Source organism: Bactrocera tryoni, unplaced genomic scaffold, assembly GCF_016617805.1.
Source record: "Bactrocera tryoni isolate S06 unplaced genomic scaffold, CSIRO_BtryS06_freeze2 scaffold_7, whole genome shotgun sequence".
Classification (NCBI taxonomy): Eukaryota; Metazoa; Arthropoda; class Insecta; order Diptera; family Tephritidae; genus Bactrocera; species Bactrocera tryoni.
Window position 1 is genome coordinate 2,049,416 of NW_024396366.1, and position 123,221 is coordinate 2,172,636.

The 123,221-nt window shown below is 36.0% G+C and overlaps 4 protein-coding genes, 1 long non-coding RNA gene and 1 pseudogene across 7 annotated transcripts; 2 read left to right on the top strand and 4 right to left on the bottom strand.

The window, feature by feature from the left end:
* The first annotated feature begins 10,065 nt into the window (after nt 1–10,065).
* LOC120781856 (phospholipid-transporting ATPase VA) lies at nt 10,066–69,383 on the top strand. Of its 3 annotated transcripts, none has more exons than XM_040114074.1 (16): nt 10,066–11,244; nt 57,682–57,862; nt 57,918–58,097; nt 58,161–58,285; nt 61,042–61,715; nt 61,771–62,158; nt 62,212–62,540; nt 62,604–62,976; nt 63,813–63,968; nt 65,070–65,238; nt 65,294–65,464; nt 65,519–65,704; nt 65,768–65,968; nt 66,037–66,224; nt 66,317–66,457; nt 68,410–69,383. In XM_040114074.1, exons 1-16 carry the CDS (start codon nt 10,220–10,222, stop codon nt 68,456–68,458), a joined length of 4,536 nt encoding a protein of 1,511 aa, XP_039970008.1. In that variant the 5' UTR covers nt 10,066–10,219; the 3' UTR covers nt 68,459–69,383. The 3 variants fall into 3 exon arrangements, with proteins under 3 accessions (XP_039970008.1, XP_039970009.1, XP_039970010.1); XM_040114075.1 differs by having other exon boundaries at nt 66,317–66,402; XM_040114076.1 differs by lacking the exons at nt 66,037–66,224; nt 66,317–66,457; nt 68,410–69,383 and having other exon boundaries at nt 65,750–65,824.
* LOC120781858 lies at nt 29,910–30,263 on the bottom strand. Its single transcript, XR_005706163.1, has 2 exons — nt 30,206–30,263; nt 29,910–30,108 (listed from the first exon to the last, which is right to left on the bottom strand). It is a non-coding gene; the product is annotated as an uncharacterized LOC120781858 (long non-coding RNA).
* Nucleotides 43,075–43,902, bottom strand: LOC120781857 (annotated as a pseudogene).
* Nucleotides 69,384–70,038: 655 nt separating the features above from the next.
* LOC120781505 lies at nt 70,039–74,041 on the top strand. Its single transcript, XM_040113728.1, has 3 exons — nt 70,039–70,092; nt 73,633–73,750; nt 73,950–74,041. The coding sequence occupies exons 1-3, from the start codon at nt 70,039–70,041 to the stop codon at nt 74,039–74,041; spliced, it is 264 nt and encodes an 87-aa protein (XP_039969662.1).
* A 19,231-nt stretch (nt 74,042–93,272) lies between these two features.
* Nucleotides 93,273–94,159, bottom strand: LOC120781866. The gene is made up of 4 exons (XM_040114089.1): nt 93,986–94,159; nt 93,659–93,903; nt 93,431–93,593; nt 93,273–93,364 (listed from the first exon to the last, which is right to left on the bottom strand). Exons 1-3 carry the CDS (start codon nt 94,113–94,115, stop codon nt 93,531–93,533), a joined length of 438 nt encoding a protein of 145 aa, XP_039970023.1. The 5' UTR covers nt 94,116–94,159; the 3' UTR covers nt 93,273–93,364; nt 93,431–93,530.
* A 16,264-nt stretch (nt 94,160–110,423) lies between these two features.
* On the bottom strand, nt 110,424–114,604 carry LOC120781474. Its single transcript, XM_040113695.1, has 2 exons — nt 112,380–114,604; nt 110,424–112,196 (listed from the first exon to the last, which is right to left on the bottom strand). The coding sequence occupies exons 1-2, from the start codon at nt 114,478–114,480 to the stop codon at nt 110,617–110,619; spliced, it is 3,681 nt and encodes a 1,226-aa protein (XP_039969629.1). The 5' UTR covers nt 114,481–114,604; the 3' UTR covers nt 110,424–110,616.
* Between the last annotated feature and the right edge of the window lie 8,617 nt (nt 114,605–123,221).

The window sequence follows — 123,221 nt, forward strand, 5'->3', positions numbered from 1 at the left end:
TGATTCATTTCGCGGAAATTTGTTATTTTTTTTTGCATATACATACATAAATGAAGCAGCACTGTTGTCAAACCAATACTTTCAAAACACACATTGAAAAAACATCAAGAAATGCAATGATCCGAAACTTGGTGCAGATTCTTTGGATAAATTTTAGAATAGCATCCCCGGATTTCGGGGTTAAAATGGGTATGTACGGATAGAGGAGGTCCTCTTCTTCTTAATTGGCGTAGACACCGCTTACGCGATTATAGCCGAGTTAACAACAGCGCGCCAGTCGTTTCTTCTTTTCGCTACGTGGCGCCAATTGGATATTCCCCCGGCGGGTACTGCGTCAAATACTGTCAGAGCTGGAGTGTTTTCAGCCATCCGGACAACATGACCTAGCCAGCGTAGCCGCTGTCTTTTAATTCGCTGAACTATGTCAATGTCGTCGTATATCTCGTACAGCTCATCGTTCCATCGAATGCGATATTCGCCGTTGCCAATGCTCAAAGGACCATAAATCTTTCGCAGAATTTTTCTCTCGAAAACTCATAACGTCGACTCATCGGTTGTTGTCATCGCCCAAGCCTCTGCACCATATAGCAGGACGGGAATTATGAGCGACTTATAGAGTTTAGCTTTTGTTCGTCGAGAGAGGACTTTACTTTTCAATTGCCTACTCAGTCCGAAGTAGCACCTGTTGGAAAGGGCAATCCTGCGTTGGATTTCCAGTCTGAAATTGTTGGTGGTGTTAATACTAGTTCCAAGATATACGAAATTATCTACAACTTCGAAGTTATGACTGACAATAGTGACGTGGGAGCCAAGTCGCGAGTCCGACGACTATTTGTTTGATGACAGGAGATATTTCTTCTTGCCCTCGTTCATAACCAGACCCATTTGCTTTGCTTCCTTATCCAGTCTGAAGAAAGCAGAACTCACGGCGCGGAAGTTGTGGCCAATGATATCAATATCATCAGCATACTCTAGCAGCTGTACATTCTTATAGAATATTGTACCTGCTCGATTAAGTTCTGCAACTCGAATTATTTTCTCCAGCAGTAGATTGATTTAAGTCGCACTATAGGTAGTCACCTTGTCTGAAACCTCGTTTGGTATCGAACGGAAAGGTCCTTCCTGATCCTGACGGACTTTTGGTGTTGCTCAACGTCAGTTTACACAGCCGTATTAGTTTTCCTTTTCATGCTGTCAAAAGCAGCTTTGAAATCTACGAAGACGTGGTGTGTGCCGATTCTCTTGTCACCGATTTTTCCCAAGATTTGGCGCATGGCGAATATCTGGTCAGTTATTGATTCTCTATGTCTAAAGCCACACTGATAAGGTCCAATCAATTTGTTGACGGTGGGCTTTAATCTTTCACACAATACGCTCGATAGAACCTTATATGCGATGTTGAGGAGGCTAATCCCACGGTAGTTGGCGCAGATTGTGGGGTCTCCTTTTTTATGGATTGGGCATAGCACACTTAAATTCCAATTGTTGGGCATGCTTTCGTCCACCATATTTTACAAAGCAGCTGATGCATGCTCCTTATTAGTTCTTCGCCGCCGTGTTTGAATAGCTCGGCCGGCAATCCGTCGGCCCCCGCCGCTTTGTTGTTCTTCAGGCGGGCAACTGCTATTCGAACTTCTTCATGGTCGGGCAATGGAACGTCTTCTCTATCGTCATCGATTGGGGAATCGGGTTCGCCTTCTCCTGGCGTTGTGCGTTCACTGCCATTCAGCAGGCTGGAGAAGTGTTCCCTCCATAATTTAAGTATGCTCTGGGCATCGGTCACTAGATCACCTTTGGGGGTTCTACAAGAGTATGCTCTTGGAACCTTCTGGAAGCCGCCGCATTTTTTCGTAGAATTTTCGAGCATTACCCCTGTCGGCCAGCTTATCAAGCTCTTCGTACTCACGCTTTTAAGCCTCTTTCTTTTTCTGTCTACAAATGCGTCTCGCTTCCCTTTTCAACTCTCGGTATCTATCCCATCCCGCACGTGTTGTGGTCGATCGTAACGTTGCGAGGTAGGCAGCCTGTTTTTCTCCGCTGCGACACGGCACTCCTCGTCGTACCAGCTGTTTTTCGGCTGTCTGTTGTGATTGCAGCTTCTCGACGTCGAACCTTCCTCGTGTTTGTTGGCGTGCGTTTTTTGCTGCACAGAGGCGGGTGCGAATCTTGGCTGCAACAAGATAGTGGTCCAAGTCGATGTTAGGACATCGGAGCGCACGCACATCTAAAACACTGGAGACGTGTCTTCCGTCTATCACAACATGATCGATCTGGTTGGTAGTTTTTCGATCCGGAGACAGCCAGGTAGCTTGATGAATCTTCTTATGCTGGAATCTAGTACTACAGATAACCATATTTCGGAACCCGGCGAAGTCAATCAGCCTCAACCCATTTGGGGAAGTTTCGTCGTGGAGGCTGAATTTACCGACCGTAGTGCCAAAGATACCTTCTTTGCCCACCCTGGCGTTAAAGTCGCCAAGCACGATTTTGACATCGTGGCATAAGCGAGCTCCAAGCGCTCATAGAAGTCATCTTTGGTCACCTCGTCCTTCTCTTCCGTCGGGGCGTGGACGCAAATCAGCGATATGTTGAAGAACCTCGCTTTGATGCAGATTGTGGCTAGACGTTCATTCACCGGAGTGAATGGTAGTACTCGGCGGCGGAGTTGCGTGAACTTCTACACATAACTCCTCCAGATTAAGAAAATATATACATATGTATAGTTGCCGCTGACTTATGGTTTTTGAGATATTTGCATTCAAAGTTCAAAATTTCAACTATTTAAAATGCGTGTTTCTCTCATTTATAATGAATTTTATAGTTATATTTTTAACTTTTATATCCACTAACACTTCACTAATTCGTTTTTAACCATTTATTTTATATTAAATAATGCAAAAATAACTTTTATTCAACATTTAACTTTTGTTCAAATATTTTTCTTCACACAGTAGCAAAAGGGTTGCATTCTAACTAATAATCAGTGCTACCTTACGTTCATATTTTATAGAAGAACCAGAAGAAATAAAGAAAACAATAATACCCCACTGACAGGAAATAGTATATGACACATTAGTTTTCGGCATATAATTCCTTTCTGCATTGGCGGCCTTCGACCTCGCTACAAAAAAATACCCTCGGCCGGACCAACACTGGGCGTGCTCAGTTCTTTTGCGTTGAGCTCCTTTTTGCGTTAGCGGCCTTCGGCCGCGCTTCAAAAAAAATAACCCTCGGTCGGACCAACACCTGGGCTTGCTCAGTTCTTTTGCGTTGAACTCCTTTTTGCGTTGGCGGCTTTCAACCGCGCTTCAAAAAAAATAACCCTGGCCGATCCAACACCGGGATTTATCAAGATAATGAGAATTCTGAAAGGTTTTACATTACTCATCGCACGATAAAGAATTTAGTTATGACGTCATAATCTTTCTTTTTTCTTATTTTTATTCCATTACAACATATGGTAACACTAATTTTTTGCTTGTTTACAACCATTTCCTCATTTTATGAATAAATGGATTTTAACTAAAGTTTGATATGGAATTAAAGTTATTTTTGCACGATTTATTATAAAACAAATTATTAGAAACGAATTAGTGAAGTGTTAGTGGATATAAAAGTTAAAAATATACATAAGTGTAAAATGCATTATAAATCGGAGAAACACGCATTTTAAATACAGTCAAACCTGTATAAGCGAGAGTTCAAGGGAGCACAATCTTATTATCGCTTAAAGAGGTTTCTCACTAACCCGAGTTTCTCGCTAATGCGCGTACATGTGTAGTGTTTCTCTTTTAAGCTTAGTACGCAGCTCTCAAGAAACGTAAAAACTTCATATAAAAAAACGCTTAAGAAACGGTCAAGAAATTTTCCTGCGATAGATTTACTTGTGCTAGTACGCAGCTCTCAAGAAATCTAGTACTAATTTTTGATACTTTTTTTCAGTAAAATGTGAATATGGCAAACCTGGTTTTGCGAAGAAACTTCAAATCAACAATTGTTTCTTGAAGAAAATTCGAAGTAATCGTCAAATTCATCCTAAATTAATTGAAATCATTATTATGAAGTATATTCCATTTTGAAATGTTGTATAAAACCTACCAATCATCAACAACATTTCTTAAATTTCAATGAAAATATTTATGTTACCATACACATACACACATACATATTACGCACAAAGTTTGTTTTATTTGTTTATTCTCTCTTGCTCTTCTAATGTAGATCATTCACAATGCGTAACCAGCTGTCAAAATTACTTGAGAAATAATGTATTTTTTTCTTGAGCAATTACTTGAGAGCTGCGTATCAACCGTTATAGAGGTACGCAGCAATAACAAGTCACAGCAAGTACGAATGTAGTAAATATGTACATATGTAATATTATAAAATTATGTGCATGATATGCACAACATATGTACATATTATTTATGTACATACATATTTTTAAATGCCAAAACGGAACAAAAATTTATGCACTATGTAATTTTATTTTATTTAGAACTTACATAATATATTTACACTTAAAAAAGTCCGCCAATTTCGTTTGGGTTTGTGTTTTAGTATTTTGAATGCTTATCTCTAACTCATAAATATTGTCGAACATTCCTTGATCAACAACCACCGTGTATTGAAAGTGCTCATGGATCGTCTCCAACGCACTTAAAGTTAGCTTCATTGGAATGATCTTTATTTCTGTTTCTGAAATCTGTGCCTCGTCTTCACTGTCATTTCCAGCAAAACAGGTGTCCACACAATTCTTAACGATATCGTCGTCGGTTTGTTCTCCAACGGTAGTTACGTCGTCGTCAATTTGAACGAAATCCTCGAAGCTCGGTATTAACATATTGGATTCGTGAGACACAAGCTTAGACCATTCCTCTTTGTTAGGTCCAAATTCAACATCATTTTCCTCTGGCAGGTCTTGTTTATCTGTACTTTTCCAAAACCCAGCTTTCTTGAAACTGTTTTTAACAGTTACGTCACTTACTAAGTACCATGCTTTTCTAGCAAATTTGATAGCTAGAAGTACGTTAATGTCAGGGCTACTGTTTTCTTCCAGACTCTTAAGAACATGTTTAACGACTTTTCTTCGATAATAGCGTTTAAAAGTGTGAATGATGCCTTCATCTAATGGTTGAAGTTTACTAGTGGTGTTAGCAGGTAAAAACATTACTTTTACGTTTCCAAGTGTTGGTACGTCCGTATGGGCAGCACAGTTGTCAATGAATAACAGAATTTTTTTTCGTTTTATCTTCATTTGTCTGTCAACTTTTTTCAGCTAATCTTTAAATAATGTCTTAGTCATCCAAGCCTTTGTGTTATTGGCATAATCAACGGGAAGAGTCTTGACACCTTTAAAACATCTAGGTCGCTTTGATTTCCCGATGATGAGAAGTGGAAGTTTGTCCGTACTAATGTTTACACACTGGAGAAGTGTAAGGCGTTCCTTACTTTGTTTTCCTCCATGGCATTTTTCGCCTTTAAACGTAAATGTTTTGTCCGGAAGGCACTTAAAAAACCAAGCAGTAAATATCGTCTAGTTCATGCTCTTCTAAAAGATTTGGCAGATCTTCAGTCCAGTGGTTCACAGATTTACATTCCCCAGTTGCTTTTTTGAAAGCGATATCATGACGCCTTTTAAAACCCTCTAACCAGCCGTAGCTAGCGGAAAAGTTCTGGATTCCCAGTTTTGTAGCAAACTCTTTTGATTTTTTTTTTAACAAAGGTCCATCTATGGGAATGTTTTTATCGACAGTTTGTTTTATCCATTCCAAAAGGCACTTCTCGATATTGGGAAATTCGGAAACTCTACTCCACTTAATATTTCCATGTCCATCAGAGCACTCAGACTATATAGAGTCTTTTGATTTTATAATTTTATAATAGGTGGATCCTGGTAAATTAAACTCACTCTGAATTTCATTCCGCTATTTTCCGGATTCAAACGCATTCACTATTTTAAGTTTATCACTTAATGGCAGTAATCTGATTTTTCGTTTTGACATGATGCAGAGCAGAACTTTCCTTCGCAATTGATAACTATAAACTGAGTAAGTCCGACATACAGGACGGTAAACAGGCATACGTGTCTATTTGAAAAGAATGCCATAGAGTAACAGCATTTTTAGTTCCACGAATAAGAATTCCACAAAAAACAACAAAAAACAATGGTCGGAAGAATCACAAAAGTTAAGAATGAGTCATAAAATTGCAGATGTTAAACTTGTAAATAAAGTTCGTCTCTCGCTTATAGAGACCAGATAAGTAGCAGTCTCACTTACGGAGGTCTATGAGGCAAAAACGACTCTCGCTTACAAAGGTTTTTGTTTCTCACTAATAGAGGTTTTGGAAGCTTAAAATGACGGGTCCTAGCTATTACTCTTACTTATAGAGTTTTCTCACTAAGTTCTTACTTATCCAGGTTTGACTGTAGTTGATTTTTTGAACTTTAAATGCAAATATCTCAAAAACCATAAGTCAGCGGCAACTATATGTATATTAGGGCGGGTCGATTTAAAAATCGCCCATTGCTCTATGAAAATCATATTCTAGGGATCAAAATAAGAAACTTTGCCGAAGAAACCATACCTCTAAAACGAATTTTGATGTCCCCCAATTTGGGTCGAACTTTTGGGTAGGGGCAAATTTTGAAAAATCCCACTTTGACCCATTTAGAGTGATCCATTCGAGTCCAAATGTATGGCCGGCCCCTAATAACTTTGGACGGCCGATCCACCCATGCCAGTGGCACACCCCCTGGAACTCCCCTGGGGGGTTCCCCATACAATCATTTCAAAAAATCACCATTTTTGGCCTTTACATGAAAAAATCAGCTAAATGGCTATGTTTTTTCTTTATTTTTATTTATTTAGTTATAATAATATCTAATTTTTCTCCTAAGATATTTATTTAGTCAGAACATATGTAAATGAAAAAATTAATTTAAGTGAGTTATAGAAAAGAAACTAAAAAAAAATATTGTTTGAAGTCTTTTTTACTTTTAAGTCTGGGCAATTTCGCACGGCTCTCTAATGTCGTCGCCATAACAGCCTCTACATTTTCCGGTATAACCCGTTTGGAAACGCTAGCTAGCAATTGAACATGTCGTTCCGTTCCTTGTATGTGTGATGGAATTTTTGGATCATTAAACGGTGGATCATCTTGATTTAAATATTCTTTCAATGTATCGTACGGAATGCTTCGTGTGAATGGTGGTTCAAATACGATATTTATTTCATTCAAATTGATCATTTCCGTATAACTTGTAAGTTTATATCTGGTTTTTTATAAACTCTAAGTTCCATTGGCTCGTCAACATCGGTTCGATAGCGTAGAATTTTCTTGATGGCACAGTCGCGCTTTTCTTTTCTATCATCAAACAACATTGATAACAAGATATTTTCCGAATGCGCATAATATGAATTACCTTTAATTACTTGATTGACAATTTTGCGTAAACGAGGTTCTAGAAATCGTGACCAACCAATGAACTTGAAAAATAATGCACTGCCGTACACGACAGAGCTGTAATACTTGATATTGAAGTACATTGGCACATAACATTTAATTATAAATTCAACCAGAATTCTTAAATTTGCATCGGGATTTTCCGTTATCACATATAATCGCAATAATCTAGCGGCCTTGGGGAGCCACCGAGAATGTACAATTTTCCCTGGTTTGATGTTAGCCAGATCCACAGGAACCACGCCGCTAGAAATTGCATAGGCCATGTCGTATAAGTACTTCGAATCGGTGGAAAATTCTTTTTTTCTGGAGCAGGGGGCATATTTTGCAACCCAATTTTCTGGAAGCCGTCCACCACCTAAAAATATATAATAATAAAATAATTAAAAATGGTTGACAATTATAATAAATGAGTGATAGCAATAACTTACCGGAAGAATTTCACAAGTTTCGATTTGACGGCTCAGTTTTCCGGTTGCCGATCTTGGTCCAGTGCTGGTTGATTTATCCTAAGCTTCAAACAAATGCCGAAACGGAAGTTCGTTGAAGTGTAGAAGGCAAAAAAACCAATGCAATAGTCTTTTAACAGCAATTCGAATCGTCGTATAATTCCACCGTGTGGGCCAGTGTTTGTTGGCTCACCGTCAGTGCATATTCCAATTAATTTATCCAGTGATATATTTTTATCGTTGAAAAAACCATTTAATTTGGTTGTTTTGTATTCAGCGGTTTCATGTTCCAGTCTTACGTAACCAATCAATTCAGAATTGGGTTCTCTCAAAATAACAAGATGAGGTTCTTTTACCATCCTAGTATGATACTTCTCATCAATTTTATCTATCGTTAAAGTATCATCTTTTCTGCCATCGAATGAACTTTCGATTTATCCATGATGAGAGGTTTCCCATGCTTATCTTTAATTTTAAAATCTTGCAAAAGAGCGGTTCCCAATGCTGATGCTACTCTGCCAGGCACACCAAATCTGTCACATACCAAGGCAAAGTTAAAACAATCGTATCTCTCTGTGTATTGTGAACTTGTGCTTCTATCCATATCTTCTTGAACCGGTGGCGATGCGTATGTTGAATTATCGGGATCTTGGTATGTTGGCATTGATGACATAGACGTTGCTCCTTGCTCTTCAGTTTCCATCATAAATGCATTCATTGTTAGTCTTCTCTGATTATATTGATCGGGCATGAACTCTTTGAGGCGTTCCGGAACCCAGCCGCATGCACATGGAGCTGGCTTCAAATCGCATTTCCATGTTCCAATGTAAAAAATTGTTTCCAGAGATTTTACATACTCTGTAAATTGTTGGGTGTTGTTTTTTCTCTTGATTTGCTCTTGATACTTGTCAAGCAATTTATTCAATTTAGTACATACACTTTTTTTCAGCATTATTTCAATACCAAGCTTTTCCCAAATTCCAATCAACTTATCTTGTACTTGAATAGTGAATTATTTATGGGAAAACTTTTTTGTTCTGTTTTAGCACGTTCGCTTAAGTAAAAATAATATCTCAAGATATCCAGATGGGTTGGTAAATTAAGATCAGTCAAATCAGTAGACACACCAAAAACAGTAACATCATGCTTGGGTATATGACTCATTGGGTTTTCGATAGTTGTTGATGTAGTTGCTTCATCTTGCGGTGTAGAGGATTGTGGATTCATTGTAAAATTTTTGATGTGGAATGGTCACTTCACTTATTATTTTTTTTGAAATACCATAGTGGTTATTCTCCTCACTTTCAGAGGTAATAGGAATGAAATGGTAATTTCAATTCTATTTCAAAATTTGCCCCTACCCAAAAGTTCGACTCAAATTGGGGGACATCAGAATTCGTTTCAGAGGTATGGTTCCTTCGGCAAAGTTTCTTATTTTGATCCCTAGAATATGATTTTCATAGAGCAATGGGCGATTTTTTTGCCTCCCCACAAATCGACCAGGCCTAATGTATATATATTCTTGATCTGGAGGACCTCCCCTATCCGTACATACCCATTTTAACCCAGAAATCGGGGGATGCTATTCTAAATCGCAGCCGATTCTTTACTCAATGGAATCAAGAAAGTCATATTGTTACGGGCCATCACAACCAGTTTTGGTTTTAATAAAAGGCAAATGTCAAGAAAATATTTAACGTTTACAAAAGATTTATGTAATTCGTAAAATTTGGTTGTAAGTTACCATGAAAGATGTCAGGCTATAACAGACAATTTGTGAGATTGGAGCAAGTATTGAATAAATATTAGCTACAATAAAACATTAGATTTTCTCACACATTTTAATTGGTAAAGCCTTTCCTACTTTGGTTCATTAAATCACTAAGCAATGTATATTTCTTTTCAATACACTCCGAAAAAAACTAAAGTGACGAAATTATAATAATCGCTATTAATTTGGCAGTTATACCATTTTTAGAAGATTCATGGATATCTTCAAAAGTATATCCGTGACAGTTGGGTCTTCGTAATCGGAACGGACCCGGATATAAAATATAGTATTTATGTTATATTATTTTATTAAAAAATATGTGCTTAGATTCAAAGCTAAGTTACTTAAAAAATTAAATAATTTTATTTTTCTATTACAGGATTCTATCATAGAAGATTTTTAAATTTTCTGTATATGCAATGAGTTTAAGAGGACAATATAAAATAGTAAATTTTTAGTTGGATTGCTGTTACGAAGTAGTAGCTGTAGCTTACGATTACAGTTTCACACATTCACATGGTGACTTATAATAATGCTTTCAGGGAATACCGAAGAGTTCCGGAGAAAGTTTACTGTTGTACAACAACAGCACTCAGCCCCGCCAACATTGCCGGTGCCAAATTTTGCAATAACGCCCCAAAGAATTACGGCATATGGTCTTCTAGATGGAGCGCAAGCAATTCCTTTGCAAGAACCCGAACGTACCTATGTCTTTCCCGGAGCTGTAAATATTGGCGGGGGGCTTGGCAGAGGCGTTATCGGTAGTATGGCGACAGGTATACCTGGCGTGGCTGTGGTATCTGCGCCTTCCCATAATCTCAGCGTTGGTACAACTAGTCGCGGCCATATACGATCTGTAAGCCATGGCGGTGGTACCATTTTGGGTCCGAGTGGTCGCCCAATAAAATCAGCTATGAAAGGACATCAACGCGCTTTTTCGCAAGGTCAAATTACAGATTCACCAGGTACGACTGGCCCCTCACGCGGTCATAGTCGTGTTGGTTCGAAAACAGATTTTATCCTTCCACCTGGTCACAAGGAAGAAACTGAAACTCGTGAATTTGGAGCATCTGTTACATCGTCATCAGGTGGTCGTGGTCATTCTCGGCAAGCATCCCGCTCGGAATCAATATACACACTGCGGCGCTCCGAAACACCACCTTGGTGGAAGCGTACATTAGTTTGTCAAAGTGAGAAGTTCGATGAACGAAGTTATCGAATAGTTATACCTAATCATACAGTTCCACCAAAAACTCCAAAACGCGATCACCCGAATGGCGATTTTGTGGGTAATAAGATCCGTACTACAAAATACACTTTGCTTTCGTTCATACCAAAAAATCTACTCGAGCAATTCCATCGAGTCGCGAATTTATATTTTATTTTTATCGTATTGCTGAATTGGTTTCCGGCTATAAACGCTTTCGGTAAAGAAGTTGCCATGATTCCAGTTCTGTTTGTGCTTGGTGTTACAGCAGTTAAGGATTTATTCGAAGATAGACGTCGTCGTTCTTCGGACAAACGAATTAACAATACGACATGTCGTGTTTATGACAGGTAAGTAAAAATTGTGACATTATTTCAGGGAAAGATTTTTTTATCCAAATTAATAATACTAAAAATAAGTTTTTTCAAAGTTTAACTGTAATATTTTACAAATACGAGTATGAAAACTTTTATTTCAATATTACTTGATTTTATTTTTGATTACACTAGCTTTAATAATAATGTCTACTATTTTATGGAATTGATGATAATTGACTCTTCACTTCCATAATTTAAATATGTTCTGAATGTTAGTTCATATATTTCCTCTTTAATTTTTTTCAAACCTGTTTTGAAATCTTCGTAAATCATATTATGTTAGCATTCATCATCTTTTCACTGCGCATGAAATAATTATCTCTCTCTACAAAACAAAATGTCCTAAAATAATTGTATCTTTAAATATTTTAGGCTTCACTTAGTTTATAGTAAACCTAGTTGTTTTCTAAAAGTTGTTTCTTAAAGTAAAAAATGCCTTTTAAGGGTTAGGTGTAGTTAGAGACATAGCAGTATACAAATTATTATTTTTTCGTTAAATTATTTTATTTTATAAAAGTAAAACATAGCATCATTAAATAAAATTTCGACTTGACAGAAATTTGATAAAAAATTAATAATTTTAAAAGTAATCTTTAGAGATTCACCTAAAATCCATCGGGCAATTATTTTTACACCCTTGCAACATGTTGCTACAGAGTATAAAAATTTTGTTCACCTAACTGTTGTTCATATTTATTTATTGAGTATAAACAAATATGTACCATTTTGGTCGACCACTTTTTGTGAAGCGAGCGAACCATTGTTGTGCTACACGAACTGATGCAGCATCGTCTCCGTAAACTTCACAAATTTCATTGGTGACTTGCGTGGCACTCTTCTCTTTTTTGTAAAAATTTTTCAAAATATAGCGAATTTTTTCATTAATTTCTCTAATTTTTGTAACAGCTGTAACTTTTTTTCAACTTCCCCGAATTTAGTTGTTTTTGGTTAAATGAAGTTTAAAATCTCACCTTTCCAACACTATATGGTATGACACAATGTGATTGGTAGCACTGAAGATATACGACTGCAACGACATCTATTGACAAAATACGAAAATACTTTTTCGACTACCCAATATATAAATGATCAGGATGAAGAGACGAGTTGACTTTCTGTCCGTCCGTCCGTGCAAGCTGTAACTTGAGTAAAAGTTGAGATATCTCGATGAAACTTGCTATGTGGATTCCTTAGTACAAAAAAAATACCAGTTCGTAGATGGACTTAATCGGATTACTACCACGCCCACAAAACGGCATTATCCGGAAACCTATTACGTGCTTTAAGATCACTTACATATATCAGATATAAAACACTAATTTGGCACAGTGTATCGCAGTAGCAAGAAGCACCTGTGGGGGAAAAAATTAAAAAGTGGGCGTGTCCCCACCTTCTAATAAATTTAATGTACATACATATCTCTTAAACCACTAAAGCTACAACAACTAAACTTGTCTAGCACAAATCTTATAACAACCCCTACCGACCGAAAACGGATGAAATCGTTACTCCCCATATAAGGGTACCATTAAAAGCGCAATAATTCATTAACTGAATACACCCGAGACATTAAATTTTACACTCGTGATAGTATGTGAGAGCTGTATGGGAACCGCTGTGAAACTTGTACGATGGGCGTGCCACCGCTCACTTTTTGGTGAAATCACATATCTTGGGACCCGCTCGACCGGTTTTAACCAAATTTAGTACGTGGCATTTTTCTCATATTCCTATGTCACACTGCGAAAATTAGCGAAATCGGGCTACAACCACACCTACTTCCCATTTAGCACAATTTGAATTTCCACTTGATGCTTTCACTTTCCAGTACACAAATCAGGAAGTAATTGCTATAACAGTATACAACTTTGCATTAGTAATTCCTCTATAGTATGCCATTTTGTGACTCAAATTCAATCAAAACTATTCAAGCCCTAGGTACTGAATATATGGACCTGACTACTGATTGAAAATATCTGTATGGGATAAACAATTGACAATAGTGACTCTGTGTATCAAAAATGGGTTGAATTCTCTGAGCTCCCATATATGTACCTAATATAATGATATTCAACTTCCGGCTGACTTTATACGAGTACTGCATATTATTTCAATGAAACTTACAGAACGTGTTCTACTAACAGTATACATCTATGTTATTAAAATAGTTCAAATTGGGCGAAAACTTGATTGTATGAGAGGTACCTTAATGAAACCCAGGGAACATTCTTTTAGTATGTGGCATGATAATTGTTAACACATAAAATCTGGTCCAAACTAACTCAAGTCCGACATACTACATACGAGGGCTGCTATATATATTCTGGCCTAGGGCAACACTAAGTGTTGCCAGGTGCAATCTGACATTTCCATTGGAAAGTTTGACATTTTTTAGCATAACATCACTCAGAACGTTTTGCCATTTAATCGTGAATTGTTTTATTTACAGGGAATTAAAAAATTCATCTCGGCCAAAAAATGGAATTAACTCGTGAAAATTTTCGTGCGATCATTTTTCACAACTTTCGACGTGGATTATCACAACAAGATTGCATCGATGCACTAAAATCTTTGTATGGCTATGAAGCACCATCCTATAGCACTGTGAAAATCTGGTACAACGAATTCAATCGTGGCCGACGCTCGCTCAAAGACGAATTCCGTGAAGGTCGTCCAAAAACAGCCGTTGTGCCAGAAAACATCGATGCCGTACGTGAACTGATAATGCAAGACCGTCATGTAACATACCTTCAGATAGAGGCATGCCTATGCATTTCTCCCACCAGCATACATTCGATATTGCATGAACACCTGGCCGTAAAAAAGGTTTGTTCTCGTTGGATCCCGCACAATTTGACAATCGCTCAAAAAAAGGCTCGTGTGGATTGGTGTAAAGAAATTGTAAATGTTATTTAAATATATTTAGAGTGTAGCAAACTCCCGCAACTGCAACTGTAGTGAAACAAAAGAGGGGACATGGTGAAAACCCATTTTCGCCTAATGCCACGCCCCTAGTGGGGCGTACATTTCCTGAAAGCTCTTTAAATTACCTAACCCGTGCAATTTATTTGACCCACGTAGGTCAAATATTTTAGCCGCTAGAGCGTTTTAAAAGGTTAAGAAAAAATGTAATATTTCTCAAAATGTTACATTTTTTGTGAACGCTTTTGCCACGCCAAGCGTGAACAAGGCAGTCAATTTGATTTCAACCAAATCGAGAAGTAAGAAATTTCAAAAATGTATCTATATTGTATGTACATATATAAGGGTAAATACAACACGTATTTTCATACAAATGTATGTAAACTAGCCTAGGCCTAGCCAAGCACCATTGGTCTCGACTAAGTGTATCAGACCGTTGGTCTCGACCAGGGTTAAGGTATTTCCCTGATTTTGATTCCTGCCAGTTGCAAGAATATAAAGTGTTCGGTTACTTCATTACTTTTTATTAATAATCTAGTGTCTTATGCTTTCGAAGATTTTGATTTAATACGGTTTGAAAATAGAATGTATTTTAGTTATTTACACGATTTTATTCCATTTAGCACGGCTCAAAATTTTTTGGGCTTAAATTAAATTAACGCGTTGACTGCCAACTACGAGATAACTCGTAGTATGATTTCCCTCCCAGGAAGCCAACTACGAGTTACATATCTCGTTCTACCTAAAACTACCACTTTTTGTGTAGCTACGAGTAAAACCGCATTATAATAGTGTTATTATCAATAAATGGATTCTGGGAAAATAAAAAAAATTTGGGTTTGGCTTCCGTGAGCTTTTTTTTTATTAAAAAAAAAAAATTATGGAAAAATTCATTCAATATAATGCAAAAATTCATTCAATATAATGGAAAAATTAACTCAAATACAATAAATAAAGCAATATATTATTGTTTTTGGTAGTTTTTAAAACAATTTTCCACACAAAGGGCTGGCTTCTCTGGACAGGCTGGACAGAAGTAACGCGTTTCTCGGCGTTTTTTTTCTTGGGTACACACACGACATGGCTTTGTCGGACGCTGTTTTTTTCCGTTGGTGGTAAACACTCTAAATAATGGAGCTCTTTAGATCTATTTATTTTTAAAGTGGTTGAAAATCTCCAATCAACGCCAAGACGAATTCTTCTCTGAACTTTATCAGTTTTATTTTAGATGAAATTACTTTTTGGTAAATTCTGTGAGCATTTTGTATATATATCCCTATAATATGAAGTGAAACATTTTTGTGCCAACTAATAGTCTTTCTTAGAGATGAGTAGTACGAAATCATTTCATCTGTTCGGTCAAAGCAAGGCATTATATTATTGTAATCTCGAATTATATTCGGTTTCATAGAAATTGTTCCATTGCGATTGGGCACCTCTACCATTTCAAAAGCGTGCATGTTTGAAATGGAAAGTGCTTCTCGTTTGTCTTTCTATTTGCATACAGTAACAGGACCATTTGTCTGCCAAAAACACTCCCCTCTTTTTAGTTTACGATTTACCACATCTTTGGGGTTTCCTTTTCTGTTACTTCGTAGGGTTCCACACACATATGTAAGTTTTTCGTGTATGTAACAGTTTTGTAAGACTAACTGGATAATAAAAATTATCCATGTAAAGCGCGTAGCCTTTATCGAGATAGTCCTCAAATAAATGTAAAACAACGTCAGCAGTGTGACCTACATTATGGGTAGTTCCCTCAGATTTTCCACTGTAAATTTTTATTTTTATTACAAGACCGTCGGACTCACATAGTTCATATAGTTTGACACCATATTTGTGTTTTTATTTTTTATGTATTGGCGGAAAAGCAATCTTCCCTGCCATAGCATCATGGATTCGTCAATACAAATATTTTTACTTGGTACATAGTTTTCACGCATAACATCGTTGAAATGATTTAGGATTGGTCTCACCTTGTATAATCTGTCGGTAGATGGTTGTGAGTTATCAACCAAATGAAAATAATGAAGTATCAACTGGAATCAATTGCGGCTCATATGTGTGCGCCAAAAGTTTACATTATATAGCTTGTTTGTGGTCCAGTAATGTTCTATTGTTGGAAAAGTACAAGGTCCTATTTGCAATAAAAGTGCAATAAAAACTTTCATCTCTGTAGCACTTACGTATTGCCAATTTGATATCCTTTTAGATTTTTTTATAGCATTTTGATTCCCATTCTCCAATGTTGCAATTTCTTGCGCAGCTTATAAATTAGTTTGTTCTACCAGTAATGCAAGAAACTCATCCGAAAAAAATAAATCCACAAGCGTTTGTACTGTAAAATTTGATGTATCTAATTTCACACCAACATTTTCTTCGAAAAGAAATAATTCAGGATTGTGTTGAACTTCTGTCCACTAATCATCATTCTCATTTGACGTTGTTGCTTGAAAATCATCGTCATTATTATCAGATTCGGGGACGTCTTCAGGTTCGGAGATGACTTCATCTTCACTATCACTTGTATTCTCAGAAGGCTCATAAATGTCGTTACTACCATCGCTGCAATCATCGTCTGAATCATTTGCGTTGTACTCAATTTCACTTTGATTCAGTGACCTTTTCCTATCCATATTGGGTTCTTGATAATTATAACAGTAACTTTAGAGAATGTTTATAAATCTAAAAATAAAGAAAATAATAATAAAATTATGATAATTTTAATAAATAATAATAACTATTAAACAAAATACTATAGAAAGCAAAAATTATGTTTTTTTTAGGAAAAAAAGGACCTATCTACTACGAGATAATTCGTAGCGTTCTTTCCCAGACGCCAATTACGAGATAACTCGTAGGTCCTTTTTCTCCTTAAAAAACATCATTTTTGATGATACCAATGATCTAGAAATAGAGTTTTTAGTAATATAATGTGAAAAAATCAAAATGTAATTTTTGGACAGTTTTCAGAAAATGGCCTTGGTAGTCAACGTGTTAAATTTGCGAAATATATCAATATCACAAATTTAGAAGAATTAGAGCAATTGTAAATAGCACAAAATATGGGAACGATCAATGTCTTTTTTATACGGTTTTTTTTACACGATTTTAGCTGGAACCAACCTATCGATTAAAAACGTTTTTTGTTTTTATATACTTTACTTAATGTTGTCGGCCAGAAGCTCGTTATAAAACATACAAAGATGAATAGGGTCATACTTAAGGGGATATATCCAATTGTAAGTTCGAAAAAATGTGTTTTTTGTTAATTTTTTTTGGAGAGGTTTTTTATTGAATATATGTGACCTGGTCTACGAAAATGGGGCTTAGGTGCGAAAACTAGTTTTCTGGGAAAAGCTGTTAAAAATAATCGTCAGTTTCTCGTTATCTCATTAATTGTTCTCCTCTTTTTTTACATCTAAGCCCCCTTTTCGTAGACCATGTCACATATACATAAAATATATGAACATTTAACGAATTTAACGTATTCTTATTAATAAAAATATTGGGTTCCTGAACCCTGAAAATCCTCCATAAAAAGGTGTTTGGCGGTGAGGAAGATATCTCGTATCCAAATTATCTGAAAAAAAAAGATTTCGTTAAAGTCATATTAAATCTAGTAAAGCAAATCGAAGGAATAAGCAAAATAAAATTTTACATAAAATGGCGGCTTCCCAATAAAAAAAAATATTTTTTGCACGAAAATTTACACTTTAAAGTGACTTAAAAAATCGAAATTTGTATCCGAAACTTTATTCCTTCGATCATTACCTGACAAAAGTATCTAAGAAGATCCTGTGAAAATTTCAAGTTAACTGGTCAAGCCGTTTCGGAGAAATATTCCTCACCGACTTTGAAAACATCGTTTCGAGAAAAATGCATTTAAAGTTTTGCTGCTATTCCGGGTTACGGTTCCGCCTATTTTCAAACGCTCGGCGATGCCTTTACAAATACACTCATTACTCGAAAACTATTTACCGGAGTACTTTCAAATTTACAGACAATATTCTCGAATATAATATATACATACATTCAAAATATGCATGCAAAATTTTGATTTTTTTTTCAAAATTAGAATTCGATATAACCCCTTAAGGAATAGTATACAGTGTATACTATACACTATAATAAAAATTCTTTCAAAAATTTGAAATCGAAATTCAACTTATTACGATCGCTATAGCGTTTTTTGTAGAAAGGGAACTGTTTTTTAAATCTTCCTATTTTTTCCACGAACAACCGTCGCAAAAAAGGCCAAATTCGATACTTTTTGTTCAAACCGCCGCCATTTTGTCAAATTAAAAAACAAAACTCCATATCGCGATAGCGAATTTCAAAATTGCGGCAATCATGGACATCGAACAAACCTTTTTTTTAAGTGTCATTTCAACAATTTATTTAACTATTATACTCCCAATAAATAAACATAAAAGAAATCATTTTTTATTCGTCCTGAATGTATTTATTTAAAAAAAAAACGGATTTGAATGTATTCATTTATAAAAAAAATCGCGAAAATCAGTTCAAGATCAATTTTAATTTAGAGAATAACTACAAGCCACAAATCCTGACGGAGCTTTTCGTGTTACTCAACGTCAGTTTACACAGCCGTATTAGTTTTGCGGGGATACCAAATTCAGACATCGCGGCATAAAGGCAGCTCCTTTTCGTGCTGTCGAAAGCAGCTTTGAAATCGACGAAGAGGTGGTGTGTGTCGATTCTCCTTTCACGGGTCTTTTCCAAGATTTGGCGCATGGTGAATATCTGGTCGGTTGTTGATTTGCCAGGTCTAAAGCCACACTGATAACGTCCAATCAGTTTGTTGACGGTGGGCTTTAATCTTTCACACAATACGCTATATAGAACCTTATATGCGATGTTGAGGAGGCTTATCCCACGGTAGTTGGCGCAGACTGTGGGGTCTCCGTTTTTATGGATTGAGCATAGCACACTTAAATTCCAATCGTTGGGCATGCTTTCGTCCGACCATATTTTACGAAGAAGCTGATGCATGCTCCTTATCAGTTTTTCGCCGCCGTGTTTGAATAGCTCGGCCGGTAATCCATCGGCCCCCGCCGCTTTGTTGTTCTTCAGGCGGGTAATTGCTATTCGAACTTCTTCTTCGATTGGGGAATCGGGTTCGCCTTCTCCTGGCGTTGTGCGTTCACTGCCATTCAGCAGGCTGGAGAGGTGTTCCCTCCATAATTTAAGTATGCTCTGGGCATCGGTGACTAGATCACCTCTGGGGGTTCTACAAGAGTATGCTCCGGTTTTGAAACCTTCTGTAAGCCGCCGCATTTGTTCGTAGAATTTTCGAGCATTACCCCTGTCGGCCAGCTTATCAAGCTTTTCGTACTTACGCATTTCGCCTCTCGGTATCTATCCCATCCCGCACGTGTTGTCGTCGATCGTAACGTTGCGAGGTAGGCAGTCTGTTTTCTCTCCGCTGCGACACGGCACTCCTCGTCGTACCAGCTGTTATTTTGCACTTTCCGAAAACCAATGGTTTCGGTTGCAGCTGTACGTAAGGTGTTTGAAATGCTGTCCCACAGTTCCATTATACCGCATTGTTGACGAGTGCTCTCAGAGAGCAGGAGTGCAAGCCGAGTAGTAAATCGTTCGGCTGTCTGTTGTGATTGCAGCTTCTTGACGTGGAACCTTCCTTGTGTTTGTTGACGTACGTTTTTTGCTGCACAGAGGCGGGTGCGAATCTTGGCTGCAACAAGATAGTGGTCCGAGTCGATGTTAGGACTTCGGAGCGTACGCACGTCTAGAACACTGAAGACGTGTCTTCCGTCTATCGCAGCACACACATCGTCCTTCTCTTCCGTCGGGGCGTGGGCGCAAATCAGCGATATGTTGAAGAACATCGCTTTGATGCGGATTGTGGCTAGACGTTCATTCACCGGAGTGAATGATAGTACTCGGCGACACAGAATCTCTCCCACCACGAATCCAACACCAAACTTGCGCTCCTTTATATGGCCACTGTAGTAAATGTCACAAGGACCTACTCGTCTCTGTCCTTGTCCCGTCCATCGCATTTTTTGGACGGCGGTGATGTCAGCCTTTATTTTCGCGAGGACATCAACCAGCTGGGCAGCGGCACCTTCCCAATTAAGGGTCCGGACATTCCAGGTGCATGCCATAATATCGTAGTCCTTATTTCGTTTGCCATGGTCGTCATCAAAAGGGGGGTCTCTCGTCCGAGGCTTGTTGTTCCTTTTCTTTGGGGGTGTTTTTTTACGTGGCGGGTCTCAAACCCAGCGCACAACCCTATGAAGGGATGTTTCGCCTTCTCACTTTAACTCGCCTTCGAACGGATGTTCTTAGGCTACCCAGAGGATACTTGGTCAAAGACCGGAAGTTGTGAGCTGCTTGAGCCATGTGTAAAAGAATCGTTTCTGGCCACTCCCAAGTGAATGGCGATCTTCTACACACATGACTCCATCCTCCACTTAGTGACATGTAATATATTAAATAAAATGCTGAGCATAAGTGGAATAAAAATGTTTTTTGAGTTATGACACTATTCATGTCAAAGAGTGATATGTTAGAGCTCAAACATTTTCTTTGCAATGAACGCACCTTTGTGTTTATTGTTTTGTATTCTTCGAATAACTTTAGGTCGTTTTTTAGATAATAGACCCCACATGTGCATAGACCGCTATTTTTTAACAAGAGATATTTCTAATATTGCTACTTTCCAGATAATCTTGGACAAATAAGTTATATTTTTGTCTCGAAAAAGTTTCTTATATAACTCATCTGCTTTCGGTTGCAGTTTAATGTTACGTATGTACATATGGGCATTTCCTTCACGTCGCAAACATTTTGAATAAGAAAAAATATAAAATATTTTTTTTTTTAGTTTTGGCAGTAGGCATTATTAATATTTCTTTATTCGTCCTGTATTTTGGGCTATTGTTGATTTTGGAATAAGTTTTAATTTGAGAATAATTGCTAAAAACCAAGGCATTCGCAGAGATAAAAATTGCAAGTGGTTTTTGCAAGCAATGGCTCAAACGCCGATTTCTTGTTTTTTTTTTACAACATTGTGCATTGATGTTTATAAAATTGGTAATGATTATTCCTAAAAATAATTTCTAATATTTTTTACCATAATTAAATATTTACTACTGTCACATGGGATATCTTTTCCATCATAATATTTATGTTGATGCTGCGGCTTTAATATTTGAATTATATAACAAGTCCAGTAAAATCGTAAAAAATATTGTAAATATATTTATTTTTATTCATTCAGATCTTTAATTTTTATACTCTTGCAACCTGTTGCTACAGAGTATAATAGTTCTGTTCACTTAACTATTGTACGTATCATCTAAAATGACCTTATGACCAAAAATTGCCCAACTCCAAGAAAAACTATTCAAGCCCCTACGTACCGAATATGTAGACTTCTGAACAAAAATATCGGTTAATGCGGGAGATATGCAATTGAAATTCAGAGAGAATACTTTCCTGACAATAGTAATGCTGTGTATCAAAAATCAGGCGAATCGGGTTAATACTTCCCTGAGCCCCACATACCTAATACAAAGATTTTCAAACTTCCGGGTTACTTTACACTGCACATATCGGCCAATATTTGAGTTATTTCAATGAATATTACAGAACGTGCCCCCATATAACTATTACCAGTATTTTCGAACATCCGGCTGACTTTACTCCATATAATTGGAGATTATATGTGAGATACTTTAATGAAACCCTGAGAACATTTTTTTGGATGTGACATGATAATAGTTAATAGAAAAGATCGGTTCGATACTACCCCAACTCCCATATACTACATATAATGATGTATATATAAATCTTAGGATATTTCCCTGGTTTTGATTCTTGTAAGTTGCAAGAGTATAAAATGTTCGGTTGCAACCTTTCTTACTTATTTTGGTATAAAAGCTAAAAGCAGTTAACAAAAGAAATTTGATCATTGTTCATTTTTCTTATAATCCCAGTATGTTTTTTTTTTTTTTTGAAACATATGACAAGTATATAAACTTATCGCCTTATCATTTTGTAGCAATGTCTAATTATTAAGAATGAGATCAATCCATATAGGCTAAGAGATTATTTTCACCGTATGTTAAGGAATAATAAATCAGTATTGGAGATAAAAATATATGAGGTTTACTATACTAAAAATTAAAAATTGAACTGCTCGCAATCATACTTACTATGTTTTGTTGGTAACTTCTTTTTTGTAATAGTTGCCTTATCTGACCTACGTATAATTTTCTGTTAGTGTCCGTGAAATTCTACAATACCTTAATTTTCTTGTGCAGATGTTATGACTTCACATGTTGGATGTTATCTTTAAATTTGTCATTTTATTCTTTAAAATTTTCAAAGCGAGATTTGTTTATTATATTACAATTATTCCAATCTTCTGAAGATATCTTAGATTTGTCGGGAGAAATTAGATTGAGAGAACAAAATTCTTCTTCTTCAAAATTCCTTTTATAAAATCGTTGTCCGTACAAATATCAAAATGCTTTGAGGAACAGAGTTGAGACCAAATTATGACCTAGAACAGTAAATTCTGAATGGTATACAACCATTTGTTTGCCAGTTGTCTTTAAAGATATCAGGAAAACCAACCCTCGAAAACAGATCAATCTTCACCACTCTCACATATTAACTGAAACAATTTTATTTTTGAGCACTCAAATCACCGAGATGAGTCATCCTCCGGTATGGTCCTGACTTGGAACCGAACGACTTCTTTTTATTCCCGTACGAATAAATGAACTAACAGATCAACGTTTTGCGACACCTAAAGAGGTGTTTAGAACGCATGTTTTGGAGATACTTCAATGGCAAAAGTTCTTTGACGATTGGTTCAAACACAAGTTATCTATACACATTTGTTTGAGAATATACTTGTAAACTATAAAGCGATTATATAAGATTAATATTTGTTTTTGTTCTTTAATCCCGAAATATAAAAGACAACTTGGTCGGCATTTGTAACCTTAACATGACGAGTCTATAAAGTGTTAAGATCCGACAAATGCTGAACCCACTAATAAACTCCAATTTTCTCTCTGAAGTTGTCCAGTTGGAATTAGTGGAAATGGCCAAGCGTCATGTGTCATTTCCGCATTCGACATGTGCATTAACTATAATTATTGGGTTTGTCTCTTTTATTCTTTTATCGACAAATTTTGTTTAAATTTTGCTTCCTGAAACTCTTTTAATGATTGCCAAGAAAGTTTATTTACTTCCAAAAAATCGGTTTTCTTTTCGACAACAGTTTATTTCCTCATAAAGTTAAAAACTAAATATTATATTTTATATAAATATTTATTTCAGAAGTTTAGAAAGTTAATGTAAGTATATTACAGTCTGCATGCACCTTAATGTATAAATGCGTGAATACATACATATATATTAGAGCGGATCGATTTTTTTCCATATAATCGCGGTGGGGGAAATGTTCTACGGATCATTCTGAACAACTTTGTCTAAGAGTATATAGCTCTAAAACCGGTTTCAAGCCAACAATTTTTTAAGTGAAGTTTAATTTTTCAGGATTATAAGGAATGAAATTCAATCCATAGGTGCATTTTAACATTTTAATGATCAACATTTGTCAGAATCAGCCAAATCCGACAACAATATCACAACCGAATTTACAGTTATTTTATTTTCCGGCTGTCTGCCTTTAAATAAAAAGTTAAAAGTACGTACGCTGAATTGTCCCCTAGGATATACTTATCAATGACAGTTAAAATAAATAAAATCGAACAACTATATCATATATCTCCCATAAAACCGATTATTAAAATCTTTTTCCAGTTAATGCATTCTTGTATTTTTGCAGAATTGTATTTTTGCAGAATTGTCTTTTAATATATACTAAACAATGACAGTGAAAATAAAGCAAATGGAACAGCTATAACTATATCTCCCATACAAACGATTTTTTCTTGCGTCTTCGAGTTTTTAATTAAAATTTATAATTCATTAAATGGAAAATATTATTCGAAGTCGAATCAACTTTAAAAATATTTATGAACATAGATTTAAAACTTATTTTATGGTTTCTTGTATGGAAGATATATAGGATTATACATATGTAGTTGTGCGATTTTCTTTATTTTCAGTCATTGTTAAGTATATATTCTGCAAAATTAAAAGATCATAGCTGTTTAATTGAATTATTCAAAATTCATTATTCAAAAAAAAAAACCAGACTAATCGGTTCTACATATGGGAGATATGTGATGAAATATCCCGATCTGTCCGATTCCAAGATGAGAATGTCTAAAGCATCTATGTATTGAATTTCATTTAGATATTTCAAAGCTAACGAAGAAATTTATATAAACCCGAAAGATTAAACTTCATATAAAAAATCGCTGGCTCGAAACTGGTTTTAGACCCATATTCTCTTAGGCAAAGTTGTTCAGAATGATCCGTAGAATATCTCCCGTTTCATTTTTTATGGCTCCCTGTAAATCAACCCGCTCTTATATACATAGTAAGGTTTTTGTATTCTCTATATGCTCAAATATGTACTATACGTAAGTATGTAAATATGCACATATAACATATCGTTATACTTAACTAAATATGTATGTATATATGTGCATGTATGTATATATAGTATGAGCGAGACTGTTGGCTTCAAGTTCCATTATTTTGTAAATTCAAACAGAGATTTCAATTCACAGGAGTGCTAGGGAATTAAATCAAATATCAATAAATGTGTAATCTAGCCAAAATTGATTTTACGTAATAATGTTTATATGTAATATATGAAAGTATACATGCATATTCGTAAGTTTTTAAGCAGGAGTAATTTAATAATCACCCGCAAATTGACAAGGAGTCGCTTGTTGGCTTTCGTCAAAGTCAACAATGTTCATTTTGAATTAATCGTGCCAATGGACACTAAAAAGCTTTGCTGACGTAAGTGTGTACTTTACTTGACAATTGTTACGACCCTGTGATTTAGTTAATAGAGTATACCGTGATTGATTAGGGAATAAATGATTAGAATTCGGTCTCAAGGCCTTTATTAGGGTTTTTCTACAGTTTTCAGATTAAGGTTACTATTACACAAAAATTTGAAAAATCCTTAAAGCGATTAAAGTTTGCCACAGTCTTGTCATAAATTCTGTTACAAAGTTTTCAATGCATACGGCGTGGACAAATTCGCAGGAAAAAGCGCGAATATTTTTACTCGACAACTCGAAAATAATCAGTTTAGTATATGCATCCGCTTTTTAACAATGAAGTGGGAAGCCAATGAAAATCATATTATGGTGAATGCTTTACTTGAATATGGAGAAAGTGAGAAGTAAGAGCTTCTCAGAAGACTTTTTCGAGCTTATTTGTTTACTGCATTACTGATTTAGAAAGAAGCCTAAACGTCTATAGTTGATGACTAAAATAGTCGGAAGTAACTAAAGGATTGGCGGAAATAAAATTAACGGGGTCTTCTAGTAAATATGGGTTGATTAATGTTAAAAGAATTGAGTTTCAGATATAATAACGAATCCTAAATATCTTTGTATGAATGCTTGTTTATATTAAATAACGTGGCTAGAAAAAACTAGCAAACCTTATACCGTTGGATGCAAGTCGTTGCCTGCATATATCTTCTTCTTCTTTAATGGCGTAGACAACGCTTACGCGGTTATAGCCGAGTTAGCAACAGTGCGCCAATCGTCTCTTTTAGCAATTTGTCCCAAATTCGAGACACCAAGTACAGCCAGGTCCTTCTCCAGCTGATTTCTCCAACTGAGTGGAGGTCTTCCCCTTTCTCTGACCTAGCCAACGCAGCCGCTGTCTCTTAATTCGCTGCACTATGTCAATGCCGTCATATACATATCTCGTACAGCTCATCGTTCCAGCGAATGCGATATTCGCCGTTGCCAATGCGCAAAAGATTATAAATCTTCCAAAGAACCTCTCTTTCGAAAACTCGTAGCGCCGACTTATCACATGTTGTCATCGTCCATGCCTCTGCTCCATATAGTAAGACGGGAATAATTAGTGACTTATATAGTTTGGTCTTTGTTCGCCGAAATAGGACTTACTTCTAAATTGCCTACTCAGTCCAAAGTGGCACCTGTTGGCAAGAGTTATTTTGCGTTGGATTTCGAAGCTGACGTTGTTGTTGGTGCTAATACTGGTTCCAAGATATACGAAATTATCTACAACTTCGAAGTTATGACTGACATAGTGACGTGGGAGCCAAGTCGCGAGTCCGACGACTATTTGTTTGATGACAGGAGATATTTCTTCTTGCCCTCGTTCACAACCAGACCCATTTGCTTTGCTTCCTTATCCAGTCTGAAGAAAGCAGAACTCACGGCGCGGATGTTGTGGCCAATGATATCAATATCATCAGCATACTCTAGCAGCTGTACATTCTTATAGAATATTGTACCTGCTCGATTAAGTTCTGCAACTCGAATTATTTTCTCCAGCAGTAGATTGAAGAAGTCGCACTATAGGTAGTCACCTTGTCTAAAACCTCGTTTGGTATCGAACGGAAAGGTCCTTTCCGATCCTGACGGGCTTTTGGTGTTGCTCAACGTCAGTTTACACAGCCGTATTAGTTTTCCTTTCCATGCTGTTGCTTTGAAATCTACGAAGACGTGGTGTGTGCCGATTCTCTTGTCACCGATTTTTCCCAAGATTTGGCGCATGGCGAATATCTGGTCAGTTATTGATTCTCTATGTCTAAAGCCACACTGATAAGGTCTAATCAGTTTGTTGACGGTGGACTTTAATTTTTCACACAATATGCTCGATAGAACCTTATATGCGATGTCCAGGAAGTTTATCCCACGGTAGTTGGCGCAGATTGTGGGGTCTCCCTTTTTGTGGATTGGTCCCCCTTATTAGTTCTTCGCCGCCATGTTTGAATAGCTCGGCCGGCAATCCATCGGCCGCCGCCGTTTTGTTCTCCAGACGGGTAATTACTATTTGACCTTCTTCATGGTCGGGCAATGGAACGTCTGCTCCATCGTCATTGATTGGCGAATGGGGGTCGGCATCTCCAGGTGTTATGCTTTATTGCCGTTCAGCAAGCTGTAGAGATGTTCCCTCCATAATTTTAGTATACTCTGGGCATCGGTTACTAGATCACCTGTGGGGGTTCTACAAGAGTATTCTACGGTCTTGAAATCTTCTGTTAGTCGCCACATATTTTCGTAGAATTTTCGTCATCAAAAGGGGGGTCTCTCATCCGAGGTTGTTTATACTTTTTCATTGGCGGCGTTTTTTACGTGGCGGGTCCCAAACCCAACGCACAACTCTGTGGAGGGGATTCTTAGGCTAGTTGCTGTAAAAAATGTGAAATAATCAAAGCTATAATGAATTTGTTTTATAAATTGTTAGTGAAAAATAGAAATAATTAAATACAGATATACTGTGATCAGTATATTTCAATTTTGTCCATTTCATCTTCTTCAAAGTAATCCCCTCCCGCGGCAATACACTTATGCCAACGAACGAATCCAATCATCATAGCACTTGGAAAAATCCTCCGTCGTGATGGCCATCAGAGCCTTCTAGATCTCCCGTAATGGAGTAAAGATGGCTTCAAGAGAAGCCTGTAAAAATTACATATCGCAGTTTTTCGCAAGAAACCAGAAAAGTTTTACTTTTTTTTAAATAATGTCTCTAGCGGAAAAATGGCAAAAAGTGGTCAACCAAAATGGAACATATTTCGTTCATTAAAGTTCATCATAAATGTAAAAAAAAATAAGTTGAAGTTTGATTAGAAATACAAAAAGACTTTTTTTACTACCCTATATAATACACCAAATATGATTGTAAACTATGACCAAGGATTATTGAATTCTTACGCAACATTTTTATACTGTCACTACCTGTTGCATAAAGAATTGGGGCTTATTCAAGGCACTCCATAACTGCGACAATATTGCAGCCCTGATACTCAATTTGCAACACTGTTGCAGATGCTCAGCTGATACTTAAGCAAAATAATTGCAACATTTTGTGCGAATTGTGACCGAATGTAAAAGTTTAACCATAACCAGTGATAATAACTTGCTGTTCAAGTATGGAAAAAATAGAAAACAAAGTTTTTTAAGAAAGAGAAAGTGGTACCTCGCTGAAATTTCAAAAAAGAGGAGAGTGACGAAGATGTCAAAGGTTTGGAAAACAATTCCATTATACCATGATGATACATATTTCACGCATTTTCTCATGACTCGTGAAACATTTGCAGTAAGTATTGTTGTTTACTTTTTGGAAGTACCTGATAAATAAATTAATTTGTCTTAGGACTTGAAAAATGCGTTAGAACCTTTTTGGTCAACATCACGCGAGGAATATTCCTTGGAATATATGACTCTTTGGAAGCTAAGCAATAGTAGAGTCACATATCGCGAGTTTGCAGATAGATTTAATGTTGGGCAAGGAACTGCTCACAAACTTTTCCTCAAAACAATCAAGACAATCTGCAAACTTAAAAACGAAATATGTTGGCCGTCAATTTCACAGCAGAAAAAAATAATGGAAAACTTTCAAACAAGCCGGGTAAATTCATTTCCTTTTGTTGTCGGATGCTTAGATGGAACGCATTTCAAAATTATGTAACACTCCTCAAACAGTTAGTTAATATGACCGTAAAGGAAATTTTTCAGTTATTATGCAGGTATGTACTTGGCTAATAGATCTGTTTTAAGGTTGGTGTTATATATTCAATTATTTAGGCCATATGCGACAGTAAGTTCTGTTTTTTAGATGTGTTCATCGGATACCCAGGTAGCTGTCATGATGCCAATGTGTGGAAAAATAGTCCAATTTACAAAGGGATCACATCTGGACAAATAAAACTTGCGAAAGATGCAATTATTCTAGCCGATTCAGCATATCCTGTTTCAAGATACTTAATTACTACTTAATAGAGATAACGAACACCTTTCCAGAGAGGAAAAACAATTCAACTATTATATGAGTTCAACCCGAGTATTTATCGAGCAAACATTTGCAATTTTCAGGGCTAAGTTCAAAATATTGAATCATATTGATATGCGAAATATAGAAGACATATCAACTGTGATATTAGCCTGCGCAATTTTACATAATTTTATACTGCGAAGCAGTCCGGTTTATTCTGAAGTCAATCATACGAGTATGCCTGAAAATTTAGAAAATTCAAATGATCACGATATGATTGAACCAAGTACCTCAAAATATAAATGACACTAATGAAGGAATTATCAGACGAAATAACTTGAAAATGCTTTTTATTTCATAAAAGTATTATTTCAATAATGTATATACATATGTACATATCAAATAAATGATTAATTGATTGAAATCTTGTTATATCAGTTAATTTAATTAAAATCACCTACCCTAGAATACTAAACAATTTTCTATTTCTTTTTTAATAAAACATTAATTAATTAATAAATATTTATTTTATTGAAAATAGGAACTCATTCTTGTTGTCAACCAGCAATTTTTCCTTTTCGATCTTCATAGTTTCTTCGTGCCGAATCTGCTCTTTCCGCGCTTCTTCTTTAAAAAAATCCAATGTTTCATATGCAATAGTTTTTTGGTCGTTTTTTTCGGCTGACACCTTCTTCCACGCATCTTTCCTCCTCACTCCAAAAACGTTGTTAAAATCTTTGAAATATTCCCACGTCGTGGCACCTCGACAAGTCGCGTCGTAACGTTTTTTAATCCTCTTATACGTCGCAAACAAATTTAAAAATTTCCTTTGCATAAACTCTTTTGTTTGCGACACTTCCGGATTTATAAAACGCATATTGTCGAGGACCTTACCCCATACGACGGAATTTTTCCTTTTCCCCGCCAGCAAACTCGGGCTCTTAGTCAAGTCGGGACCTTACAAGCAATTGTGTAACCGGTGAATTTAATTTTTCACTGAAAATATAAATCACGATAATGTATTTTCCCATATTCAAGAGAATATAATAATTAATATATATTATTAAATTTAATAAATACCACTTTTACTTACCTCTCTTCATCCATTATTGGCGCGCAGTACAAAAATTCTTGATGCATAATGATGACATCTGGCGCGCATCAAGTGTCAAATATTTACTCGCTCGAACGTTTGACTTTTGCACGAGTTGCCACATTTTTACATCGAATATGATGTTTGCGCAATATTGCGTAGTATTGCCAAGCTCGAATAAGCCCTTATATTTTTTTTAAACAAATGATTGTTTGTAGCATCTAAAACTATTGACTTATATCATATGTTTATACACAAATTTATGTAATTAGATATATGTTAATTAATCTCTAAATGGGAGATCTACAATATGTGGTCTTTGTTACTGTCATCTAATAATGTAACTACCAAATGGTTGTCATGATAACTGATCGTGCTTAAATATGCTATACTGAATATTTTTACCTCAGTTTTAACAAAATGCATTTTAAGATCTGAATGAATGGCTTTGTTTGTTGTAGTCTTAGAGTTTTTAATTGATACTAAATTTACAAAATTTTAATCTGCACACTACAGGTCCATATATGATAAATAAATATAACAAGTAAGGAAGGGCTATCTTCCGGTGTAACCGAAATTTCCTCCTCTTACAAACTTGCCAGGACCAAAGCCAGGAAAATACCTTAGGTATACAGGAGATAGTATTGATCCGATTGTATCTATTTTTTGCTAATACTACATATATTTAAAAGGCTACAAGCTATTTAAATCCTCTCAATGTTTCATCAAGGTTTTTCACTTTGTAGGGAGCCACAGCAGAGCCATAGTATAACATGTAAAAATATGTGCTCTGCTCTGCTCCGAGTTTTGTTGGGTAAAAAACTATAGCTGAAGCGAGAGCAAAAAATGAAGTGCTGTGCTTGCTCTGGCGTAGCAGTAGCAAAAAATTGGGAGCGGTAGGAGAGCAGAGCTAATGAAAATTTTCATTTGCTAATGCTCCGCATGTGTTTTTTTTTTTTTTTTTTTTTTTTTTTTTTTTGCTATTTTCTGTCAATATTTGAAGTAATTGAATAATTCAACCAAAAAAATGTTATGCATTGTGTCAAGTGACTCTATAATCTAAAATCTAATATTTTAAGAAATAAATGAATAAAATGAATGAGATAATAACTGAATAAATTATAAAATGTGCAACCCAATTAATTTGTTCGTCCTAAAAAAACTGCCTAGTTCAGAAGCAAACTCAGTATAACCCATGCTTAGTATCATGTATGAATTTACGCAAAGTAATTTTATAATTGACACAAAAATAAACAACAAACACAATTTATCAAATCAACTTTTCTTTCATTTATTTTAGGCGCGTGCGGCCAACTCGCCATTCACATACATATCTATATATTATTCTAAGACAAGGCGCTTATTTCCAGAGATCTACAAAACGTACAGAGACAAATAATACATCAAATTAAAGTGTGCGATATGAAACTTTGCACAAATTTTACAGATTTTAAATTCATTGAACCACTTTTAATATATTTGCGTTTAAATTTCTTCAATTTTTACATTAAGCTAATATAAGCAGCGCTTCTACAGAAAAGAGCATATATGTATGTAAGAGAATGAATAATTAAAAATGTTTCTGTCATTTGCTTTCGTTACACACATACCCACATACGCGAAGGCGCAAGTGCGAAACCTAACAACAACAATGTTGTCTGCTCGGTAACAAAATGACAATAAGCATAGATAACTTGATACGAGACTCTTTGGTTCGAGAGAGAGCTGTCAAAACTCGCATTTTTTATAACATTTGCCAATGATGCCACTGCTGAAAAATATTAACTTGGGTATTTAATAAATTATACAAAACACTAAATTAAACACTTTGAAAATGCATACATACATATATATGTAAATGCTAAAATGCAAAATCATTCATTAATTTACATAAACATTTATTTTGCAAAAATATGTTCGCACAGTTTCATTTCACACTAATTTCGTCAAGTAATTATAGCGCTGCTTTTCTGGCATCCCGCCTTTTTCACTAACTGCTGGTTGACGGCACCCTGATTGTGTTTTGTTGCCAGCTCAGAAAACAGATCAGCTGCAAGCGAGAGAGCAAGAAAAGAGAATCTAATCAAGTTATCTATGACAATAAGAGAATGACGAATATTACAAATTACAAATGTTTGCTTTGGCATGTGCACTGGTACATACATACATATGCATGCGCTAAGGCGCTATCTACGATTTGACATGCGCTCTCTTCTATGTTGCACGAATATGTATTTACGAGCTAAGGAACACTGCGCTTTGACATGCGCACTCTACTTTGTTTTATATTCACTCATACATACTTACAAACATATGTATGTATATACATACATATGTATGGGCGAAGACGCAAGTGCAAAATCTAACAGAACAGAAATATTGTTGTCGGCGTTATTTTGATTAGAAGTGTTATTGCGTTAGGTAAGCTTTGAGTCAGTTCAGTTTTCTTCCAAAAGTCAAGGCGGCTATTACCAGCGAATACATACATACTACATCGAATTTCAGTTCAGATTCAGATTAATTATTAAAAATAAAATGCCAAACCAAAGGCGAATTAGACGAAAAAGGAGTTTAACAGGTCGAAGAGAAGAGGTGAATGTTATAGATAAAAGGAATTTTTAATTGTTAATGTATGTATGTATGTATATGAATTGACCTGTTTTATTAGAGCCGTAGTCATGCAGGATCTATGGCAAGTTATTTCAAAGCTGCCCTAAACTCCGTAGTTCTTCCGGAGTATAGTTCGCTTGGGGGTTTGACTAATATATGTTTACACTGTAAAGCAAAACATTTCGGAAGTGAAAAGGTACCTGTACTTTTAATTGTTTTATATTCGTAATATATGTATATACATACTTATTGTCTAAATATTTAGTTGAAATTGTTACTAGGTAAGAAATGGCTTTACGACATGTTGTCATGGCGGAAAAGTTAAACTTCAAGAATTACGTGTACCTGAGTTTTTGAAAGCTGTGTTAGAAAATGATTTGAGCTCTTGGCGGGGACACTATTTGGAGAATATTCGGCAGCTAAATAGTTCGTTTGCTTTTGCATCATTCGAAGCGAAAATTGCGGAGCCTACAGGGCGCGGACCATATTGCTTCCGAATACATGGATCAATATATCATAGGGTAGGTTCATTGCATGCAGATCATCCTTCAGAATCCTCCTACGCCCAGCTGTTTATTCTTGACACGGATCAAGCGACTGACATAAGGGCACAACATAATTCAAACTGCGATAGGTATTTGCTGAGAGAAATCCACGAAATGCTTTCAAATATTAACCCCTTGGCAAATGAGTATAAGCATATGGCGCAGGTTGAACGCGAAGAGGAACAGAGGGCCAGAGAAGAAAATCGCAATACTCGCCGAATTAGCATGCTACTTTTGCTTAGATCGATTATTACGTGATATTCACCAAAATGAAATACCTTTTGGTGGAAAGGTTATTTTATTAGGTGGTGATTTCAGGCAAGTTCTTCCTGCCGTGCCCAATAGCTCACGCGCCGCTATAGTTTGTGAAACGGTGCTCACTTTGGAAATTTTTTAGGTGTCTCAAACTCTCAACGAATATGCGTTCTAAAGAATCCTTATACAACAGTTTTCTTTTGCGTGTTGGAGAAGGTCGAGAGCTCTCTCCAGAGTCGAAAATCAATATACCAGAAGAGATAATTTTGCTAAATGAAAACTTAGTGGATTTGAAGGATCAGGCAATTTTGTGTCCAAAAAAGGATCACTGTACGATAATAAATAGCGAAATAGTAAATATGTTGCCCGGTGAAGAAAGGGTATATTATAGCGTGGATACTGTCGTTTCTGAAGATCCTCAAGAGAATGTCGGATTCCCTACAGAATTTCTAAACTCCCTTAATTTCAGTGGAGTAGCGCCTCATGAGTTAAGGCTTAAGGTTGGAACAGTTGTGATGTTAATCCGCAATCTTAATACATATTGGTCAATGGGACTCGCTTGATAGTAAAAACACTACATTGTAATTGTTTGGAGGTCGAAATTTTAACCGGTGAATCACAAGGGAAACAAATTTTATTGCCCCGTATACATTTACAGCCCAGCGAATCAACACTTCCTTTTATTTTAAAGCGTCGCCAATTTCCAATAATTGTAGCATTCGCAATAACAATAAACAAATCTCAAGGGCAGACTCTAGCAAGAGTTGGTGTTTTCCTCAAGGAGGATTGTTTTACGCATGGCCAGCTGTATGTCGCATTGAGTCGAGTACGATCTTCTCAAGATATCAAAGTTAAGACTTACGACCAAAATAAAACCACTACGAATGTAGTTTTCCATGAAGTACTTGAATAAATTGAGTTTTTATAAAAAAATTTTTTTTTACTTTTTTCATTTTAAATAACGGAGTCCCCCGATTATCGGGGGTTATTACTAGTATAATAAAATTCAAAAAGGAAAACGTACATATTTCATTGTAATAGAAGAGGAAGTAATAGAAGTGTAATTTTTGATCTGTTCACTTGGAATATTCACAATGATAAATAGCAGTGATGTAATTAAAAAGGAACTACAAATCTAATACGCCTCCTCAAAAACTACACTGAAAAGAAAATTAAAAATAAAAATTATTTCATACTTTTATATGACGAGTTGTGCACTCTGGGAAATTACAATTACATAGTCCAACATTTGTTGCAAGGATTGGGAAAAACCCAGAAAAACCGAATCAGACTATAATTACTTAAAATTAAGATATATATTTAAATAATTAGTTTTATGTTGTATTCAATTTTTCTCTTCTACCAGTCTCATTTGACATCTCAATTTTAGGAATCGGTCTGCAGGTTTATCTGTCAATTTGTTCTCTAGAAAAATTATACTTTATATCAATATGTTTTTTTCTTTTGTGACATGAAGGGTTATTAGCAATTCATATACAACATTGATTATCTTCACAAATCTTTATTGGATCCAACAACTCAACCTTTACACCCTTTAACAACGATTTGACCATAAAGCTTCTCTTACAGCTTCAAGTAATGCCATATATTCTGCTTCAGTCGATGAAGCAGCTACAGAATTTTGTTTCTTTATATTCCAACAAATTAAGCATGATTCAAACATTTGAAATAAATATCCTGTAGTACTTTTTCTATCAGTTTCACACCCACCCCAATCAGCCTATTAAAATATTTTTATAATCAGGTTTCTTAATATAAACTAACTTTAAATCAGGTACTAAGGTATCTGAGAACCCTTTTTAAACATCTCCATAATTCTGCATTATTTTTGTTGGTGTATCTACTTAAAATATTAATTGATGTACTTAAGTCTGGTCGCAAACATATCATAACATACATCAAACAGCCAATCAAATTACGACATGGCACATCGGTCATCTGAATTTAATGCCTCATAATCGATTTTACTTGGAAGTGGAGTACTAATAGGTTTACAGTCGTTCATTTTAAATTTATTCAGTATATTTTTAATGTAAACGGTTTGACTTAAGCATAACTGATTCTCTTTCTATTCAATTTTTATTCCAATGAAATGTCGGATCTCAAATAAGTCCGTCATTCTAAATTTATTCATCAAATAATTTTAACATTCGTGTATTGTTTTAATATTTGCAGTTGCAATCACCAAATCGTCTACATAGAGCACATACACATTTTTCAATATGTCCCCTTTGTCAAGAATGTAAATGCAATAATTTGTGGAATTCACAAAACCCATATCCTTTAATACTCTATCAAAAACAACAAACCCACATCTAGCAGCTTGCTTAAGACCATATATGGGTTTATTTAATTTACAGACTTTGTCTGTATCACAGGATAATCCTGGAGGAACTTTCATGTATTATAAATTTCCTCTTTTAACGTACCGTTTAAAAATGCGGTTTTAACGTCCATGTGATGAACTTTTTTAAACCAAATTGGTTGGAGAAAGCCAATATAAAACTAAAACTTGAAATTCAAGCTACTGGAGCAAACGTTTCAACATAATCATTTAAATATTCTTGTGTAAAACCTCGTGCAACAAGTCTTGCCTTGTGTTTGACCGGGTTGCCTAATTCGTCGTGCTTAATTGTAAAAATCCATTTAAAGTCAACTATATTTTTATGTTTAGGTCTTTGTACAAGATCAAGTTTTGTCATAAGAATGCGAATCTAGTTTTTCCTCTATTGCTTCTTCCCAATAAGACCTATCACTTCTACTTTCTATTTCTTCAAATGTATTTGACGATTTAGAACTGTGTTCATCTACTGATACATTTTCAACCGTATTTACCAGATCATAATTTTTATCATATTTATATTATATATTTCTTCCGTACTGTCATTCGGGAATTTTTGTTTAATTCCCTCCGTACTATCATGCGGGAAATTAAACCCTTTTGATTCGACACTATCTTTCATTACATTCCTGGAATGTACCATATTTGTTTCATCTACAATAACATCTCTTGCTGTTATAAAGCCTCTGTTATCTTCATCCCACAATTTAAACCTATTCGGTTCGTATCCAACAAGTATACATTTCTTTGATTTCGCATCAAATTTCCTTTTTCTTGTTTTGTTATGCACATATACTGTCCAACCGAATACCTTCAAATACTTTAAATTCGGTTTTCTATCATGCCACAGTTCGTAAAGAGTTTTTGTACTATTCCTCAAAGCTTTACTTGGACTTTTATTAATTAAATAGGTACCTGTCAATACTGCTTCACCCCAAAAACACTTGTCTAATTTTCCCCCTTTTACCATAGTCCGCGCTTTTTCTATTATTATTCTTATCATTCGTTCGGACACACCATTCAACTGTGGAGTGTGTGGAACTGTTAAATGGTAAGTGATCCCTTTTTGAACACAATAATCCTTCATCTCATTCGATAAGTATTATCGACTATTGTCTATGTACAAATTCACAACTTTTGAATTGGAATGTGCTTTACTTTTAGTGACAAAGTCTTTAAACATTATAAAAACGTCAGATTTATAAGTGATTAGATACGTTACACAATAAATTGATCAACAAATATGACATAATAATTTTTACGGTCCACCGTGGATGGTGTAATCACACCACAAACATCAGAATGAATTATAAATAAGGGTCTTTTTACGTAGTTTTTATCTTTATATTTTCCAAAAGGTAATCTAGCCTGTTTTCCATTAATACAAGCCTCACATAAATCATTATTAGGTTGTACAGTGTTAAAAAGATGAGTATCATTGAACATATCTTTACTTTGAATTTCTAAAAATTGGCCTCTACTAATATGTCCCAACCGCTCATGCCACAATTGGTAGTTATTATTAAATGATGTATATACTTTACTACATAATGTCAATTCAATATATGGTGCTTCACCATTTTTATATACTTTGACACCTTCCTTATGAAATTCGATGGTCATCCCAGAGTTTTGCATCTTTCTAACAGAAAGTAAGTTTTCCGGTATATCCCGGCAAAATAAAACATTCTCTAGAGTAATCGGATTTTGTAAATTTTTGTGTAGTCCCACTATGCCTTTCTTTGTTGCGTACACGTATTCACCGCACTTTACAATTGCGATTTCCACTGGAGGATCTAATTCAATATACTCAATAAACATGCTGACATCTTTTATCAAGTGGTCAGAAGCACCAGAATCTAAAATAAATGATACAGTGTTATCTTTACGTCTCGCTACACCGCGTCCCGCAAATCCCCTGCCTTGCTGTGCAGTTGCAATTTGAACAGTTACTTCAGAACCTTGTTTGTTTAAACTCTTTTTTATAGGTGTAGCAGTCGCTTTTAATGTGGCCTATTTTTCCACAATGATGGCACTTTAACTTCTTTTTAAAATTACTTTTGAAATATTTTTGCTTGTATTTATTTTTAAAATTATATGGTGTTATTTTGTGAACGTTTTGTGCAATGTTCCCTACGGCTTGTAGAATTTTTACACTTGTATCTCTATCAGCACTTCTAAGTTTTGTTTCATGATCAAGTAATCGATTTTTCACAAATGCCAATGTTAGTTTATCCTCAGATAACGTTTCAATCGCGGTTATAACACCATCATACGACGATGGTGAAGTAAGTAACAAATGTGATATTTTATTCATCTCGTCGATCTTAGCTCCCGAAGCTAACAATTCACTTATCAAATCATCAAAACATTGAAATGAATCAATAGCTCTGATTCACTTTTGAATTTTAATCAGAGCAACCTCTTTTTATTTCATATATCGTATCCAAATTTGTGAAAATTTGTTTAGCTCAGTGGTCGGCATGAGAGGATCTATCACTGTGTTGGTGAGCACGAAAAAAAAGTAGCCCAGTGAGAAATTAGAATTAAAATTAACCCTCATCGAGACCCTCGGGTCTGGCCAGGCATATTTTGTTTTTAAATGTTATTTAAATATATTTAGAGTGTAGCAAACGACTTGCGCTTCCAGGTAGCTTCCTTGAATTTTATTGTCTATAGAATTCAGAAAAAAAATTCAGGGATTTCGTATCGAAAGGACGATATTATAATATTACACCTTAGTGCACCAATGGTGCTTGGCTAGACCCCAAATATTTTGTATGAAAATATATGAACTTTGGTATGTTTCTATCACTTCGCACGGTTGATTTATCTGTTTTCATGTTCGTTACATGTCCAAATTGGTTTGTATGTTTATCTAGGTAAAATACTTTAGCCGCTAGAGCGTTTTAAAGGTTAAGAAAAATGTAATTTTTCTCAAAATGTTACATTTTTGTGAACGCTATTGCCACGCCCCTGGTAGGGATAGACGGGAGGTTGAGGGCTTTCCTGAAAGCCCCAGGGGGAACTAACTCGCAAAATGTTTTGATTCCCCCGGCCTCATACCCCCGCAACTGTAGTGAAACAAAAGAGGGGACATGGTGAAAACCCATTTTCGCCTAATGCCACGCCCCTAGTGGGGCGTACATTTCCTGAAAGCTCTTTAAATTACCTAACCCGTGCAATTTATTTGACCCACGTAGGTCAAATATTTTAGCCGCTAGAGCGTTTTAAAAGGTTAAGAAAAAATGTAATATTTCTCAAAATGTTACATTTTTTGTGAACGCTTTTGCCACGCCAAGCGTGAACAAGGCAGTCAATTTGATTTCAACCAAATCGAGAAGTAAGAAATTTCAAAAATGTATCTATATTGTATGTATGTACATATATGAGCGTAAATACAACACGTATTTTCATACAAATGTATGTAAACTAGCCTAGGCCTAGCCAAGCACCATTGGTCTCGACCAAGGTTAAAGCTATGACAGAGTTGTATAGAGTTTACCATATTGATAATAGAATTACATTATGACATTTAGATTTATATTAAGGGCAAAATTCCGATTTCTTTGGCCCCGCGATCTGAAGGTTCCGTATTGAAGGGAGTCCTCCTGATTAAAAAATAGGAGGTACCTAGAGGGTTATATGTACCGCAAAGTACAAGTTCAAAAATTCCTAAAAATCCAAACATTTCAACAAGCTATTTCACTACATTTTATAACCGAGAAATCACGCTTCAAAGTTTTCGCTTTTTGTCCAAGCGCTCATATATCTGTTAGACGCTCGGTCACTATTTCCCTTCTAGCTTCGACAATATTTCGAATTTCAATCTATAACTTTGGGGAAATATTCTTAGATAATTTTTAAAGAGATTTAAGCAAAAAAAAAAATCGATTTTTTGAAGCTTCTAAAGCAGGATCCCCCCTTAATAAAGATTTCGTATCAGAATTTATTGATCTTATAAAAAATGAATTGGCAATTTGGCAAACGAAAAGTGATAAATATAAAAATAAAATTGAGAAAAATCAAAGTTGGAATAACTTATTAACGAAATACAAAGAAATCGATAAAAGTGCTACATTAGAAATAAATTCGAAGAAATGTTCCGCTTGCCTGTCGCATATGTTCACTGTGTGAAGAACGAGCGCAAAATGGATTTGTGTGTCGTGTATGGCCCTATTAGGAATTCAATAATCAAACTTTTCGCGTTTCTTTCAGTTTTCTGCCATGTTTCATCGGGATTCTCTGGGGTATCCTCGTCTATAACCTCCAAAGCGTCGATCTCAGCCAAAATTGCTCCAACTCGAAACTTCCATATTCCATATTTTTCGCCGCAAAATGGAACAATTCAAATTCAATTCAAAAAGGAAAACGTACATTTCATTTTCATTGTAATAGAAGAAGAAGTAATAGAAGTGTGTCCTTACCCTGCTTCTAAGCTACCTCCCCAGCCAAATCGGTGCAGCCGTTGTTGAGTTATAAATTTTGTAGCTAATACGACTTTCTTTTATATATACTACACCCGCGGCGAAGCGTAACTTACCACTTGATATTTTTTCACTATTTTCAATTTTTTTCGTTCTTTGGGTAACTTTTTTATGGATTTAATAGAATACGGGGAATATATCGATGGCTCGAATATATTTGGTTAAGTGTTGACTTTAATCTGGCCCATTTGTAAAATTAAATTGAGACAACTTTTTTTTATTTGCACACAAGTCTTTGATTTCATTATTACTAATTCTTGTAATAACTTAACAACATTTTTTGTTTCAATTGAAAATGGAATTACAACATATGCAAAAAGAATAACGGGAAATCTAATATGACGTCGGTCCACCTCTAGCGGATATTACAGCTTCGATACGAGCAGGCATTGACCCAACAAGTTTCTCCAAAACACTGCTTGATATTTCCTCCTCCCAAACACTTTCTAACATTTTTTTTAGTTCTGGTTTACTTTTACTTTTTTGACAGAACTTATTTTTTTTTAATATTTTATATTTGTGTAAGTCAGAGATCACTTCGTTAAAACTTAACGGAAAAATTCCATTACAAGTACCGTTACAATGAGTGATAGAACACGTTTTCGCTAGAAATTTCTTAATGGTAAGTTACGCTTGGCCGCGGGTGTATATATGTATGTATATAGAAAATAGCAAAAAAGAAAAAAAAAACAAACACATGCGGAGCAGAGTGGAGCATGCTCTACTACCGCTCCCAATTTGTTGCTACCGCTACACCAGAGCACAGTACAGCATTTAATTTTTGCTCTCGCTTCAGCTATAGTTTTTTACCTAACAAAACTCGCAGCAGAGCGGAGCACATACTTTTACATGTTATACTATGGCTCTGCTGTGGCTCCCGACAAAGTGAGAGCGTAAAAATGAAATGCTTCGGGAGTAGCGTAGTTTTTCAAACGCTGCATGTGCGAGTAAAGTCTGTTCGATAATCCTAAAATTTGTTATACATATGTGGGCTATGTAAATTTTATTTATTTTAGGCACAAATATACACTGTTATGAGTAAAACACGCTTTCTATATTTGATTACGATAACTCATATATTGGCCAATATATGCGGTATAAAGTCACCCGGAAGTTCGAAAATCTTTATATTATATATGGGAGCATACATGCATAATATTATCAGGAAAACATTTTCTCTGAATTCAATAATATATAACACAGATTGACCGATCTTTTCTGTCAAAAGTCAAGTATAGGCACTGGAGTCAACATATTCAGTACTTAGGGCTTGATCAGTTTTGCTTCCATTCGGACAATTTTTGGTAATAAGTTGGCATATTTCAAAGGCACTATTTGTGCAAAGTTTTATCTCACTATATTAATTTATTTTTGATTTGTAAACCGGAAAGTGGGAAAAATAAAAAGGAATTTAAAATTTTTTATATGCGAAGAAGGCGTGGTTGTAGTCCGATTTCGCCCATCTTCACACTGTGACATAGGGATATTAAAATATATCACGTACTGAATTTGGTTGAAATCGGACGATTAGGTCTTTAGATATGGGATTTCACCTAAAAGGGGGCGGTACCACGCCAATTGTCCAATCTTGACACCAAATCTTATAAAGATGTCCAATACCATCTCGATGATAAAATTTAATGTCTCTGGAGTTTTTGGTTATTGATTTATCGAGCTTTTAGTAGTATTTAACAGTACCGTTATGTGAGGAGTGAGAGAGATTATAATCCGATTTCATTCATTTTCAAACTGTCGGTAGAAGTACTTATAGGATTTATTATGACATATATACATTAAACTTATTAGTGAGCGGTGTCACATTCACTTTTTTAAAAATTTTAGCCCACAGATACCAATTACTACTGCGATCTTCTGTCCCAAATTACAGTTCTATATCTTGTAGTTATATAGTTTTTCCTTTAAAGCCTTTAGAAGAATAGCAGTAGCACAGCATATTTCAAACAGTGCCTAACAAAACCTTTCAAGCTACATATATACATAAGTATCTATTGAACTGAAACGAATACTAAACCAATTCAAATACATATATATTTTTGGTGTGACATTTTAAACTTAAAAATTTTTTTTATATATATATTTTAAATTTTCATAAATATATTTTTAAACTATCAAATTATAATAAATAATATTCGTATTTTGTATGACCTCCCTTATTAACATTTTGATCCCAAATTGTCCATGACATTGATGTCTGGTGCCTGAGTCTGCATCCTTGGATTAATTGCAAATCAGCCAAGTCTGCACAATAACCAACTTATGCTCAATTTGGACTCATCTGCTAATATTACAGTACACTCAGTCCTTTTTTTACGCGATTATTGGTTCTGTCACTAATCGCGTAAAAAAAAATCGCGTAAAAATGGTTAGTTTTCCAATATTAACTGACGAATTGGTTCCGAGTATAAAAAATATCGCGTATAACAAAATATACGCGCAAAAAAATATTCAAAAACAATACAATAAGTTTCAAATTTCAGACTTATGATTTATTCATTCATATCAAAATAAGAAATATAAAACAAAAACCATATATAAAAGAGAAGAAAATAGAAAATAGGTAGATTTATTGAAAAAACCGTTGAATGCCGTTTAATCACTGTCATTATCCGTAGTGGAAATTATTATTAGACGCTTATTTTGATGGCCGGCACTGATACCACTAGAATTTGTATCAGAATCAATAGTAAGAACTATGGATTGATGTTCTGATTGACTTAGCACCTCCGACTGAGTTTGCACCATAAATTCAGTTAATTTTGTTTGAATGCTTCTTTTTGGACCCAATAAATTCCGATGTAGTTCTTTATATGTATCTTAACATGCAGAGACTCAATTCTTTTTGAAAAATTCGTGCACGTTCGGCATCAGTATCATTTGCTACAAAATAATTTTCCAATTCTGCTGCAAGTTTAAGACCTTGCTTAATCGTCTCTGCTTTAATTGGATGCTCGTCTATCTCGGTGTCGCTGCCATTTTCCGATTCGATTACTTCCGTAGCTACTTCAATCAAATCGCCATCACCGAGCTCTCGGTCTAGAAGAATCTCGTCAATATCTTCTCTCGTCATATCTGCAAGAATTTCTCCTCCCGCGGAACGTGCTAAATCAATGATATCTGAATAATCAGTTGAATTGCTTATTACGGACATACCACTTTTAACACATTCTGGCCAAAGAGATTTCCAGCATGCGTACATATTTTGATTTATTTCAGAAATTGCTTTTGACGCGTACAAGATGCAATCCTTGATAGAAAAATTTTTCCAAGCATCGGAGAAGTCCAATTCAGGATTTTCTTCCAGTTTTTCCATAATGCACTGAAAAGTTTTTTGATGTAGTACATTTTAAAAGTCGCAATAATGACTTGATCCATCGGTTGTATAATTGATGTAGTATTCGGTGGGAGGAAAATGATATTTACATTAGGATGTTCAATCAACGGATGGCCCGGTGCATTGTCAATTATTAAAAGAGCTTTAAAGGGCTGTTTCTTCTTCTCCAAATAACTTTTAACTTCTGGTACAAAGCATTTAGCAAACCATTTTTGGAATATATTTCCAGTTATCCAGGCTTTTTTATTGGCCATCCAGGGAACACGTAAATGTTTTAAATATTTGGCCTTTAGTGCTCGCGGCCTGAGACTTTTGTTTACTAACAGCGGTTTAATCATGCAGCCACCAGAAGCATTGCTACATAATAAAAAAGTTACACGGTTCTTTGATTTTTGAATGATTTGAATGATTTTTGGGTCTTAGGCACATATGTTCGTTTTGATAACTTCTTCTAAAATAGGCCGGTTTCGTCTGCAATGAAAACTTGGTCTAGCGTGTAACCACCTTCTTCAATAATTTTTAATAACTTTGGTGGATAGTCCTGCGCAGCTTTACTATCAGCTGAAGCAATTTCAGCCATAGTTTTTAAATTATGAAAATTATGTCTTACAATAAACTTCGAAAACCATCCACCACTAGCTGAAAATTCGTTTTTGTTTTCTTGGTTCGATGTTAATCGTTTAAAAATACATAGAGCTTTTTGTTTTATTGTTGTAGTATCAACTGTGATTCGTTTCTGGTTGAGATCCTCAATCCAAATTGTTAATAGGTTTTCCATTTCTTCAATAAAAACATTTCTTGAGTATGAAGTTTTCTTCGCATTTACATTTTTTCCGGAAACTACAGATTTTCTAATTGCATTTTTATTTTTTTTATTGTCCGCACTGTAGATTCACTGAGTTTTGTTTCTAAAGAAATGCCTTTGCGTTTTTTATTTTTTCCTGAATTAACTTCCATTGTAAAGCTAGCAAAAATTGAAATTCTTTAAAAAAACGAAAAAAAGCAATCGCGTTAAAGTGAGAAATTCGCGTAAAAAAAGGAATTTGCGCTGCCAAAATAACCGCGTTAAAGTGAAATAGCGTAAAAAGAGATCGCGTAAAAAAAGGACTGAGTGTATACCAAAAAAGTTGTATCGTTATTTAAATACTCCTTGGAAAACTTTAAAATCTTGAGCCCGTCGAACTCCGCGCTACTCCGTCTATACTTGATTAGCCATATTTGTTGCCGAAAGTTTTGGATTTTCAATGTTACGATCGTCAGTTTCGTTAAAAACTTTGTTGGGTGTATTTCATGCATAAGCATGCGTTCTGTTCGCAGACAAAACGGTAAATAATAATCTACACTGCTGAATCATTTAGAGCAGGGCAAAGTTAGCAAAGTGCGCACGAGGACTATATGAGGGAAATATCAGTTTACGGAGGGAAGGGCATAAAATGTTGCGAAAAAAATCAATTACATTCCTCCGTAACTTAATGTTCATCGCAGAATGGTTGCGGCAATACTGACATTGTACACAAATTAAAGAGCGGAAGTTTACTTCATATCGGAATTGTACAGTTGTGTGAATAAAAAGAGGTAAACATAATTTGCAGGTTTTAGAGTTTCGCACTAATATTTGTTTTTATTTACCTTTGCATGGTGGAAAATTCTAATCACTGGTAGGAAAAAATTATATGAGTTATACTTGTATCTAAAAACAATTTTATTTAATAAGAAAACAGCACATTTTATGACTTGACAACACCTTCCTACATATTTTGTTTACATCACTGTACATGCGATAGTTACTGTTCTATCGCATGTACAGTGATGTAAATGCCAGATGGTGATGCCAGTTGTAAAAATTCATTTTAGCTACAATTGGGAAAATTTGTCTCAAGTTGTGGGTTTTATACGTACATATGCAAGGCAGTTTTATATATCTGCATATATAAAAAAGAAAAGATACTTGTGACAATAATATATATGTATTTTGTTTACACATATTGCAGTTCCATCTAATGAAAATGCTCATATAAATATATTATTTGTGATATTTTCAGTTTGGTTGTTTTACCAAAATATTCAAAAAGTTGAGGTTTTTTCCTATAATTGTTTTTTTTTTTTTTTAATTTTAAAGATTTAAATTGCCTCTGGAAATGTATTAAAATAATAATACGCGCTATAGAAAGGGAATATATATTTTCAAAAAAAATAAGAAATCATCAAGTAAAAATATATTTGCGCGGTATGGCATTATTAATTGAGAGTGGCTAATCACACAAATAGAATACAAACGATAATGGCAGAAATAGCGAATTCCGCTTCTCCCTTCGCTACGAGCGGCAAGCGTTTGGTTCTCGTTTTCATTCGAACAATGTTGCCATCACTCAATACGCATATGTAGTTTTGTACACATCTAACTTTTCAATAATAATTTTTTATAATATAATACATCAAAACTGAAATCAAACTATTAAAAATAGTTAATATATTTATAAATAATAGCATTCGACTCTGATTTTGAGTTAGTTTAAGAAAATTTCGAACATATTGAAGACATTGTTTATAATTACTACAGTATATTTAGATTGGCAACCCTGCTTTGTGAGAGAGCAAAATACTCGTTTTTAAGGGGAAAACCCCAAATAGTTGGAAATTCTATGGTAAGCGGGCGGTAGAAGCGGTGTTGTTGGTTAATCATTTACATTGCGCTCTCATATGATTCATTTGGGCATATGTGTTTGAAGAAACAGTGGTTCATAAACTGAAGTTATTATTGAAATTACTTTTAAAAAGTGTTACAATAATGCGTGTAGCTACAGCAAATGAGATTAAACCATACATACAATTTATTACTTCAAATAAACTAAATTAAATGCTAATGATTACTAAAATAAAATATTTATTATACTTTTTGTTGTTTGTCTTACATTATATAAATTTATAGTGGTTACAAAGAAACTTACAATTGTTAGGCAATTTTACAGTTATTACCCACAGTGCAAATTCCCATATATGCGCGCGCTCTCATTTGTAAACATTGTGTGCTAAAATACGTTGCTCTCACTTCCCTCTTCATGTTTGCCCGCGATGATCCCCTCATGAGGCCCTCAAAATGTGCACTTGTGCCCGAACGGGCAAAATGCCACTAAGGGCTAATATGCCCACGCCTGCCATATGTATTTTCCCCAGAACAACTCATGTTCAAATAATACGCCAAAAGCAATAAAAATCAATTATATTGAAATACAACGGTTTATCGGAGTATTGCAAAGTGTTAGTTATAAATTTAAAAAGAAATGAAATCTGCATTTTAATTACTTTTGCCAAAACTCCCGCTTTAATAAGACACGTATTAACAGCTGAGAATATCATAGATTTTCGCATAAAATATTCAAAAATTGAAAAATCGGAACAAATTATTTATTTATTGTGTATTCATTCACAACAGGTGCGAAGTCAAAATGAAACAAGGATAGTACTGGATTATTGACATTACTTATTATTATTTATTGAAGTGGTTTAGTCAATTTGTCGTTTACAGACATGTACACACACAGTAATTAAATACATATATGCTTATATGTATTTTTCAAAAAATGGTAACAGATAATTCTTCTACCTTGAGTTCAATCATTCTAGAGATCGATCACTGGATTTCTTTATTTCTTGCTAGCTTTTTCCGCGGCTTCGCTCGCATAGAGTCCCTTAAGTAATTGGACTGCGTCGAATGAAATTGACCGTTAAAAAATTATGAAATATTTTTTATGAAAAATTTATTTTAGATTTGAAAAAAGGAACAAAAAACCAAAAATTATGTTTTATTAATAAAATGTTTTAATTTTTCCGGAACTTCGTCCATTAGTGTTGTTACGGTAGTGTTCGATACTCTCATAGCTGCTGAAGACCACTTTATTTTAAGGGGTCGTCTCACTGCGAAATTTTCGAAAAATTGATTTTTTTTTTGTTACGTTATCGGATAGTCTACACTGTAATCAACATTCTTTCAAATTTTGAAATCCAAATTCAAATTATTACAGTCGCTACAGCGTTTCTTGTAGAAAGGAAACAGAGGGGAACGGGCGAGACAATCTTTAAATTCGTTGTTCTCAGAATGGTGTTTTCAAAACGGTTTCTACTCTCAAAAAAAAAGGTCTGAAAATAATATCCAATTTGGAGAGAAAATTTTTAACGTCATTCTCTATCGGGCTGTGGAACCTTTTTTTTTTGAAATCTTCCTATTTTTTTCTCCCAAAAATCGTCGAAAAAGGACCAGCCGCCATTTTGTCAATTTTCAAAAAACAAAAAAACAACTCTCCATATCGCGATATCAACTTTCCTACAGATTAATAATCCTTTTAGATCAAAATTGCAGCCGAAATCGTGGACATTGTACAGGACCGTTTTTCACGTGTCATTTCAACAATTAGTTAACTTTATTTTATACTATTATTCACTACAGTAAAAATGTATGTTTTATCAATTAGGTTTACAGGATCGGACAGTACTATTTAAAGAAAAACGTTCTTTACCGAAAAAGGAATCTTGGTTAAGTTTGCCAAAACTTAAATGACAATTGGATGCTAAACAGACATTGAAAAAATGGCCATTAAGCATTTACTGAAAATTATAATTATAGTTAAACTTTCCTAACTCAAATCACCATAATCCAAAAAAAACTTCAAATTATGGCAGGAAATTTGTATGCCATTTGACTTCTATTGCTATTTCAAGAGTTCGAGTTATGGAGAACTTCGAGTTATAGAAGTTTTAGTTATGGAAGTTCAACTGTATTATATATTTTTGGGGATTATGAATACATGCGTATGTTTAGAAATATATACAGTGAAAGCTCCCATAAACGGACACTGACGAACCAGCCTTTCTGTCCAGTTAATATGTTAATGGAGATGTCTGCTTAATAGAGCGTCCTTTTAATGAAAATTTCACTGTATTTATATAGTCCATCGCGCACAAATAACTTGACACGTAATTTTTATATACAACGTTATGAATGTATTTATTTAAAAAAAATCGGACCGATTAATTTATTTCAGCATTAGAAAAAAATCGCGAAAATCGGTGAAATTTCGGAGGGTCACACTAAGACGATCCTTTAAAGTCTTTAAGGACTTTGGTAATTTTGTTTGCCTGCATTCCTCTTTTTACTAAAGCAAAGTATCTCAATCAGCCTTACTTCGAGACAATTAGGTGGATACATTTCGTTGGAACCACTCTAAGGCTGTTTTGACCTAGTGACATGAAGCGATGTCAGGTCAAAAAAAAGTGGACACCTCATGTTGGCTTAAAAAAGTGGGAAATCTTTTTCGTAAACATTCCTTCACATATATTTCGCAGTTGATGGTACCCAATGTAATGAATAACCCGCTCCTTTTGGTACAACTGCAAATTGCCTGCCATACAAGAAATTTAGTTAGATTTTTGGCACTCTTTTTGGTTTTGAAATTTTCTGAAATATTTCCTTGAAAATTTGTTCAGGTAGTTGAGAAAGGTTCGCTAAAATGTAAGTCTCGTCATCAATTACAGAGCTTTCGAACTTTTTAATAAAATCGAATCGAGTTTCTTAGCTCGTTGTTTTGCGGTTTCGTTCTTGACGGCGTCTCTATCCGGAACTTTTTGTACCTTGTACGTTTTCAGATCAGCTTTCCTCTTCGTCCTGCGTAGAAAAGCAGCTAGCCTTCCTCGCCAATTTTATTCCTGAAATGTTTTGCGTTGTTTTAAGGGAATGGTCACAACGTTCTTCGGCCTCTCACGATCATGTGACGTGTCAGTGTGAAAATTTCGAAAAATCCATTTTTTTTGTTGCATTGTCGGATAATATACACAGGATTTTCATTTACTACTCCATAGCAGCAAAAGGTCTAGAATTATTGTTATGCTATAGCTCCCTCTCTCACTTTGACGGGAGCCATAGCAGAGCTATAGTAGAACAATGAATTAGGCGTACTTGTATTTTAAGCTTTGGCATTAATTTTTTTATTTGTGTAAAAAAAAATATTTTGATATGCTATATTTAATGTGAAATATACATATTTTGAAATGGATAGAAAAAACCCACATCATTTATTAATTTTAAAACGTAATAAACGTGTCGAAATTTAATAGAACTAGGTGTATGTAAACTATATTGATTCGCTGTATATATTAATTACTACTTACTTAATACATTAATTTAAACACTGACTGAACTAAACACTATTATGACAGAAAATAGCAAAAAAAAAACAACTAACACATGAGAGAGCTGTAGCACATATGTACAAATTTTAATTATCTCTGCTCTCATACCGCTCCCAATTTTTTACTACCGCTACCCCAGAGCAGAGCACAGCACTTCATTTTTGACTATTGCTACAACTATAGTTTTTTACCTAACAAAACTTGGAACATACTTTTATATAGTTCTGCTACGGCTCCCGTCAAAGTGATAGCGGTAGCAAGGAGTAGCAAACGCTGAGTATACACTGTAATAAGCATTCTCTCAAATTTTGAAATCAAGATTCAAATTACTCGCTACAACGTATTAATGAAATTTTTGTTTTAGTTTAAATTCATTTCAACAATTTATTTAACTATTCTACACCCAATAAATAAACATAAAAAAAAATATTTTGTATTTGTCATGAATGTATTTATTTATAAAAACCGGACCGATTAGTTAATTTCAACATTTAAAAAACAAATCGCGAAAATTAATGATTTTTCAGAGGGTCACACTGAGACGATTCCTTAAAGCGTTCAATAACGGGACAAATAGTTCTGAGGTTAGCCCATACTTTTTTGTCTACTTTCTTAAAAGAGAACTGCGATTGCTTTTTACAATTGTAAATAATGCTTTCGCGCATTTTCATGCTTGCCATTTTCGCGTTAAATAAATTTTACTTCAGAGCTACTGAGATAAAAGAAATATATATTCGAAATTTTTAATTGCCCAGCATGCAAACCAGAAAACCTTAGGCCTTTGGTTTATTTTTATTTTATTACATTTTGAAAATTTTCGACAAACAGTTTTATATTTTATTATTTTTTTTTTTTATATAAACGACACTTGGTTCATAAGAAATAAAGCAGTCCATTCGGATCTTAATATATCTTTTGTTAAAACTGAGGTAAAACAGTACAGTATATTTACGCAGGATCAGTTATCAAGACAACCCTTTGGCAGTCATGTTGTTAGCGGAAACTATTAGACTTGAAAGATAACATATGCTAGATCTCCCAATTCGAAATTAATTTAGTTTAGTTGTTAAACACATGTAATTAGAAGATATGAATTATTGTATATAAGTCAGATTATGATTTTGTTATCTACTTTACTTAAAAAAATATTATTTTACTAAAAAAATTTGTTCACAATACGTTAAAAGGTTTTTTTTTTCAATAATAAATAACCTATGTATTTTCCAATACCGTAAGACATACATACTGTAAAGTATTTCTCGATAAATCGACTACCTCTTTCTTGAGTTCGATCACTGGATTGCTAAATATTTAATGGTTACACATTTCTTTATTGCTAATTTAAACAACTTAACGCGTATTACTCGTTATTCGAGTTCACAACTTTTAACTTGTAGCTCTTTACTAAGCAACACACTATTTAGAACTGCGTCTGCTGCACAATGCGGGCACTTACATATATCATAGATTGTTACGAAAATATTGCCACTCGAAAATTCTGGCAGCTATGAATTTCGCTGTGTATTGTCGAATCGATTTTGTGCAATCATCCGTGTTCATCACACTGCCCTTCGCTTAAGACTGATCGCACCGTTTAGACATATTTGCAGTACCGAACGTATAGCATTTATGTCTTTCATATCGTCTTCAATGTTCCTTGTACTACCAAAATATATCTGTTCCCTAATTTATTAACAATATTATTTGGAAAATTAATCATCCGAATTGTACTGCTTCATCTGATCTTGGCTCCTCGATCTTGACGCGTTAACTACAATGCACTCAGCATATTTGGCAATCCTTCCGTAGCCAATTGCCAATAACCAGTTCAATAAAATCATGGCTTTAATTTCTCCAAGGTTTTAGTAATTCTCAAATTCCCCCCACTTGGAATGTGCGGCAACTCGTTGAGAACTTCCGGACTTCTAATCTTCTGAACAATCATAAGAGCTAAGAAGCTTTGCTCATCTTAGCTATTCCACACTCGAAATCTGGATCTTCTTGTAAAGACTCATCCACTTCAGCCTTAATTTTGTTTTTATCTTTCGACTGTGACGATTTCTTTTCGCAAGCTTGGTGTTCTTCCGACTGCTGTTCCGCTTCGAACGCTGCTGACAACCACTTGCTATACGCTTTCAACTGAGTTAATAATTGTGTCGGCATCTTCGACATTGCAGCCAAAGACGTGTCTATGTCCATAACTTTTGATGAGCATTGACACCTTCCTTTTCTTCTATCTTCGTTGTTTCTTCATCTAATTCCAATTAAAAATATTTTCATCAACACTAATGTTGTCCGCTTCCGTGGACCACAGGGGATTGCAGTAACCAGTCACCCCGCCGTCTAATTGTTTTATTGTACATATCTTTTAAACAACTTAAGGGGCTATACCAGTGTGACACTTAAACATTTTTTTTTTGCTTTTTCGATAGTTTATACTATATTCAAAAATATCCTGTGAAATCGGCAAGGTCGTATCTTGAATAGTTTTTGAATGGCAGCGCTTTAAACAGCGACCGCTCGCAGGCATAAATCGGTCCACCTGCCTGTGGACGGAGTTTTGGAGTTAGTGTGTAGTTGCTCGAATCTTTTGCATTGTAAACAGTATATAGATAATATAGGGGGCCTCTATTGGTGTATACGGTCCTTGTTATGTAGTTTTTGACCATTTTAAATGTATTTGGAACCGTTAGGCACTGTTGTCGAAGCGTCTGTTCAGTTTACTCTCTGCTGTCGTACACTATCCAACGCAACGAAAATGAATTCAAAAATGCTCTCGCGGTAATTCTTCATCTAGATCGAGGTTTAAGAAGAGAAAATTTTATGGAAATCGCTTTACATGCAAAGAGTCCACCGCAAATATCAGTACAGCCGCGGAAAAACTGTTACACACCGGAGATAACGAAATTGTCATTGAAAAAACGCATGGATACTGTTTTATCGATTTCTTCTCAGTTTTCAGTGTAATTAGTGCTTTGGTTGTTTGCAAAATTTGCGAAAAAGACATCAAGTTTAATAAAACAAGTTCACGGGGCTTAGGATTTAAAATATATGTTTGACGATCGTAACGTTGCGAGGTAGGCAGTCTGATTTCTCTCCGCTGTGACACGGTACTCCTCATCGTACCAGCTCTTCTATTGCATTCTCCGTAAACCAATGGTTTCGTTTGCAACTGTACGTAAGGAGCTTCCACTTATACCGAGTTGCTGATGAGTGCTCTCAGAGAGCAGTAGTGGAAGCCGAGTAGAAAATCGTTCAGCTGTCAGTTGTGAATGCAGCTTTTCGACGTCGAACCTTCCTCTTGGAGATGTGTCTTCCGTCTATCACAACATTATCGATTTGATTGGTGGCTTTTCGATCCGGAGACAGACAGGTTGCTTGATGTATTTTCTTATGCTGGAATCTAGTACTACGGATGTATGTATTTCGGTCCCCGGTATAGTCGATCAACCCATTTGGGAATGTTTCCTTGTGGAGGCTATTTACTGACTGTTGCGCCAAAGATACCTTCCTTGCCCAACCTTGCGTTAAAGTCGACAAGCACGATTTTGACATCATGGCTTGGGCAGCTCTCATAGGAGCGCTCCAAACGCTCATAGAAGTCATCTTTGGTCACCTCGTCCTTCTCTTCCGTAAGGGCATGGACGCAAATCAGCGATATGCTGAAGACCTTCGCTTTGATGCCGATTGAGGCTAGACGTTCATCACCAGGGGTGAAAACAACGACTTGGCGACCGAGTCTGTCTCCCACCACGAATTCCACACCGAATTTTCCCTCCTCTATATGGTTACTATAGTAAATTCCACAAAGATCTACTCGTCTCAGTCCTTGCCCTTCCATCGCATTTCTTTGACGGCGGTGATGTCAACCTTCACTCTAACAAGGACATTAACCATGTGGGTAGCGGCACCTTCCCAATTAAGAGACCGGACATTCTAGGTGCATGCCCTCAAATCGTAAACCTTAGTTCGTTTGCCATAGTCGTCATCAAAAGGGGGGTCTCTCATCTCTTTATACTTTTTCATTGGGGGCGTTTTTTACGTGGCGCACAACCCTGTGGAGGAGATGTTTCGCCTTCTCACTTTAGCTCGCCTTTAAACGGAAGTCGTGAGCTGCTTGACTGCCGGCATACACATATAGTTGCTGTAAAAAATGTGAAATAACCAAAGCTATAATGAATTTATTTTATGCTGTCATCTAATAACATGACAAAAGGATGTCATGATAACTGATCGTGCTTAATTATGCTATACTGAATATTTTTATCTCAGTTTTAACAAAATGCATTTTAAGATCTGAATGGATGGCTTTGTTTGCTTAGAAACAAGGGACGTTTGTAGTCTTAAAGTTTTTGATTGATACAAAAAGTACAAATTTTAAATCTGCACACTGTAGGTCCATATATGGTAAATAAATATAACAAGTAAGGAAGGGCTATCTTCCGGTGTAACCGAAATTTCCTCCTCTTACAAACTTGCCAGGACCAAAGCCAGGAAAATACCTTAGGTATACAGGAGATAGTATTGATCCGATTGTATCTATTTTTTGCTAATACTACATGTAATTAAAAGGCTACAAGCTAATTAAATCTTCCCAATGTTTCGTTAATGTTCTTCTCATACAATCGCAATAATATGTAGTAAAGTCTGTTCGGTAATCCTAATATTTGTTACATGCAGCTCAAATTATTTTCTCCAAAGGTAGATTGAAGCAGTCACACGAAAGGGAGTTGCGTTGTCTGAAACCTCGTTAGGTATCGAACGGCTGGGAGAGGTCCTTCTCGATCCTGACGGGCTTTTGGTGTTGCTCAACATCAGTTTACACAGCCGTATTAGTTTTGCGGGAATACCAACTTCATATATCTGTGCTGTCAAAAGCAGCTTTGAAATCGACGAAGAGGTGGTAAGTGTCGATTCTCTCTTCTTACGGTTTTTCCAAGATTTGGCGCATGGCGAATATCTGGTCAGTTTGATTTTCCAGGTCTAAAGCCTCATTGATAAGGTCCTATCAGTTTGCAATACGCTCGATAGAACCTTATATGCGATATTGAGGAAGCTCATCCCACGGTATTTGACACAGATTGTGGGGTCTCCTTTTTGTGGATTGGGAGAGCACACTTAAATTACAATCGTCGGGCATGCTTTGGTCCCACTATATTCTACAAAGAAGCTGATGCATTCTCCTTTTCAGTTCTTCGCCGCCGTGTTTGAATACCTCGGCCGGCAACCCATCGGCCCCGCCACTTTGTTGTTCTTCAGATGGGTAATTATTATTCGAACTTCTTCATGGTCGGGCAATGGATCGTCTGCTCCATCGTCATCGATTGGGGAATCAGGTTCACCAACTCCTTCAGTGCATTAAGCAGGCTGGATAAGTGTCCTCTCTATAGATTTAGTATGCTGTGGGCAAAGGTCACTAGTTCACCTTTGGGGGTTCTACAAGAGTATGCTCCCGTTTTGAAAACTTCTGTTCGCCGCCGCATTTTTTCGTAGAATTTTCGAGCATTACCCCTGTCGGCCAGCTTATCAAGCTTTTCGTACTCATGCATTTCGGCCTCTTTTTTTTCTGCCTGCAAATGCGCCTCGCTTCTAAAAATAGTGTTCCGAGTCGATGTTAGGACCTCGGGGCGTACGAATGTCTAAAACACTGGAGACGTGTCTACCGTCTATCACAACATGATCGGTCTAGTTGCTGGAATCTTGTATTACAGATAACCATATTTCGGGCCCCGCCGAGGTCGATTAGCCTCAATACACGACCGTTGTGCGTTAAAGTCGCCATGCACGATTTTGACATCGTGGCGGGGACAGCACTCATAGGTTCGCACCAAGCGCTTATAGAAGGCATCTTTGGTCACATCGTCCTGCTCTTCCGTCAGGGCGTGGGCGCAAATCAGCGATATGTTGAAGAACTTCGCTTTGATGCGGATTGTGGCTAGACTTTCATCCACCGGGGTGAATGCCAGGACTCGGCAACGGAGTCTGTCTCCCGCCACGAATCCCACACCGAACTTGCGCTCCTTTATATGGCCACTGTAGAAAATTCCACAAGGACCTACTCGTCTCAGTCCTTATTCCGTCCATCGTACTTCTTGGACGGCGGTGGTGTTAGTCTTTATTTTCACGAGGACAGCAACCAGCTGAGCAGCGGCACCTTCCTAATTAAGGGACCGGACATTCCAGGTGGATGCCCTCAAATCGTAATCCTTAATGCGTTTGTTATGGTCCTCATCATAAGGGGGGTATCTCATCCGAGACTGTTGATTAGTTTTCAGTGGGGCGTTTTTTACTTGGCGGTTCGCATTCTCACTTTAGCTCTTCTTCAAACGGATGTTCTGAGCTGCTTGAGCCATATGTAAAAGAATCGTTTCTGGCGATCAGAGAAATTTCCTCACTTACGTGAACTTCTACACATGACCAGTTGACTTTTTACCGTAAATATGGATAAGATATCTGTGTAAGATATATATTTGAAATTCAGAAAAAATTCTTTCCTGAGAATGGTATGTCTGTGGGTGGAATCGTGGCAATACTTCCTTTAGCCTCCATATCTAATATAAAGATATTATAAAGGGCGAAAACTTGATCTAGCTGCCATATAACAAACATATAACGTCCGGCTGACTTTACCTCTGTTTTACCCGTTTGGTGATGATATGTGAAATTTCTTATATGTGGCGTGTTAATAGTGTGTAGTATTGGCAACTCTCATATACTACATACATCTGTATAATGATTTTGCTTTTTCTAACAAAACTTATGTCGGCCAGTGTATGAGTTATATATGTATATATGTATGTAAATTTATATCAACTGATTTTGATCCTCTGGTTGACGTTTTGCACCTAAAGACCCTTTTGATTCTTGCAAAAGTATAATGTCTTCGGTTCGACCCGAATTTAGCCCTTTATTTCTTGTTTTTATTTATATTGTTTTATTATTTATTTTACCATAATATGAGCTAAGACTTTCTGACACCTATTTTTTGGAATCTATTAGAAAAACTGTCCTATTTAATTTTTTATGAAATAAATTATTTGTTCAATTCACAACCTGTCGTAAAGCATCGTAAAATCGTAAAATTATAAATTTTTACACTTGTTTTTTTTTTATAATTTTACGATTTTACGATGCTTTACGACAGGTTGTGAATTGCTCAATTGATAAAAAAAATTTTGTGTTATCTTTTAATGCCAATATTCGAATACATAAAAATTAATGTGAAAGAACTGTGTGGATTTTATTTCATTTCAAATGCATTTGCTGATCATGAGCAAAGATTTTGTCTGGCTAGTGTATATGTATGTACATATCATTAAAAAAAATATCTAGAAAAATAAGAATGTCATCGTCTTATGGGAGAGGACGTTTTTTTTTAAGATTTATTAAGTGTTTTAGAACGATTCCGATGTTGTTAGTGCCGTTAGGATTCTGTTAGATGATATGTTGGAAGTTTCTTTATGTTTCTTATTCGTCATTGATTAATATAATGTATTACAAAAGAGAAATTTCTAATTTTAATTATATTTTTTATTTTATTTTAGAAACAATAAGTTGTATTATCCACATTATATGTAAATATATATAAACCCATTTATTATTATTTTATTTTTATATTTACAATATTTAAATGTATTAAATTATATAACGTGTGTGCTTATATGTACAATATTTTGTTATAGTGAAACGGAGCGGTATAAGAAAATAAAATGGCAAGATGTTCGCGTTGGTGACTTAGTTCATTTATCGAATAATGAAACGGTACCAGCAGACATATTACTTTTAAGAACTAGCGACTTGCATGGCGCCTGTTACATCGACACTTGCGATTTAGATGGTGAAACCAATCTTAAACGACGAGAAGTAAATATTTCTTATTCAGTTATTTTTTTGCATAACTAGATAATGTCGTTATTAGGTTGTTCGGGGTTTCACCGATAAACAGAATATGTTTACCCCGAGCAAATTCGTGAGCCGTATTGAAGCTGACGCGCCCACCACCAAACTTTACAGATTCCATGGAGCCTTAATACATCCGACAGGGGAGCGTGTTCCCATTGCAACCGAAAACTTGCTTCTAAGGGAGAGCCGCTTGAAGGTGATTTTTTTATATTTTATTCTTGAAATCATCATTGAATACCTTTAAATTGTTACATTTCAGAACACTGATTTCATTGAAGGAATCGTTGTATATACAGGTCACGAAACCAAATCAATGCTTAACAACAGTGGGCCTCGATATAAACGTTCGCAAGTCGAACAGCAGATGAATATTGATGTGATATGGTAAATTTAACTCTTAATTATAATCGATAACTCTAGGGATATAGTTTTTGGTTTTTCGGAAACGAGATTGCAAGTGACTATAGGACTATAATATAGTTTTGAGAGGAAAGTAAATGATTAATAGTGTTGAAAAAATACCTATTTGTTTCTTATGCATCAAAATTGCCAATAATAGATGTATATTTAAAAGACCAACTAAAACTAAAAATTTTTAGATATCACTTTACTATTTAATTTAAGAAGTCTTCAAAGTTTCTTCTTCTTTTCATTCCTTGCCAAACATAAGTTGAAAGTTGTATTATTCTATCTTCTTGCTCATAAATATGGAAGGACTAAGTTCGGCTGTTATCCAAACTTTTATAATCTTGCATTTGGCGCGTTTTATATAGACAAAACTTAATATTAAAGAAGTAAGGAAGAGCTAAGTTCGAGTGTAGCAAAACATTTTATACTATCGCAATTTTGAAAAATCATAATGTTAGGGTTGTCAACACTAAACAACGTTATTTATAAAAAAATATTCACTTACTTTCATTTCAATATCACACATATTGATCGACGTTAACGGTTTAAAGTCAGGTGGAAAGTCCGAAATCACTGTATGAGAAATATTGGGACTTGGAGAAGGTCAGGTATAATTGTATTAACGTGTGCCATTAATCAAGTAAACTCGAGGAAATGCTTCCGTGTGATTTTAGGAAAAATCTGCTAGAATGACAAAAATCGTTTATTATATACATACATATGTATGGTAGGTATTTATGATAATTTGTGAAGTTTTTTATTGAATCATAAAATACATAAGAGAGGGTTATTTATGAAATAACAGATGGGGCAAACGGCTTAAAGGGCTTTCTATACATATGCGTACAAGTTTGTAAAAAATTTCCTTGATTATTCTGCATAAATGTGAGTGAATTTCATTGAAGCAATGCTGAATCTCATCCTTTAAAGCACGCGTGGATGTAGGCTTGTTGCAATAGACTTGTGATTTTAAATAACAATAATACATAATACAAATAAATCTAATGGTGTTAAATCCCCTCATTTTCAAAAAAATATGGTTAAAATTTGCCTCCAGCTCAAAATCCATACCAAACACTGGCACATTTTGAATGCATTTCGAACAGCGGCCACCAAATTTTGATAATTTTTAAAATATTGTACGGCAATGAAGACATAGCAACCTGTTTTTTTACTTTTAAGAATAAACTGACAGCTGTCGTTTTTTTATTTTTGTTTTTTTAACATAAATTGCGACAAATTTTAATATTTCGTTAATTTGCGGACACCCTTTATATATTACACGTTCTCTTAATTTCGGTGATTCCGTGAAGTGATATAGTAAATTGAACTATTCGTTCACTTCATTTTGCTAACATATCTTCTAAAACAACCCATACATACGGTATAAATTCCATCAGTACTTTGAAATTCATGGCATGACGTCATATTACCAATATCCACTGGGTGAGTTTCATAACGATGCCTAACATTCTGACTTTACTATATATCGATTTTCAAATTAGTGAAAGAGATATATTTGAGCTAAGGGTAGTATTGTCCGGATTTCACCCAGCACACATTGTTTTTGGAGATAAACGCTCTGTTAATTTCGTTAAGATATCTCATATATTAACCGGTATATACAGTAGAAAGTCAAACGCAAGTTCGAAAATCTTTACATTATGTCGATGCACATTAGGTATATGAGAGTTTTTATTAAAAAAAAAAAAAAACAAATGCCCCCCTCTTTTGATTCTCTGTATTAAATTGTAGTTTTGTATCTTAATTAGAGCTTAGAGTTTTCACTTTGTATCCTTTCGATTAACAGTTTTTTGTGAGCATGGAAAAAATCTGAATGCGTTCATCTGCAATACTAAACTAGTCTAAATTTCATCAAGATATCTCAACTTTTACTGAAGTTAACGCTGCACAGACGGACATCTTTCGTTTCATCATCTCGATGTTGATTATATATTTATAACTCGATATCTATCTTAGTTAGTTTTAGGTGATACAAATAACCGTTATGTGAACAAAACTTGTATATTCTATAGCAATATGTTGAGAGATTAAAAAAGTATTTAATTGTGTAAACCTTTTAATCAACGATTTTATCACAAGAAGTGAGTACATAAAAGTATTTTCTCTAACTTAAGCATAAGTGTACTACATTTCTCTCCTAACACATATCTAATTATCAGATTTCAACGCATTTCAATAAATTCATATTTGAAACTTAAATCGTGAGGTACCAATGACTAGAGATCTTTCTCACTAATTGAATTAGAAAATATTTTAGCTAGAAAACAAACACAGTATTCGACTGCTAAACTTTACTAAATGTTACAGATTTAGAAAAATTATGTTAAGATTAACATTCTTAAATCTACAAATTCTTTTCTTCACATATTTTTATACAAAATTAATATTAAAAAATGTCGTTCAGTAAAACAGATCGGGCATGTTTGCATGCATCGAACAGTACACATCCATAACACCTTTTTCTTGTCTCTATATTTTTCATAAATGGTATTGACGATCTTCCATTTGTACTATTCTATTTGGTTTTTAGTTGGTTTCTGCAAGACTCAAACTACTATTATAAAAAATCTACAGAGAAATTAAAAATCAAATATTTCGTTCTTATAGAAGCTTCCACGTTTATGGATTAGTGCTAAACATGAACTTATAATATTTTATAATATTATTAAATTTTATATTTTAAATAGAAATTTGTCTATTTCTATTAGGTGTGTGATAATTTTACTGATATTATGTATTGTGGGCGCAGTTGGCTGCAAAATGTGGTTAAGCTCTTTTGAGCAATTTCCTGTACCATATCTACCTTTTGATGTTCACCCAAGCTACGAAGGTCTCTTGACTTTTTGGACATACATTATAATATTGCAGGTGATGATTCCATTGTCTTTGTATGTTACTATTGAATTATGCAAAATTCTGCAAGTATACCACATTCACAACAACATTGACTTGTATGACGAGGATACAAATAAAAAAACAGAATGCCGTGCGATGAACATAACTGAAGAGTTGGGGCAAATACAGCATATATTTTCAGATAAGACAGGAACGCTGACTGAAAATAAAATGCTATTTCGACGATGTGTTGTCAATGGCATAGACTATGGTCATCCCCCTTCAGAGCTGGAACGATTGCACTCAAAGCCTGGAATACCAGCACCACCGGTGATAACTAATTCCACATTATTAAATGATATGCTAGAGTTGATAAATTCTGGTCAGTATTTGTCATCAAATGCCCAAAGGCTACAAGAATTTCTTTTGGTAATGGCGATTTGCAATACGGTGATTGTAAGTGCCACACCACATCATGATTTGATGAATGCCAGTGGCATAATTGAAGTTCAAGGAGCAGCCAACAATGATTCAGTAATGCTAAAAAGTAAGTGTTGTTAATAATGTTTCTCAATTCTACATATAAAATTGAATAATTTCAGATGTAAAAGACAACCATATTCCTTTACAACATATAACACAAACAGATTCATCCCCTACATCATTAACTAAAGCTAATAATAATTTAGCATCTGCTATACCAATTGATCGTTATACTCGCTTAGCTGAATCACGTTCAGTAACACCATCACCACCACCAAACCTTGCCTATGTTTTGCCAACGCATACACATATTCCATCGTTATCCCCAATAAGCAGCTCAGCAGAGACTACACCTACTTCTGATTCACCTCCTATGAAAATGAAGTCATTTTCAAATAGCATATCACCGACAGGGCGAGCGAAAGCAGTGATAAACTCCAAAATAACTAGCCTTACCTCATTCTTGAATGTAAAGGTTCAGGCAAAAAAATATACAAACAAGTTAAAGTAAGTAAGTAACACACATATTAAAAATATATTAAAACTATTTTACTTGTCAGTCAAACAAAAATTCAGCAATCATTTAAAACGGCCAACGGTAGACCGTTGTATGAAGCTGAGAGTCCAGATGAACTAGCGCTTGTAAATGCTGCTTATAGTTATGACTGCTGTTTAGTCAATCGAAGTCCAAATCATATACTAGTTAGCATTCCTAATTCTGGAATGGTGGAGTATGAAGTTCTAAAAATTTTGCCATTTGATTCGAGCCGCAAGTGCATGTCAATTGTTGTGCGCCGAACAGGAACACAAGAAATAGTGCTTTACACAAAGGGCGCTGACAGCTCTATTATACCCGTATTAGTACCGTGCGCTCCAAATACGACAGAGGGTATTAGATTTTCGATAAATTAAAAAAAAAATATAATAATGTTTACCAAACGTTTTGTGATAGGTTTAATGCGAGAAAAAACTCAACAGCAGTTGGACCGTTATGCTCGTGACGGTTTGCGTATATTAGTTATGGCAAAACGAACATTGAATTCCGCCGAATATACAGAATGGTGGGCACACCACCAAGAAATTGAAATGTCGTTGGAGAATAGAGAACGACGCATTCGTGATTCTTTTGCGAAGCTGGAATGTAATTTGACATTACTAGGTGCTACAGGAATTGAAGATAGACTTCAAGATGGTGTTCCGGAAACGTTAGCTGCTCTGATTTCGGCTGGTATATCGGTGTGGGTGTTAACTGGCGATAAGCCAGAAACGGCAATAAATGTTGCTTATTCTGCAAAACTTTTTACTCAACAGATGGAGTTATTGCGGTATGTTCATCTTCTTATTATTATTATATATGTACATAATATAAACTGCTCGAATGTGATGTGACTTCATGTATTGCTGACATGTACAGTCCATAACAATAAGAAATAATATTAAATTAAAACGTAATATAAAAAAGTAAATATAAAACAGCACTTTAATTCGTGATAAAATTAGTTTAGTTTTATTTTAGATAAATTATAAAAATACAATAATTTCTATTATTATTATAAAATTTAATTAATTTGTATTGTCGTGGGAACAGAAGAATTTGTGTTGCTATTAATTTAAAGTTGTGGTTAATATTTTGAGAGAACCAGCGATATTGGAAAAAATAAGTCGTAAAGTATCAGGAACTCATTAGTAAATCCCAAGACCTACGGGAAAGCGCTCATTCTTTACACAAACCAAGAAAAAATAAGCTATTGGACGTGTTGCGTTAAATTCAATTCTAAAAGTTTCAAAAATGCAAAAAAAGAGCGTAGAAAATATTTGTGAAAAGAGTTTTTAAAAATTTTTCTTCTTATAAGGTCTTTAAAAGCTATGAAGGCTCCTCCCAATATGAAATATGATCTTTTCATAGAACTTATGTATTTTTTCCAAGTAAAAATAATAATTTTCAGTCTCTTTTTGTCTCACTGCTTGGAGTATTTTTAATTTATACTAAAATTGTTTAAATATTTCACGTACTCTCGTACAATCCAATTTTTATTGTGGACTAGAATATGCTAAAAAAAATGGAAGGTATTTGATTCAAACATTTTTTTTTATTGATTATGAGGTAAAATTATTTCATAGCGCTGCTTTAAATTTAATCCTAATTTATTATTATGTTCAGTCTAACGGCTCGCTCTCGTGATGCTGCGGAAAGTGCAATCAATTTCTTCTTAGCTGATTTGGATACCAGCAAATCAATATATGATACTCATACCCGACTGAAAACACGTGCTTTGGTTGTCGACGGCAAAACTTTGACTTTTATCCTGGATTTACGGTAAGTATTTGTTAATAGTAATATGTGTAGAAAGTTAAAAACATTGTAGCATTATTATTGATATGCAGCATATCTTGTTTAATGTATTTGGATTTGAGCTTGGAAGTCTCGTTGGCATTCTTAAATAAAAGCATAAATTAAATATAAACTTTTACAACTAAAAAACAAAATGTTTCAAAATTTTTTGGGATTAAAAATCTAAAGTGAAGTACTCATTTTTGTAAAATTTTCCCTAATATCTTTATTAGTTTTTAAAACTGTGTTATCTGGGCATTAGGCGTGGTTGTATCACATAAAGATTACAGGATAATGTTATTCACCAAATTTAAAATAGGCTGAGTAGTCCCCCGACGAATGGAATTTGATCTATTAGTGGGTGCTCCCGTACCATTTTTTGCTTTAAAATATAATATAACGTTCCTTAAGTCAGATATTGAACTTCAAAACGTACATTTTCACAAAGTATGATAAGGTTCTAGAAGGACTTATTTACAGCAAGCTCGTCCGCATTCAAATAATTTAAACCCCAGATGCCCCTCCCTACTAAAATGATACAATTAATTTCTGTTTTAGTATTAGGTTTTCGATTAGTGGTGTTTTGTGGGCGTCGCAATCTAATTGGTTGTGTTGCCCTTCTACAATGCTAAGATATTTTAATTCTTAGTTCAGTTATCGCTTACACGGACATACAGATAGACATGTGTAATTTATCTTATCCTGATATTTTTGATATACATATATGTATATGCATATAAAGTATTTTTAAGTGTTATACCATTAGATGGATAAAACTATTATATAAACATAAACACAATATGAGTTTTACTGGAAGAGACAGTTTGCTGAAAAAATGTCACCGTGTTGTATAAATAAGAAACGGTTATTATTAAACATGTTTCATTTATAATTTGATATTTCACGAAATGCTTAAATAAACTTCAGACAAATCGAAAGCCTTTGCATTATACTCCAAAGCTCCAAACTTATGTAGAGTAAACGAGTTTATTTAATTATTTTTAATATGATAAAATCATTAATTTAAAAAATAATTTTTCACAAAATTATTAAAAAGTTTATTTTGCACTGCAAATTATTTTGCAGATCGAAACTTATAAGACCTTTCCTGAAATTGGCTAAAAGCTGTGCATCTGTGTTGTGTTGCCGTTCGACACCTCTTCAGAAAGCATATCTTGTTAAAGTGGTAAAAGAAGAGTTGCGTCTATGTACCTTGGCGATTGGTGATGGTGCGAATGATGTGTCAATGATACAGGTTTAGTGAACTTCAGATATATATAATCATTTATTGTTCATATGTCTTTGTAAAGATGGCAGATGTTGGCGTTGGTATTTCCGGTCAAGAGGGTATGCAAGCTGTTATGGCCGCTGATTTTACGTTATCACGCTTTCGCTACTTAGAACCTTTATTGTTAGCTCATGGATACTGGTGTTACGATCGTTTGTCGCGTATGATACTTTATTTCTTCTACAAAAATGCTGTAAATATTTTATAGGTTTTTGATTTTTTTATATTTACCCTAATTTTTTCTAAGGCGTTCGTGTTCCTAATATTTTGGTACCAACTATACTGTGGCTTCTCTGGTTCTGTTATGATGGATCAAATGTATCTGATGTTATATAATTTAATATTTACTTCTTTGCCGCCGCTTGCCATTGGTGTCTACGACAAACGCGTGCCTGAGGATTTTTTACAACAAAATTGTTATTTATACAAACATGTTAGTACGCAAGCACAAAATTTTAAACTATCTTATATGTGTTAGTGTTTAATTTTTCTGTAGGGTCGTTTGGGTCTTGCTTACAAACCGCATGATTTCTGGATAGTGCTATCCGATTCGTTATACCAAAGTTTAGTGGTATTTTTCATTGCCTTATTCGCCTACGCGGAAAGTGATGTTGGCATATGGGAGTTCGGAGCAACCATAACAGCTACCTGTTTATATACGAACTTAGTTCATGGTGCACTCGAAATTAGATCATGGGTATTTTATTTCAATACGTTGTAACTGTAATAAATTTGTTAAATTAGGTAATTTTTTGTTTTTTGTAGACTGTATTACATGTGCTCTCTATTACCATAAGTCTTGGTTCCTTCTATGCTTTTTCTATTATTTATAATGCAACTTGCGTAAACTGTTTTGGACTACCTTCTACTTATTGGGTAATATTTCGCTGTTTAGGCTCTCTAGTGCATTGGCTTGTGATACTTATATCGACATTGGTGGCTGTCTTGCCCAGGTAAGCTATTCACATTGCACCATCGCAATTAATCAAATTCCACAACTGAAATATATTTGTTATTAAATAATGTCACGTGATTTTTATTGCAGGCTGTTGTTTACGACAATTAAAAACTCTTTATTTCCTGACGACAGTGCAGCAGTTTTGTTGCAGAGAAAAAAAGACCGGAGTAGAGGTGAGGGTTTGTTAGTTGCTTGGTCAAGGTCAACATCAGCTTCATCAATTTATAGGTAAAGAACACACAACACACAATGTAACCGACAATTACCTGCTATGCGTTTCCATAGTAAAATATTTGTTGCTTGTTGTAGCTTACTAAGATTTTTTATACATACGTATTTACAAAATGACTGTATAATTTGGTTTCTTTCTTAAAAAAATATAAAAATAAAGTTGTTAAGAAATTCCTTAGACAGATTAAAAAAAAAAACTTTAGTTTCACCTCAGTTAAGTTTGTTTATATTTTGAAATAAATAAAATTTTACTTACATACTTTGACCCAACTTATCATCCATCTTGGGAGAGCAACTTGATATTTTCGAAACTTTGATAATCTCACAACTTTTAAGCCCATTTCCGAACGGCTGATCTACTGAAACTGATCCACAGAAAACGACGGAATTAGAAAGAAAAAAAACGTGTCTATTTGGCTTAGATTTAATCTACACAGGACAGTAAACCCAAAGCTGTATGTATATAATACATATATTCTCCAATATTGTACATATTAAAAGCTTCGGGTACTAATGCCTATAAAAAATAATTTGAATTGAAAAAAGAAAGAAATGTTTTATAAAAACATGTAAAATAATATAGTTTTTTTGTTTTGATTGCAAAAAGCCCAAATATCTTACTACATTCTTTCTTTACTTTGAAGCACTGTAAGGGTCATGGATATAAAGTTTTATACACAAAAATTTAGTATTTAACTCTTTGCACTCGGGGCCATTTTCGCGTGGCGCACCAGCAACTCGAAGCATTTTGTAGCGTATTTGGGTAATTTCTTACCTCTAACTTAATATCTAACTTAAAATGATTACATACATAAAGTAACACATAAAACTTTTATATTTTAATATTAAATGCATTTTTACATATTTAAGAAGATCATTTTTCAAACGTTACTCATTGTAATTTTGACTTCTGACACCTCTCACTTCGTCACTATCGTCACTACTGCTGTTATTCTCTGTATTTTTGAAGCTCTCTGAGTAGAGACGTAATTTCCTCGTTAAGCACCGTGAAATCAAACTTATCTTCACTTGAACTTAATTCGGTATTGCGTTCCATGTTTTAGGGATCAAAAACTTTCAATTCAGTAATCTCTCTGTCATGACTGTCAGGTTCGAACTGATGGCGAAAATGCAGTCCGCTTCGTGGTTGCGGACTAATCCCAGATAAGAAAATTTTATCTCCATCTCCGTTTACACTTCATAGGAGTATGAAAAAGCGTAAGAACCCGCGAAGAAAGTAAAGAAGACATTTAGTCCCGCGTATCGAGTTACCACAGCAAAGCAAGTGGTGAGCGATAGTCACCTCTCGAGTTGCGACAGAGCACACCCCATGGTGAGTGAGAGTCACCTCTCGAATGCAAAGGGTTAAGTTAGTATACTTTTGCAGTATAGTAATATTGGTTGCAAATGTTGTGTGTTTTTTATTTACAATGTTATTCGTTTAACATTTTATTTTAATTTTTCATATTTACCATTTTAATTAGATTACTGCTTTTATTTTAATATATATTTAGTATTTTATGATTGGCCTTCTTTGAATAGGATAAAGAGTGTATTGACAAATGTTTAATTCATATTCATATTTAGATATTGTGTAAGTTCATCCTTTAGGATATTGCATAACATCGTAGACATTATCTTATGTTTATTAATAGTTTTACGATTAAAACTGTTATATTAAAAAATTATTTTAAAATTTTCTCAATTGTAAAGCTTTGGATAACTCCCTCGCTTCTATTGTTTTGAAAAACCAGTTTTGATATTATTTAATTATTATCTTATATATTTATATATCATGCTTTTTTTTGTTTTATTTTTCAATAATAACAATATAAAATAAAAAAAAATATTCGAAACAATTACATTACATTTCTAATTAAAATTACAATGACAGTAGTGTATGTATATATCAGCATTATTTAAGTATGGTAATATTGTAATATTTACAGAATCACCGATTATGGGTCTAAGAATCAAATTATAACAACTATTTCTTGATAAACGCTACCGAAGCAGATATTTTATACGACAAAGATTATCATCGGGACATTTAATGCTGATCAATTCTTGGAAAACAAGAAAAAAGAGTTATTGAAATAAATTAATGATGGTGTGAAAGTGTAATACTGATATATACATGGGTGTGACTGAATTATTTAATACATATGTAAGTTCAATAGTATGTTCTAGGTCCGTTTCTGTTATTATGGTAATAGCCTAAGGCTATATTAAAATTTGTACATCCGTATTGAAAGGTCTCCTTAATATACATGTAAATATTTGTATCGTATTCTAGGGTAAATATGTGTAATACTTATATATTTTTAAATTAAATTCATTTGTATTATAACTCCAATTATTTTAGTGAAATATTAACTAAAAATAATTTCTTTCAGTTCTTAGTATATTATAATGATGTATTATGAATTAAATTTCTGGTATTCCATTATAATTTATTTTATTATGAATCATTATCACGGCTCTGTAGAGTATTTTCTGACTGAGTCACAATATGTTATCAATTTATCTAAAAAAGTATTTTCATCAGTTTATTGTTTTAGTTATCAACAACATTTATGTTAACATTCCGAAAACTATGCAGGTTAGGAAAATTATATATATAATGTCAGAATATCCTAAAATTTGATGATTTCTTGAATTTCTATGTAATTCTAACTTCTAGTTTGATTGTTTACTAATACGAAATTCAAATATTGTGGTTTTTGCGGTTTATAATCTTGTTTAAAAATATTAAACTTTTACATGTTCAATTAAAATTAAAGTTTTTATTGCCCTAATTTTATATTACCTTACTTTGCCGTTTTCTGCTCTTATATATAAACATGGCGATTTTTATACTCTTGCAAAATGTTGCTACAAGAGTATAATATTTTTGTTCATCTAACTGTTGTTTGTATCACCTAAAAATAATCGTGCTAAATTAGGTTAAATACATATATATAAATGATCAGGATGATAAGTCGAGTTGAAATCCGAATGACTAGCTGTTTGTCCGTCCATCTGTACAAGCGATAAATTAAGCAATAATTAAGATATACCTATTTCTAATATTATGCATTAATGAAATTGGTTCATGTGTTCAAATGAAAATCTTTAAAGTGCCATAACTAAGTACTAAATTAAGACATAACACTGTAATTTGGATCTTAGTAGCAATGTGAACCCTTGGACTAAAACTTAAAATAGGAAAATGAGCGAGGCCACACCCACCAAGAGGTTTAATATGCATATCCCCTCAATTACTAATGATACAATATCCAAATTTGAGAAATCGCTTAAGCACCCCAATCGACACCGTAAAAATTGATGAAATCAGGCGATAACAGCGCCAACTCGCCATATAATGGTTTCGTTAAAAATCACTAAAAACGCGATACATCAATAAATAAATACTCCAAAGGCATTAAATTTTACTCCTAGGATTATACAAGAGGCATCTATTAGAGCCAGGGTGAAAATTTTGCGATAAGCGGGGCACCGCGCACATTTCGCTTAAAACCCATGTCTGAAGACCTACTCAGCTGATATTTGGTATATAATATTGTCTTCACATTACTATGTTCCACTGTGAAAATGAGCGAAATCGGATTACAACCACGCCTACGTCTCATGTAAGCCAATTTTAAATTCCATCTGATTCTTTCATTTCCAGTGTGCAAATCAATCAACGATGAATATAGGCCAAAACTGAATGTCGGACAAAAAGTTTTCAAGCCCCTAGATACCGAATATGTGGATCAAAGTTCCAATTGCGAACTTTTTATCGAAAATATCGGTCATTCTGTGAGATATATTATAGAAATTCGGAGAGAAACTTTTCTTCGAACAAGAATCCTGAACTCTTTCGCAAAATTTTTTAATATGATTCCTGCAAGTTGCAAGAGTATAAAATCTTCGGTTACTCATTTCCTTACTTGTCTTAATTCATATTTTTCAAAATGAATTTCAAACATTATTTAACTAATATAATTCAATCAGTTCTATATTCTAGATACGTAGCCGACCAATTTTATTCTAATTATTAATTTGTAAAATAAATTAGAAAAAACGGTCAGATGAACCTTAAATATTAATAATTTCGTAATTTATGTTAAAGTATAACAGCATTTGTCTTGTTGTTTGTTTGAACATAGTACTTTTGATGGTAGTATTGTACTTAATTTCAAAAACCACCATTTTCTGACCGTCTAATTTTCTGGCTATAATAAATCTCAGATAGAACGAAATATAAATCTAACAATGAACGAAAAACCGGAGTAATGTGAAAAAACTTTCTTGCTAAGGCTGTGATATGTGCACTCATTAAAAAATTATAATTCTAGATCCTGCTTTTAATTATAAGATTTTCGTCTATGAATTTATGGGAACATATTTAATTTGATTACAATAAAAACAGTTGTAAAATAAAATGTTTTTTAAAATTAAAAAAAAAAAAGTTGTAATGCCTTAGTCCTATTTCTCTTGGTAACTGTACATCTAGCTCTTGACAGTAATGGATATAAATACATTTTTCTGAACTAAAATTCTTTGTAAATACACATAAATATGTATGTACGTATAGGAAAGAGTTGAAGAGCTATGACAAATGTATGTATACAGAGAGTTTAAAGAGAAATTACATATGTATGTGTTTATAAATTAAAGTATTTAAAAAGAAAGAAAAGAAACTCAATATAGATTTAATTCTGTAAATGTGGTATGCTTAATATTATAATATTAATAGTTTTTCAATATTACTAAGCACAATAACACGTACATATGTATTATATCGAAAAGAAATTCTAAAATAGCGAATAGTTTAATTATATTAGTATTAAGTGAAAGCGAATCTTTAGAAGATCTACTATATATAATTAGTAATGCTAATTATCAATGAATAAACTGTTGAATAAATAAAAATAATGTATTTTTAATATAAACTAAATAGTTTTTTTTATTGTATTTAATTATTACAAAAGGGGGTTTCTACTTCGGTTTGATATAACCAAGCTGGGATTATTCGAATTACATTTCCGATTTAATATATAACTAGCATTTAATCCCTTGAATAGGATATTATTAACAATATCATATTACAAAATATATAATATGTAAACAAATCCTATACCGGGATGATCATATATGTATGTGGTGGTGGTGTTCACCCAAATTTTGTCTAATTAACGATTTTAATGCATTTTTATTTTATCAGATTTTGAAATTTTTAGACAAACAATCATAACTGCCGAAATAATTTTTTTTTCAATTTTGACTAGAAATTCTCATCAGAAATTTTCCCTTGAAAATATTAATAGCGGGTATTCTAAATATTGTTCTACCACATTCATGATAATTCCTTGTAACCAAAATATGAGACTAACATATAAATGAACTATGCAACATTCGCATCCGCTCCGAAAAAAGCATCAAAACTGTTTGTTTTTGTATTGATCAACTTTACGCACGGCTTCGGTCAGCTTTCACTGAACGCTGTCAGACAGCGCAACTAGAGTTCACAAACTATCGATGGTGTTGAACAATCCGAACTATCGATGTTGTATGCCAGACTATCAGCGTAGCCGCTGTCTTTTAATTCGCTGAACTATGTCAATATCGTCGTATGTCTCATACAGCGAATCGTTTCATCGAATGCGATATTCGCCATGGCCAACACGCAAAGGACCATAAATCTTCCGCAGAACCTTTCTCTCAAAAACTCTTAACGTCGACTCATCAGATGTTGTCATCGTCCATGCCTCTGCACCATATAGCAGGACGGGGATGGTGACTTATAGAGTTTGGTTTTTGTTCGTTGAGAGAGGACTTTACTTCCCAAATGCCTACTTAGTCCGAAGTAGCACCTGTTGTCAAGAGATATTCTGCGTTGGATTTCGACGCTGACGTTGTTGTTAGTGCTTCGCTGCTTTATCCATTCTGGAGAAAGAAAAACTAACGGCGCTGTTGTTAATGCCAATGATATCAATATCATCGGCGTACGCCAGCAGCTATACACTCTTATAGAAGATGGTACCTTCTCTGTTTAATCTTTCGCACAATACACTCTATAGATCCTTAAATCGTATTTCTTGGATGGCGGTAATGTCAGCCTTCACTCAAACGAGGACACCAACCGGGTAGGCAGCGGCCCAATTAAGGGACCGGACATTCCAAGTGCATGCCCTCAAATCGTAAACCTTAGTTCGTTTGCCATGGTCGTCATCAAAAGGGGGGGTCTCCCATCCTAGGCGGTCTATACTTTTTCATTGGGGGCGTTTTTACGTGGCGGGTCCCAAATCAAGCGCACAAATTTGGGGACTTTAGCTCGCCTTCAAACGGATGTTCTTAGGCTACCGAGATGATACTTGTTGAAAGACCGGAAGTCTTGAGCTGCTTGAGCCATAAGGAAAAGATTCGTTTATGATGATCAGAGAACTTTCCTCACTTGTGTAAGGTAATCCTATGCAAAATATTAATTATCATCTGTGTGGCATCACCGGCACATCAAAAGCAACACTCGATTTTCAACCGCCAAAGTGAACGCAGCCTCCCGTGCGATACTATCTGATTTTTTTAACTAAACTCTAAGTCGTTATAATTACTCATTTTTGATATACATTTAAATAAAATACCATCCTGTGAACATTAAAGTGTCCGAATATCTTAAAACACCCTTTCAAGGATTACTTCACGCGTACAAAAGGTCAAAATGTGTGCTAATACTGTTACCTGTACACAATTTTGAAAACGGTTTCGCGATGATATAGTGATCAAATGTGGAAATTAAAAAGCGGAAAATGTGCTAAACGTTTATTTGTGCATTTTCAAACGAAATTAATTCTGCCATATAACGAAAAGAACACAAGGTTCTTAGTGAAACGCATTTGCATACATATGTGTGAAATACTGCAAAACGTTAAACTGCAGATTTCATAAACCTAAAGTGTATTACAAAAACATCATTTTAAGATATAACTTAACCTACAATTTAAAAGTGAGCATCATCTCGATCATTCGATATAACGGCTAACGGTGCATCATCTTGAACATTCGATTTAACGGCGCGTATGTATATGCAAAAACGAAATACATAATATATAACGAAGTATATAATTTTTGAGTTTATAAAAATGGGAGCTATTGCATCATTGAGTGTAGTGCAATTAAAACGGTAGTTGTCAGAGCGAAATTGCTCAACGTCAGGTACGAAGGCAACACTTATAAGTCGTTTGAGTGAAACGATCGGGTCGGATGAAATCGAAGTCGAAGAGGACGAAAACGAACAAGTTACGGGTAATGATAGTGAACAGTGTGATGACGAAACACAAAAATCGTTACAAAAACAAATGGACGAAATGCGCGGAAATTTAAAAAAAATATGTTGTCATATATGCAAAATTATTCCCAACCTCGAAGTGTGCCAATTGAAAATACAAGCAACATTGAAAATAGAAACGTCAATAATATTTCCCTTTTGCAAATTCGAATGCAGCTGTAACGCGAAACAATTATTCGGTGCGTGAAATAGCAGAAACAATACCAGATTTTGATCCAACAAATGACAGTTCGTTGTCAGAAGTGTAACGAAAGTTGAAATAAAAGAGTATGAAAATAAGAATGTAAACAAAAACGAAAATTCTAATAAGATGTTTGAAGCAAAAAGTGTAAAGTGCTATAATTGCGATGAATTTGGACACATATCGAAAAATTGTCAAAAACCTCAACGTAAACAAAGATGTGAAAAATGTAATAAAGTGCATTCAAGGTATGATTCTCAGTGTAAATCCGAAGCTAAAATACGAAATATATTTTGTGTAAACGATGAACTTTTTAAAGTTGACGCATTATTAAACGGTCAGAAATTAAAAGCATTTATTGATACGGGTGCTCAGTGTAGCATGATTCGGAAATCGTTATGTGAGAAGCTTAATTGCAAATACATAAAGTGTGATATACAAATCAGAGGACTATGTGGTGGTAGTCGAAATGCGAAAGAATCAGTGAAAGCAATTTTAACAATCGATGGCTTTACCATACCAGTTACCTTGTATTTGGTAGACGTTCAATTATTACCTTGTGACATTTTATTCTTCTTCTTCTTAATTGGCGTAGACACCGCTTACGCGATTATAGCCGAGTTAACAACAGCGCGCCAGTCGTTTCTTCTTCTCGCTACGTGGCGCCAATTGGATATTCCAAGCGAAGCCAGGTCCTTCTCCACTTGGTCCTTCCAACGGAGTGGAGGTCTTCCTCTTCCTCTGCTTCCCCCGGCGGGTACTGCGTCGAATACTTTCAGAGCTGGAGTGTTTTCAGCCATCCGGACAACATGACCTAGCCAGCGTAGCCGCTGTCTTTTAATTCGCTGAACTATGTCAATGTCGTCGTATATCTCGTACAGCTCATCGTTCCATCGAATGCGATATTCGCCGTGGCCAATGCGCAAAGGACCATAAATCTTTCGTAGAATTTTTCTCTTGAAAACTCGTAACGTCGACTCATCAGTTGCTGTCATCGCCCAAGCCTCTGCACCATATAGCAGGACGGGAATTATGAGCAACTTATAGAGTTTAGCTTTTGTTCGTCGAGAGAGGACTTTACTTTTCAATTGCCTACTCAGTCCGAAGTAGCACCTGTTGGCAAGAGCAATCCTGCGTTGGATTTTCAGGCTGACATTGTTGGTGGTGTTAATGCTGGTTCCTAAATAGACGAAATTATCTACAACTTCAAAGTTATGACTGTCAACAGTGACGTGAGAGCCAAGTCGCGAGTGCGACGACTGTTTGTTTGATGACAGGAGATATTTCGTTTTGCCCTCGTTCAATACCAGACCCATTTTCTGTGCTTCCTTGTCCAGCCTGGAGAAAGCAGAACTAACGGCGCGGGTGTTGAGGTCGATGATATCAATATCGTCGGCATACGCCAGCAGCTGTACACTCTTATAGGAGATGGTACCTTCTCTGTTTAGTTCTGCAGCTCGAACTATTTTCTCCAGAAGCAGGTTGAAAAAGTCGCACGATAGGGAGTCGCCTTGTCTGAAACCTCGTTTGGTATCGAACGGCTCGGAGAGGTCCTTCCCGATCCTGCCGGAGCTTTTCGTGTTGCTCAACGTCAGTTTACACAGCCGTATTAGTTTTGCGGGGATACCAAACTCAGACATCGCGGCATAAAGACAGCTCCTTTTCGTGCTGTCGAAAGCAGCTTTGAAATCAACGAAGAGGTGGTGTGTGTCGATTCTTCTTTCACGGGTCTTTTCCAAGATTTGGCGCATGGTGAATATCTGGTCGGTTGTTGATTTTCCAGGTCTGAAGCCACACTGATAAGGTCCAATCAGTTTGTTGACGGTGGGCTTTAATCTTTCACACAATACGCTCGATAGAACCTTATATGCGATGTTGAGGAGGCTAATCCCACGGTAGTTGGCGCAGATTGTGGGGTCTCCTTTTTTATGGATTGGGCATAGCACACTTAAATTCCAATCGTTGGGCATGCTTTCGTCCAACCATATTTTACAAAGAAGCTGATGCATGCTCCCTATTAGTTCTTCGCCGCCGTGTTTGAATAGCTCGGCCGGTAGTCCGTCGGCCCCCGCCGCTTTGTTGTTCTTGAGGCGGGAAATTGCTATTCGAACTTCTTCATGGTCGGGTAATGGAACGTCTTCTCCATCGTCATCGATTGGGGAATCGGGTTCTCCTTCTCCTGGTGTTGTGCGTTCACTGCCATTCAGCAGGCTGGAGAAGTGTTCCATCCATAATTTAACTATGCTCTGGGCATCAGTGACTAGATCACCTTTGGGGGTTCTAAAAGAGGATGCTCCGGTCTTGAAACCTTTTGTAAGCCGCCGCATTTTTTCGTAGAATTTTCGAGCATTACCCCTGTCGACCACCTTATCAAGCTCTTCGTACTCACGCATTTCGGCCTATTTCTTCTTCTGTCTGCAAATGCGTCTCGCTTCCCTCTTCAACTCTCGGTATCTATCCCATCCCGCACGTGTAGTGGTCGATCGTAACGTTGCGAGGTAGGCAGCCGGTTTTCTCTCCGCTGCGACACGGCACTCCTCGTCGTACCAGCTGTTCTTTTGCTCTTTCCGAAAACCAATGGTTTCGGTTGCAGCTGTACGTAAGGAATTTGAAATGCCGTCCCACAGTTCCCTTATACCGAGTTGTTGACTAGTGCTCTCAGAGAGCAGGAGTGCAAGCCGAGTAGAAAATCGTTTGGCTGTCTGTTGTGATTGCAGCTTCTCGACGTCGAACCTTCCTTGTGTTTGTTGGCGTGCGTTTTTTGCTGCACAGAGGCGAGTGCGAATCTTAGCTGCATCAAGATAGTGGTCCGAGTCGATGTTAGGACCTCGGAGCGCACGCACATCTAAAACACTGGAGACGTGTCTTCCATCTATCACAACATGATCGATCTGGTTGGTAGTTTTTCGATCCGGAGACAGCCAGGTAGCTTGATGAATCTTCTTATGCTGGAATCTAGTATTATTTCGGGCCCCGGTGAAGTCAATCAGCCTCAACCCATTTGGGGATGTTTCCTCGTGGAGGCTGAATTTACCGACCGTAGTGCCAAATATACCTTCTTTGGCCACCCTGGCGTTAAAGTCGCCAAGCACGATTTTGACATCGTGGCGGGGGCAGCTCTCATAAGCGCGCCCCAAGCGCTCATAGAAGGCATCTTTAGTGACATCGTCCTTCTCTTCCGTCGGGGCGTGGGCGCAAATCAGCGATATGTTGAAGAACATCGCTTTGATGCGGATTGTGGCTAGACGTTCATTCACCGGAGTGAATTATAGTACTCGGCGACGGAGTCTCTCTCCCACCACGAATCCAACACCAAACTTGCGCTCCTTTATATGGCCACTGTAGTAAATGTCACAAGGACCTACTCGTCTCTGTCCTTGTACCGTCCATCGAATTTCTTGGACGGCGGTGATGTCAGCCTTTATTTTTGCGAGGACATCAACCAGCTGGGCAGCGGCACCTTCCCAATTAAGGGTTCGGACATTCCAGGTGCATGCCCTCAAATCGTAGTCCTTATTCCGTTTGCCATGGTCGTCATCAAAAGGGGGTCTCTCATCCGAGGCTGTTTAAACTTTTTCATTGGTATTGTTTTTTTTTACGGCCCCTTTATAATTAAGCAAGTGCTTGGTAAAGATCGTTATTTACTTGAAGACTTGTCAGGAGCAGACCTAACGTCACGTCACTATACTTCAATTTACGCATCCGATAAGATAAAGTCATGGTGTCAACTTTCTCCCAATTTTGAAGACAAGAGCGATGAAGCCGATGATGAAAGCGACGAGCATAGCGAAGGCGCTATACATTGCCAGGATAGCCGACTGTAAGGTAACCCTATGCAAAATATTAATTATCATCTGTGTGGCTTCACCGGCACATCAAAAGCAACACTCGATTTTCAACCGCCAAAGTGAAAGCACCTCCCGTACGATACAATCTGATTTTTTTAACTAAACTCTGTGTCATTATAATTACTCATTTTTAATATACATTTAAATAAAATACCATCCTGTGAACATTAAAGTGTCCGAATATCTTAAAATACCCTTTCACTTGCGTAAACTTCTTCACATGACCCCATCTTCCGAGTAATACCTACATATGTACGTGTTAGTGAAATTGACATTTTCTTAAATACCTTTTATTTTTTCAACTTGACAAGATTGTTTATTAATGTCAAAGTGGAGCTGAAGTGCGCCTATTCGTTTCGTTTCCACATTAATATAAACAACCAAACGATTTCAGCTTTAAGTGTGCTAATTTTTGCTTAAAAAACTTAAATAAAAGTAAAATTTATATTTATTTCAATGTTGACAGTGTAATTTTCAATATGTCGAGTGAGGAATATGAGAAAACTGTGTTAACGCATTGGAATAAAATGTATTATTTATACAAAAAATTGGACTTTTAAATGTCAATATTTTAAAAACTATAAGTCTCAGCCATATTTATATATATTCTTTATCTGGGGAGTCTCCTCTCCCCATTTATAGGAGAATTCAAACTATGACCGCCAATGTAATCGGAATCGTGCCTTCGTTAGCAGCAACTTCAACCCTGGACAAATTTTTAACAAAAATAACAAAAGGTAATCATAAATTGTTCAATGTACATGTATGTTTTACTAATTAATTTTAATTTTTTGTTGAAATAAATCAAGTTATAATTGAATAAATCGTCCGAACAGACATGTTATTGTTTGGCGTCTGACGAAGAGATTGATGGAAAAAAATATGCAAAGTGAAAGAATGGCATTTTTAAAGTTTGGAAGTACTTTAGAAGGTCCGGAAATAAAAAGTTTGCCAAATGTCTACAGTGTGGTAAAGAATATAAGATAAACGTGAACACAAGCAATCTCTTTGACCACCTAAATAGATTTCATTCAAATCTAGGGAAGGATGAAGAAGAAGACATTTCGCAAAATACTCGCCACTTAAAGAAAGTAAGTGAGCAGCTAATTTAATTGTTATTTATTTAGGTCGGTGGCTTCTTATTTCAAATGTGCCATACAATATGAAGAACATTCGAAAGGGAAAGCGGAAATTGATTCCGCATTGGTTGGATTAGTTGGATTAGATGGTTGGACATCATGCGCTCTGCGGCTCTATCCACAAACAAATTGGAAGATGTAACCAGAGCAGAGAACATAAAGACATAGAGAATGTGCAGGCAGAGATAAAGAAATGCCCAACTCCCCTGTCACTGGAATAGTGAGAACCCCTCACCTACCGAACTTTGACAGTTGACTGGATTGGGTAGGTTTTGACGTTTTGCAATTTTAACGACTGGAACGGTCAGATTGAAATTATACCAAAAATATATCGAACGGAGGGATTTGTTGCGGCCGGTCAAGATCATAAATAAAAAATGTAAAACAATGAAAATCAAAGAAAATGCGAAATTTATGTATATTTTACGAAATTTTGCAATTTGATGCATTCTTCTTCTTCTTAATTGGTGTATTGGTTACGCGGTTATTGCCGAGTTAACAATAGCGCGCCAGTCATTTCTTCTTTTCGCTACGTGGCGTCAATTGGATATTCCAAGCGAAGCCAGGTCCTTCTCCACCTGGTCTTTCCAACGGAGTGGAGGTCTTCCTCTTCATCTTCCTCTGCTTCTCCCGACGGTTACTGCGTCGAATACTTTTTGAGCTGGAACGTTTTCGTCCATTCGGACGACAGGACCTAGCCAGCGTAGCCGTTGTCTTTTAATTCGCTGAACTATGTCAATGTCGTCGTATACATAATTCGTACAGCTCATCGTTCCATTAAATACGATGCAGACGTTGTTGTTGGTGTTCATGCTGGTTCCAAGGTAGACGAAATTATCTACAATTTCGAAGTTATGACTGTCAACAGTGACTTGGGTGCCTAAACGCGAGTGCGACGCCTATTTGTTTGCTGACAGGAGATATTTCGTCTTCCCCTTGTTCACTACCAGACCCATTTACTTCGCTCGTTTGGTATCGAGCGGCTCGCAGAGGTCCTTCCCGAACCTGCCGGAGCTTTTGGTGTTGCTCAACGTCAGCTTACACAGCCATATTAGTTTTGCGGGGATACCAAATTCAGACATCGCGGCATAAAGGCAGCTCCTTTTCGTGCTGTCGAAAGCAGCTTTGAAATCGACGAAGAGGTGGTGAGTGTCGATTTTCTTTTCACGGGTCTTTTCCAAAATTTGGCGCATGGTGAATATCTGGTCAGTAGTTGATTTTCCAGGTCTAAATCAGTTTGTTGACGGTGGGCTTTAATCTTCCAATACGCTCGATAGAACCTTATACGCGATGTTGACGAGGCTTATCCCACGGTATTTTGCGCAGATTATGAAGTCTCCCTCTTTGTGGATTGGGCAGAGTATACTTAAATTCCAATCGTTGGGCATGCTTTCGTCCGACCATATTTTACAAAGAAGCTTATGTATGCTACTATCAGTACTTCGCCGCTGTGTTTGAATAGCTCGGCCGGTAATCCATCGGCCCCCGCCGCTTTGTTGTTCTTCAGGCGGGTAATTGCTATTCGAACTTCTTCTTCGATTGGGGAATCGGGTTCGCCTTCTCCTGGCGTTGTACGTTCACTGCCATTCAGCAGGCTGGAGAGGTGTTCCCTCCATAATTTAAGTATGTTCTGGGCAGCGGTGACTAGATCACTTTTGGGGGTTCTACAAGAGTATGCTCCGGTTTTGAAACCTTCTGTAAGCCGCCGCATTTGTTTGTAGAATTTTCGAGCATTATCCCTGTCGGCCAGCTTATCAAGCTTTTCGTACTTACGCATTTCGGCCTCTCGGTATCTATCCCATCCCGCACGTGTTGTCGTCGATCGTAACGTTGCGAGGGAGGCAGTCTGTTTTCTCTCCGCTGCGACACGGCACTCCTCGTCGTACCAGCTGTTATTTTGCACTTTCCGAAAACCAATGGTTTCGGTTGCAGCTGTACGTAAGGAGTTTGAATTGCCGTCCCACAGTTCCCTTATACCGAGTTGTTGACGAGTGCTCTCAGAGAGCAGGAGTGCAAGCCGAGTAGAAAATCGTTCGGCTGTCTGTTGTGATTGCAGCTTCTCGACGTCGAACCTTCCTTGTGTTTGTTGGCGCGCGTTTTTGCTGCACAGAGGCGGGTGCGAATCTTGGCTGCAACAAGATAGTGGTCCGAGTCGATGTTAGGACCTCGGAGCGCACGCACATCTAAAACACTGGAGACGTGTCTTCCGTCTATCACAACATGATCGATCTGGTTGGTAGTTTTTCGATCCGGAGACAGCCAGGTAGCTTGATGAATCTTCTTATGCTGGAACCTAGTATTATTTCGGGCCCCGGCGAAGTCGATCAGCCTCAACCCATTTGGGGAAGTTTCGTCGTGGAGGCTGAATGTACCGACCGTAGTGCCAAAGATACCTTCTTTACCCACCCTGGCGTTAAAGTCGCCAAGCACGATTTTAACATCGTGGCGGGGGCAGCTCTCATAAGTGCGCTCCAAGCACTCATAAAAGACATCTTTGGTCACATCGTCCTTCTCTTCCGTCGGGGCGTGGGCGCAAATCAGCGATATGTTGAAGAACCTCGCTTTGATGCGGACTGTGGCTAGACGTTTATCCACCGGAGTGAATGAAAGTACTCAGCGACGGAGTCTCTTTCTCACCACAAATCCTACACCGAACTTGCGCTTGTTTATATGGCCACTGTAGTAAATCCCACAAGGAGCTACTCGTCGCAGTTCTTTTCCCGTCCATCGCATTTCTTGGCCTTCACTCTAACGATTACATCTACCAGCTGGGCAACGGCAATTTAGGGGCCGGACACTACAAGTTCATGCCCTCAAATCATAACCCTTATTTCGTTTGCCATGGGTCCTAAACGCAGTGCACAACACTGTGTATTGGATGTTTCGCCTTCTCACTTTAGCTTACTTTCAAACGGATCTTTTTAAGCTACCCAGAGGATATTTGGTCAAAGACCGGAAGTCGTGAGTTGCTTGAGCCATTTGTAAAAGAATCGTTTCTGGCCCCTCCCTAGTGAATGGCGATCAAAGAACTTTCTTCACTTGCGTGAACTTCTACACATGACTCCATCCTTCTGACAAACCTTGCAAACCCTACTGAAGAGAAATGTCAAAAGATCAGGAAAAATATGGCGTCGTTTGCTGTCCCTATCGGTCTACTTTTGTAGTTCCCTATTGAAAAAAACCCATTAGTTCATTTTACGCTTATAATTTTTTTACGTAAATTGTGACTTTGATATTAGAAATACGACGCAAGCATGAATTTTAGCAGAACACAAGTTAAATAGAAAAACAATTTTGCACATACATATAGTACATATGTAAATTTTTTTGACGGAGATATCTTTGTCATTCAACTAAATTTAGATAGAATTATTAGTAGTTGTAATATTTAATTATAAGTTCTATAGCCATTTTGATAGATTAATATTTTATGCATATTTCTAGGACTACGATATATTTGAAAATTTTTATGTGTCTAATTATGACTCGCAAACGTAAATGAAATATTTCACAAAACTCACAAAGAGCACGAGCCATTAAAATTGCTGAACAGCAAGAATCTACTTATCATACTGAACATAGCAGACGTGAGCAAGCAGCACGTCAGGCAGAAGTCAGAGCTATAGAAACTTCTGCACAAGCTGATTATCGGAAAATTCATCAGGAAAATGCTATCCGCATAGCTTCTCAGCGTGCATCAGAGACACCTGAAAAGGCAGCTTATCGGTCACTCACAAGAGCATGCTTAGCTAATGGGTAATCAGAGTGCCTCTGAGACAATAGATGAGACAAATAATCAACGACTCATAGTCGCTCAGCGTCAAGAAGAGCGTAGGCAAATATTTAACAGAAATTTTTGGGGTATTTTAAAAATTTGGTTTGGAATATGCCGCGACATTGAATTACAGTAGCTACAGGCTCATTAAAATTATGTGTTGCTATTGAGGTCACAAAAATGAAATAAGGAAAGAGCGGGAATGTGTTACTCCGGGGGCAATGTAGCAACTCCTATTTTAGAAGAGCCTGTGGAACCCTCAAAAACTTTATTTACAGGTGAAACTTATGAATCTCGACAGTTCCTAAACCGTGTAAAAAAAACGCATGCTTTCACATGAAGTCATTCAGGGCGTCAATCAAGACGAAGTATAGTACATCACAAAATAGGATAACTGTTGCCACCACTTAAGCAACAGCCACAATTTTTACATGAGTATTTTATGGGAGATGAAGACGCGGAGACTAACAGACGGTATCAAATCATTCGAGGCGTAGAGCGAGCGAGTTTTTAAAATTCAACAGGTCCTGCATAAATATAACATCTTAGTCCATGAATTTAATTCCGCCCTAGAGAATATGCTCGATGATAGGGCAGCATCCGCGACACTATAATGCGGTCGTCGAGGTGGCGGCTATGGTTGCGTGCGCTGACCCCTCAGCACCGAGAGATATTGTGTTGCGGAAATACGATGACTCTCTTGCCAGGATTGCAGACTCTCACCCATAATATTGCCCTACAGTACCCATCGATTCTAGGATGGGACAAGAGGGATATCACTTCAATAACTCTCACACCAAAGCAAATAAAAGAAGTAATCTGCATGGTATTTTACTCATCCCATAAATTGGTCCTTGAAAACAATTTTAATGTCTGGCTACGCTGTAGGACAGTAATATCTCAATTTTTGGTGGATTTGTATGTAAAGATGGAGATCAACTGTATTTACTACATACTCGTAGTTCTGAATCAAAGCAAGTTAAGTGTTGTGAGCTGCGCACACCTCCAAGACACCATTGCAAACTACAATAATGTCAACTCGAATGACTTAGGTCACATGGTGATCCTCCTGTTGTCGTTCGTAAACAATACCCGTTATTTTCTTGAGTATACTCAAGATAAATTTTTATATGTACGTATTACGGGCGGTCGAATCTATTCATTACGATGACGGTACAATAAATTATGGCTCTCTTCACTAAGTGTACATGTACAGTATTCTATGCTGTCTATTGGGTGGCAAAAACGGGGACTGACGCATGTCTATTTATTAGTTTGGCTAAAAGAGATATTGTGCTCCAACCAAAATGAAGAAGTAGTTTCTGCAGAGTTGCCCGACCCCAACGCAGATAAAAGTTATATGACACCATCACTAAAAACATGATTACAGTCCATGCGGCTTACTCAACTTTACGGTCCGTGGCATGAAAGACGGATAATGAACAAAATATATCTATACGCGCTCTTAAAAGATACGCAATCGAATGGAAATGGTTACCCCTTGTATAAGGACACACTCCAGCAAGGAAGAAGGATGTACTGTTAGTTTTAATCTGAGATCCCATATCATAAGTGTGTCAGTTCGTTCCAGGCTATCAAATATATTTTCACAGTGATACAGGAGAATAAGGCTACGGCCGACCCAAATGAGGATGAGATCCAGATGTTTCGGGCAAGCGTATATGTAATTAGTGATGGAGAATACTCGGTTTACCGTTACATGAAAGGAACCCAACAGTGACCCATCTTCCTGTGCACTTCCCAAGCGATGAGAACATGTATTTTACAGAGGCAAACCTGATTTGCAACATACCTAATACCGCTAGAATGGGAGTTTGCCCAAACATTGTTCTATATAGAGGTGCCAAGGTAAAACAAGTGGAAAGCGTCACAAAAAAAAATGGAAACGTCGCGTGCGCGTTTTGTGAAGGTCTCAGATGACCTGGGTAGAATTTATCCCATACACAATAATACTCAAAGTGTGTTGTGTGTACGGTTGCTGCTGACTAAAATCCACCAGTTGTCAGAAGATATTGTTCGCCGATACCAAGGGACAAACCTAGCCAACGATGACATAATTTTTAACAAAGTGCTGAAACTTGTTGAGGATACAACTTTTGCGATGGTTGGCCTGATTTCTGGACTGCCCCACAAAGAACGGAAGAGCTTTCCATTGATTTGGTCAGAGAGCTTGGTTATGATACTGGGTCTTAGGGAATTAAAGTCAACCAAACAGAGGCCCTGTTACAAACGGAGCAAAGAAAAATTTTCAATTTATTAGCAAACCATGTAGCTAGCGGACAAGAGGGACTTTTTTTCTTGGACGCATCGGGGAGCACCGACAGAAATTTCCTGCTTATCATTCTGCTGCCACAGTCGAGCAAAGACAAAGTGCTTGTGCTGACTGTAGCGTCCTCCGAAGAGCCGTAACCTGGCTAAGTTGCAGAACCTCACACTCAATAATCAAGCTCCGGCTGAACATTGCAAGTGAAGAAACTCACATTTGCAACTCCGGTAAAAGTAGCAGTCGCGGTGTTCTATAGCAATGATCAAATAAGTCGTGCGGAACGAATGCATAATGTCTCACAAGGGAGCAACTGAAAGACTAGATCGAAGCTTGCAAGACATTCGGAGCAATCGAATCTTGAAGGATGGAGTGGTCCTCTTTTTGGCAGGTGATTTCCCGACGTTGCCGATTATCTAGCGAGGTACATGCCTCAAGGTTTCAGCATTATGAGCTAAGGTAGACGCTTACAACTGAATATTAACATAAGAGTCCAGCTCTTCAATGATCAAGAGTCTGGATTCTTCGCACAAACAATTCACTAGGTCGGCGAAGGTCGCATGCCGACAGATATTATTGGCCAAATACTCTTTGACAGCCTATTTATTAATGAGGTATTTCCTGACTAACGAGGAGTGTTTGTGCAAAAGAGCTATCACCCTCCTATATGTTGAAACTCAATCTTGGCACCGAATTAAGACGGCACATCGACCAGGTATCCATTCTTTCTAGAGGGACCAAAGGAAAGGCGGTGTTAATACCCAGAAACCCTATATAAAATTTCCTTTAAAAAACTTTATCTATCATAATAAATAAAAGTCAAGGACAAACTCTGAAAGTAGCCGGTATTCACCTGGACACCTTTTACTTCTCCCACGGACAACATACGTGACATGTTAAGAGCAAGAAATAGTTTTATTTACGCAGAAAGTAATAAGTGCAATGTTGTTTACCGGGATGAGCTGAAGTAAAATAATAGTCCGTCCTGTCAATAATCAAATTATATAAATTGATCTTTCCGATGCTCAAATTGAAATTATTTTGCTTCTGAAAATGTGAATAGTTATTATTTTTACTGTTAATACACAATTTATACTTCTTAATAAACCGCGACGATTCGCGAAGTACGGCTTCAATATGTACGCGAGCTCATACATACAAATATACTTATGTTTTTAAACATCCTTATTTGTCATTTATTTTCTTGTCATTTGTCATTTTATTTTCAGCGTTTATTCAAAACTCAGTTTTTTACCAACAAAACAATCAAGGATGACATGATATGAAACTCTTTGATTCGAGAGAGTGCTGTTATTTTTTATAACATTTTCCAATGATGCCACTGTCGAAAAAAATGATTTGGGTATTTTAAAAATAACTTGTGAGCATTTTTCATTTCCTAATTATTTTTAGGTTCTCAGTTCCGGAGTAGACCTATATCACGCATATACAACGCTAAGTACGTGTATTCATATAATAAATAAATTCTGAATCACGATGTTGATAATGTTATTTTGTGAATATGTTTTATTTTCAATCTATTTTAGAAAATAATAAGCAAATTAGTTAACAAAATCATAATCTCACGGGTGATCAATAAAATATATCTTCTAATAACACTGGTCTACATCAAAATTGCCTTCTACATGAAAATATACTATATTGATTGTATTTCACTCATTGAACATAAATATACAAGTTAAAATTCATAAATAGCTCTTATTGTGCATTTATGCCTTATAAATATAATAGAGGGTAGCGCGACAGATTTATCACATTAATGATGATAACTCAAAATATTTAGTGATTACCCGCGGAAATTTTATTATTTCACATTTGTTTGTTGTGTTTAACGTTGACTGTGTTTTGTTCAACAGTAAAAACGTGAAATTGTTACCGTCTTTTTGTAATTTTTAGTGAAAAATCTACAGTTTTCGTTATGTCGCGTAAATGTGTTAATAGTGCAGACAATTTTTGCTACATTTGTGGTAAGGTGACCCTTACTAACTAAAGATGCTCAATAACACAACGTTTAGAAACTGCTTACTTCCATTATTTTGGAATGAAAATTAAAAACCAACACAAATCGTGGGTACCACATTTTAGTTGCACAACTTGCTCCACAAATCTGATTAAGTGGCTAAACAAAAAGAAACGTTCATTGCCTTTTGGTGTACCAATGATGTGGAGGGAACCTACCAATCATGCGAATGACTGTTACTTTTGCTTGACTCCACCCATCCAGCACGGTATATCACGAAAAAAGAAACGAAGCTGTACTAGATGGAATCGATTTACCTGTTCCTCGACCTCCCGAAGAATACCAGCAAGATTCTGAAGAAGCGATTAATTCAATAGAAGTTGACTACAATGAGCCTACAACCTCACAATCGCCACAGTTTGTGGGTGACAATAATTTTTGTGACGAACCTCATAGAATTTCGCAAGATGAACTCAGCGACCTTATACGAGATTTAAATTTGCCAAAAGATAAAGCGGAATTACTAGGATCGAGACTTAAGCAATGGAATTTGCTTCAACCGGATGTCAAAATCAGTTTATACAGATATCGTCAGAAGAACTTGATGCCCTATTTCAAATCCGAGAACCAGCTTGCTTTCTGTAATAACGTAAATGGCTTGATGAACGCTTTGAACATTGAATACCATCCACAGGAATGGCGGCTGTTCATAGACTCCTCAAAATTAAGTTTAAAAGCTGTTCTTCTCCATAATGGTAACACACAACCATCGATTCCGTACTACTAAAGAAAATACAAAAATATGAAATTAATTTTAGATGCTATATCACGAATGGCAGATTTGTGGTGATCTAAAAGTCATAGCAATAGTCTGGAATGCTAGACTAAGCCTGAATGCTGGAGAAAAGAACGTCCAGCACCTTCCTCTAGTTAATTCCCAAAAAATTCTTCTACCACCTTTACATATCAAATTGGGACTAATGAAAAACTTTGTGAAGGCTCTCAACAAGGATGGACCAGCATTCAAATACCATCTTTATCGGACCTCAAATAAGAGAGATTCTAAAGGACCAAAACTTTGTTTCAGTTTTACAGGGCTTTGAAAAAGAAACATGGGAATGTTTCAGAGCAGTCGTTCATGGTTTTTTGGGCAATAAGAGAAAAAAACCAGGAAAATTATGTTGAACTTGTGAACAATCTCCTTCAAAAGTATCAACAGTTGGGTTGCAATATGTCCCTAAAAATTCATTGTCTTCACTCTCATCTTGATTTTTTCCCTTCTAACTGCGGTGATGTAAGTGACGAACAGGAAGAGAAAATCTTAATCAAATACTTTATTTTTTTTAAATTGTAATATTTCCAATTTTATATAAGTAAAAAGCAAAAAAATAATAGTAAATAATTATTATAGTTTTTTTTTATAAAATGTTTGTACTTTAACGTGTTACTAAAAGCCAAATTTTGTATATTAGGTATATTTCCAAAATAAAAGCTAATTCAAAAAACATATTCTTGTTTTCCTATTCAGTAGCCTCAAAGCAATATAAAAATAAAGCATTCAATTGAAAGGCACACAAAAAGTTACATTTTGTAGACCAGTGTAATATGTGTTTATATATACAAATAGAATTCCGAAATGGGAGATCTAGAATATGTTGTCTTTGAGTCTAATAGCTTTAATATTATGCTATCAATTATACTCAAAAGACAACATATTCTGTCATTTAATTACATGACTGCTAAAGGGTTGTCATGATAACTGATCCTTCGTAAATATGCTGGAATAACTTAAAATTTTCAAAAACTATTTAACATAAAAAAGTATATTTATCTATAGAAATACAAAAAAGTTTTGTTAGTTACACTATCTATAATTCAAGAACGAATATTTCTCGAAAATTGCGTAATGCAAAAAAGATACGAACTATTGTAAAAGTAGAATAGCAAGAAATTACCTGTTAAGAGCGCCACGTTAGCATAGCTCGACTACAGGTTTCTCAATCACAATGTAAAATGGTCGAGCGAACAACAGAGACCAACACGTGGATGATCAAAGCCAAACAAGAAGAGCTCTATCATGTGCGGATTTGAATCGAGCAACGTTTAGATACGATTGAAGCACTGATTACTGCTTGCATCCTAGCAATGAAGTTTTCCATTGTGCTTACTTGTCGAGATACTAGGTAACTATCATCAGAAACACATCGTCCAAATGACACGTTGCAATATCAAAATGATTAATCCATTGTAAGTATCAATATGATACGTACGATATGACGTACCTTTTACATTGTATGGTTTTGGTTTATAATAAAGAGCCAAGTTGGACAAATGACTGGCAACCGAATTATATAACTATACTAAAACTTTAAATCCGAAATATTAAATTATCTCTTTTTAATTTAGGGTGATGATTCGTTAATATTATGACAATTATTTGTTGCGATTTCGTCGATTGTTTCAGCAGTATTAGCTCGACATGTTCGTTAAATTATAAACGGATTTTTTTAACTTTTATTTGGTTGAACCAAGCCAAATTGCGTTCTGAGTTGTATATTCATCTACCATCTATATCCGCTAACTAGCAACAATGGTTATCCACTGTATCGGCATCTATCACCAGATGATAATGGTCAAAGTACTACACCAAAATTGAACAGAATGGATTTCGTTGTCGGCAACAGGTGGATTCTTCCGTATTCGCCACTTATTTCCAAAACATTCAAGACACATTGGCATCGAATGTTGCTCAACGTATGATCTGCCAAAGAGATCCGTTAGATTGGAGATGTCATGTTATTATATTTGGAATGCTTCATCGAAGAAGTTTCAACGACGGAAGCAAGGCGAAGCGGTTCCTAGTTTTCTGGATGTGCGTTCTACTGATGCTCTTAACCGAACATTGAAAGATCTACGCAATGACTCGAGATGTCTATTGTCTGGTGACTCCCTCCAAACACTGCCAGTAATTCCAAGATCAACGGCTGCTGATAAAATAAAAGCTTGCCTCAAATCAACAACTCTATGGCGCTACATAAAGAAACTTCAGCTGAAAACAAACAAGAGCTGCATTCCTTAATGATAAATTCGCTGAAGATTTCTCTGAGCAAATGGTAATAGTTGAGTACCATTTGATGAATTGAGCGGATTGATTTCATTTCTTAATAATTTCCGTAACTTTGTCCCGTCGGAAGGCGAACTTATCTACAAAGTGTTCACAAACATCATTACTAACCACAAAAGCAATGAATGATTTAGTAAGCAAGCATTTTTAGCGGCTAAGAATAAAGATGTAGAAGAAGTTTGTGAATAGAATAGGAGAGAGTTTTAGGCTGCTAGCCGTGAAGAAGTGCCAAAGTTCTGCGATATATACATAGTGTTCAAATATATTGAACAGCCTTATCTTCGCCAATGCTGAGGCAATACAAAACATACATAAACAAACACATAAAAATATATGCACTTATATGCAGCATACATACATACATATATGAGGCACGTATGCATTAATATGTAATACGAGTTCTCACGAAATATAATACTCAAGAAATATAGTATAAAAATATTTACTTAGGTTTGGGCAATTGATTACAAATGCATTTGTGCACTTGAAAGTAATCCCAAACCATATAGCATAAACAATGATGAGATAAAACCCAGCAAAAATATTGGCAAGCGTGTTGTAAATTAAGATTGCAGCAAGCTTGCATAAATAAGAGTTTTGCGAATGTCGTTGACAATTTGTTTGCAAATGCAAGTGTTTTGCGATCGTCGTTGACATTTTACTTGCAAATGCAAGTGTTTTGCGAACGTCGTTGACAATTTGCTTGCAAATGCAAGTGTTTTATAAATTTAAGCAAAACGTGTAGTTCTCGCCGCAAAAGATTTTGCTGATAAGTTGTGTTAATAAATTATGTAAAATTTTTCTTAAAGTTGTTAAATTAAGTGCGTTTGATATTTTTAATTATCATTTGCTATTAAAAAAGGTAATAATCTACTTATTTAATGTCTGCAGCAAATAAGAAGAAAAATGTTGTGCGCAGCAGCTTCGAAATTTTGAAAACATCTATGGAACGGTGCCGCTTCAAGTTCTGTAAGTACCCAGAGTGAATTTGTGGAACAGGAGGTTGTGCCTGAAGCACAGAATAATTTAGATTCCTTGTTGCCAAACGATGATTAATTTCTGATGAAAGTTAGAACTCGTCCGATGGCACCGTTATTGATTTCAATAAACGTTTAGCTGCATGGTTTGTAGAGAGCAATGTGTTCAATGTGCATGCTAATAAATTATTGGACTTATTAAGCGACAAAATTGAAGGTCTACCAAAAGATATCAGAACGCTAAAACGTACGCCGACTGATGCTCCAGTTGTCTCGTTAGCAAGTGGAGAATATGCGCATTATGGCTTGAGAGACTGTTTGACAGATTTTTTACAGGAATATAATTTCGAAAAGTTCGCTGAAGAGCGTGTGGCCTATTTTAGTGAATGTAAATGGGACGGATTCAGTTTTCGTGGTTGTTATTTTTTGTGGACGGTCTCATCCCAATGATGTGAATAAGTTTCTGGCACAATTTGTCGATGTCAGCCATCACAACCAGCAAAGGTCTTTGTAGATTGAAAAACTTCCAATTGACGTGATCCAAGTATTCGCTCTAGATTACATGCACGTGGTATGTTTGGGTGTAATGAAGGCTTTGCTTGGATCCTGGATAAAAGTTAAAAATCGCAATTATTCTTTGCAACAAAATGATATACGAAAACTAAACACAGAATTTTAATCCATTGCGCGTTACATACCAAAAGACTTTTGTAGGAAACCACGGGATTTAAAAGAGATAGACCGCTTCAAAGCAACGGAATTCCGTCAGTTCCTTTTGTATACAGGCCAGGTTGTGCTAAAGGACATATTGAGCCAAGAGAGGTTCATTCATTTTTTGCAACTTAGTCTTGCAATGCGAGTTTTCTTCAATGCTGAAGATTGTGTACAAAATAACAAATGCGCAGAGGAGCTGATAAAGGATTTCTTACTCAGAGTCCCTGTTTTATATGATGATTTAATGTTAACATATAATTGCCACTGTTTGAGTCATTTGGCCAGAGATTCCATGCACTTTGGATCACTAGAGACAACCAGTGCTTTCAAGCTTGAAAATAAATTAGGAAAAATTAAGAAACTAGTTAAGAAAAAAAATAATGTTCCGTCCCAAATTTACAACAGACTAGTTGAGCAGAGTGTACATGGAAACCATCATAAAAAAATATTGTTTCTAAAAAATCTACAGTACAAAGTGATGGCACTTACAAATTTGTTAAAACTAAAAACTTTTATTTTTCATCTATTGCACCTGAGAACTTTTATTTAGTACAAAAATTAATTTTCAAACTTATTTCCATATCAAAATCTGCTGATAACGATTTTGTACTTCACGGGCTAAGGGTACAAGACTTACATAACTTATATGATAAGCCGCTTCAATCATCGCTTTTTAATATTTACCGTGCCGAAAATCTCAGTTTTAACAGAACACCGAATCACCCATACGCTTGACGAAGTAACATCAAAAGTTATATGCTTCTACACCAGATCGTCTTATATATTTGTGCCACTCATAGCAGATCATGTCGCAGAACAATCTCAATTACATCGTCGACCCCATTAATGATGACATCGCATCCTCACAAACTATTTATGTGATGCAACCAAGTCCAAGCCCAACAACAACTTCTTTGGATAGTGCAACGTCGTCGGGTAAGATATTTATTTTTAAAGGATACTTTTAACATAACACCGCAACACTTTTCTCATATTTGTTTTATATTATTTAGCCAGCATTCACATATAAAAATAAGCGTTTTGTAAGCGTTCAAATGTAAGCAAAACACTTATAAAATGCTGCTGTGACCTTTGCAAAAGACATCAAAGCAAGGGGTTTATAATCGAAAAGGACGCAATTTTATAAGCGTTTAAAAGACAATTGCAAAACATGTTTTTTAAGTACAGTAATTACACGGTTTCTAAATGCTTATAAAACACGTTTTGAAAATGCTTAAAAAACAAGTATTTTTAATGAAATAAGTAAGCGTTTTAAACATTTACTTTGTTTTGGATATGTTTTTTTATTGATACATTTAAAAAATCAGTTTTAATATTAAATTTGGTTTCTTCATAGAATAATATTATATTAAAATATAAAAATAGGAACTTCATTGTTTTTTCATTTAAAAAATCATTACTACTTAGTATTTTAGTTTACTTTTTTTGTTGTTTTATTTTTAATACGATTTTTTGGACTGGACTGGAAATATGACTTAGAGGCAAACACAAAGTCCTCTTCCTTGCCTCCATTTTCAGCGAAAGTTTCTGCAATAGAATTTAAATATGAATATAGAAATGTAACTAGAAACCTTTTAAAAGTATTTCACTTACGATGAATAGCAGTGGCGACAGTGAAGGCCCTAATGCACTTCTTATCTGCAGTTCCTCACCAGGAAAAGCTCTCAGCAACGTTGTCAGTCATAATCTTCTGCTACGCTTTCGTAACAAATTTTCTCGAATTGGATGATGTTGACAATCTTTTTAGATCTGCCTTCTAAAAATATAAATAAAATCAACATCAGTATACAGTCACCGGATATTTCAAATTTAAATTCTTACCAGCAAGGAAAATTTATCTATATCTTCCAGAATAGTTTTCTCAAAATTGAGGAAGTCTTCAATATTAGCATACGGCTTGCTTGGTATAATAGTAGCGTTATTATGTGATACCGCTTTTTTAAGATCAATGATTTCTTTGCGCAGCCCCTCAACGTTTTCTGTTAGGCGTAACAATATTAGCTTATTTTTTTCCTCCACCTTTTCAACAGCCTTTTGACATGCGACGATGATTACTGATTGAATTGCTGCCGAAAAAAATATAAAACAAATATGAGAAAAGTGTTGCGGTGTTATGTTAAAAGTATCCTTTAAAAATAAATATCTTACCCGACGACGTTGCACTATCCAAAGAAGGTGTTGTTGGGCTTGGACTTGGTTGCATCACATAAATAGTTTGTGAGGATGCGATGTCATCATTAATGGGGTCGACGATGTAATTGAGATTGTTCTGCGACATGATCTGCTATGAGTGGCACAAATATATAAGACGATCTGGTGTAGAAGCGTATAACTTTTGATGTTACTTCGTCAAGCGTATGGGTGATTCGGTGTTCTGTTAAAACTGAGATTTTCGGCACGGTAAATATTAAAAAGCGATGATTGAAGCGGCATATCATATAAGTTATGTAAGTCTTGTACCCTTAGCCCGTGAAGTACAAAATCGTTATCAGCAGATTTTGATATGGAAATAAGTTTGAAAATTAATTTTTGTACTAAATAAAAGTTCTCAGGTGCAATAGATGAAAAATAAAAGTTTTTAGTTTTAACAAATTTGTAAGTGCCATCACTTTGTACTGTAGATTTTTTAGAAACAATATTTTTTTATGATGGTTTCCATGTCCACTCTGCTCAGTCTGTTGTAAATTTGGGACGGAACATTATTTTTTTTCTTAACTAGTTTCTTAATTTTTCCTAATTTATTTTCAAACTTGAAAGCACTGGTTGTCTCTAGTGATCCAAAGTGCATGGAATCTCTGGCCAAATGACTCAAACAGTGGCAATTATATGTTAACATTAAATCATCATATAAAACACGGACTCTGAGTAAGAAATCCTTTATCAGCTCCTCTGCGCATTTGTTATTTTGTACACAATCTTCAGCATTGAAGAAAACTCGCATTGCAAGACTAAGTTGCAAAAAATGAATGAACCTCTCTTGGCTCAATATGTCCTTTAGCACAACCTGGCCTGTATACAAAAGGAACTGACGGAATTCCGTTGCTTTGAAGCGGTCTATCTCTTTTAAATCCCGTGGTTTCCTACAAAAGTCTTTTGGTATGTAACGCGCAATGGATTGAAATTCTGTGTTTAGTTTTCGTATATCATTTTGTTGCAAAGAATAATTGCGATTTTTAACTTTTATCCAGGATCCAAGCAAAGCCTTCATTACACCCAAACATACCACGTGCATGTAACCTAGGACGAATACTTGGATCACGTCGATTGGAAGTTTTTCAATCTACAAAGACCTTTGCTGGTTGTGATGGCTGACATCGACAAATTGTGCCAGAAACTTATTCACATCATTGGGATGAGACCGTCCACAAAAAATTACAACCACGAAAACTGAATCCGTCCCATTTACATTCACTAAAATAGGCCACACGCTCTTCAGCGATCTTTTCGAAATTGGCAATCCATCGATGTTAAAGTTCAATTCTAAAATATTTGTATGCACTTTATGTTCCCGTAAAAAATCTGTCAAACAGTCTCTCAAGCCATAATGCGCATATTCTCCACTTGCTAACGAGACAACTGGAGCATCAGTCTGCGTACGTTTTAGCGTTCTGATATCTTTTGGTAGACCTTCAATTTTAAGAACAATTTTACATAATTTATTAACACAACTTATCAGCACAATCTTTTGCGGCGAGAACTACACGTTTTGCTTAAATTTATGAAACACTTGCATTTACAAGCAAATTGTCAACGACGTTCGCAAAACACTTGCATTTGCAAGTAAATTGTCAACGACGTTCGCAAAACACTTGCATTTGCAAACAAATTGTCAACGACATTCGCAAAACTCTTATTTATGCAAGCTTGCTGCAATCTTAATTTACAAAACGCTTGCCAATATGTTTGCATACACATATATTTAACTAGACAAGTAAGACTTTTAAAATAGTATATAAGGTGTACAATTTTAACAATAAAATCATAATGAAAAAATTCTCAGCTCAGTGAAGGTCTTTGCATTTCCCCTCACCAGTGCACACTGTGAGATTTAATCAATCTGGCATCTCGAAATTCAAAAAAAAAATGTTTTCGTAACTCGCTCATATTTTTTTTTTTGCGTGAGAAGAGACCCCAATTGTTACGAAAACAAACACAAAAGAGAATAAAAAAATGTTATTGGCGTGATAACAGCTATCAAACACCTATAATTGCATAGCATGCTACAATTGATTTGCAAGCTTGCATTGATCACAAAAGTTTGAGTGATCAGGTCGAAGTTGTGAGTGGTTTTTTTGGCCTAAAATATTTTTTGTATTGAAGGTTATTACTTAAACTTAAAATTTTTGTTTAACACTATATATTTATTTTTGCACTCAAGTATTTTGAAAAAATTGTTTTATGACCACCTGAAAGGTAAGACAAATTTTAAAGTTTTCAAATATATGATAGACTAGAACTTCCAAGTCCCACGGAGTTTCGTGATAGGAATGCCAGCAGAATATTTGTTAATGTCCCCAAAACAGATTTAAAAAATAAAATCCTGCCCATTTTTTGCCTTTTTTTAGTATGAGTGATAGATGTTGACGATACCAAAATTAAAGATCGTATAAAAAAGCTTTGCTTCCAATTTCAATCGCGATGGAGCAAATCTCACCGTGATAAAGCAAGATTTATGCATGACAATGCTATTTGGCTAAGTTCAAAAATTTCTGCTGTTGATTTTGCTCTTGATCACGCACCATCAGCTTCAAAACAAATACCTCAACGCGGAAGGCGAGAAAAAGAGTTTTGGAAGGGTAAGCATTACTGAAAAGAAAAGTCTTACACCAGATCAAGCACTGGCCATGATCGTAGACGAAAATTTATCAACTGAGCAATACCGTGGAATACGATTGCCTACGATACCATACAGTCCGAAATTGTATCCATGCTATGACCTCGTTAAGCAATCAAAATTATTGTGCTACCCAAACCTTATTACTAATACTGAAACATATGCCGAAATCAATTTGCAATCCTTAATAGACCACACGGTGAAAAGATTAATAGATGCACAATATGAGGTTTTTAAGTCGTTCCCTGCCATTCAGGATGAATTAAGCATAATAATAAAATGGGGATGCGATGGAGCTGAACAGAACCGTTACAAGCAAAAATTTTCGGATGACAATATGTGAGACGAAAGCATGTTTTCTCTTTCGATGGTGCCTCTTCAACTTAACTATGGAGCTGAAGGCAGGAAACATATTTTTTGGCAAAATCCAGCTGCGTCTTCGACAAGATATTGTAGACCGATCAAATTTATTTTCACGAAAGAGACGCGTGAGGTCATTAAAACGGAAGTGGAGCATATTCGGCAGCAAATTTCTGTTTTGAAACCAACTAGCTTTGAGCTTCACGGTTAAAGCCAATTTAATTCTATGTGTGACTGACGGCAAAGTCTGCACCGCTCTTTCAAATTACACGTCATCGCAGGCGTGCTATTTATGTGGTGCAACTCCAAAAACTATGATCGACATGAATGCCTTATCACAGCGCGAAATCGATGAAAATATGCTTGCTGTTGGTCTTTCACCTCTACATGCCTACATAAGGTTTATGGAGTGCTTGTTGCACATTTCTTACCGATTGGAAATAGAAAAATGGTACGTATCAGGCGATGAAAATAAGGAGAGCGTTGCAAGAAGGAAGAAAAAAATACAAGACAGGTTTAGGAACGAAATGGGTCTTCTTGTGGATATGCCAAAACAGGAAACACATATGATGGCAATACGGCCAGAAGATTTTTCAAAGAAGCAGAAAAAACATCGGATATTACAGGCATAAATGCCGATCTGATCAAGCGGTTTCGAGTAATAGGTACTTATTTGCATAAACAGCGGCTATTTTATCAATATATGTAGATGCGTTCCAAAATTTTACGTCAGAAACAAGAGAGCTTTATTTGAGTTTATATCCTTGGTACAATATGCCAGTAACTCTCCACAAAATATTGTTTCATGGAGGAGCTATCATTTCTTCATGCATTCTTCCCGTAGGAAACTTTTCTGAAGAAGCGCAAGAAGCACGAAATAAAGAGTCGAGACAGTATCGCGAACTGTTCACAAGAAAAGCGTCCCGAGTTGACACCAACATAGATTTATTGCAAAGGTTGCTTATCACGTCAGACCCTTTGATTGCAAGTTTTCGTTTACACCCAAAAACCAAGCTTTCTACTTTACCTTCTGAGGTCATTGCACTTCTGTCTGACACCCAACTAAATGATGAATTTGATGATTTAGCATAAAAAACTTTGCTTGCAGCTCTCTGGAATTTTTATTTTGTATAATGGTTGTATGTAGGTGCTTATATCAATATATAGGCAAGTTTTAGTTAGAAGAGAAAAAAAGAAGAAATTTTGAATATAAATGTGTAAAAAAAAATTGTCCCCAACTAGTGTTTTTGAGGATAGTTCGGAACTAGTCCCCTTTGACTCTAGTTGGAACTAGTTGTCTTTCACCATATTGAAGCTTATCATCTCTACAACTTCATATAAAAATAAATTTTGAGATGCTAGATTGACTAAATCTCACACTGTGCAGTGGTAAGGTTTGATAAAATCTTCATTGAGTTTTAAACATTTGGTTCTTCGAGCCGGATTTAGAGCTCGGCCAAATTAAAAAGTCCTGTATTTACAAAACAGGCAATATACAAAAAAGCCCTGTTTAAAATACAGGCAACATAAAACAAAAATAATTGTTAGACGGGTGTATATTCCCGCATATTAGCAACATAAATCAAATTAAACATTTGGTCCTATCGAGCATAAAAAAGAGCTCATCCAAATTTAAAAAAGCCCTGATATTATAAAAAATACAGGCAAATAAAAAAGTAAGCCCTGTTATTAATATTAATACAGGCAAAATTAAATTGTAAGACGAGTGTATATTCCCGCATATTGACTAAATGAAAATAATAATTGTAAGACGGGTGTATATTCCCTCATATTGATTAAATAAAAATATTTGTAAGAGGGGTGTATATTCCCGCATTAAAACCGATCGCATAAGCCGTTTTAGCAGAGACTAAACGCAGTGATTTAACTGCTATCCAAGAAATATTCACCGGCTGTGAGTCGAAGCACAGCAAGGTCAACTAGGCGACAAAATCAAATACCTCCAACGATTCCTTTGGAGAAAAACAAGCAGTTCATCAATAAATATAGAAGTGTTGCGGACAAAATTATGGGTATAAACAGGAACAAAATTCTTGATGCCCAAGCGGATTTATCTGAAACGTTGTTGCACACGTCCAACACTTCTCCAAAAAAGTCCGGCATGACAAATAAATACGAATCAGATACATTTGATTTGGATCTTGGAATCTTCATATTCAAGAGGAAAATTCAACTCCTCAGAGAAGTAATGGAAGATCTCCACAAAAACACTACAATAAAAAGTGATGATATTAAACATTTGAAAATTGTGTTTCTTCAAATGCACAATTTTCACACAAAGTACTTTTCAAACATTTTTCTTGGAGTTGAAAATTTGTGTTTTGAAATTACGGCGGAGTATTTCCAAAATCTCAAACTTTGTTAAGCGAGATTGAAAGAGGGAGAGCCCGAAATTACGTACAGTTCTCTTCAGCGTAATGTGCTGTTAGAAGATTTTACGATAGAAGAAGAACCAGAAATTTTGTACCCTTTTGACTCGGATTTAAAATGTACAAAAGTTCCAATCTTTTATCTACCATGCATATATCTGTCTTCTGCTGAGGAAGAAACAGCAGAAGTAAAAGAGGAAAACAAAAACGAAAATGAAGTTGAAGTTGAAGAAGAATCACTTGAAGAACTTCATAAACCTTTAAAAACTGAGGAGTCTCAGAATCTCATATCTCTTCCGGTAGGCTCACATTTTGAAGAAATGTGGAAAAGTGAAGTCCAGACGAAATCGATTGAAGATAAGGACGAAGCTGATCATATTTTGGAAGATGATGCTAAAGCGCATGAGAAGGAAGAGGAAATTAAAGTTTTACACAAACCAACACAATTGCCGAAAAAGCCCAAAGGTGTTTTAGAAGAGCCAAATCCTAAACTTACCTAAAAAGGAAAAGATTTCGTAAATTATGGAAAGCAGCCAACAATTACAGTTCGCAAAACTGCTAAAATGCAGAACCATGCGAAAGATGATTGGAATGATTTTATAACCACAACCAAACAGAAAGGACTTCAACGTTGGATTGGTGACAGACGAAGTAGATGCACACCAACGACTGCAACAATATTAGGCACAAAAGTGAAGAAATGGATGCATCGATATTACAAGCGCTAAAGGACTAAATTTAAAAAAGTCAAGTTTAAGTATCATACATATAAATATTAATATATAGTCCACTAATTTTAAATAATCATTTCTTTCCCTCGGCAATATGTTCAAATATCATTGAACATGCATACTTATCAGCAAAGACGAAATACAATTAAAAATAAATATCTATTTTCGTATATTAAACATAGCCATGCATTTACATGCAATGCAATGCGCATCCAATAAAAATAAAAATGCATAGGGACACCTGTCAAAAATTTACAGAAGAGATAAGATTAAACACACACACACACACACACACATGTATTAAATTGTATACTGGAAAATCAAATGTTATAAACTCAAATAAGTATCTTTAACTTCTTACCGCTGGTGGGGGAAAAATAAAGACTTATATGAGCTGAGAATTTATTCATTCTGATTTTATTGTTAAAATTGTACACCTTATATACTATTTTAAAAGTCTTACTTATCTAGTTAAATATATGTGTATATACGGCACACCACATGGGGTCCCTGCCAACCATGAGCGGGTAAAAAACCAGATAATCAGTGGGTAAGAATGTGGGTAATCCATAGGGTAATCATGTGTACTTTGCCATAGGCCGAGCAACAATTTTACCCACTCACGTACGTTTACATGTGATCATACATCTTTGTTGCGCTCATTCAGCAGTGTCATATAAAAAAGTATATCTGTCCTGCTCTAATATCCCCAATCGACGGCTGAAGTAGGGTTGCATTTTATCTTTTTAAATAGCTGATGCAGGGTTGCATTTTTTGATTCCTGTTTAGTTCTACACCCACTAGTTGCCCTTTCCAATAATGCACTCACTACCACTTTATTAAAAACAGAATGCGAATGTAATTTAGATTTAAAATGGTTTTAATCAATCACAAAATATGAGATAAATGTACAATATGAATTATGCGAGGCGATGTTCAGATGAAGCAACGAGAGATGGTGTAGACTCGAATGTAGCTCGGCGGCTGCGAATGTATCGACACTGATGCAGCGCTCTGGATTTGTGATGACTCGAATTAGCGCACTCAGGATAATCGTTAACGCGGCGAGTGTGTAAGCGAAAATCTTGCAGATGAAAGTTGATGAGCGAACAGAGTTTGACGAATTGTGTGAACGAATGTTGATGGAAGGTGTCGACGCGGCGCAGTGTGTAAAAAGAAAGTAGATGTGCGAGGTGTATCTGGCGAAATGCGTAAACCAATGTATCTGCTTTTCCGTTGTCCATCCTTTTTTATGAGTAGGTGCATGGGTATGGTGAGTTGTGTTGGTGTCATAAGCTGTGGTGAATTAAGCTGCCTTATTAGTGTGCGCCAGTTTTCACGGGTAGAGTGGGGGAATGCTTAACTCATTTAAACAATTCCTACTTTTAAAATTTCTTCAAATTTCAAACTAAACTTTTTAATTTTTTAAATTTTTATTTTATTTTATTTTTTATATGTTTACAAAAAATTTATTACAGTTTACATAAATAAAAATACATTTAATTTAAAAAAATATTTAGTATCTGAAAAAAGATTGAATCAAAATAAAGGTTATTAATACCTGAAAATAAATAATAATTACACTGAATTTGTAATATTTAAAAGAAAAAGAAAGATTAATTGTATAAAATGATAATAATATCTGAAAGAAAAGATTAATATTATCTGAAAAAATAAAATATATTAAATACGAATAGAATTTACTCTGAAAGTAAAGATTAATTGAATGAAAATCATAATAATTAAAAAACTAACTAACACTAAAATTAAATAATTACTTTTTCCCTCGGCAATATGTTCAAATATATTGAACAGGCTTATCTTCGCCAATGCTGAGGCAATACAAAACATACATAAACAAACACATAAAAATATATACATTTATATGCAGCATACATACATACATATCCCTGCGAACCACGGCTACCCGCTTGAAAGTGTAAACACAATGACTGCGACAGACTGCAAACTACATCTGTCAAATATTAAAATACACACGTTCTTAAGGGCAGAGTTATTTTGACAGCTGCACGACTACACGACTGCAGGCCGACAGTTGTCGTTCTCGCTAACTTCAATATCCTCCTATTTTTGCCAACGACAGTAGGACGACAGTAGAGTTGACAGTAGAATGGAAGATAGAAAGAGGAGGTAGAGTGGTGATGCCACTAATATGTAAAATGTAAAATTATTCACAGCTAAAATAATAATCAAATAAAAGCATAAAATAGCTATATTATAGCTCTATTATATCATTTGTAATAACAATTGATAATTTAAAGCAAAAATATTGACCTATTTACTTATTTTTTGCATAAAAAATTTCACTTTGAACAAAATATTAAAATTTCATTGAAGTGAAAGGAATTAGTATGGCCACAACGAAATTGTGTACATACAAAATGGACAACTGCGTTGTTTTGTGTACATGCCGGCCATTGCGTTGTTGTTGCTTCTCAAAATGTACATGTAGTAAGATGAACAACGACGTTTTCAGTTCATTGTCGTGCTGCTGCAGTCTGTCGCAGTCATTGTGTTTACACTTTGAGACAAATATTCCAATATAACTACACATTTTTTCGCTATACACTAACACCAACGCACATTTTCGGGTTATTTTTTGTTTACCTAAATGCGATGAAAAAAAGTTTGTTTAATTGCTTGATTTATTTGAATGAGTGCGAAGGAGAAAACATAATTGTCAATAGTGACAAAAGAAAATCCCAAAAAGGGTAATAAAAAAACTATTGAAAGACGCATGTCATTCGTGATCGTACTATCGTAAAGGAGGCTCGTACAACAAGAAGGTAAGTAAATGATTTTTTTTTAAATAATTTGCAAATAATTACTTCATTTGTTTTTATAGCATTGGAATTAACAGCTGCAGCAATATCATCAAAAGCAGCAAATTTAATTTGTTAAGTAAGTATGTGAAGAAAAGTGTGTGTTGTTTGAAATTGGATTGCGCAGTTCAACATAATACGCAAAAATAATTACATACATATGTACATAAGTATGTATTTTATGCGTTTAAGGCGGCCTTCACAATCCAATATAATATGTGAAAACAAATGTTTGCCTTATATTTTAAATAATCAAGTAATATTATTCTTTTATTTCAGATATTATTATGATTTTTATTTAATTATTCTTTCTTTTCAGATTTTATCACTATTTTTATTTAATTAATCTTGGCTTTCAATGTAAATTCTATTTGTAATTAATATATTTTATTCTTTCAGATAATATTAATCTTTTTTTCAGATATTATTATCATTTTATACAATTAATCTTTCTTCAATGTAATTATTATTTATTTTCAGGTATTAAAAATCTTTTTATTTTATTTTCAGGTTTTAAAAATTCTTTTCTTTATTTAACCTTTTTCAGATATTAAATATTTTTTTAAATTAAATATATTTTTATTTATATAAATTGTAATAAATTTTTTGTAAACTTATAAAAAATGAAATAAAATAAAAATTTTGAAAATTAAAAAGTTTAGTTTGAAATTTTAAGAAATTTTAAAAGTAGGAATCAAAAAATGCAATCCTGCATCAGCTGTTTAAAATGCAACCCTGCATCAGCTATTTAAAAAGAGAAAATGCAACCCTACTTCAGCCGTCGATTGGGGATATTAGAGCAGGACAGATATACTTTTTTATATGACACTGCTGAATGAGCGCAACAAAGATGTCTGATCACATGTATACGTACGTGAGTAGGTAAAATATCTGCCAGGCTTAAGAAACATTCTATATGTTTACCACCACGTTTACCACCATGTTACCCGCTAATTATCTGGTGTTTTACCCGCTCATGGTTGGCAGGGTATATGAGGCACGTATGCATTAATATGTAATACACATGCACTCAAGAAATATAATATAAACATATTTACTTAGGTTTGGGCAATTGATTACAAATGCACTTGTGCACTTGAAAGTAATCCCAAACCATATAGCATAAACAATGATGAAATAAAAGATCTTGTATGACAGCACACACACACACACATGTATTGCATTGTTTATATAGTTGAAAACAACCCCCGTGTGCCGTACATACACATATATTTAACTAGATAAGTAAGACTTTTAAAATAATATTTAAGGTGTACAATTTTAACAATAAAATCAGAATGAATAAATTCTCAGCTCATACAAGTCTTTATTTTTCCCCCACCAGAGGTAAGAAGTTAAAGATACTTATTTGAGTTTATAACACATACATAGGTTCACTTTCGAGTACATCCCATCAATTCCATTGTCCGCCATTATCGTATAATCATGTACGTATGAGGTTATATAGACTCCTTCTGGTGGTTCTTGGAGTTTAAAAGTATAGTGATTAAAGAATAGCGGGAGAGGACACCACTCTGCGGAAGCCCCTTTTCAATTCTCTTTAATTTAGTATGTTCGTCTCAAAATAATAGTATCATGGTCCCCCTCTTAAGTCCTGGAGGAAGCGTTGTTTGTTCGATGTCCTCAAGTAACGTTGTATGGTTGAGTGTGTTGAAGGCTTTCGACAAGTCAGTGACAGATTGAGGACATTGGAGAAATGTCTTACTCCCGTCGATTATCGTCATGTCTACACGGATTAAACAGGGAATTGACAATATTCCAGAGCTTTCTCACTCCAGCGGTGAAATTGTTCCGCCAGCTCCTTCTCCCCATAATTTGACAGGTAGTACTACCAAAGAGCATAGTGTGCGTAAAAGTCGCCATGTACCAATCCACTCACATCTGGTGCATTTTGCACAGTCGTTGAGGCTATTGTCTGATTAGTGAAAAGACCTAAAGATTTTTCCAACCATTACATTAATTGCATCAAATCGAAATGATATTATGGTGGAGCCTTTTTGCGCAAACGCAGCAGAAAAATTCCTACGGGCCTGGGTTGGACTCAATACTGCAAGATGTTGTTTTAATTATGATACTTACCGATCCAAACAAGGTTAGATCGTCAAAAAGACAATCCCGGTATCGTAGAATTATTCTCTCAGAAAGGCAAAGTAAAGAGTTTTGCCATTGTTTGTGCGGAGCAAGGAGAAGTAAGCATTAGCATTCATGACTTTATGAATGCATGAGTGTTTGTCGTATTTGTGAACATTTCTTAAATAAGGGAACAAGTGAATATTATCTTTTTCTTAAGGCTTTGTTTCGACTAATTAGTAGATGGTTTGTGCCGGTTCTTCATTTATCACATTTTTTGAACAAATGAATTTAATATGCACAGATGCTATATCTATAAATATAAAAGGTAATGCCACTTTTCGTGGTAATTTCATAACTTACTGCTTCCCCCGGTACCACCGTCAAGTGAGGATGGTTGGTGACTCTTGTGCGTACGTGATGGTCAAATTCATGGCATTCAGTTACAAGTTGCATTCACTTAGCCCAACCTCTGTTCATTGTTCATCCAAAACACTTCCCGTCACGTCAATGTTAGTATGTTTGAGTCGTGGTTGTTCGTTACATTTAACTACTCTCTTCTCCGCCGATGTTCGCTGGCAACTTGGGATTTCATAACCCTGGTTATAACTTCGAAAGCAGCTTTCCACTTTTCTACTGATTCGCCCATTTCGTTTACCAAGTTATCCGGAGTTGGGTCTATACCGAACGCATTTTTTAAATGTTGCCTATCACGATTATATTTCGGGCAATGGAAGAATAATCACATGTATCGTTATTTTTGTGTCCGAATCGTTTCGGATATGCTTTGAAGCAGCCATGTCCTGTGAGGATTTGAGTTAGGTGGAAATCTACCGTGCGGTCTATTTAGCCATGGTTCAAAGTTGGGGATCAGTCGGAATATTCACCGCGTCCTCTCAGCGTTTTTGCCAGTGATTCGCCGTCTCTGCCCTTGCAATCTTGCTTAGTGTATTATGCGGTAACCTGTCATTCGTAAAGCATTGAATCTCCTTTGCCAAGAGGTCTAAAGGGTGTAAGCCTGCAATCACTAGGGCAACATCTTCCGATACTGTGCGGAACGTAGAGTATACTCTCAGCCCACAAGTGGCATATATCGAAAAAAGACCACGGCGATATGAATGTATTTCCCCATATGTGGACGCCGAATAGTGCGACTGACTTTAGTACACCAGCTAATAGTCGTCTTCTATTTTGCTTTGCCCACGGCTATTGAGCATTAACCGGGTCAAAGCTCTCCACACTTTTGTAGCTTTTTCGCATGTGCAGGCTAAGTGTTCCTTAAAGGACATCCTCACATCAAGAATAATTCCCAAGTACTTAATTGCCGGTTGTGTAGTGATGCTTACACCCTTTGTATTGAACGTGGCAACTTCACGGACTTTTCTACCACTAATAAGTACTGCTTCGGTTTTGCTCTCTGCTGGGTTCAGTCCGTTAGTTTCGAGCCAATGGCTTATTAACGCTATTGTCCTGTTGGTTATCGTAACTACATACATATATCGTGTATATATTTTACTATAACCACAACAGCGATATCGTCTGCAGTACTCCATCGTACATGATATTCCTGAGCAGCGGCCCAAGTACAGATCCCTGGGGTACTCCACTAGTGACTTTATATTTTTTAGAGCCTTCGTTTGTGTTGTAGCACAAAGTTATTTCCTCGAAAGAGCTTACTATAATGTTGTAAACGTATAGAGGGACGGAGAAGCTTTTTAGTGCACTCAATATACTATGCCAGGATGCCGAGTTAAAGGCCTTCTTTACATCCAGTGTTGCAACCATATAGTACTGTATTGTGCCGCCTTTACATCTTTTCCCATTTATAGCGCGTTCAGCCAGAGTCTTTACTAGGGTTACCGCTGCGGTTGTGGACCTTGCCTTCCTGAATCCGAATTGGTTTTGGGATAGTCCACCGGCATCGTCGATTGCCTTATTTAGCCGTTGGTATATGATCCTCTCTATGAACCTTTCCAGCGGAGTATAACATCCAGAGAGGCCAAATGTGGGACGGTTCTGTCATTGGTTTATTAGGTTTTGGCAGTAATATCAAATATTGCCTTTTCCATATGGTGGAAAAGTAAGATATATTATACATTGTTCTAAAAGGGTATAAGTATGTTTTTAGCAATCGCTGTTTTAGCGCTATATTCGGAACTCCATCTGGTCTACTTAATATATGGGTTATACTGATTGTTGGTCCTGAACAAGTAGTTTTTTTTTACAACGAACCCATCAGATATTAGGTTGTCAAAAAAGTCTTGCGGTATTTTCGCTAGTTGGCGATAAAAGCGCGTAGTTCTAGTTTTCGTCGCATCGGGTCATGCTATACCTTTTTGGAAAGCTCATTTCACGCGCTAACACGTGTTTGATTGATTGTTCTTTTAAGTCGTTCGTGAGTTATAGCGTCGCAAACATGGAGCAAAATAAAGAGAAAATACGGCATATTTTACAGTACTACTACGATAAAGGCAAAAATGTAAGTTTATGGACCCGATACAGTTTCCATTTCCACCGCACAGCGATGGTTTCAACGTTTTCGTTCTGGTGTAGAGGTGGTTGAAGATGCGCCACGCTCCGCAAGGCCTGTAGTCGAAAATTGCGATAAAATCGCTGAATTGGCCGAAAGAGACCGGCATAGTAGCAGCCGTAGTTTCGGTCAAGAGCTCGACATGAGTCATCAAAAATTCATTTCAATTTCAATAAAAAAAAAAAATGCAATAAAAATACCGCAAGACTTTTTGACAACCCATTATTTTTAATATAACAGCCATAACTTTGCCAGCCGACTTTTACGTCTTTCCACGCTTCAGGACTTGTTCATAATGTGCTGTCCACTAGGCTGACTTCCAATTGGACTCTAGTGATGATGGACCAATGTTTCTATTGTCTCACACCGACACAAAAATTCGGTTTTGTTACGATTAAAGAGCGCTCAAACAGTCCTCAGAATCAGCAATTCGTTGTTTTTGTTGGATTATGAACTTGCGTGGCACCCACTTTGCACAAAGATTTCACTTCTTTAGGGCGTTCACTGCCTTCATTGTCATCGGTGCTTATTTCGCCTCTTTCCAACTTAACAAATCTCTTCACAAAGGATGATTTCCCTGGTGCAGAGCCCAAATTCAACAGTATTTTTTCCCCAAAAAGCAATGCTTTATTAACACACGGAATACTTTTTGATACATTTTTTGTAAACTAAAACAAGTTGCTCACCCAAAATACTATAACTCATTAACTAATACTTCCTTCCTTCCTAATCATATACTAGATGGTATTAGTAGTACCATCTATGTATCAGCAACAGAAAAACGTAGACGGATCCTCTAATTACATAATAAAGACAATTAAACATGATGGTGGCAACTAAATGGTGTGAGGATGTTTCTCTGGGCAAGGCTTTGGTCTTTTATTTTGACCACAATGACCGACTTTGAGTAGGGGGATATTTTGCAGAACGTTATGTTACCATATGATGAAGAAAACATGCCGCTAAGATGGTGTTACCAACAAGATAACGACCCCAAACATACCTCGAGATTGGTATCTGAGTAGTTTAAGGACTTGTGGAGTGACCTTAAGAGGAGCAATTGTGGCGGAAAACATTGATACCCCATTGGAAAGCTGCCAAAAAGTAATTCAATACATGCCGAATGGAATTGGAAAACTTATGAAAAACCACTAAGGATATAACAAATATATATACATATATTAAAACAATTTTATTAAAACAAATTTATTTTTGTTTAGAAAAAATGTTATAACTAGTTCTTGTTTTAAAGAAAATTTCAGGTTTAATATACGGAATCTAAAGATTTCCGATATAACTAAAACAAAATTGTTTTAATTTGCAAAGTTAAAACTGCTTACATCTATTATTTTGTCCATAAGTGTATATACACTTATATATATATATACAAATATATATACAAATAAAATAAAAACTATTAGAATTCGGATAATTGACAATTCAAATTTGTATATTTGAGGGTGTGTAAAACATGTATGTATGTGTTAATAAATATTATAAATTGTGTGGGTACAAATCCGGGGTTATTTACAAATATATATATATATATATATAAATAAGTTGAATAAAACCTGATGTGGTTAGTTTTTCCCGCGTTGAGTTGATTTTACTGCTGTTGTTGCTGCTAATACTGCTGCTGGTTTATTTTGTTGCTGCTGCTGATTTTTGCGCCTGTATGTCCGTCCGCTATGGTGATTCGGTTTATTGTGTCTTTTTTGTTTTGTTGGGTAAATCGCTGTTATGTTGGCGCTGTTGGGTGTTTATTGCATTGTCACAAAGATACACTGTTATGAGTACAACACGCTCTCTTATTCTCATTGGGATAACTCACATATTGGCCGATATACATATGCGGTATAAAGTTACCCGAACAATTAAATATCTCACACATTGACTGATATTTTCTGTCAAAAGTCAACTATATGTACTGGGGTGCGCAAATTCGGTACCTAGGGGCTTGAAGTTTTGATTTGATTTGCAGAATTTTTAGGCATAAGGTGACATACTTTCAAGGTGCTAATGATGCAGATTTTTATCTCGTTACATTGATTGCTTCTTGATTTGTATAGCGGACAGCGAAAGAATCAAAAGGAATTTAAAATTGTGTTATATGGAAAGTGGGCGTGGTTGTGGTCCGATTTCTCACAGTAATATAAAAATGTTAGAAAAATATTACGTACATAATTTGGTTGAAATCGGTCGAGCAGGTCTCGAGATATAGGAACTCACCTAAAAGTGGGCGATAACACGCCCATTATTCCAAATTTCACGCCGGCTAACATAAAGCCCCTCGCACCATCTCGGAGGTAAAAGTTAATGTCTTTGGCATATTCAGTTACGGATTTTTAGTAGTTTTTAACAGTATCGTTATATGGGGAGTGAGCAAGATTACCTTCCGATTTCATCCATTTTCACACTGTCGATAGAACATCTTAGCATATTTCTTGTAGCTTTAGTAGTTTAGGAAATATGTACATTTAACTTATTGGTGGCGGGACCACGCCCACTTAATCAAAAATTGTTTCTCAGAGGCGCCCCTTGCTATTGCGATCCCCAGATTTTTCTTTGTACTAAGGAACACGTATACCAATTTTCACCAAGATATCTCAATTTTTGCTCAAGTTACAGCTTGCACGGACGGACGGACACTCGGACAGACCGACAGTTACCCGGATTTCATCTTTTCTCGTCATCCTGATCATTTATACAACCTTTAGGTGAACAAAACTATAATACTGTGTAGCAACTGGTTGCAAGACTATAAAAATCCCATCTCACTCGCAAACTCTAAATATAAAATCAATTAATTCAAGTTTAAGTAACGATTTATTAATAACACTTAAAATAAAACTTTACTGAGGAAGCATTACAGGATATATAGATATTTATAGGCAAATAATTTATTGGTTCTAATAAATCAGTAACTTAAAGAACCTTCTAATACTATACAAATTATCCCAAAAGAAAACAATATATATTTAAAACAAATTCGCTATTAGTTTAGCGACTATTATGTTTATAAATTCCAAAATATTTGTTTGTTAGAAAGTCAAACTCAACGTGCCGAACCAAAACATTCCCAATATCTTGCGTTGTTACATTCAGACTGTCAGTAGTTGGTGGATTTTGTTTTGAGGCTACTGCACGCCTTATAATTTTTTCAATGAATGTTTTTAAACACTGGGACAACACTGTTTGCGCTAAAGGATATATTACATTTCCCTCAATTTGTTCCGGTTGCAGTTGTATATTAAAATCTCGGCAAATATCGCTTACAAGCTGAGAAGACTTTTCTAGGTGGTCCGGGATTGCTAAATAAAACTGCTGTTCTTGTTCACAACCATTTTGATGTGATCGTAGATGTTCTATATTAAATCTGTTACGATTCTTTGACATCGATATACTAACGATATCAATTGGCTCCTCGGAGAATTCCACACCAGTTTCTTGGTCAATAATATTTTGGCACCCACAATCGAGCCAAGATGTAATACGATGTTTTGGAGTTATTGATTCATACTGTATATACTTCTGCTCGAATTTAACTTCGTTTTTGACAAACTGTGAAAAATCATGTCCCTGCAATAGATTATCCGTTTGTAATTTCTCTGGTCTAGTAAGCTGGCCGGGCACATTTTGTACTTGCACCGGATAGGTAGTTATGTCAAATGACTTCATCTTTGGCGTAAATGCATGATAACGAGCATAAACTAGTACCTCACGTGTGCTCCAAAACCGCCCTTTGTTATTAGAAGTAATGGCTTTTATATATTTGTGGTTGCGAACAAAGCGAGTAATATATTTAGCGCGCAACCATTCGCATGCGCGTTGTTTTAAAACGGGCATTGAGTCGAATTCCTTTTCGCTATTGCTTACGAAAGAGAAAGCAGATGCTAAAGTATTTTTGGGTGAAATAAGAGGTAAGTGTCGTAATATGTAGTCTATAGCGGAACACATTGAATTAATATTTTGATTCAAAAACTCTTGTTCGAATTTACTTCTACACTGCTGCAGAAGCTCAAACGCACTACTTGCTTTGGCCCGTGTTTGCCTTATACCCAAATGGAGTTCTGGTACATGTGATTTAATTGATCCCGATATCATTTCTGGATTGCTCAATGTGATGTTGCCTTTACTAAGTTTTACCGAAGAGTGTGTATAATCATGATCGCATAGCATACTTTGTAGAGCTTTATGCTGTACTTTTTGCTTTGGCATCTGCTGTTGATGTTGCCTCTGTAAATTGGTTTGCGGTTTCAATAAGGAAACTTGTTTCTTTCTTTCCTGCTTCAATTTCATTTGTAAGGGGTCAATAATGAATAATTTTCCTTCTTTTTGAAAAACCATTTGTTTTTGAGAGCTTACAGGATTATTTTTACTTTTCGAATTGTATATGTTGTTTGTTGCAGGAAATTTACCATTATTATTTGTGACTAAAAAATTGCTACGATTAACATCATTCGAAACGGTTAATAGTTTTGAGGCATGATTTTCTATCGCCAAAGAGGATTCGGTAATTGTTTTTCTCTTTGTTGATTCAGATAATACACTGTCCAAATTTTGAGACGAGTCAGCAGTTCCTGCAAAATTTCAATGAAGTACAACAATAAGGATAAAAAAAAAAAATAATAATAAAAATTTTTCGCTGTGGGTGTGTTACAATTTGTTAAAATCTAAATAGATGATACATATTTTAAGTATATTTTCATTAATCATATGTATTTTATTTATTTGTAAAAATGAAGAGCTTGGTTTTTACTCACCATTTCCTAAGCTTCCGATTTTCGCGTCCCCTACTGGTTTTTGTGTTGTAGCCACTAGAACTTGCATAAATTTTATTTTGCCTTCCGCATCCACCAACTGGACCAGTTTCTTTTGCAACACAGTTTTTTTATCTGCATTCTTCACAGGCATATTTGCGAAAGCAGAATTACTATTTAGCGAGACAAATTTATTCATATTTGTAATCTTTTGTGGCATAAACTTTCCTACTTTACTTAATGCAACAATATTATTATTGTTTCTGTTAATATTTGAAACTTGATTGGCATTGGCCACATTTGTAGTTGAAAGCTTCATTATCATAGGCGTTGTGAGCTGCATTAATTTACTACTTTTTATAGTAGTAGCAACTTCATTACTTATGTCAGAATTTGTATTTGTCGATTTTATATTTTTTGCATATCTAAGGTTTGATATATTACTTTGAGTATTACTATTATTTGAAGTAGAGGAATGACTAACAATAACACTTTTTGTAAAAATTTCTTCATCGCTAGTACTTTTACTGTTTAGTCCTGATATTCCACAACTATTCCAGCATACCATCTTATCTTTACTTAGAGCGGAGTCATTTATTTCATTATTTGATGAACAGTCTGACTTTTGGAGACTCTTGCAGGTTACTTTAATCGGACTATTATTTGAAATATTTGCAAGCTGTTTGTTTACGACTACTGATGGCTCTATCTTTGTAATATCAGCAGATGCTGCATCGCTGTTAAAAACTCCGAATAAATTATCGTCCAAATCTTCTTTGTTATGTGTGAAGGATATTTTACGATGCTTCGTTGTGTTATTTCCACGATCTCTTTCGCCTGTTTCAATAATATTTTCAATTGCAGAGGGTTGTATATTTTCATAGGCGTTGTTCTTTACATCAAACAACGGCTCATTTTTTGCTTTGGTAATTATAATATCAGAACGAAGCCAAATTTCCATTAAGGTCTCTGAACCAAGAGTGTGCATTCCACTTAACGTTCGATCAAGTACCACATGATGTATAAGTTGTACAGGTTTTTGTTGTAGATATTCATGAAAGAAGAGCTGAATTCTCATTGGAAACTCACCCCACCCTCTGCGGGCTATTTGGAAAGGTGCCGTTCTAATGTCTACTATGTCATTTGGGCGATATGAAGGGTGTAGATGGAAACGAACTTTTTTTATAAAGGATTCTAAATTAATTTTAGTATCTTTTGATTGCACATAAACTAACCATTTATGGGTTAACATATTTTCGCTTGATATTTTTACTTCAGCTGTAGCATCTACTTCTCCTCCTATATACGTTGAAGTATTTCCTATAACAACAAGATGTTTTGTTTTGTTGTTAAAACGAGCTGAATTCAAAGATTTTCTAGTTTCTGATGGAATAAAACTAGCTTTCTTGCCGGTGGCAGATGATTGTAAATCTGTGATATCATTATTGTGAGATCTCGTGTGATCAGATGTACTAACTGCATCCACCATTTGTATTTCTTTTTCTTTTGAATGATCTATCACAAAACCTTGATTCTTTATTAATTGTTGTAAACGTTTTTTTTGTCGTTTTTGCGATTGAGATCGGGATCGTAAGGTGTTCAATGCATTTTGAGCCGCTACACGCTCAGGTAGAGGTCGTTGTGTAACTTCATACATTTTGTTAGGAAGGTCTCCCATTCTTTTTTTAACAGATGGGTGCAGTGCCATTTGAAGACCATGAACCTCTTTATCGAAAAGAGTTTCTTTTCCACGAATTGCTAGGGTATCACATGCTGATATTGATAATTCTTGTTTCTTGTAATAGTCTGAAACAATTACATACCGCAAACGATCCAATAAAGTGCGAGCTTGATCTAAACGTTTTTCAATCGCTGCTAAATATTCTTGTTTTAGAGAAATTTCTTTTTGAAACTCATTTGAAATTATTTCGGAAACACATTTCAATGTAGTTTTGGTGGGTGTTAAAAAAACGCTTTCTTCCATAATATTAGAATCTCCATGGCGTAACTTTTTATATGGACTTGAATGCAAACGCACGTAATCCGGATCATGATATTCGCTCGAATGCTTACGCTTTTGTGATGAAATAGTGTTGGGAAGCATCGTGAAAGAGGCACTACAATTTTTTCCGAAAATTGAAGATTTCTTAATACGGAAAGTAAAAATTATCTATAAAAAATTTTCATTATTTTCAACAATTGTTCTTTTTAGAAATCAACAAACCCGCGTCCTCTGACAAATCAGAATGCAAAAATCAAAATAGTAGATGTGCCAGGAAAACCTGACATTAACTACGCTGGCCCTAAAACTGTTTTCAGTAAAAGATTGCCAACTTTCATCCAATGATATTTACAGCGGAATTCTGTAAGCAGTCTCTAGTCTCTATTTGAGACAATTTGAAGTAAAGTCTCAATTTGTGACTAGTTACTATTCACTAAACAGTCTCTAGCGTTAGTCTCAAAATATTTACTCATACTTGAGACCTGATAGTTTGCAGGTCACAAAATTAATAGCGGGACTCTGTAACCAATCTCTATTCTATATTTGAGACATTTTGACGTAAAGTCTCAATTGGTGACTAGTTACTATTCACTTAACAGTCTCTAGCGTTAGACTCAAAATATTGCCTCAAATTTGAGACCTGATAGCTAGCAGGTCACAAAACTAAAAAGAACTCTTGTTTGCCATTTCGAATATACCGAATAGAGATCATCATACATATTAATCAATTGTCGTTTTATATATTTTGTAAGCAACTCAAACACGAAAAGGTTAAATATAAATCAATTTTACATAAATTTCGTAAATATTATGAAACAAAGTATATTTTTATTTTCATTGTTATCGACATATATATTTTCATTCAAGTGCAAAAACATCTCTGAATGATGAAATGTAATAGATTTTGTGACTGTCACTTACAGAATAGCAAAATCGTCTCAAGTCACAAAAATTTTCTCTATCCTAAAATCTCAAATTTAGAGACTTGTATCACAGTACAGAAGCTCACTGTTAAGGAAATGCATTGATATTTTTTCGTATAATATATTAGATAGTCGACTACCCAATATATTCCATTATTTTTATTACATAGTCATATTTTAGTTAAGTAAAATATTAGAATAGATCCCGATCCAGGTTCCAATTTAAGAATACATAAAGATCATACAATCTAAAAGTTTACGTAAACAATTTATTTAAAATACCTTTAAATATTTGCGTATCCAAAAAATTATTTCATCATAAAAATTACTAGCTGGACTATTCTTTACGACTTTTTCTCAACCTTCTAATGATGTATATATATTTTGAATTTTTTAGAATTGTTTTATAAACAATTGCTACATATTTAAAAACAAATAATTTCTTTTTCTATTTGGAACTCTTATCGGCATTTCTCATTGAACCACGGCCGGTCCGTCTATATAGGTAAATTAGAAAATTGGATAACAAATATTGAACTTTCTTTATAGTCAAAAAACATAATTAACAATAAAAATAAAAATATACTTTGTTTCATAATATTTACGAAATTTATGTAAAATTGATTTATTTTTAACCTTTTCGTGTTTGAGTTGCTTAGTTTGCGATTACATGCGGCAACTTTAGTTGCTAATTCTCGGGCGATTCTCTTTTGCTGTCGCCCATTACCTTCACACGAGCAACTTGTGTTGCGCAACTCTGCTCGAGTTTTTTTCTCATTCCCTTTCACTTTACTTTAACCCATTGTCTACTCTTTACTTTAACCCATTGTCGTTTCTTTTTCCTTATAGGTATTTGGGCCACTCTATCACATATATTAATTAGCTCTGTCAATTAAGAAAACATTTTATTTATTAAAACAAACATATATCACCCTTTTACTATCGTCTGAATCAATTTGTATGGCTTCCTCTATACATTTCACAATATCTTTAATTAATTAGATTTTTCGTCATACTCCATTTACTAAAATATTTATATTATATTATGTATATTTGTATACATATTTGCAAATTATTTTACCAAAAGATGAAATTAAATTTTTATATATATTCAAAATATTAATTTCAAAAAAATATACGCAAATGCAACTATGTACTACGAAAGAAAGAACACGAATGCCGAAAAACGTCACAGCGAACTGTTACGAATAAGAACACAAAGCGAGTTGCTGAACACTGGAAACTCGGCGCGATTCTCCTCTCCTCGTCGCCCCCTCGCCAATAAACTAAGAGTTGCCGCAACAAAAGTTGCCGTGTGTGATAAGGCTCTTACAAAATATAAAAAAATGATAATCGATTAATATCTATGATGATCTCTATTCAGTATATTCAAAATGGCAGACAAGAGTTCTTTTTAGTTTTGTGACCTGCTAACTATGAGGTCTCAAGTTTGAGGCTAACACTAGAGACTGTTTAGTGAATAGTAACTAGTCACCAATTGAGACTTTACCTCAAAATGTCTCAAATAGAGACTAGAGACTGTTTACAGAATCCCGCTATTAATTTAAATAAAATACAAAATAATTTACGAAATTTAGTTCATAAAAGTCATAGTTTCATATTTTCGCATTCTAATACAAGTTATATACATATGCCGGAGCGGTGGTACTTGTATTTTGTGTGTAATATTGTATGGGGAGTGAAGGAGCATAGACTATCAAAAGTTACACCTAAAATCTTAGGGTTATTGACAGTCGGAATTTTGACGCCATCGACTGCAATATTAAGTTCAAGTCTATACTCCTTCGTCCAATTCGTAAACATAATGGCTGTGGATTTGGTGAGGGAAAGTGTGATTTTCCGTGCAGTGAGGAAACGAGAAAGGTCGAAGAGGTAGTTGTTAACTTTCGAACACATGCCATCGATTCCATTGGCCGACGTCAATATCGTGCAATCATCTGCATACTAGATTATGGAAACCCCCTCTGGTGGATGTGGGAGTTTCGAGATGTAGAAGTTAAACAGTAACTGGGAGAGGACACCACCCTCCGGAAACCCCTGTTTAATTCCTCTCAGTCTAGATGTTTCACCTCGAAATAGTACAGATGATTGACGAACGATGGATGGAGTCATGTGTAGAAGTTCACGCAAGTGAGGAAAGTTCTCTGATCGCCATTCACTTCGGAGTGGCCAGAAACGATTCTTTTACATATGTCTCAAGCAGCTCACGACTTCCGGTCTTTGACCAAGTATCCTCTGGGTAGCCTATGAACATCCGTTCGAAGGCGAGCTAAAGTGAGAAGGCGAAACATCCCCTACATAGGGTTGTGCGCTGGGTTTGGGACCCTCCACGTAAAAAGCCCCCCTAATGAAAGATTACCAACTGCCTCGGATGAGAGACCCCCCTTTTGATGACGACCATGGCAAACGAGATAAGAACTACGATATAAGGGCATGCACCTGGAATGTCGGGACCCTTAATTGGGAAGGTGCCGCTGCCCAGCTGGTTGATGTCCTCGCGAAAGTAAAGACTGACATCACCGTCGTCCAAGAAATGCGATGGACGGGACAAGGACAGAGACGAGTAGGTCCTTGTGACATTTACTACAGTGGCCATATAAAGGAGCGCAAGTTTGATGTTGGATTCGTGGTGGGAGAGAGACTCCGCCGCCGAGTACTATCATTCACTCCGGTGAATGAACGTCTAGCCACAATCCGCATCAAAGCGAGATTCTGCAACATATCGCTGATTTCCGCCCACGTCCCGACGGAAGAGAAGGACGATGTGACCAAAGATGCCTTCTATGAGCGCTTGGAGTGCACTTATGAGAGTTGCCCCCGCCACGATGTTAAAATCGTGCTTGGCGACTTTAACGTCAGGGTAGGCAAAAAAGGTATCTTTGGCACTACGGTCGGTAAATTCAGCCTCCACTATGAAACATCCCCAAATGGGTTGAGGCTGATTGACTTCGCCGGGGCCCGAAATATGGTTATCTGTGATAATAGATTCCAGCACAAGAAGATACATCAAGCTACCTGGCTGTCTCCGGATCGAAAAGCTACCAACCAGATCGATCATGTTGTGATAGACGGAAGACACGTCTCCAGTATTCTAGAAGTGCGCACGCTCTGAGGTCCTAACATCGACTAGGACCACTATCTTGTTGCAGCCAAGATTCGCACCCGCCTCTGTGCAGTAAAAAACGTACGTCAACAAACACAAGGAAGGTTCGACGTCAAGAAGCTGCAATCACAACAAACAGCCGAACGATTTACTACTCGGCTTGCACTCCTGCTCTCAGAAAGCACTCGTCAACAAATCGGTATAAGGGAACTGTGGGACGGCATTTCAAACTCCTTACGTACAGCTGCAACCGAAACCATTGGTTTTCGGAAAGTGCAAAAGAACAGCTGGTACGACGAGGAGTGTCGTGTCGCAGCGGAGAGAAAACAGACTGCCTACTTCGCAACGTTACAATCGACCACAACACGTGCGGGATGGGATAGATACCGGGAGTTGAAGAGGGAAGCGAGACGCATTTGCAGACAGAAAAAAAAGAGGCCGAAATTCGTGAGTACCAAGAGCTTGATAAGCTGGCCGACAGGGGTAATGCTCGAAAATTCTACGAAAAAATGCGGCGGATTACAGAAGGTTTCAAAACCGGAGCATACTCTTGTAGAACCCCCAAAGGTGATCTAGTCACCGATGCCCAGAGCATATTTAAATCATGGAGGGAACACTTCTCCAGCCTGCTGAATGGCAGTGAACGTACAACGCCAGGAGAAGGCGAACCCGACTCCCAAATCGATAACGATGGAGCAGACGTTCCATTGCCTGACTATGAAGAAGTTCGAATAGCAATTACCCGCCTGAAGAACAACAAAACGGCGGGGGCCGATGGATTACCGGCCGAGCTATTCAAACACGGCGGCGAAGAACTGATAAGGAGCATGCATCAGCTTCTTTGTAAAATATGGTCGGGCAAAAGCATGCCCAATGATTGGAATTTAAGTGTGCTCTGCCCAATCCACAAAAAAGGAGACCCCACAATCTGCGCCAACTACCGTGGGATTAGCCTCCTCAACATCGCATATAAGGTTCTATCGAGCGTATTGTGTGAAAGATTAAGGCCTACCATCAACAAACTGATTGGACCTTATCAGTGTGGCTTTAGACCTGGCAAATCAACAACCGACCAGATATTCACCATGCGCCAAATCTTGGAAAAGACCCGTGAAAGGAGAATCGACACACACCACCTCTTCGTCGATTTCAAAGCTGCTTTCTACAGCACGAAAAGGAGCTGCCTTTATGTCGCGATGTCTGAATTTGGTATCCCCACAAAATTAATACGGCTGTGTAAGCTGACGTTGAGCAACACCAAATTCTCGGTCAGAATCGGGAAGGACCTCTTCGAGCCGTTCCATACGAAACGAGGTTTCAGACAAGGCGACTCCCCATCGTGCGATTTCTTCAACCTGCTTCTGGAGAAAATAGTTCGAGCTGCAGAACTAAATAGAGAAGGTACCATCTTCTATAAGAGTGTACAGCTGCTGGCGTATGCCGATGATATTGACATCATCGGCCCCAACACCCGCGCCGTTAGTTCTGCTTTCTCCCGGCTGGACAAGGAAGCACAGAAAATGGGTCTGGCAGTGAACGAGGGAAAGACGAAATATCTCCTGTCATCAAACAAACAGTCGTCGCACTCGCGACTTGGCTCTCACGTCACTGTTGACAGTCATAACTTTGAAGTTGTAGATAATTTCGTCTATTTAGGAAACAGTATTAACACCACCAACAATGTCAGCTTGGAAATCCAACGCAGGATAGCTCTTGCTAACAGGTGCTACTTCGGACTCAGTTAGCAATTGAAAAGTAAAGTCCTCTCTCGACGAACAAAAGCCAAACTCTATAAGTCGCTCATAATTCCCGTCCTGCTATATGGTGCAGAGGCTTGGACGTTGACAGCAACCGATGAGTCGACGTTACGAGTTTTCGAGAGAAAGGTTCTGCGAAAAATTTATGGTCCTTCGCGCATTGGCCACGACGAATATCGCATTCGATGGAACGATCAGCTGTACGAGATATACGACGACATTGACATAGTTCAGCGAATTAAAAGACAGCGGCTACGCTGGCTAGGTCATGTTGTCCGGATGGACGAAAACACTCCAGCTCTGAAAGTATTCGACGAAGTACCCACCGGGGGAAGCAGAGGAAGAAGAAGACCTCCACTCCGTTGGAAGGACCAAGTGGAGAAGGACCTGGCTTCGCTTGGAATATCCAATTGGCGCCACGTAGCGAAAAGAAGAAACGACTGGCGCGCTGTTGTTAACTCGGCTATAATCGCGTAAGCGGTGTCTACGCCAATTAAGAAGAAGATTGACGAACGCTCAGGTAGTTCATGGTCAACCTCTTCAGTCCTGGAGGAAGCGTAGTTTTCTTAATGTCCTGCAGTAGTGTTGTGTGGTTGACTGTGTCAAAAGCTTTTGACAAGTCCAACGCTACGCGGATAGTTCTCTCACAGGGTGGTTTTTGGTTGAGGCCTCGAACTATCTGAGCGTGGAGCGAGCTTCACTACTGGGGAGAGGAGAGTTATCGGACGATAAGATTCCCCTTTGTTGGCGGGTTTCCCAGGTTTCAGTAGTGGAACCACTCTTCCGACTTTCCTGACATCGGGTAAGAATGGTCAGCGACAGGTTGAGAACCTTGGTCAGATAGCTTACTCCCGTCAAGTGGCGCGCAGTCGTTTGGCATTTTGCGCAGCCGTCGGTTAACACATCGCTTGATTTTGTGTACCGAAGGGTGCAGTGCAAACTGCCGGCTAAAATAGCTCGCGCACTTCTTCGGGTCCGAAGAGACATGACCATTGAATTGAACTTCAACTCGGTCGTCATGTCTCTTCGGGTTAGACAAAGCCTTGACAGTAGCCCAAAGCTTACTCTCATCGGTGGAGAGATTGCAGGACTTCAGGTGCTCTATCCATTTCGTCCGCTTATGATGATTTACAATTCGCCGAATCTCCAAATTGAGATCCCTTATTCGGAGATACCCGGGATCGGCATGGCGTAAGGTGTCGCGCTCGTTAGCTAAAACGACTGCTTCGGAAATTTTGGCCCAGCCGGGATGAAGCGAGTGTTAGCTGCTGCGATCACCTTGCGGAATCGACGTTCGCCAACACATACGTCCTTAGGAATGGGTAGAGCGTTGAAGGTGGTCTCAGTAAATTCTGTGAAGCCGACCCAGATAGCTTTGTTAAAGTTAACGAAGGTACGGTTGTCCACAGAAACTAAATCAGGAGGTTTCTCGATCGAGATATTTATGGGCAGATGGTCTGATACGAGAGTTATCATAGGTCGCCCGGTTATGCTATTTATCAGACCACCACTAGAAATGGTGATATCGGGCGAGCTATTACAGGTGCCCATACCTCTGGTGGGGGCTTCGTCAATCATTGTGCAGAATGTCGAATCGTCAACCTTTTCCGCCTGCTCAATCCCCCTACAATCATTTGACAGGCAGGAATGCTTCACCATGAAGTAGCGTGTCTATATTCAGGTGATATCCTGTATCACAACATGTAACTGGGAGGATGTATATATTAAATTTTTCGAGCTCGACTACGCCTGATCGGATAGCTATACCCTGACATTTTAAGGTAGTCTCCCTGCGGTCGATGTCTTCATCGATTAGACGATACTGCACGGCGTTGTGCAATATAAAGGCAAGGCCACCACCACTATCTCGCTCGCGATCTTTATGTATTACGTTGAAACCGGCACAACTCAGAAGATCAGAACGGCTTTTTAGTGTGGTTTCTTGGACCGCAGCTATCGATACGCGTTCCCGATTCATGAGTGCAACTATCCCTCGATCTTACTCTGGAGTCCGTTGCAGTTAAATTGAAGAACGCGGGTTTGTCGCGGTTATTCAATTCCCACGACAGCCGGTTCTACGCACCGGAATTGACTCGGATTTCATCCGACCAAGGTCTGTTTTTTCGGCAATCTAACCTCATTTGGATCGGTGAGTCTTAATCTGTTCAATAAAAAAACTCTAGTCGGTCCAACATAGTTCTTTTGTGTCGAACTACTTTCTGCACTGGTGGCCTTCGGTCGCGCTCCAAAAGAAATACCCCTCATCGATCGAACACCTATGTCAATCAAAAGGAGAGGATAAGTATTGTATAATAATATTTTTATATTTTCTTTAGATAATATATGGTATGTAATCCATATGTATGAAACAATAGTTCATTTTGAATCATGAACTATACTTGTATATCACTAATAGCCCTGACAGACGCCAGAATTGTGCATTTAGACAGCTGATTATGAAATTTGTTTATTTATTAAAAAAAACTGAAATAAAAATGGTTAAGAAAAAATTATTAAAGACAGTTTTGGTATTTTTGGAAAATCAATATAAATTTAACGAAAAAATTCGTTAAAAGATAATAAAGTGCAAATAAAAGCAATACTTGATTGTAACTCGAAAAAAATGTTCGAAAAAGTTAAGAATATTGGAGAAATAGATAGCAAACTGTGCGTTGTTTATTTTCTGCTATCTAAAATTATTAAAACTTGTTTTTGTTAATATACTTGCACATAATTTAATTAGCAATATAAAAACTGCTAACCTCTGATGCTGTAAACGCAAAGGAGGCGGCAGACGTCAAGCGAAATCTTTCAAACAATAGCAAAAATCGGCCATTTTTAACTAGTGTTGCCTACACAAATGTGGTAAATTCAGCTAAATACACGAAATTTTTGTGCATAATAGCCCTGACAGACGAGCAAAATTAATGCGCCTTAAGCAATGCTAGTGCGCATTGAAATTTTATGGTGACAGACGGCAGACTTGTGCATTTGGACAGCTGATAGTGAAATTTGTTTATTTATTAAAACAAAAAGTGA

Excerpts from the sequence above, each read along its gene's own strand:
- LOC120781474 (XM_040113695.1), bottom strand. The coding sequence starts at position 114,480 with ATGCTTCCCAACACTATTTCATCACAAAAGCGTAAGCATTCGAGCGAA. Across the intron at positions 112,197-112,379 it reads AATCGGAAGCTTAGGAAATG|GAACTGCTGACTCGTCTCAA; the intron begins GTGAGTAAAAAC and ends GAAATTTTGCAG.
- LOC120781866 (XM_040114089.1), bottom strand. The coding sequence starts at position 94,115 with ATGTCGCAGAACAATCTCAATTACATCGTCGACCCCATTAATGATGAC. Across the intron at positions 93,904-93,985 it reads GGATAGTGCAACGTCGTCGG|CAATTCAATCAGTAATCATC; the intron begins GTAAGATATTTA and ends TTTTTTCGGCAG. Across the intron at positions 93,594-93,658 it reads TAGATAAATTTTCCTTGCTG|AAGGCAGATCTAAAAAGATT; the intron begins GTAAGAATTTAA and ends TTATATTTTTAG.
- LOC120781505 (XM_040113728.1), top strand. The coding sequence starts at position 70,039 with ATGTTCCACTGTGAAAATGAGCGAAATCGGATTACAACCACGCCTACG. Across the intron at positions 70,093-73,632 it reads CAACCACGCCTACGTCTCAT|TTGTCAGAGCGAAATTGCTC; the intron begins GTAAGCCAATTT and ends TTAAAACGGTAG. Across the intron at positions 73,751-73,949 it reads CGAAAACGAACAAGTTACGG|CTGTAACGCGAAACAATTAT; the intron begins GTAATGATAGTG and ends ATTCGAATGCAG.
- LOC120781856 (XM_040114074.1), top strand. The coding sequence starts at position 10,220 with ATGCTTTCAGGGAATACCGAAGAGTTCCGGAGAAAGTTTACTGTTGTA. Across the intron at positions 57,863-57,917 it reads CCAATCTTAAACGACGAGAA|GTTGTTCGGGGTTTCACCGA; the intron begins GTAAATATTTCT and ends TGTCGTTATTAG. Across the intron at positions 66,458-68,409 it reads TCAGCTTCATCAATTTATAG|AATCACCGATTATGGGTCTA; the intron begins GTAAAGAACACA and ends TAATATTTACAG.